Source organism: Phaseolus vulgaris, chromosome 6 (assembly GCF_051622355.1).
Source record: "Phaseolus vulgaris cultivar YP4 chromosome 6, ASM5162235v1, whole genome shotgun sequence".
Classification (NCBI taxonomy): domain Eukaryota; kingdom Viridiplantae; phylum Streptophyta; class Magnoliopsida; order Fabales; family Fabaceae; genus Phaseolus; species Phaseolus vulgaris.
In genome coordinates, this window is record NC_143503.1 from 25,386,498 (window position 1) to 25,530,676 (window position 144,179).

A 144,179-nucleotide genomic window follows, 5' to 3' on the forward strand; every position below is an offset into this window, starting at 1 on the left:
TAAAATTAGTTTTTATTTAATATTTTTTTAATTAAATTATCTACACTCTTAATAGTGGTGAAATTTGGAAGATACAACTTCTGGAGAGTATGTATTATTAAGTATTTTTTATGAAAAATTATAAAAGGACTTTATGAATAGAAGCCGAGTTGGAGATTTTTCGAACAGGATTTTCTGCATGCTCTTTTCTGTGTTCCTTCCAACCATTTTTCCAACACACAAAAGGGAGAACCATTCCATTCTCTGCCTGCTTTCTGCTCTCACTGCAACAATCCTTTTCCTCACTTTTACTTTCTTTTTTCCCTTTGCCTTTTTCCAATGCAAAAACTATTTAACAACTCCAATTTTTAAATATTTGAAAAATATGAATTATAATGAAATACCTTTGTCAAAACAAATTGTAGTTTTGGTCTTCTATTTTTTTCCATGTAATCTTAGTTTTCAAATTTAAAAAATAAGCATACTTTTGTTCCAATAAACATGTTTTATTTATTTTATTTTAATCTATTTGAACCCTAAAATTTAAATACATAAATAAATTAAAAATAAAAATAAACATGTGTAAAATTAAAAATTTGATTAAAATTATAGACTATTTTCTAACTATGAAAGCTAAAATATTAAAAAACGAAAACATGGATCAGAAATTACAATTTAACTCATTTTTTATATTTTAAAATTAAATCAATTGTTGAGCATAATATTCATTATTTAGTTGAAAATGATAATACATCTTTAAGTGATTGACTTAGTTTATATAAATTGTGTCAAGAAAATTCTTATTTCAATTACTGTGATGTTAAGTCCATTAATAAATTTATAAAATTTGAGAATTTAGGCACATGATATGGCTCAGGTTCAAGAACAAGCTTTAAAATTAACCATGAGTTTGAGCAGACCATAGTAAAAGGTAGAGGCTAATGAAGTCAGGTCATACCTTTGTTATTCGTTGAAGCATATTATTTGGTCCTAGTTATTTTTTTTCCTTATCATTTAGTATTAGAGCTGTGAATTTGATCCGCACTTCATGGATAAATCCCAATTCACTTCTAAAATAGTTTCCTTTTTATTGGTCCATATTAAATGATTGAGTTAAAACAAATTCTAATTCCAAAAGTAAGTTAGGCTAAGGTAAAATATGTTGGTTACTAAAAAAAAAATACAATTTTTTTTATTAAATAAAGACTAATTTTTTAGATAAAAAATAAAATATTAATAACTAATTAGATATCAATTACATATGGGATTGTCACATGTTGGACCCGTCTTGACTTGCCTGACATTGCTCGACTCGAGTTGGCTTGTTATGACCGACTCGACTCGATGTGGACCCAACATTACTCAACCCAATGCGAGTATGACTCGATTTAACTTACCATGGATCTGACGTGGGTCTGAGATGGGCTCAACTCGAGTCAGCATAATGTGGACCTAACTAAACTCGTTTTGAGGTGGACTTGACTCGAGTCGGCCTGAGGTGGGCCTAAGTCGATTAAGTCTGAGGGGGCCCCAACTTGACTTAGCCTAAAGGGGGTCCAACTCTACTCAACTTATTGTAGGCCCAAAACAACTTAGCCATACCCGGTTCTGACTCGACCCAACTTGACATGGACTTGACTTCACTTGATCTGAGGTGAGCCCGACTCAATTGGGCTTGAAGTGGACCCAACTTGACTCGACTTGATGTATGTCCAACATAGACCCAACTCGACTCAGCCCAATGTGGGCTAGATTTGACTTGACCCAACATGGTCCTGACTTGACTTGGCCCAATGTGAGTCCTACTTAACTCGGTTTGATGGTGGGTCTCACACAACTCGGCTGATATAGGTCTAACTTGATTTGGTCTGAAGTTGACTCAATTCAACTCAGCACAACCTAGACCCTATCAACCTTAGCTTGAGCTAGACTCAACCTAACCCAGTCCAACTCGACCGACCTACTTGACTTAGGCCCGATCTAACCCTATCCATCTTAACCTGAGACCAACTCAAATAGGCTTGGTCTCTGCTTGACTCAACTTGACTTAGACATGACTCAACTTGGTCAACATAGATCTAGACACTCGTCATCTTAGTCTAACCTAACTTGTCCGAAATTGAACTCAACTTGAATTAGTCTCAGTCTGACTAACTTGTGCTCGATCTAACTACTCGATCTAACTAGACGTGGACCTGATTTGTGGATGTGAAATCTCTAACTGATACTAAAGTATGCTAAAATTGAAATTGGACGTATGAAGGACTACTTCAATAAGAGTTATATAATTTTAATACAACTTTTATTGTACAACACTTTTTATTTTACACTTCTCTCTTCACTTATACTTTCTGTCCTTTTGGTTAAAGGAAAATTGAGAGTGTTTTACGTTCATATTATGATATACATAAAAAATTAGCTAGCTCTATGACACTGACAAAGCTCTTATGAAACATTTTATTTCATGTCAGGTTGACAGTGTACCAAAGCCTCGCCTAGTTTGAATTAGGTCCATGGAATTGAATGTGGAGACAAACAAGCAAAGGAGGTAAATCTAGAACATGACCCGCATGTTATGGTCTTGAATGGACAAGTAGAACACTTTTAGCTCTACAGAAGCACAATAATACATACTGCAGGCTTTGTATATGTAAGTTCTTTTGTTGTTGCGTGTGCACTGTTGTGCATGATGGAATTTGGTGAGACCTTAGCAAGTGATGAAGGTTGACAGATGATAGAATCACGGATTTGGTGAAAAGGAAACTCACTACCTAAGGTTGTTCACACCCTCTTGTTTTCACGCATGCTTCTTCAATGTTTGTCATAATATCCAAGATATGATGTCTCCAGCAGCTTCCTTCGAATCACATACTTTGCATGCAAATGCAAGCTGACTGATCCTTCCTTACCCCACCACACGATGGTGGAAATGTGATGGTGACATGTGCAGGAAACTGTGTCCTAATAAGGTTCTCATTCTCTCAATTATTCAGCTTGGAATAAATGCTGGCTGACACTTTTTTTTCTATCTTTGTTTTTTCCCTTACCCTTTTCCTTAACTCATTTGAATTTGGTAGATGAATATATCTTTACCTGATCTCTTTCTTTATCGTGTGCTATGCATTTCCACATTGGAGGAAAAGTATACTCCCCAAGATAGTGATGGATTGTTGTGCTTTATAGATAAGTTCACGTGTAATATATAATATAATATGAACTTTTTTTGTCACTAACTATCACTGAATTCAACTTCCCGAATCAAAAGAAGTGACTCTTGTTTCTGTTTGCTTAATATATCAAAGTAAAATCTGAATATAATTGTTCTGATTCAGTTGGTTCATCTCTGCAGCATCTAACAGCATTAACTCAAAAACTTAATGCTTACATTAGTTGATGGTTCAATATTGATATAGGTACTCTGTTAACTACCACTTCAAGTATGCATAGATTAATTGATACAGAGATAAGAAAAATATCTTTCCTCCTAAACTGTCATAAAACTGAGAAAGGGAAAACAGATTGAGAGAGAATGAGCATTGTTTGGATAAATTTACAAGTTCTTTTAGAAGAATGAAGTAAAACAAATTAAGGAGGTAAAAACTTTGATTGAAATGTTTATGATCTTAAGATGTGACATCTTGCTCTGAATGGAACAATGCACTTGCATGGGGATCCACGACAAAACACTCAAGGGTATTGTTTAGTGGCAATTCTTAGGTAGGCACAAGGTAACAAAGTTCCTTAATTCAGTAAAATACAAATGCCACACAAAAGATATGTTAAACACTGCTTGTTGAAGCGCAATAATAGCTAGTTATGAGAAGAAGGGTTGGTTCAGTGATGCTGAAAAAAGTGCTTTAGCAGATGCCAGTAAAGGTTTGGTTTCTTGTAACTCAATGTTAGCTGGTTATACAAACAATGAGGAAATGGGGTTAGCATAGCAATTTTTGAATGGTAAAGAAGAATGTGGTTTCATAATATTTTTTGGTAGTTGTGTTTATTAACAGTGGTGTGTCTTGAGTTCTGCTTGGCCATTGTTTTGGAAAGATTTTAGATCCTAAGGATAGATGAGGCTAGTCACATTTTCAGTCACAATTGTTCCTTCTTCTGGTTCATGTCACATTCTGGAAGTATATTTTATGTTTGCCTAATTGCAGAGTATGCATTGCTATCACAATTTACTCTTAAAAGGTTGTCTTCTCTTTGTTTTTGGGATGGTTGCATTCCTCTATTATCTTTTGCAGCCACTTGTTAATCCTAAAAATATTTACAGTGCCACAAAAATAAAGTTTTTGCTATTACATATCATGGCCAATCACTTCCTTTGCATTTTCCTTAATCAAACCAAAGGGGAAAACAGTGAAAGCAAGTTTAAGCAAAAATGTGTACCTCATAAAGATAACTTTTGCATGGTTGCAAAAGATTAACGATACTAATAATGAAAATTAGTAGCAGTGCTAATATAAATTTGCTGAGGCATGTCTAATCATTACTATCAGCAATCTGAAGAAACTAATAGGTATTCCAAAAAGTATTTTGGCTTTTGCTATTTGTATCATGTTTAATTGCTAAATTCACTCCTTTTTCTTCTTTCTTTCCTCTGTGAAATTACCTCGTTCTTCTTAATTTGTCCCTCTTTTTCAAATAGTTATGTTCACATATTCTCATTTTCAATGTTCTTTTTCAAAAATAGAGATGAATGAGCACGATTCCAACCTTATCGGTGTGAAAAAAATGAGTGTGTTTGGATTAGAGTATGTTAGAGTGAATGTGTGAAAAAAAAGTTTATTCAGATACGTGAGTGATGTGATGGTTGTAAGAGTATTTTAAATTATTTTGAATAGGGTAAATTATAAGATTACAAATTTACCCTTATATATAAAAAAAGAATAAATAACTATTAATTTTGTGCATATTTTAGTTAATTAAAATAATTTAAAGTTTCATTTATAAATAAAAGAAAAAAATGTAAAATTCAAAGAAATAATTAAATATAATTTTAAATGTAAGTATAATTTTATTATTTTTCATTTTATCAATTTAAATTAATTTTGTTACTTAAGTTAATTTATTTAGATAATTTTAATATTATCTATGATTCTTTAAATTATGTTATGTTATATATATATAAAAAATTATTATTATTAATAATTTCCATCTTTTCATCTCATTCCACTCTCTTATCTCTTCAATTATGAAAAGATCCTAAATGTCCTCAACTTTCGATTCACTTTCACCCTCAACCTCACCCTCTCATAGAAGCAAACAAGGGTGATACCCATTCACCCTCACCCTCAACCTCCATCACCCACAAAAGCAAACACACACTACATTTATATTAACCAATCAACCCATCTCCTAAACTAATTTTCTTCTTTTCTAGAAAAATAAACAAAGTCTAAGAATAGGAAAATTTCTGAAAAATACTTTTTAAGACAAATTCCGAAAATTACTTTGCAAAAATTATTTTCTAAACATATCACTACAAGAAAATCATTAAATAAAAACTAATTTTAGAGACCAAAATAATTAGTTACTATTTGACTAAATTAGATACAATTTTATAAACTAAAAAATTATTAGTATTTAAAGTAGTTTCTATTATTAATAGAAATTTATAAAATAATTTCTAAATTGATATCTAACCATTAACTATCAAGATTTTAAATACTAATTACTTTATATTCTAAATTAGTTTCTATTAGTCTTTTATAGATTAATTTATAATCTAAAATATTAGCTAAAACCTTGATAGTTAACTTAGATACCAATTTAAAAATTATTTTATAATTTTTTTTTAATAATAGAAATCACTTTAGATATTAATAATTTTTAATCTATAAAATAGTATCTAATTTAATCATGGACTAATTATTTTTTGTCTCTAAATTTGATTGCTATTTGATGATTTTTTTTTACTATGAAAAATACTATTTAAAATTTTCTTGGAAGATAACTTTTGGAATGACGACACAAAATCAAGAATTTGAAAAAGTATTTGATATGGATATTATAATCTACTTTTAATTAAATCTTTAAGTATCTTTTAAATTTGAGTATTAAAGAAATTATTTCATTGAGTACTTAAATTATATATTTTTAAGTTGAGTCATTGCTATTTAATTTTTCTGCCCGATTGATGTGACTTGTTTCCACATATTAAAAAATGAGATTTTATGATTAATAATGACATAAAAAAATAACAATGAGGTCGACTAGAAAAAAATAATTAAATGACAGAGACTTAATTAAAAAATAAAACTTTTTTGAGTAATAGATTAAAAAATTTAACAGAAACTTCATTGAAAATACCCAAATTTATAAAAGATGGAAAAGTTAATTAACATCAAACTTTAATACAGAGACAGAATTGAGGTAAAATTTACATAGAAAAAATATTGAAAACTTGTAGATAGGATTGAGAGTTCAACAAGAGTAGGTTGTACAGGGTTTATACTTGTTTTTAGATAAAAGGGTATATTTGGTAATAAAAGTTAAAATAAAGAAAACTAATATATAGAGAAATTCAGGGGAGTGTAAATAAAAAAAAGCTTTAGTTTGTCACATCTTATGTGTTTTCGGCCCATGAAAATGCCCCTAAATACCTGCATAGGGGCCCAATACCTACTTCTGGCAATAAATTAAACTAAACAATAAGGTGGCTCCTGCAACAAAAATGAAGGAGTACAAAACTAAAGGAGAAAATCTGTAGTTTTGAAACACGAGAGATTCCCCGGTTCAGCTCTTCTTTCCAAAAACAGCAACAAAGTAATAAAACATTTATTAATTTTTGTATCATCTCACAATGTTACAGTACAGGATACTCACGCATTCACAAGTTTCTGTTCTCAAAATAGACAAACACATTCACAAGTTTCAGCCTTTTAAATGTCAGAACTCAGGATATAGTTCTAATCAACACGAACTACCAATGCATCCCACATCACACTTTCATTTACTGGTGAGATTTTTTCTACCTATGTTGCTTTTCTTCTCAACCTTACATATTGTTTTTCTCAAATGATTTAATATTCCTTAGTTTGAATTGAATCCAACTATGTGTCTTTCTTGGACATTAACTGTGACAGTTACTTTAGCAAGTGACTAATTAGTCTCTTTTAGAGAAAAAACCATATTATTTGCTTCTTTTTTGTGTTTTATAATCCAATCCAATTTCCTCAAATGTCTTTCAGTTGCCTTTTTCTTTGTCAATATTGTGTGATTTTGTGAATGCCTTAGTTGTTTGTTGAAGCAAGGATCACTGTCAGAAGATTGATCATATACGTGAATAGAAGGTTTGATGGAATGTGCAAATACCCTCAAATCCAATTCAAAAATGTCAGATATTGTTTGCAAGTTCTGTGCATTGAAATCCATTGGGGTGTTACCCTCCGAAGTCCCCAATCTCCATCACTTTCACAAGCCAATTTGCATTGGTGCTTCTCCGAGCGAAAACAGAAATGTTGCAAATAAGGAGACCAAAAACAACAGCCAGGAAATCCATTCCCACCGCATTGAAATGCTTACAGGAGAGGGTTCATGTGCTGGTGTGGAGATCATGAGGATATTTGACACTGTTTCAGCTCTGAAATTGGCTTATCTTCAGCTTCAGCAAGCTCATATCCCTTATGATGCACAAAAGATTATTGCCTCTTACGAAAGAGTAGATGCAGAAATTGAGAAGCTTTGCAAGTTCAAGCATGCATACAAGGAGAAGCAATGTAGAAAAACCAAGTCCTATTCTAATGCTTCATGTTTTGACCTTTTGCAATCTGAAATTGGTCGCAAAGAAGCATTTTTCAGGAAGTTAAAGTCTCTAAACAGTGTTAAAGATTCTCAGATTCTAAGGCTGCAGCAAGAGCTCCAGGATTTGGAAATGGGGAATAAAAATCTGCGTGTGATGATCAAGAGGATAAGTAAGAAGAGAAAAGCAAGTGTTTTGAGTGTTGCTAAGTTCGAGGATTTCTTCAAGGCTGCTTCAAAGTCCATTCATGATTTTTCCAAACCATTAATTAGCATGATGAAAGCTTCAGGTTGGGACTTAGATGTGGCAGCAAAATGGATTGAGAATGCAGCTGTCTATTCCAAAGGGTGTGACAAGAAATATGCGTTTGAGGCTTATATTGCACGGAGAATGTTTCATGGGGTTTCGTTAACATCTTATGATGTGAGTGATATTGTGAAGTTTGATGATCCAATTGATGCACTGATGGAGAATCCAAACTCAGATTTTTCAAAATTTTGTGGAACAAAGTATCTTCTAGTTGTTCATCCCACAATGGAAGAGTCATTCTTTGGAAATTTGGATCACCGAACCTTGATATTGGGTGGCAAGCACCCTAGAACTGAGTTCTATCAGTTATTTGCAAAAGTGGCAAAATGGGTTTGGGTTTTATTAGGTTCTGCAGTGTCAATAGATGCCCATGCAACCATGTTTTCTGTCAACAGAGAAAGCAGGTTCTCTGGTTTGTACATGGAATCTGTTAAGAAGGAAAGAAAGAATGCTGTTTCGTCTGATGTAGAAAGAGCCACCTACAAAGTTCAGTTCATGGTTATGCCTGGCTTTGAAGTTGCAGAAACATTGGTGAAGTCTAGAGTTTATATCTCAAAAAACATGCTTAAAGCTAAATGATTCCTTTAACTGGTGATACTGTTTATGGACTTGAAAATTTTTGTACATGAGCTTTTTCTTTTGGTAGCTTAGCTAGTCATGATGACAAATACTACTAGTTTATGATAGAACTTAGAACCTAAATCCACCATCTTGGTGGTTGTTGTCTTGTACCTGTTGATTAAGTTAAAGTCTTGGTATATCTATGTATTAGTTTTTTTGCCGTCTCTAGTGTTCAAATTTCTCTATGAACTGTATATGTATGTTAAGTTAAAACTGTCACGTTGCTCACAGGACTTTTTGTCTTTCGTTCTGCAGCCAGGTCTAAACCACTCAAATAGCCTAATATGAAATAAGTGAGTGATCTTGCATGGCTGAAATATATCTTGAATGTCTATTTACTAATTACAATTCTGCACTTTTATTTTTTAACGTGTTATCTTGATGTAGTTGTTTATTATATGAAGGATCATGATTCATCTAAGCTTAAAATTAGATAATTTCTTGGAAGGGTCAAATAGAAAAGAGTTATCTGAGTATGGAAATTAAACGGAAAACCCCAAAAAAAAATCCAAAAGTTTCAGCTACTTAAGGAAAAGAAATGTTGATAGAATCATTCTCAATAACAATCTTGATTGTGATCTGTCATTGTGTTAACTAGATAAAATGACCAAAAGGAGCAAAATAACAATTGAAGATTTCAAATGCCCAACTGAGGAATTTAGATTTTCAGGGGATCTATATAAGGATGAATATAGTTAGATAAATTATGGTCATAGCCATAAGGTCACATAACCATAAATGTCAAGACTTAGATCAGTTTGGTGTCTTCTTAAAATTTCAGATAAGCAAGTCCAATATAAAGTTTTCATATAAAGATAATCCTTGAATTGTTCATCTAGAGTGTAAAGAGTCACTAAACTGAAACTAAAATAAGAAAAAACAGTACATTATCCATTTACTCTCTCCCACTTAAGCCTTGTGGAGAATACCATATTCTCAGCCATTAGTTGGAAAGGAACTAGCTTCCTCACTGTCTAAAGAAAACAAGTCCTTGCAGATTTCAACATAGAATCTACACACTAAATCAATGAAGACAGGGCACTTGAGTTTTTTCCAGCAGTGTAGAAGTTCTTCCACATCCATCAGGTCCTTCATCTTCCCTTCTTCCACAACCATCTCCACCAAATATTTCTCAAAATTCTTGCATGTGTCTTCCACTTGGAAAGAAGCTTCCCTGTTGTCTACCCTGTTTGGTCTTACATAAGGTGGAACAAGTGGTGAACATGATGGAAAGAGGGGAGTTTCATGCACATCTTTGTCTTTAGATTTCTTTTGGGAACGAAGTGCTGATAATAACAGTGATGAAGACCTTGTTTTAGTTGTGAAGGGCTTTTGGGTTTTGAACTTACAAGCACATAATAAAAAAGCTTTTATAAGTACTAAACTGGTTCAACAACAGTAGTGTTTTTTTTTGCATGTCTTGAATAACTTGGATCTAAAGACCCCTTGTTGTTTCAAGTTCATTTCCAAAGTAGGAAAGGAGTGTGTCTAAAGAAATTTGAGGATTTTAGTATTGGATAATGTTGAGTGTGATGATACTCTGATGTTGGAATGTCATCCTCCACTAGAGGCTACCTATATTGCTCTTCCTACTTCTTGCAATTCCAATGTAAAAGCAAAAAGGTGTTAGGCCTTAAGAGTGTTTGTTGAAACTTGAAACCAATGTTGTTGTAACTGGCCTTTTGAAGATTTTTAAATAGGTTCCTTACATTTTTTAAGGGAAAAATTTGATTCCTATATTTTAAAACTTTCTAACTAAATCCTTAAAACTCTGTTAAATACAAAAGACCTAATTGAACATTCTCAAGTAATTTTAACATGGCCCTAAATTATTTCAATTTTAACTGAGTCTCTGTACCTAACAAAAAACCAATGAAACTTTAATTAGAAGGGCCTAGTTTATAAATTTAGGGACACAGTTACAATTTTTTAAAGTATCTATTTAATAATTTTTAAATAGTTAAGAGGTTTAGAAATTCATTTAACCTTTATTCTAGGTCAAAATATAAATTTAGTTTTTTTTTAATCTGAAATTTTGGTTTTCTCAATTTTAAAATTTTTACCTTAGTCCTTAAAATGTCTCTGCTAAGATCAAAATGACCTTTCTGTCTTTTGTTACATCAATAGTGTTAGTTTTGGTTGATGTGTAAACCTTTTTCTAATAGAAGCATACACATGCACATACATTTAATATTAATTTAATTTTTTTTTATTGTAATTGTTTTTACCATATTTTCGTTTATAAATAGTGTGCCTAGTGAAATTAATGGAAGAAAATAAAATTTTCATAAAAAATTAAAATAATTCGTGTATTTTTTTCCTAGAAATCAATCAATCATAAATAGAGTAATTTTACCACGGTGACTCTTTCTCTATATACACCAGAAGTCAAAGTTAATAATACTTTAAATACATCTTATTTTTTTAATTTACTAAAATATTTTTTAAAAATAAAATTGTAATAGAGATGACGATTTACATAATTTTTAAATCCGGTCGACTTAAAACTATTGTTAAAAATTTCAAAATCAATAAATTTAGAATGTAGTTCTAGATAGACTCTTCTGAACTTATTTGAAACATATAATCCAAAAAGTCTTTAATGTGTTGTGAACTAAGTAGGGTTTTATTTAAATAATGAAAAAGAATATTTAATATGCAACTATGAGGTTTGAGAGAAAAAAAAGGTATGAGATACACAAAGAATATGTGCCCAGTATTAGTTAGAACCAATCCACTATAATTATTTTTCTTATAATATTGAACATGAAAAAATAAAAATAAAGCATAAAAATAAAGAAAAAGCAAATAAAGGAATGAAATTGTTTAAGACATGTTTATGGATAAAAAGGGAAATTATGTAATGATTCCTAAAGCCAGGAATTAGGGAATAAATGAAATCAACATTGGCCAAGTGTTTGCTAAATTCATGATTACTTGTTTAATGTTGAATGCATGCATAGTCCAAACAAAGCGTGGAGAACCAGATTATGACTTACAATCCTTCAGCTACCACCAAAATGTTGGTAATCAAAACATCCAATATAAAACAAAAATATTCATTTGCTATTTATTTGAATATATAGTTAACTCTTAATATTATTTTTGTTTTATGAATTGTAAGGGTATGACCGATCGACATTATGACGTGTCTCGGTCTCTCTGTTCAAGATGACCGAGACACACGTTGACATGTCCCAGTCTGTTTGATCGAGTTGGCCAAGACATCACGGGCGGTCCGGCTGACCGACACGTACAACCATTAACGCTCAAACCAAGGTTAATGAAGTTAAACCATCATTAAGAATTAGGTAATGCAATCCTAAGTGAGATTTATTCCACTAAACAGACCCAATAAGGTAAGCCCATTAAAATAATATAAATAACACATTTCAAGGGCCCTGAGTGCCGATCACCCGCTTTACTGACTTGAGCGTCGAGGTGCCTTCTGCAAGTACCCCCATCCGGTGTTCACCATAGGCCGGGAGCCGAAGGAGAAGCACGAAGGCGAGAAAGATCCCAGTGAATCCCTAGCAACCTGCTCGACCGAAAGAGGAAGACGAAAACTTCAATAGTTCTCTACATCTCATCTCCCTAGTAGGAAGATGAATAAATAACTATTTTTATGTGCAAATCTGTGATTTTTTTAAAGTTAAATTCTAAATCTTTAATCACCAAATATATAGATACAATAATATCTAAACTCTTACTAATGACTAATGTTATATTTTATTTTCTAAAGTACAGTGAGAAGTGAAATCCATTTAGACATGAGCTGTTACATTTATGGTTTATTCTTGTGGATTCTTAGTCAGTGAGCTGTTTTTTTCTTTTTCATTCTTTTGTAAATTTCTATGCCGAATTTAAGCTTCCAAATGTTTTTTGGCATCACCTTTGCATAAAATGAATAATAAAGTTTAGGAAAGGTTTCTTCCGGGCAGAACTTTATCAACTTGTTACCATGGATTTTGTAACTTACATGAACGTAGATATGAAGAAAAAAAAAAAAAGCAAAAGCTAAATGCTGCTGTATTCTACAGAGCCACAGATCTGTGCATGTTTGCTGGAAGAAATGATGAGAAAAAGTAACTTGGTGGACATACCTGGTCCCCTTGCTTTTATTTTGGAACTTTTCTTATGCAGTGGACCACCAACTTTATTTTTTTCTATTATAAACCATGTTTTCTTGTTCTCTAATCTTTCATTTCTCATGAAGTTGAACAATTCTGAGGTATCACAATAAAGAAACACTGAGAGAGGAGAGAAGGCAAGGCTGTGCTTGTGGCATATCCTTGATGGGTAATAACAGGTTCAGATTGTCAGATATGATGCCAAATGCATGGTTCTATAAGCTCAAAGATATGAGCAAATCAAGGAAGAAAAATGGCCCTCATGTTATGAAGAACAAAGTAATTACCTCACCAACAACCTCCCAAAGGTCACAGCCAAGATACTCTCATTGTTTCTCCATTGAACCCAACATAGCTGGTAAGTTATACAATTCTCCTATTTACACTAAGCACTCAGACAACATATTCATTGATTCACCAAGAAGGTCATCTAAAAGAAGAACTAAGAGAAAAACAATTTATAAGCCTTCTCCCACAGTTGTCTCTTCACCAGTCATAGAAAGTTTTAGTTGTCATTCCACAAATTGGATTAAGCCAAATCAACCTCAGTCTCCTGACTATTATCTCTCCTCCTCCGAGAGTTCTTCTGAATCAAACTTCCATGAGTATGTTTCATCTGAGTCTGATGAGTGTGACAAGTTCACTATTCCTGACCTGCTTAATGGAGTAGCCTCTGAATGCAGTTGCAGAGTTAGCTCTTCCACCAATGACATAATCATTGACATGAAAAATGAACCATTCACTGGAAATTGTGAAAATCTTGATGGGTTTGACACAATTTCACAATTAGGCCTTCCTCCGATATTGACAAAGCCAGTGAAGTTTGATGATAAGGTAATTGAAGCCATTGAGTTGAGGAGATCAACTAAATTTGATGAGGTAAAGTCTCATCAATCTCTAGCTGTTAAAGTTAGCAAAGAGGAAAGCAGTAGAACTAAGAGAGAGAGAAAAACCAGTCCAGTATCTAGAATTTCCTCTGCTAATTCTACAGGTATAAGACTTAGAGTGAATTCTCCAAAACTGGCAAGCAAGAAAGTTCAAGCCTATGCCAGAAGGAGTGTGTCATCCAAAGCAGGCAAGGCCTCAGTAGATACAGGTTTTCCAGAGGGATTTGCAGTTGTTAAGTCCTCACTTGATCCACAAAGAGACTTCAGGGAGTCAATGGTGGAAATGATAGTGGAGAACAATATCCGAGCATCAAAAGATTTGGAGAACTTGCTTGCCTGCTATCTTTCACTGAACTCAAGAGAATACCATGATCTCATTGTCAAAGCATTTGAGCAAATTTGGTATGACATGGCTCTACTTGGAATGTAAAGATTTTAGAATTATCCAATGCATGTGTATAATAGTCTTGTAAGTAACACTTCTCTGGACCAACTTTTGTTCTGAACTCTCAAACCAATGCTGTATCAATCTTTCGTAAATTAAAAAATGTAGTTGCCAAAAGGAATTTGAGTTCAAGAGTAAGCTATCAGCTCACTTACTTCAGAACTAGTTTATTAATGAATTGTGATTGATAACCTCATAAAAGCACTAGTGTATGTGTATGATCCATTCTCTACCTATATGCCATGATGAGCAACAATCTGCTAACAAAAATAAATAAAAAAATATACTTTCTGAATGGCCCTGCCACTTCCTTATGTGGTTTTTGTTGTTCTAGTTGCTTGCGTTCATCTATTATGTCAAATGCCCCGCTTGTGTCTATGTTAAAGTGTTTTTAAATTACTATCAGCAATAAGGCAGACTTAGAATATCATCGACTAGAGATAAAGACATCTCGTAACAAAATTTACTTAGATAAAATTAACATGACCAAGTGTCCCTTCAGAAAATAAAGAAAGTAACAACCGAAGAAACAGATTTTTATTCTAATTACTATTTTTCAAGAAATTGCCCTTAACTGGGTCGTTTGTGAATGTTTGTTATCAGATGATGATGAGATTTATTACCAGTGTTCCTCTAAGAATGCAGCACCAGAAAAAACATCAAACATATTGCTTCTTTTATAGTAACTTACTAATAATCCTCAAAGGTGTGAAACTTCAAATAGTATATTATTACTAGCCCCGGGCCAACTAAAAACACTATACATGCCAATTATTAAGATTGGTAGTTTGGTAGCAGTAGCCATAACTCTTTTCCTCGTCAACCCTTTAGCAGACTCAAATATTTACCTCCAATATATCTGCAAGTATAGGTAGTTCCAAAAAAAGTAATTTTTTACCATATTGGGAAAACTGAATTGGTATCATTAACTCATTACAGTTTTTTAGCTCCTCTTTCTTTTTGGTCTGATAGAGCACCATACTGTAAATTTCTAACTCTCATGGTTCAACTTTTGGAATGCAAATTATATATTTGTTGAACAATATAAATTGATTTTGAGATAAAATCTATGCATAGACCTAAACATATTGTGGAATAGTTGGAATAAATATGTGGGCAAGAAGATGACAGTTGATGGCATTGTTTGTGGTAGGGAACAGTGAATAAAGATGAATATGTAGCCTTTATATTTATTTCATCTGCTATTCATTTATCACGTATTGATGGATTACATAAAAATAATAATAACAATTATTAGTTACTTTATATGCAACAAAAGTTTCATTTCACTAACTAAAATGGATTACATAATACATGAATTGTGTAAATCATGTTGATGATAAAAGAAATTGTAGTTTATAATTACAACTGTGATTGTTAGGTAAAACTTTTTCAACTCACTTCAATTGTTTCAATCAGAGTGAAAAAGGAAACCACAACAATGTAGAACCATAATCACATTATCAATTACATTTTGCAAAACTTTGAAATTAGTACCTTTTTTAGATGCCCTGTGATTCATTGTACTAGTAAGCTTTGTCATCAAAATCAGAGCCAATGGAGAGCAAAGGAACATGTAAACACTGTAAACATTGCTTGATTTGTGTGCAAATGGGGAGTGTTGAAGCAAATAAAGGAAAAAGGAAGAAAAGTTGATGCAGCACATCATGAGGACCACAAAATCATCACAAACACAGGCTGTAGAAGAAATAATCAAAGGTGAGGGAGGACCACATTAGAGTGAGCAAAAAAAAGTCCACTTAGCCAACTAGACATTATGTTAAATGGTGAAAAACCTCCCATAATTGCACAGTTCATCACTCTCTATAATTTACTTTTCTTTGCTAAAAGTTGATCAGCTCTTTACACACACCCTAATGTTTCAGGTCATGTTTCTTTCAAAAATCCAGTAGAGACAGAAAGTTTGGATTTTAGATTGCCTCAAATTTAGTATTGTGGGACAAGTTCATGACTAGTCAACATAGAAAAAGTTGCATTCAACCCAACCTCAAACAGAAATTTTGTTCACTTCCAAGCCTACTCCAACATGTTTGAACAGACATTTGAACAGTATAATTCCACATTGAACCAAAATTATTAAACTTCATGAACAAGGGATCTTTGTGTGTCATAATTTTAGTTTAACATGAAGATCAATTATAGCCTAAATAGTATGTTGTTGCTTGTAGCAAATGAGTAATTCCTTGCTTAACACATGAATTGATATGCTTTATGATGTTGTTTGACTTTGAAAAAAGCTCAATCCTTGCTTGCCTCACTCTCAGTCCTTCTTCTTGACCAAACAGTGAAACACACACACACATTTGAAAAATTGATACTTTTTTTTTATAAATTAACTTTAACTTATATTTTTTCATTTATCTTCATATTTTTTTTTTAATTTTTCTATTAAAAATTGTTTTTATCTCTTTTGATAAGTATTAATTAGATAATCTTGTTACACTTTGTTGACATATATGCAAAGGGAGAGGAACAGTTTCCAAATCATGTAATATAAAATTCTATTTATTATGGAAAGATTCCTTTTTATAAACATTTTGTTACGAATTTTAGTATACTCATTACCAAATTTACTTTTATCAATATAACTAATTTCATTATTTTATTATTTATAAAAACTACCTATAACAAACAATAAGTATCCTCAAATACTATATAAGTATAACATTATAAAATTAACAAAGATAAAGTCAATTTCATTTTGATGAAATATGAATATGATTTCCTTTCTTTTCATTTCTAATTGACATATTTTTAGTAATAACTTTTTTTCCTTTCTTTTATTACGTATTTTATACCTTTTTTTGAAAAAAAAAGAGTAAAGTAAGAACAAAATATCTTTTTAGTGCCTATTAATAAATGAATTAAATTAATAAATGTTAAAAAATATTTATTAAAAAATTTAAAAGAAAATAACTAAAAAAAATCAAGTTTCCTTCCTATTAATGATATGCTGCATATTTTTTTTTTAAAAATTTTCTGACAAGTCCTTCCTTAAACAAGAAATACCATCTCAATAATTAAATGAATGTGTTTGTTAATTATAGTAAATGAGAATATGTTATGTTAATTTTAAATAATGAAAAGTAAATCAAAACAATCAATTAATTTATTTATTCTAGGCATTTGAGAATTACAAATGTGCATTTAATTTATTAATAAATTATATTATGATTTAATTGATAATAAATATGGTTTAATTGGTTAAATCAATTAACACAAGTTTTTTGACAAACATATTTAAACAATTTAACAGTTTGAAATTCATAAAAATAAATCTTGAAATAATCAATTGAATAATGTTGCAAATTGTTTTTTGGTGAACCTGATATATTAACATTTAAGAAAATCATGAAAGAAAAACCAATTTTAGAGACCAAAATTAATTAGTTGTTGTAGTAATCAAATTATAAACTATTTCAGAAAATAAAAAAATAATTTATAAATTAATTTATATTATTATTAAATAGTTTCTATAGTGAATAAATAGCCGGTATACATTGGTTAAAATTCAATCATTATGTCATTGTATTAGTCGATTTGTTCGAGGATTGATATGGTGGATACTTACTCCTTACATCTATTTTTTTTTGGAGGAAGATGAATTGGAGGTTGGAGCTAGTAATAAGAATGATTTGAAGCTATGAAAAAATGGAGATGAGCACAAGACAAAAGTTGAAAGTAAGGTTGTTGCAGTTGTAGAAGATGAAAATGATGGTGATGATGAAGGATTAATCAATTTCAATATAGAGAAAGGGTACTGGTAAACATAGACTGCTTTAGGTTGAGGCTACTTTTTCGTGTATTATGAATGATGTGATGGAAACCCAAACTAGGGTTGCTTGGACGAGTGGACCTTCGAGGCACAAAAATAAGAAGAAGAAGAAGAAGAAGAATCTTGAACTATGGGTGAGTCTTGGTAGTTTCTTGGTTTGGGGAGGCTAATTTGGTTCTTAGAGGTAGGGTCAGTACTTGGTTCAGTCAAGATGATTTTAATTTGGTTTTTGGTTGATTCTTTAAAGAATCTTGAAGGTAGGAAATGTGGTTGGTGAAACCAAGGTGATGAAGTTTGGTTATCTTCTTGGTTTTTTTGTTTAAACTTGTTAAATTTTGTTGAGATCGGTTGCAACGAATTATACAAACTCGAATTTAGGAAGGTAGTCACCTTATAACTAATCTGGAATATGGAAAAACATATTCCACATCGGACCTAATATTAGCGGATCGTCATATGAATAACACATCACTCTTAAGTCTCTCTATAAATTTGATCTCGATGAGGACGACACAATATATATATATATATATATATATATATTTAATTTTTATTTCTCAATTTTATTAACTAGTTCATATAATTATATGCAAATATATATGACGCAAATTTGTTAGTGATTTTTTAATAGAAAATTTACAAAAATTTATGTTCATATATATTATCTACAAGTTATATTCACATTCATAATTTTACTTTTTTAATAATATATTTGTTGTAAAAACATAGAAAATAATTTAGAGTATAAGTGATATAATTAAAACAACACTTAAAGTGAAAAGTTCATATAAAAACAAAAATTAGTTATTATTCAGGTTTCATTTTAAAATAACCATTATCTATCTTCTTTCTTTCTAAAAATATAACATTGTCCTTAGTTGCATTGACGATCAAAGACAATCTTTGGACTCCTGGTAGTGAATAGAGTAAGACTACCCGATCATATATTTTATTAGAGTAAGTTTAATTTGGTCCCCTTTTTTCTTTAAGTCAATTTTTAGTTTTTGTGTGTACCTATACACGTGCCTTGCATGTGAGGTATTTGATTCTAGGAGTAGTCTCTATTCAGGGTCCTAGTGATATATTCAAATTGTTGATCATGACTTTGTGAAGCATGTTAGGTTATCCCTACGTTCTTTAGGAGTTTGACATCTTTTTTAGTACTTAGTTGTCCAATTTAGTAAGGGAGACTAGTTTTACTTTTCAATAGTACCTTAAGTTAGAGGATCTGGATGTGAATCTGATGTGATCACAAGTTCCAAAATTTCTCTTACAGGGATTGTGATAATGTGTGATGTAGATGTTTTACTTGTTTGTAGATATGCTGAAAGCTGATGATTGGAGTATGTTTTGGTTCAACTGTTGTGAATGGTTGTGTTGATTGAAAATCAATTTAGAAAACTGAGATTTTTGTTGATTAACATGTTAGTTGCTTTGGTCTCTAACTAAATGATTAAAAATATCCTTTACTTTGAATTAGTTGATTTAAGCATGAATTTAATTGAAAATGGTAAGACTCTAAATGTATAAGTGACTCAAGTTGGAAATTATAGTTTGAAAACTAGTAGAAAAATACTTGAAAACCAATTTCAGAATTCTACAAATTATATAGACTTGGTGGGTGAGCCATATGCTTGGTGGGCAAACTTTAGAAATTAGAAAACCCGAGAGCATTAGCCACTAGGTGAACCATACTCGTTGGGCGAATTTGGTTGGTAAGCAATGTTCTCCTTAGGCAAAATTTAGGGAATTAAAAATCTGATAGTGTTGGTCGTTAGGCGAGCCATACTCGCTAGGCGAGTTTGGTTCCAATGGTTTGTTCGTCGAGTGAGCTTGAGACTCGTTGGGCGAATTTAGTCCGAGGAACTTGGTCACTTGGCGAGCTTGAGACTCGTTGGGTAAAAATGCTTGTTCTGCATATGTAATCATGTGACTTTTTTATATTTTCTAATATGTTTTAAAAGTTAAAATTCTATATGATTGTATCCTACTTTGAGGTATTAAATGAATTATGAATCATGTAGAAGTATAATTGGGACATAATATGTTAGGAAAGGAAATATCGTGTTGAGATTGTTTAGGATATACATTGAATTAGAGATTCGCCTATAAGGATATGACTTTAGTAATATATTGGAATCAAATAGATGAAAAATGGAAGTTCATATGACCGATTATGTGGTTTAAAAGATACATGGTCTGACAAATCATATGGATTTACTTTGTCATATAAGAAGACTCAATTCTTATGTTCATGTAGTTGTGTGGAGAGATAACACAGTGAAGGTAGTCAAATTCAACACATGTATCTTTCAGAAATAGAGTCAAGTGTTTATGTATGCATGTCAGTGGATTTATGGCATGGATGCTATTAAATGAGTTATTTAGATTGTTTAGTACATTGTAATAAATAAAGTGTGACAATGTAGATGTTTGTAATTGTATTATTTGAATCTTAAGTTATATTGAAAGTTTTAAAAATCTTCAACTTACCCTATTTCTTGTGTATTTGTTTAAAATTTATGATCATCGTGTGTTACATGCACTATACCATTTTTGACTTTAGACAACACAAAATTTGCAACAAATATAAAATCATGGTCCAAAACGGAAAATGCAACGGATTATTCCAATCTTTTAGAAAATCGTTGCTTATTTATTTAAGATAAAACAAAGAATGTTGTAGTGATGGAAACAAAGAACTTTGAAGGTGATAGAACTCCTAAGCAAATGGAGTTTCCTTTTTATTTTGATACATCTGTATATTTAAAAATCCCTATAAAAAAAGACTCTTTTTATAATACTATTTGATGATGTGGATTATATATATATGATATAGCTTTTTCAGCGAAGTAACTAGGGGTGTTACATTTGTAGCCATGAAACATATAGTCCTATGTCTCATTCTCTTTTTTAAATCAAAACATTCTTTGATCAAAATTTAACGAGTAATCTTTCAAGTTCCTAATATCTAAAAAATATTTACATTAATTTGAATGATATCTTTGACCAACCCTGTAGATGGATTTTGTTTTTCTTCAAATCATATCATTATTCCTTGAAAGTCTAAAAACTGCATAGCACCTCAGCCTTATCATTTGCTCTCATCCATTTTTTTCCTATTTGATTTGAAAGCTCAAGCATAGCCACTTTCAAAAAAAATTGTCCTTCAAGTTTTTTCCCTTCCTACTTCTTGAAGAGTTCACATCAAGAGCACCACATGCTGGATTTGACTTTTTGTTGGTAACCTCATAAGGTGTCACAAATCCAATATTTTCCACAGCTCCAACTGTCTTGAATCTTCTTTTGTTTATCTCCTCAACCAGTGATCTGTGCAGTAGCTGGCTTCTCGTATCAATTAATGACTTGTTCCTAGATAGTCTACGATTGTCTATCATCCTGTTACTTTTGCCAGTAGGTGTTTGTGGTCCTGCTAGAATTTTGCAATGGCTCACAGTGATGGGGTCTTCATTAGGGGAAAATCTAGTACACATGTGACTCTTTATGATGGGGTGTTTATCTTTTTTTGTAGAAGCCTTATTGTGTTCCTCCTGGTCATCCACTGAACAAAAGTTTGAGTTCCCATGTGAAGAACATATTGAACTGGCATCATCAAGTCCATCACCTGCAAATAATAGTATATCAAGTTTCCCTTTTCAATGATTTGAAAGATTTTATAACACCAAGCCTAGAATCTTGTATTTGTCTCGAGTTATGAGTATTACATATAAAAGAGACCGAGTTTTCTTTCTTATATTTGTGAGACCAAAATCACACTTGAAATCCTAACCATAATCTTGTGAAAACTCTAAAGTACCATACGAATGAATTTCACACTACATTCAACTCCAAGCCTTTAAATATTAGATTTGTAGGTTTTTTTTTTCAATTATATGTTGCTCAAATTGCTAATTTTTATTCCATCTGTGACTTCCTAATCACACTTGCACATTTCACTAGTAGCTATTGTCATAGGGGGTAGGGGCAAAGGAGACATACCATGGAGCCAATGACAACCATTTAATAAGTCATCAACTCTGATGACTAAGCCTGGTGTTGACTCTTGGGATGATGAACAAGAAGAAACAGAGTGGAAATGATGGTGAGGATCTTCATTGTCCTTGTCATCATTATAACTGAATGCATGCCAGGTGTCTGGACAGTTACTATTCCTCCAATTCGGCAGCAGAACAGATATCTCTCCTTCAATCATACTTGCAATATCAGAAGGCTTCAAATCTGTGATTTCCAACTCTTTCACCATCTCTATTGCAACATCAATAGGGGTGTCTGTGTAAATATCAAAGGGAAAGTATACATTCCTACAAGAACCTGTGAAGATGTTACTTCAATTAAAGGATCAAGTTCATTTACCAAACACAAGTAAATCTTGAGGTGAAAGTGCATGCTACATGTATTTAAACAAGTTCAAAATAAAATTTTCCTTATAATTAAGGAAAGAGGACATCAAGAGTCAAGTAAATATTGATACCATCCTTCTGAGAAATTTTCACTTTGAGAAAGATAGTGTCATCTTCTGGATTCAGCTTCCCAGTTATTGACATTTTAGTCATAGGTAAATCATCACTCAATTGAAGTGTTTCCATTTCACTGTAATTTAGAAACGGCTTCTGAATCCCAATCTTTGCCATGGCTGATGCATCATTAGACAAAAGAAATTGATCATTCAACAATTCTTTTGCAGATGGTCTGTTTGCTGCAGCTATTAGACATTTGCCAATAAACTTCTGTGCTTCTGTGTCTTCAATCCTGAAAAATGCTGCTGGTAGCTTCCCCTGAATATAAGACAGAAAAGTTGCTTGTATATAAAATCCTATGTATCTCTACTGATATTTTCAAACCTTAGACTACATCAGAACTTACCGATGTTACTTTTTTGTATATCTGTGCAGGGTTAGTACATTCACTGTATGGATAATCAGATGTAAGCATTTCCAAAACACACATGCCAAATGAGTACACATCAACAAGTTCATTGTATTCTTCCTCGTACAATTCTGGTGCCATGAACTCGGGAGTGCCTGGCACAAGGCAAAAAATTTAACACAACAATTCAAGAGGTTCAACAACAGTCAAGATTTTCAACATTTATTGGCAGGAAAAAGATAAATACCTATAACACTGTGAGCTGGTTGGGAACCATGGAGAATTGCTGCTAGACCCAGGTCACCAATTTTCACTTGTCCAAGATGGCCATTGACAAATATATTATCACATTTGAGGTCCCTATGAATTACTGGAGGATCATGTTCATGCAGATAAACAAGACCCTGTAAGATTTGGCGAGCCCAACTCTTTATTGCTTTCAGACCTATGTGCTTATATTTCTTCCTGTATCTGCACAAGTCACAAACTGATCAATTAAAGTACTTCTTATAGTGATTTAAAGGTTAATTCTGCAATCGTGCATGGATATCATATAAAGGTAAAATAATCTAGTAATTTAACATTGCCAAATGTGCAGGCCATGAAATTGCATATCCCTATCTTATGGAGTTTAATATATAGTATTCCATCAATGTACACATTAACATAGAAGGAACCTGAGCACCTACTAAAATGTCAAGATTAAACGAAAGGACGAATGTGATTTTAGTCAGAAAGAAAGTTACTCTCTTAGAGTCCCTGAAGTAAACATTTCTGTAATGAAGTTGAAGGTCTTATTGTTGACATCAATCCAAGAGGTGTAGAATCTCATGATGGATTGGTGCTTGAGGGTGCTGAGGAGATGAACCTCTAAATAAAGCCGCTCCAAGTCCTCTGGCTTGCGAAATGCTTCATTGAGTTTGACCTGATTCCATGCAACCTCTATTCCAAGGACCTCATCAATTGCTTTATACACTGTCTTCATTGCTCCTTTTCCTAAAATATCTCCAACCTAGTCACATAAAACACACATTTTTTTACATCAAATCATCTCTGTGATGCTATCCTAATTTCCATTATACTTTAAGTAAAGAATTAACAGAAATTCTATGCATAGCTCCTTGAAATAGAACTTTAGAAATTGTTTACACTAGGCTCAAACCAGGCAAGGGAGAAAAGGAATTATTGTTGACATGATGATCTGAGCCAACACCACATAGTTTTAGAGCATTTCGTCCATGACATCACTGTTTATAAATCTTGCAAATATCAAAAGAAAATTGAAATACTTCCTTTTACAGTAATTAATGCATATACCAGTTCCACTTTTAAAATTCCAGTTAGTCCCATATGTCCATACTTTTTGGTAATTCAATATCTCCTATATCACTACATTTGCAATATATTTTCACAATTATGATAAATTCAAATGATATTAAAGGGAAGTGTATCAACAAATTTTTTTACGAAGATATAGCATGCCACAAGCCTATCCCTTTTTTAAGAAATCTACAAACGGATGGTTTAGTCTAGATTCATTTTCAATCTTTAATTTGTTTGCCTCAACTAAAGGATTGGTGTAAAACAAACCTAGTAATTTAAGCCGAGAATATTTGCTGGAGAAATCAAATTTATTAGGATAAGACTGCCTTCACTGGCACACATTCAAACACATATCATGTTAGGTTATTCAACCCCTAAGGTCTTCACTATAGTAGCATATCACTAAGCATGAAGCCTGGTTAATCCACTCAGTCTTACTCTAAATGGTGTATATTCAATATATAGTTCCTTTTCTTGCAAACTTGATTTCCAACAACTCCCTATTACTAAACCGATTGCCCCCAAATTAATAGACGTTCAACTCCAGAGGATTCTGCTTAGAAAATTGAGACAAAGATAAGTCATAAGAAATAATAAGTTTGACAAATTTATAGGCAGGACCTTAGACGCTTTTGATACTATTTTCTTATCAGAATTTTTTGAGTTTTTTCTCTATGACTTAAGTTGATTTTTAATGCAAAACTTTTTATACAGATAGATAGGTAAAACTTAAATTCTATTTGGAAAGCAATAACAAAAGCATCTAAATTAGAGGATCAGATGTCTAATCATTAGGCATTTGATTACCCACGTGATTTTTTAATCAGTTCTTTCTATCAACTATCTAGGATTTCACTAAAATCTAGTAACACAGTATCACAGCTCAGTGAGCTCACTAGCCACAGAAATATTAAGAAGTTGTTTCCCCTTTTATACACACAAAAAAACTACCTTTTTCACATTCAAGTAACAAAATTAATCCAATTTCGAACAAAATTTAAATACCCACAACAAATTTGAAAATGAAAAGCCACAAAATTATATGATTCAGAACTTACCCGAGCATATCTACCATTTGGGTCGGTCTCAATGTAACGAGGCTCAGCTTTGCGATCCTCTTTATACCCTTTATTGGAATACATGTTGAATTCTTAACTATACACTCCTACTAGTAACTAAACTAACAATCACCAAAACTTCGAAAGATATTGTCTGCACACAACAACTTCAGTGCAGAGAAAGTTGAAAAGGAAAGAACAAAAACAAACAAAAAAGCGGTTTGTTCTATTCTCCAAGGTAGTAGCAGAATCCTAAATCCGAGGTTTCCCCTCGTGGTAAACGTGGGAGAAGACCCCAAAAAACAGCCAGAAAAGCTTTGAGTGATCGACACACTGCATTATCCTACCCATTTTCATACCAACCGCACATGTCAAGGGATCATAGTCCTTAGCAACCATTTGATTAAATTTTGCTTCTTTTTAAAAACAGAAAAGTTCAGAGAGAGTGGAGCTGCAAGAATTGACAAGATAAGACAGGTGAGAAGAAAAGAATAAACGGATAATAACTTTCCTATGAAACTGACATGTTCCTGTCACTGCCCTTCGTGTGTCAAGAATTTTGAAGGCACATACGGTACGTGTGGTTTTTTGGTAAGGGTCAGTTTAGGCCATTCACAAGGACCATTCACAAGTGGAAGTGGTTATGAGAAACAGTACACGGAACTTGAAGAATCTAAGGCAGCACTTTGGTGTAACCATTTGTGGACAACAGCGGAAAACAAAGCAAAGAAACTAAACCCAGAAAGGGAAGCAGAAGAAGAAACTCGAGAGAGATAAAAAGAATTGAACTTGGGAACAGGGGAGAAGATAGAATTCAGAACAGAGTGAGACTAGAACGTGTGTGTTTGGGATATGTATATCAGGTGGTGGCGATGGTGCTGATAGTGTGGGCCATGGTGAGGACCCCATTTTGAGATATGGTGGCAACGTTTGAGGCTTGTTGATTGTGTCATGTGTTTTGGAATTTCAAGGACGAGGTTGACTTTTGGGTTGTCTTGTTTTGTGATACTGTTTTTCATTTTGTCTTCTTCTGGTGTGGATAACATTTCATATTTTCCAATCCTTATCCTAATCTTGGACCTTTTTTTACCTTGTGTTTGGAAATTTTGGGTTGAGATGTATGGGTCATATTTGGTGCTCATTTCAACTAAGACAAAGTTTTTCATCTAAGGGGAAATAACAAATCAATGGAAACTGAGAAAGAACAAGGGGATGTAGCGGGACCGATATCATGACGTGTGTTGGTCTTTCTGTCCGAGATGATCGAGACATACGCTGACGTGTCTCTGTCTACCTGGCCGATCGACCGACACAGAACGCATGACCAGACCGACCGATACATATAACCATTAACGTTGAAATCAAAGTTAGTGAAACTAAACCATCATTAAGGATTAGGTAATGTAATCCTAAGTGTGATCCATTATACTAATAAGGCCTAATGAGGTAAGTCCATTAAAATAATATAAATAACACACTTTCCAAGGAACAATGTACGTCATTTACTACTGTACATCTACCTGAATACCAATCACCCACTTTACTGACTTGAGCGTCAGAGTACCTTTCGCAAGTACTCCATTCGGTGTTCACTCGAGACCGAGAGACGAAGGAGAAACACGAAGACGAGAAGGACCACAGTCAAGCACCTAGCAACCTGCTCGACCAAGGAAGAAGACGAAGAGTTCAATAGTTTTTTAGGTTCTATCTTCCTAGTAGGAACAGTGAAGAAATGTAGTATATTATTGAATCTGGAGTTAATCTTAAATGATTTGACATGGATAAAAAACTTTACAAAATTCATTGTCATTTATATATAGCACCAAAATCATTTGAACCTTCTCTCAAATATGCACTAAATAAATGATTTTGATAATCTCTTTTCCTATGGATGGTGGAGTTATAGTGTCTTTTATAGCATAAAGGAAACAACTGTCTAAGGCTGGTAAGAGCCAGCCAGTTGTTTTCTAAGTGAAAGATGAAGAAAAAGTTGATAATGATTAATGGAATAGTTTAGTAGCCAAAAAGAGTTTTCAACTATTATCTTATTAAGAGTAAATATGCTTTCATGGGGAATTATTTAAAAATATCTATTCACACTTTTCAGACACACATGTCTTATATAAGTGTTTAAATTTAAACAAAATTCATTTCATTTATTTCTACCTATAAACAAGTTCCTGCATAGTTTTATTTTGACGAGTATCTGCTTTATATATAAATATATAAAGGGGTCAATAATTTATTCATCAGTTTTTCATTTTTACACATTTTACCCACTTGTATTTTTTATTTTTTTTTTGCACGTTTTATGATCATGTTTTTCAATTTTTATATAGTTTTATTATTTTGATAATAAAACGACGTTATTTTTAAAAAAACTTGTGATAAAATGATGTTATTTTATAAATTACATCAATACCATTGCGCTTAATATATCGGTAAAATACATTAAAATTGAAAAGCATTATAAAATATGGAGGAAATAAACTTTAATTATAAAATTCACAAAATGATAATACTTGAGTGATAAAATGTGTAATCAAATATATTTTTCGTTTTAACAAATAAAGTTTTAAGATTATAGAGATTAAATTATTTATTTCTTATTACTAAAACTTTTCAATTATTTAAAAATATTTAAGACTTTAGTCTGTCACTCAGCAGATATTCAATGCAATCTCCTTCTAAAAGATTTGATTGGTTGCTTTGGAAAACCACACAAGGATACGGAAAAATAACCTAAGGGCGTCTTCGTGACGTGTATAAATGTAACAGTTTGACAAAAATAATTAAATAATTATTTAATTATTCAATATATATATATATATACTTAATTGATATTTTATATTCCTTTTAGTAATTTTAATTAACTTAATTTTCCATTCACACTAAAAAATTATAGTTTTAAGTTTGAGATTTAGTGCAAATAATATTTTGTAGAGTCTTGGATAGTAAGAAAAATATTTTTTATAGTTGATTAATACTTAAAGATGAAGTCTAAACTTAAATTTGATAGAATTTTGATTAAAAAGTATTTTGTGTATATTTACTCGCGGTATATTATAGATCACTATTTTTTTTGGTGCATTTTGAAGATCAATGTAAAATATTGTCAAAATTTTACAATTTAAGGATGGGGACTTAATCTTTATGTCTTGAAGAATTAAAAGAAAAATATTTTCTTAAATGAATAGGACATCATCTTCAATTATAAAAGTGAGAATCACATTACATGATATTGATGATGATGAAGTTTTGAATACATAGTAATGTATCAAAGTTTGATAAATGATTATTGAAGAGTATGGAAAATTCTTGTAATTTGTTCGAGAAAATGACAAACTTATTAAAAGAAAATATTATTTTCTATGTGTTATTTTTTTGAATCAAATGCACCATGAAAATGGATGGTAAATGTTCCTGCCGGTTGACCATGGACGTCTTTGTGTGTGGCTTATCCTCGCGACCTAGGGCACCTTCGTTTTGCACCGTCTGTGAGTATCTGAAAAGAAGTGGACAAAAGAGCGCCCTCACGGCCGTTTGCACTCCGATAATCAAGTCAGCTGGCGAGAAACATCAAAGGGACACACCTCCGTATCGGAGCACCATGACTGGATGCTCTGAAGGTGGTCTAAGAACTGAGTAATTAATGCTCTTTCCCTGATTGCATGTGCGTACAGTGAGTCCGCGAGCAAGCAACTAGAGAGTGTGTGTGTAAAACGGAGTCTGAATCTTTCCCCTCTTTTTTCTCAAACGTCTAAAGCCCTTTTAAACGTCCAAAGCATTTAAAGCGTCTTAAAGCATCTTAAAGCGTATTTAAAGCGTCTTAAAGTGCATTTAAGGCGCTAAAAAACGTTCAACGCGTTTAAAATGTTCAAAACATTTAAAGCGTTTAAAGTGCTTTAAAGCGTTTGAAACGTAAACTAAATTAAAGCGTACCTTAACAAACTTTCAGGAAACATTGATGTTTCAGTGCTTACTGCCACGTGTTAGTCTGACTTGATTACTATTCTATGTGGAGAGCCTCACAGCGTCGTAACCCAACTTAGGGACATCCATCGTGTAAGTCCTCCTTCTTCGAAATGCATCTAGCGTAGGGGGTGACTTTCTGGGTGCCAACTCATGCGCCCCCAGCCTCTAATCACTCACCCTGGGAGTGTATCTACCTTCCTCTCGCACTACGCACATGGTTCGCTCCTGAGCATGGCCCTCTCATGGGTCGTATCTATCCCAGGGGCCTCCCAGAGGTGGCATGAGTACTTCACGAGTCAGGTTACTCCCCACTAGTACTGGGAATATGGCCTTGAAGCCACCTATCTCTTCTCTTTATTATTGTTCTAAGCTATCGGGGCCCGAGACCTTCTCGTGATGTCGCCCCCTCCACGGTCTTTCCTACCCATGGGTATCGGGGGTAATACTGTCGATGTCTCAGTCCTGGCGACCCCTCCACCTGGCGACGCCTTAACTTGGCGACGCCTTAACCTGGCGACGCCTTAACCTGGCGACGCCTCAACCTGGCGACGCCTCAACCTGGCGACGCCTCAACCTGGCGACGCCTCAACCTGGCGACGCCTCAACCTGGCGACGCCTCAACCTGGCGACGCCTTGTCCTGACAACGCCTCAAGTGGTCAACTTGTTGACTTTCTTCCTTGGGCCCCCTTGAGGGATCCCACCATATGTTGACTTTGACCTTGACGTTGACTTTGACTTTGGTCAACCCCCGAGAACGGGACGGTACAGTAAATGACATTGTCTGGACTCATTTCGATTTTGACGAAAAATTCTTCATTGACTCGGTACATGTATAGAGTATGAGTATTATCCAATTTTTGAAATTCGGTATGAGGACGATGATGGGTATGAATATATTCACATCTTCATACTCGTCCCAATACTCATCTTCATCCTTATACTCGTTCATGTTATAAATCACTAAAACATCTTTAATTTATTATGTAACATAAAAAAAACTTATATTAACTTATCTTTGATTCTTATTTTTTTTAATTGATTTTTAGGTCACACATTTGATTATTTTTACTCTTTTTTATAATTACTTGACCTTTATAAAAAATTTATTTGGTATTCTCCTTTGATATTTATATAATTACAATTTCTTTCTTGATATTAGTAATATCATGTTTCATTTACTATATTTTTTCTTTTAACAAAAAATTATTTATTAATATTTGGAAGAGTAAGAGACATGTACATAAGCAGGTGCATGTATACCTGTTCTCCAATGTGGATGAAGATTAGATAAAAAAATTCATAGTATGGGGATGAAGTTGAAGTTTTACTTTGAAGAACGGGATGAGATAATCAAACTTGTATCCACCTCACCATATTGTCATCCCTAACCATGAATTTGGACATATACATGACTACATGTTTATTTTTTAGATTGTCAAGTTATACAATATGGACATAACACGTGAAAATATTAAATATGTCAACTATGTTGCAAGCAAAATATGTTGTTGATGAAAGGTAGATGATCATTTAGAAAAAATGACATGTAATGTTGGAGAATAACATTTTGAAATAATACATTGTATTATTCTTTTAAGTGTGATTTAAAATAATCATTATATTATATGTGGGGTACACTAACTTTACAAGATTGTCAAGGATTTTAAGATTATTTAGTTTAAAAGTAAGAAATTAGTTTCACATAATTATTGAATTTTTTCAAGAATATATTTCCAAAAGTAATTAATTAATTGGAAGCATGAAACACATTGTGTTTGATTGTGTTTGATGGACATGAAGTACAAAAATATACATACATAGTTGTGTATTATACAAAGTAAGTTTACAACATCAATGCTCTATTTGTTTCTCACAATGGATTCTTTGTAAGGAAATAATGGCGAAGAATGTACACACTTCAATGAATAAAATACTATTTAAAAACAGAAAACGAGGCAAAATCTGTGTGACATTTTTTCTTCGCAATAACAAGAAGATGACAAAGAAAGAGATAGCATCAGCAAGGAACGACCAAATGACAAGAGACAATTTGGTTTTTTAACTACCGAACATGGAAACTATGGGTTACATAAAGAAATTATCATAAACAGAGATGCGTAGCCCAATATGAAGCATAGATGTCTCTTGGATATGGGCTGGGCTTCTGGCCCATTCTCAATAATGTAACATTGATGGGTAATAATTTACTAAACAAATGAGAGTGATTTTTTCTGTACCTGTCACATTTCTTCTTGCATCCCATTATTTAGGTGAAATAATCAAAATGTTTCATCTAATTCATCATCATTCTGAAAAGCTTTTTCCAAATCTGAAAAATTTATTTCGAAAAATACATTCTAAAAATTTATTTCAAATTTTGTTTTTTCAAAAAATATTTTATAAGTTCCAAAAGGTATGTTTCGGAAACATTAAAAAGAAAATAATCTAGAAATTATTTTAAAAAGTTTTCCAAAATTTATGAATTTTATTGGGATCATGAAGAAACATCCAACAAATAAACATATGAAAAAACAATATGATATATAAGATATTTGACTTCACATTTTTTTTATGATATTCTATTATAGGCTATAAATAATTGTTCTGACAAAAATTATGTTCGAATTATTAATAATAATAAAAATATAATTAAGATATAAATATATAAACAAAGAATATAACACTAAATTCCTCTTCAAACATGTAGTTTCAGCATAGATTTAAAAAAAAAAGTATATTATAACATATTTCTCATGTTTTCAATTTGTTTCTAAACATTTTAACTCTCAGTTTAAAAATGTTTAGGAAATTTCTAATTTGCAAAATTTTCATTCATTTCACTTTTTTTTCATTTTATTTTTTGTTGTCATTTTATGAAAGAAAAAGCTATTGAATATAACAAACTTACTAACTAACAAAGTTTTTAAAATCTCATAAACTAAGAAGTTTAATCAAAACATCATCATGATTTTGCTTCTGATAAGAATTTAATTCAGATTTACAAATTATAAGAGTTTGTAACTATTAAATCAAAGACATTTAGTATCCAAACGTTATTAAATAGGAACTTGAGACTTTACTTTCAAACTTTTTTTTTAATTTGTTACTATTTTAGTTTTCAACTTTAATTTTTTACGAGCTAGTTTGTAATTGATTCAATTTGTATTAATTAATTTATTAATTTTTTTAAGATAAAATTAAGGATTTTAGTCCATTTTTTATTGTATTATATATTATTTAAATATGTATATATAATCATAAGTTCCTACTACATACATATATGCACACCTAGGAATAGCATATTCCTCCTCTTAAATAGTTTAGTTTACGAAAATACATGGGGCCAAACATGCATTTTATGGAAAAAGAAAAACATCCTTTTGGAAAGTAAAATGTTGTATGAACATCAAAGTGTAACAACAAAACGTTTGGTGTAGGACACTTAACTTATAGTATGTTTTTCAACACAAACTTCCATTCTTTAATTTGTATACCTTTTTTTAGCTATCTAGTTATCAAATAGATAAAACAAAAAGTAAATTAAAAAGGGAATCACGTGTCCATTTTTTTTATATTATATTTAGTTTCAATTTTTTTTTCCATTTAAGTATCCCTTGTCTATTCACAAATTGGATTCCTTCAACCAATTTTTCTAATAACTCAAGGGAAGTCCAATTTCTTAGAAAATAATTTATAAGAGTTGGAGTAAAATTTTGTTTTGATAAATTTATCTCTCTCTATATATATTTGTATAAAAATAAATAAACATTTTTTATAAGTTAAAATTAATTTTATAAAATTTTATGTTCTTTAATTTATTTTTCCTAAATATCAAAATGTATAAATTTAATTTAATTTGTTGAAAAAAAATTAAATTCATTGAGTGTTTGAAAGCATATTCAATGAAAAATAAATGTTAACAAAAGTCTTCCACACTATTTTTAGAAACGAGTGCTGATTAATTAAAGTTCATGTTAATATTCAGAGTGTGTTAATATCTAATTTCTCCTTCTACCTATATTTTTCTTATATGATAATCTATAAGATTACAAGAAAATTATAAAATATAAACTAATTTTTGAAAAAATAATAATTAGTTGTTGTATGAAAATTATAAAATATAAACTAATTTCTGAAAAAAAATAATTAGTTGTTGTATGACTAAATTAGAGACTAAAAATATTTTTAGTTTTTAAATTAATTTTTATTATTATTAAATGATTTCTAAATTGGTAATTAGCAACAAAGATTTTTGCTACCAAGTTTAGAATCTAAATAATTGGTAGTTAAAACTTGGTAGAAACTATTTAACAAATATAGAAACTAATTTATAAATAATTTTTTTTTAGTTTTTAAAATCACTTCTAATTTAGTTACTATAACAATTAATTATTTTTTGTCTCTAAAATTAATTTCTATTTCATGATTTTTTTTATAGTCTATTGTATTATATTTATAAAATATTTTGGATAAGATTACACGTAGGAAGAAAAACTAATTAATTTATTTCAACTTTTACTAATGTTTTGTTTTTACTTTTATAATAATTATTAAAGTAATTAATTATAATATACAACTACCAAAATGTTTTGTTATTTTTTTATAAAACTAGCAAAATTGAAATTGAAAATATGTACAATGGTTTTGAACCAAATATTTTAACAAAGAACTTGAAATTTGGTTTCACAATCTCAATAAAAATATTAGGTCCAACCAAATTACAAATAATGAAGAAATAATGTCTTTTTTAAATCTATTTAAAAAATACTTAATTTATTTTACTGTAACTTCACCTATAATCTGAAAATGCCAATATAAATTTAAATAAATAGTTAAAATATTACAATATTAAAAAGAAGTAGGTATAAATTTAAACCAACAAATTGAAAGATGAATAAAATAATCTATTAATCACCTCATTTTTAACTTGCCTTTTTATTATTTAATATAAATAATCATCTATTTAATATTGACACAGAAAAATAAAGTTAAAGTATTAAAATTATAAAATATCTTATACAGAAGATTTTTTTTTTTTCAAAATATACCTTGTGATAATAATTAGAGAGTGTATACTTGAATTTTGAAAATTTGTTGATTCTCTTTAGATCATTCTTCACAAATCTACCATAAATAGTAGGAATCCAAACTACACAAACCCTAAACCCTACACATAAACCATATACATAAAATATGGAAAAAAGTATCTTCATGACCATCACAACAATACATTGCAAGATTTTGGAGGCATAACATCCCTACAAATTCTCCATGTGAATGAATAGTTTGTGCTAGTTTAGGAGAAGGAGCTTTCTGCATAGTTTTCTCCATAAATAAAGATAGGTGTCTTTGCATACTCAAAAACTATGAAACATCTAGACAAACAACCCATCACACAAGGAGGAGGTCATTGCCTCATGTCTATAATTTCAATCAACAATGTAGACTTCACAATAACAAGATATTTCTTGAAAAATAATGTTTCTTTCATTCCTTTTCTTTCAAATATCGTTTGACCAATGGCTTCTGTTGAAGGTTTAACATCTTAAAACCAACTTCAACTTCTGCTGCAACATTCTTCATGTTTGTTCATATTCTCTGGTTTTAATTTTTCATGCTAACACACTTTTGCAAAAATTTAAGCTGTCATATGAAACTAAATAACTGTAAAAATGTTGAGATATGTATTAATTAGCATAGATAATAAATAAGATATATTGATTACTTTTCATGATTAGTTAATCACTCAAACAGTTATTTAGCTTGAAATATACATGTCATAAAGCTTCACCTAATACATGAAAGCTCAATTTTCTCAACAAAAATATCATTCATCATATCATTAACACCAAATTTCAAAATTTTCCTTTCTGCAAATTACATTAAATGTTGATCACACACCATTCAACACTTTTTTATAACACTTTAAATGTGGATTTTATTTAATTCTCCATGAATTGGATTTCATTTTCAAACTATTACATGAATTTGAAGTACTCATAAAATAATGTTATAAAATGTGTTAGTAATACTTTTTCAATAATATAAAGGCACTGTTCTGTCATATTATAGTTAAAAATGAGTAAGAAGTGAGTTTTGAATCCAACAATAATAAAGAGAGTACTACTAATTAATTTCATTTAATCATTTAACAACTCATTATTATGAGATAGGTGAAACAAATATTTCATGCAAATTAAACTTCTCTGATCAATATAATTATTAACTTCGATTGAAGAAAATTAGCACAACACACAAGATAATACAACTCTCTCCATACATGTATATTATATGTGAAGTGACCAGCGGGTGCCACATAAACACCTCAGCTACTTTCTAGACCAATAAAATAAAACACTGGCCTTTCAGAATCACAGTTACAAGAATTGATCAACACCTATTATGACACTTTATGGTTCTTCTACTGAGGTGAATAATAATAGGTATACAAACTTTTTTGTACTATTTTCTACCCTCATTGCTAAGGTCTCTAGAACTGGCCTCCTTGGAAGGTCTGGCCAAATTGCCAATTGCCTGGTGCCACATTGTAGCTTGCCACAGTTCTGCCATCACTGGTGGTCACTTGAAATGAGAGGGCTTGTCCATTGAGGTAGGAGTTGCTCTGCCAGTTTTGGCCCCAATTCCTTGACATGGGTTGCCATCCAGTTTTGGACCCTTTGATGGACACTGAATGCACATCCCCAGCACCACCCACATTGGTGATCAAAACTAGATTGAAGTAAGAGTGACCATTGATAGTGAATCTTATTCCTCCCTTCTTTGCACAAGGAACCCTGCCATCACCAAAATTATAGTATAGTTTAGTTTAGTACTAGTTAAACATATGATCAATTGAACAATGAAGATAAAGTGAGGAATACCAGTCATAGATAAGAAAATTAACTGCATGTAAGTAAACAAATCATGAATGTCTTTGAATATCAGCTGTTTGAGTTTCTCATCAGCATCTGAGATTACTTGTTTTTTTTTACTCACTTTATAGGCTTAATATGGTTAGTATAGATAAGGTAATTATGTTATTCAAGTCTCTTCAGTTTGAGATCAGTTTGATATGAAAGGTAGAAGTTGAGGTTTGGTAAGGGCTACACCAATTTTCACATGTTCATGAATAAGGGCCATTCACTAAAATGAGAATAAGTGTTGTACCTTTATGTGACTTTTCAATGAGAGAGTAATTCATTTTCAACATTTAATAACTTCACTTTATAAATTAGGTAATATAGTTGTAAATGAATTAAATGTGACCTTTAAGCTTGAAAGCATTGCCAAATTTATGGCTTCAATTACCTTCTGAAGGCTACCGGCACAATACCAGCTCTATATTCAGCAATTTGAAGGAAGGCAGGTTCAGCCATATCAAAGTGTTGCAAAGGTGGGTTGCACCAACCACCATTGTTGTTAGGCAAAGATGGATTTGGGGGGCAGAAGTTAGTAGCAGTGACTGTAATAGTGCCAGGTTTGCACCATCTTGGGTCATCATCACATCTCATTTCAAAGCAAGAACCACAGCTTAAGCCATTGTTGAACAAAGCAGTGCTAAGAGCCACAGTGTCTGTTCCATAACCCTGGCTATACAAATTTCCATACCCACATGCTCCACCTGCATGTATAAAACAAAAGGATAAACCCCACCATCTCAACTTTCAATATAATAATAATAATTAAAAGGAGTTTATTTCTTTACAATGTTAAAAAGAGTAGTTTTGCAAGGAATTTCACATAACTGAAATCTTTGACAAGTGACTAGATTTTCATGTTTTGAAACATGATGCAAAACTTATTAACACTTGCACATTATAGTATTAGTTATGAACGTGTTGCTATTGCTAATGTCGGCACTAGTAAATGGTAACACGGCACATTAAGTAAAATGGGCGTAGCTCAAGCTATGTGTACAGTTTCACTATTCCTCTATTCTTTCTCCTGCTAAAATTACATTTCTAGCCAATATTTAGGTTCATGAAAAGAAATATAATAAGTGAGATGTAATAAAAATGACATTAGATTTCAGTGTTTTTGGCTTATTTTTAAAGTAAGATGCATGGATTAGAATTTGAGGCAATACTTTCATGCAATATTTGTTTTCTTGATTTAAAAGTATAAGATAAAACCACTTTCTATTTTATTTTATCATAGCAATATCTTAACTTCATTTCATCTACTTGATTTCCTTTCATTCCATTCTATTTATCATTTGATATCAGAACAGAAAATATGCATAAACATCCATAGTAGTAGATATTTAGAGAGAGAAATTAATAAAAAGTGAAAATTGTGGACATAATATATGTTATGATGTCACTAAAAAAGAGAATAAAGATAAATACAAATATGAAGAAGTATTTGCACTATTTGAGTTGTAAAAAATATTACTCTCCACAAAGGAAAAGAAAAAGTAAAGAAATGAAGGCTAAACTCACCCATTGTGCCAGAAGCATCACCCCCACCATAGAAAGTGGCATGACCACCCTGCCAACCACCATAGTCAGCAGTGGCACCTTGGAGATTCATGTTAACAAAGAGAACAACAATGAGAGTCAGAAGAGCAATGGAAAGTTCCTTGTGTGCCATTGTGAGCTATGATAAGGCCTAAACAGGGGAGCAAAACAGAGGAATGTGCACTTTCTTTGCTATGCTGTGAGGTCAAGTGCTTAAAGGGGGGCCTCTATTTATAAGTAACATCTTTTTACTTTTTTTCTTTTCTCTTATTACTAACTTCAACAAAAGTGTTATTTTTCCCCAAAGCCACTGAACAAGTGACAAATGAAGTGCACATGCGCTGGTTCTAGTTGAGGTTCCCAACCGCTAATATTGTGGGCCACACCCCTGCACATGCAACCCCATCTATCTTTTCTTCCCAACTTTATAGATCAATATTAATATTTTTCTGTGGCCAATAGAATAATCAACATTTCTTCTTTTTTTCCCTTAGTAACACATTTTAAGTCATTCTTTTTAGAAGTTTTTATTATTAGTTAGAGTTTAGAAAATACAACTTAATACAACCAGTAAAATTTTGTAGTTTTATCAGATTTTAACTGATAATAAAGGATATATTTGATAGAGGATGTTGCTAAGCAGTTTTTTGTTGTTGCCTTTTATGTAATGGATAAATGGATAAGAGCTGAGGTATGATTAGCTCTTGCATGGTGTTAAGAGTCCCTATGATAAAAGTCTCAAAAGCTAAATTGCACTTTGAATTGAGATGTGTAGGGTCTTAAGAAATTATGAACAGTATCTTAGCACATGGAGAAGTATCTGTCTAACTGGGCAAAATCAAAAGAAGAAGCTACTTAGGACATTTGTATGGTGCAGCCAGCTCTCCTTTTCCAAGGGTCAAAAAGGGGATAGAACAGTATCTTCTCAGTGCTTCAAAATGTGCCACATAAGAAGTATTTCAAGGGCCTGGTCATTTTATTTTATTGATTTATTTGGTATTTTCAGTTCTTGAATATAATAAAAGAGTTGGTTGATACTTTAATAGAAACAGCCTTGCTTCCAGTTGGACAATCTGAGAGTGGTAATTGGTATGCTTTCACTCACACAAATGTAAGTTAACTACTTGACCCTTCCCTCTGAGAGTTTTTTAATTACATTGAAGAAGGAGCTTCTATTTGGTGGAAGATCATGTCCTAATTAGGTGTAGCATATTTACACTCACTAATTGATTTGGTGTTTGACACACAAAACATGTGGACAAAACCATTATGTGGAGTCTTACAAGTTACAAGTATTTCTTGAAAATAATTGTCATATATGTGTGTAAATACATTATGAGAATTTACTAAATAGGAATCAATGGACTTAAAGAGAAAAAAAGAAGGGTAGTTAAAAGTGATAAATGAAACTACTAGCTGTTTTTAACAACCACAGTATATTCTGAAAGTTAATGTGGCTGTTTCCTTTTCTCCCTTGTTGGGGATGAGTCCTATTTCCTTGGTTTCTAAGGGGCACAAAGTTTAATTAACAAAATTAACATTAATATATGCTTCCAAATGGGGGAAATTGAATTTAGACCCTTTCTAAATTTTATCATTATATTGTGTGACCAGGTATTCTTGATCTTGTTTCACAAGAATGCAACCATCGTATCTGGTGTCAGTGATTTCTTAATGAAAGAAAACTAAATTAACATAGGAATCTGGAGGTGAAGAATATTTAAGGATCTTTATTCTTGTTATTCATCCTCAACAATTGTTTTTTTGTTTTTTTGCTTTCCGGTGTGTGTATGTTATTTTCTAAGAGGGTTCTTACTAAAGTGATGAATCAAATGTATAATTTGACACATGGGATGAGACAGACATTGTGGATATGTTCTGCTGACTTTTATGGGAGCTCTAATCACATGCAATGCAATGGCCAGAAAACTAGTATTGACTATTGAATACATGGTTGATATTTGAAAGCATACATTGCCAATGCTATGTTGATTAAAACCAGAACAAGATAACATGGCATTTTTTATATCACTCTCATCATGTTTTTCTTTCTTTCTTTTTTCTTTTTTATATTCTTTTTAAAGATAGCTTAGCAAATTTCTTTTCTTCTGTGGAAGATTCACATTCAATGTCTGTGAGTAGGAGTTCTTGAGTTTAGAAAAATAAAAGATTCTACATGTAAAAGTACAGTCATGTTCATCCATTAACTTTGAATGTTATCATTGGTGCATGTGTGCTTATTTTGTTCATATTCAATCATAACACATTCAAAGTGCATAGACACACCTTAAAAGTGTATTGTAGAATTTCTCAGAAACATGCTTCAAAAGAATACAAGCTTATCAATATAAAAACTGTCTTTTCTTCATTATTTATCAATTTTCAACACAATCCCTTTTTTTTTCCTTTACTCTCTCTTCTGCAATTTTCTCTCGCCCCTGTAAAACACAAATACACTTTTAGTTTATGTTAAAACTAGCTTGTGCTTCTTTTGGTTTAACTAAAATTTCAAGTTGCTTAAATCAAAACATTATTTTGGCCTGACAAAAAAAAGGACAAAATAAAAGATAAAATGAATGATTCAAAAAATGGATTTTTGTTCCCTTACTGTTAAAAAAATACTAAATATCCAAATCTATAACCTTATACAAGTAAACTTTTGCTGTTGAAAGGCATCTTCTTCAATTATTAGTTAGGTAGTTCAGTTAATTATATTCTACAGGGCATTTTGAGTTAATATTAATAATAGGATCATTCTAAGGTATTTCCTTTGTATTCACACCATATAACTTTTCACCCAAATTAAAAAATAATTCATAACATATAATAAACGACCGACAAAGTACTAGTGGGTAAATTTTCTTAAAAAACTATGTTTAGAAATTTCCTTTGAGAATGTAAACTATAGCATTGATGTCTATTTCAAAAGGGTTATTTTTTCCCCTTTGTTTGATCCATTTATTCGGTTATTTTATTGGTTAAGCTGTGGTCTTCTGTTCATAACTAAAATAAGCTACTAATAGTAGTTAACAGCACTTTAATGAGGTAACCATTTTGTAAACCATGTTGATATCATCAAAGTCTTAAAATTTCAACTGCTACAAAATTTATTATAAACATGGGAGCAGGATCACATGATATATTTGAAAATAAAGTATAATGCATAATTCTTTCTTGCTTGCTCTAAATGACATTGACAAGGACAGTGCAATGGCTATTATTGCACAAAATGCTTTGGAGACTGTCATATTTCCTTTCAAATCAAATAAAAGAGAAAATAGCTTCTGACCGACTATGTGAGAACCCTTTCACATATTTGTCTATTCATTTTCATATCATTTTCTTGGTAACAACTTTCCTTGACAAGGACAGAAGATAAGTGAATTAATCTCACATGGATTCTTACACTCATCAGCAATGCAAGTAGCACAAGTCTATTCATCTCGTGCTTCTTTTTTTCTTTTTCTTGTAACGAGCTTCTGAATTGCAGAAATCAGTAAAGAATGTATAATAAGAAACCAAACTCCATTCATGTGAACCTGCAAGCTCAATTCTGCAGAATTTTGGACATCCCCATAAAGTTTTCTCACTTTTGCTATAATAATTACGCCATTATAAAAATTAGGTGACAATCTAAGTATTCAGTAAATGAATCAAATAAATAAGGTCCACTTCAATTTCTATCTCTTAAATCCAAGTGATTAATCAATTAAAAAGGCTCCATATGCTGGTCAAAACATAGAAGCTAATTTTAGGAGATAACAAGACTAAGTAATTAAGAGGAAAAAGTGAGTTAAGTTTTTTTGCATTCTTACAATCATAGTTGAGTGATCCTTGCTTGTTATCAATGAGATTTCTCGTAAAGTATAATGTTTACATACATAAAGACTCTTAATATTAAACCTTAAAATGACTTAAAAAACATAATTACCTCTCAATCATAACCATGTTGGTGTTCTAGATTGTTTTATACTTTTGGTATTACGTTTCTAAATTCTTTTTAGACCCTTTATCAATTAAATTTGCTTGTCACCAATTTCTGGCATATAATCATTAATAGACATAAAATAGGCTCTAAAATATACTTTATGTGACAGAACAGATAGGGAATTGTTTGTCATGTTGTTATTATAAGTCTAGCTTAGAATGGATTGAGAAGAAAACCATGGTAATTGTGATTTGTATTCCTAGCTAACTATATAAAGTAGAGAAAGAAAAGGCCACAGTAGCTGATGAAATTATACTTGGCCCTACCATGTTAGGGGCACATGCAAGTTTCGGTTGAGCTTTCTCTTAAATCTTAATCCCTGTCTTTCTTTATTATTTTCCCTTTTTATCTTTTCTTCTTCTAAGATTTCATGTACCAATCAATCATATACCATCATAAATTAATGACTAGTACATATGTAAATGAACTTCAAAAAGAATCCTTTCTAACTTAACTTGTGATTCTAAGTCATATTTTATTTTTACCACCATTAGATTCTCTGGTTTTTCTGAGAGACTTTTGTAAATCATTTATAAAGATGTATTATATAGGAATTGAACAGAGTCTTCTCTAACAAACTTTGTTGTGAACTGAACTAGACTTATTAGATAGAATAATAGCTTCTTCCCTCTCAAAAAACCAAATTTGTCACAGTCCCAAAGGAATATGCCCTCTTTGATAGGTTTGGATCTGGTTTGACACCTTCCCTAAGGATTACATACGCGTAAAAGTATCTTTAAAAGGCATGCAGCTTACTATGAAATCACATTTCCTAACAACACATATGAAATGAACCTTCCATGATGATTCAATGCTAATTCTTAGTCCTAGTGTAAGGTATAGATATGGACAATTTTGAGACATAAGGGGGAATTTCCACTAGAAAAAGTTAAAAAAATGAATGTAAAAGATAAACCAACAAGGGGAAAAGTAGGCTAATTCAGGAACAAAACAAGTGATGAAAAAGGAAAGTTTCTCTCACTTATTTTAAAAGTGAAACTAATGAATATAAGATGTACCAGATTTGTTTGGTTTCTGCTGTTGGTTTAGGGATCAATGAAAGTTCCCTTCACAAGGGATTGTCCAATTTATTTGGTCCCAATTTTATGGTAAAGGAACTTGTGGATGACCTTGGGTGGTAGTATTTTAGTGAAGGACAGTTGAATTATGAACACACATATGGAACCAAAATGGCCATTTGTGAAGGGTAGGGGTCTGAGGAAACTAAAAACATGTGTATATATTTTAACCTTGGTAAACCTTATGAAAATTGCAGCAATAATATATGGGTCATAGTCAAGCCATAGAGACTTTGATGAAATTTAACAAAAATCTTTGAAAAATATATTTTTGTTTAGGTAGAGGAAAATGAATCCAAAAGTTTACATAATTTATGTCCACAAATTACTAACCTAGCTGTTTGAAATAAAATAAAATAAAATAAAAGTCTTTTTCCTTATTGAGGGGAGAGAAAATGGGTATTAATTCTCACCAAATATTTTGTGGTCTAGATTTTTCCATGATTGCTAAATTGAAGTTCAAATTTAGCAAATAAACATAACAAATCAAAGAATTATTTTCCTTTAAGGAAACCACAACAGTAACAAAAATATATATAGCATTTAATGTGTTTAGTTTGAGAAAAGAATATTTCATTATTGTTATCTTTTTTAATCAATCAATACAAATGAAAATAAATAAAATAACATTAAGCTAATACACTTTTGTAATTATCATTAAAAAGTATACAAAACATCTTTAATTTAATATCTTCATATTTCGAAATTTATTCATTTGAAATGGTCATTTCGTTTTCCAAAAAGTACAACAATATTTTTATTAAGTCATTAATGAATTTATAGCATGTGACAAATGTGAGCTATAAATTGTTTATGAATTAGATAGAAATATGAATAAAAAAAACCATTGTACATTTAACCCTATAGACGACTATTTCAAAGTATAAGTAAGCATGCAAATTAGTCCTCCTAATTAGGCACATATAATCCTCTGAAAAAATTACCTTTCAAAAGAAATATAGACATATTATAATAACTTAATCATCCTGAAAATTTTAAACATCAGTTTTAGTCATTTAACATTTAATTTATAGTTGAATTTAGTTCTTCAGTTAATAGATGATTAAATTTAACTTCATGTCACATATATTTATGGAGAACCACATAATCAATGAAACTAAAATGATTTATAAGTAAGTTACATAATTTTAAATATAATTTAATATTTATATGCCATCATTAGTTTTTAAAATAAAATTCAACAAATAATATGTAACAGTTTATAAGTTGATATGACTCTGCAACAATTATTTATGTTATCAGTATTTACACAGTCTTTTATGTAAAATAATACATGCTATGCATGGTTGGTAAGTAAGACAATTATCTAACTCATTAAGTTTCTGAACCTATCCATCAGTTTCAATAATCAATTGGACTGCACAGTTTTTCCATTTGTCGCATTGCATAAGAATCTGTGGAGAATTGAGTTCATATTTGGTTCCTAATTATCATATTAGGAACACTATCAAAGACTTAATGCAGATTATTTTTAAGTACCATCTCTCAATTCAAAACAATTATCGATTGAGAAAAGGAAAAGAATATTTGGTTGCCTTTTAGTAGATTTTTAGACAAGAGAAAATATGTATATTAAATAAGTCAATCAAGGTTAAAATACTATTATTAGCCAAATCACATTATTCTTTAAGAAAGAGGATTAAGTAAATATATACAGATTTATTCAACATGAATTAGTCTGACCATAAACATATAAACAAACAAGAAATAACAATATACATATCATCAATAATGGAGGCTGAATTTTATAATTTTTTTGTTTTATTTTTTTCTCTAACTATATAAGAGGTGTTGATGAATATTTTACTCATGATACTTTTTGCTAAATGTGCCATACCTTCAAGACAACCGAAAACAAAAGTAATTATACACTAAATGGTGACTTTTGGGGTATGGAGTCATTCTTTTAAATAGCAAATTATATAAACTATTCTTTTAAATAGCAAATTATATAAACTATTCTCGAACAGGATTGAAATAAAGAGAACGATTGAACTCCTTTTTGGTCAGTTAGTCTGCTCTATTTCTTGTCTTCATGAATTCCAGGTTCGGATGATATATGTAAAAGGCACTCCTACGCTTAAGTAAGACTTCGGCACTCGCCACTCAGTATATTTAGTACTACTTGATGTTTGATCTTTGATCAGTCTCATCAATTTTCTGCTTGTGTGTAATGGTTTCTATCGGCCTTGAACGGATGTTGTGAGGTCAATTTGTTAAGGAGAAGTGATCCTGGAGGCAATCAAAGATGGTTTATTAAGCATAACTTTGGTGATGGTTTTAAAGCTACCACAACAATAGGCCAAAAGTTGTTAATGTGGTCAGCCCCCTTGGAACTTAGGAATAAGCAAAACAATGTTAGAATTTACATCAAGAAGGATCTAACCCTGATGGAAGAATTGAGAGACAGAGCAAAAGACATCTAACCCAATGATATCCCAGAAAACTTGGTAGAAGTAGCCACCAAAACTATCAAAGTTAGAGGCACTGTGCCCATTCAGGGAGAAGATAACCTATTTGACCTTTTCGAATGAGGGAGGCTTGGTGAGCTTGACAGAGCATGGAGCTTGACAGAGCATGGAGTGAGGAAACATCTGAGAAGTCATTCCTGCATGCTTAGAGAGAAGAAAAGTAGCCTAAGATATGAGCATCTAGATCTGATCGGGAAGTTAGAAACTTATTCGCATCCCTAAGAATCAAATTGGATTGAATAGAATGCTTGAATTTCACCACACTGTAAAAAAAACTTGGGAGTTTCTATCTCCATTAGTAAACCATTGTATCCTATATTTCTCTTTCGGAAAAGCTTCCTCAAACAAGAAGGCATGACTAGAATGTATGATTTGGATCGTTGAGAACAGTAAACTGATTACAATCTTGTAACTAACTGAGGAACATGAAACATTGCAACTGACTATTGACCCGTTACACCAATAACCAATCATGTAAGAACCCAATTCACATTACAAACCTTAAACCACAGCCAAGGTAATAATGTATAGCCAGAGGCAATTTCTAACTAGTCCCCATATGTAAAGCATTGCTCGAAAATGAATATCGGATGTCAGAAAACTTGTCTTGTCTCAGACATTGTAATTCTTGCTTTGTGCGTAAAAAGCAACAAAGGCTAGCAGTCATACGATACTTTCAAAGCAATTGAATGGCAATATTTAGATTATGTACTCATCCAAAATGTGAAAACGGTAAGATATAAATTTATCGGCCCAAAAATACAACACGATCCTTTTGGACTGCCTGTGTTAGGTTGATATCGAAAAGCTCACAACGTATAGGCATCTCCATCTCATAGAACGGATTCTTCAAAACGTAGTCCGTGTACAATTCATAAACAAATTTCAGTAAATTTTCCATGTGTTGAGCTCCCGGCTCACATACCACAAAAAACTTTGTCCCTGCAAGGGAGAAGAAACATTTTTGTTAATACCAATATTAGGAAGAAATAAAAGTGAGAAAATCTTGCATGCTTATTTTGCCAGTGACATTTAACCGAATACAGAACTGCTAAACAATAAAAAGATAGTTCCAACTTCCATTAAAATAACAAGTGTGAAACATAAACGCTAAAGTAGGGCAAGGAAACAGCTAAACAACAGCCAAACATCTAAAACAATGTCAACTCTCAAGAATTCAAGTTCATTGATCCAAATCCGAAGATGCAGATGTGACCCAGAGGAATGGAAAATTTTGTATTGTGTTTAAAAAAAAGCCAAATGAGGACAGTGCGAAAAAGTGAAGTAATGGGTGTTTATTACCAGAAAAATGACAGTGCTGAGAAAACATTATAATCACACAGCAAGAAAGAAGTATGTAATTACAAAAATAATAATAAAAATCAAATACAGTTAACATACTGGGTCATATCACCAACAAGTTATATTTATTTCTACATTAATCCAACCTGTCTTCCAACTAAACGATTCTGTTTTTTACTCCTAATATCAGGTGTTCGAGAAAATAATTCATTTCTAAGTTTGCAACATAACATTTCTAAGTTCACCTTATAATGGGGTTTATCTGTTTAGCCTATGGAGACCTTTTAGACAGAATCAAGATTAAAATCCCAAGGCAATCAAGTCCACTTCATTTATAATGGCGTTTACAAATACTTATCTAGAGCATATACTCAAAGCACATGCGTGCATGAAAAGGAAAAGGTGTTACTAGACATAAACTAATCATGTATTCACTGAGTAAATTGCAAAGCTAGTGCAATAATGAGTTAAAGACTAATTACCTGTCAGCGACTGAAAGCAATGAAGATCAAACGTATCTGCTTGGAGAAGTTCAATTCCTAAACAGCCTGATACAGGTGATAACTGCTGAGAGATTGCATGCATTGAGTGCCATAAACTTGCCACCCGCAAGCTGTCATTGGTATCCATTCGTCCAGCAGACCCATAATCCTAAATGCAAAAGAATTGTCGTAATTATAATAGATTCCATGTAAAAAGAAAAGCTTAACTAAAACTCTAACTAAAATATTGAAATTGATTTTTAAAACGAAAGGTCGGAAAGAAAACTAAAATATCGTCGCTATCCATCTTCCCAGCAAGTCCATATCCTAATTAATAAGATTCAGCATACTTCTTCTTAAACATATTGACAATTCTAGCTTCTAAGAAACAAACAAAACTCCAAATATCAGACTTATATACTGAGGAACCAGTGGGATGAAATGTAAAAGATATCTTGGTCATTTCTTTAACCGAATTTAGAAGCTGTAGCTCAATATACAAGCTGATCGGACATACGAGACTTAATTAACCATGCAAAAGAAAGTATAACAATGTCAGAACTTTAGGTTTCTGTCACATTAGAAAAAAAACATGTAACAATAATAATGCTTCCTGCCATCATTTCAGGGGAATATAAAATAAATTTCTTAGAAACCCATCAGAAATAATTTAAAGTTTGAATTAGAGAGCAACAGAAAGTAAAGACAACCATACCTTATAATAGATCAAACCACCAGACTTATTGATGATGTAAAGACTGTAAATTGCAGCCATTCCAAAAACTTTTCCAGAATCTGAAACGAATGTGGGGATAGAATTTAACAGCGAATTTTTCCAAATTAAACTCTTGTACTTACCACAATTACACTGTCTAGGATTTACAGTACCGGCAACAAACCAACATTATCGTGAACACTGAATGAAAATAATTGACAATAAATAATTAAAACACATATCAGCATCCAAATGCTCCTGAAGAACAGCCAAAGACATAAAGCAATCTTTACCATTACATTTACAAGAACCACAACCAAAATTCAGAACCCCAATTTTTTACTTCTTTTGAAAGAAAAACATTTGATTAGACAAGCGAAGCACGAAAGCGGTCCACAGAATTAAGCGCGCCGAATGCGATGCGGACCGGACGCGGCGTCCAGAACATAATTTCGGCACAACACAAAACCAGATCCAGAAATATCTCATAATCTGAAAACACGTGAGAGGAGAAGAAACAAAATCATACCGTGAGGGCAGAAAACCTAACAGAGAGAAGGAGAGGAGTATCGACGTCGTCAGAGTGAGGCTCCTTGCCCCGCCGTTGCGGTCGCCGACGCGAACTTGAGGGAGGAGGTCAGATCAGCTTGCAGCGGAGGGAGGGGAGATTGGAGATGAGATTCGTTGCTCGTGAGTGAGTATGTTGCCGGTTTCCGGTAACCGGTCGCCGCCGCGCCGCGAGCTTGAGGGAGGAGGCGATTCGTTGCTGTGGGTGAGTTGTGTTTAGTGTTTTGCCTTCTTGTTTTCAGTTTCAGAGAGAGTGAGGTATTACGGGTTACGGGTTATGGGTTATGGGCTGAAATACCCGACCCACGTAATCAGATTATTAACATTGTTATTTTTAATTTGAAGTATTTAATGATTATTTTAAAACTAAATATTTAATAAATTAAAAATTTTGGTTTACTTATTTCTTATTATTTCCTTTAATTGTATTTTACTTATCTCCTGGACTGATGAGTAATTATCTATATCAAATTCTTTCATATAGATTTTTTTTATCGGCCTTTCATATAGATTGTTAATTATTTAAAAAACTAAAACCAAATACAAAAAAATATAATCACATTTAGTATGTTTTATTAATTAATTAATTTAGTTTTCCTTAAATTAAAATATTTTTTACCATTTAAAAAGATCATGATAATTAATTTAGTAATTAATAAATAGCACAATTAATTTAATAATAAAAGAAGTACATGGTTTAATTGATGACATTGTGCTTCATATTATGGATGATCTAGATTTCACGATTGCTTTTAATTTTTTTTCTTAATATATATATATATATATATATATATATATTAAATAAAGAGGATAATGTGTTTATGTAAGTTATTGAGATATGCTAACCCAACTATTGTTAGCTGTGGAATCTCCTTTTATGGTACATAATACATCATACTATAGATGTAATTAAAAGTGAATAACACATATTCAGTGTATTAGATTAATATATAGTTGATACATTTTTATTTTGTATTAAATAATTAATGATTATTTAATATTTATAGTACTGCTACTTTATATTTAAATAATAATTTATCCATTTTGTATATATGAATGAATTTTTTTAGAATATTTTAATGCACAGCTAAAAATTAAGTGATTTATTGAAGTATCTTTCATCTATAAAATGTTTCTGTAATAATAAGATGTAAAGAGTAATTAAATATTATTTTTAATATACACGTTTTAATCAGTATTTTTTTTTTCATAATGGGTTTAAGTTTTAGTTATATAATAATTAATGAAAAAATAATCACATCAAAAAAACATTTATCCTTTTAAACAAGGCTACTTGAATTAATTATTATTAAATATAATTTCTAAATATCATGAATATCACTGCAAAAGTATAACATGAGACCACTCGTTTCACTTGTCCTCAATCTAAACATGAAAATCTAAATTTTTGTTTATCATCCAAAAATGGTAGCTTTTCCATTTAGAAGTTTTTTTAAGTAAAAAAACATTTAAAAAATTACTTATATTTTCATTATTATTTTGTTTCAGCTTTTAAAAAAAAAACAAAATCTAAAATCTGATTAAAACCACAAACTATTTTAATAACTCATCATAAAAATTGGTTGTTTTTAAAAGCATATTTGCATATAAACAAATATAAGTTAGTTTATACCTTTTTAAAAACAATCACTATTCATTGTAATCACTTTTTTAATCTGTAAAATTTCTCTAATTGTTCATTGTAAATGAATTGGATTGTGATTTTTTGCTTAAATGTATTTGGTAATTGAGATTCTCTATATTAATGCACCTAGCAAGCTTTCCCTAATTTGAATATACTTGCATCTTAAGTATGCTTATATAAACAGCAAAAGAGTGAAAGTGAGAAAAGCACATTCTCACATTAACAATATTTTCAGAATTTCTCTCTTTTGATCACTACCATGGCAAGAAAGAAGTTGGATCTCACATACATTACCAATGACTCAAAGAGGAAGACAACGTTAAAGAAAAGAAAACATGGTTAGTGGTTGATTTCTCTTTCTCTTCATATTTATATAAATTTGTATATTATTATTAGCTTCAATTATATCATATATATGAGAAATATTCTATAAGTTAGTTTATAAAGAATTTTGTTTTATTTTATTTTATTCATATATTTTTCTTCTAGGAATGTATATGGATAAATTTGTGCCATCACACATCACTTCTCATTTTCTCTAATTCTATTTATGTTTTATTAATAGGTTTGATCAAGAAAATGAATGAAATTAGCACTCTTTGTGGGATTGAATCATGTGCCATAATTTATTCTCCAAATGATCCCCAGCCAGAGGTTTGGCCATCTGAGTCAGAAGTTCAAAGGGTGCTTTCCAAGTTCATGGAAATGTCTGAGCAGAAACAAAGCAGAAAGATGTTGAATCAGGAGAGCTTGTTGAAACAAATAATCATCAAAAGCCAACAACAGTTGACAAGACAGAGGAATGAGAACAGGAAAAAAGAAATGACTCATCTAATGTTTCAGTACTTGAGTATTGGGAAGGTTTTTGACAATCCTAGTTTAATAGATTTGAATGATTTGTCATGGCTGATTGATCAGAACCTGAATGAAATAAAAAAGAAGATGACTATGATCCAAATCCAAGAAGTATCTTCGGTGACTGAAAATGGAGGAGAACATGGATTCATGCATCATGTTCAAGGGCGGGAAAGCAAGATAGACACATTAAGAAGCAATATTGATCCATGAAATTCATTGGAGATGTTAATGTCCAAAATGTCTTTGGCTAAAACCTTCTCTCCTTTAAGAGAGTTTCTATGATTTTTCTCATTTAAACTAGCAATTAATTTTAATGTCTTTCTTTGAACTATGTTTTATTTTGGTTTCTTTAATGTATTTTTTTAATTGAGTAGTGCATGCACATTATCTTCACGTTTGATGGTTAATGTTATTTTTTCTAAAAATAAAATCACCAATTTTTAGCACATGTTCTTAATTACATATTTAAACCAAAACTATTTTCGATTTGTCTAATGTAATACAAAAAGTTTTGCTTGGTTGTAACTAAGCATTCTCAAGAACAATAAGTTTTAACTATTTATAATCCAAACAGTTTTGCATGGTTGTAACTAAGCATTCTCAATAACAAGAAGTTTTGACTATTCATTTTGCAAACTATGAGATATAGATATTGTATTCATAGAAAGATATTAAGATTTTCAAAATCGTGACTTATAGATATTGTATTTATACTTTCACAATACTATTAACATACATCACACAACTATTGACTCTATTTCTAAAAGACGACATATGTGTTGAATTTGACTTAGATATATACACTTATCATACACCTTTAGTATGTTATTTCTCCAATGGAGTTACATTAAATAAAAACTAAGTCTTTTTATTGGACGGGGTAAATCTATATGATATGTCATACCAACTATTTTTCAAACTTTAGAATCAATCATATAAGATCCCTCGACTCTCAACACCTAATAATTTTCATCTATGTATCAGATGGGTATGAATATCTCCTTCTAGACGGATATCAAATTTAATACATATCTTATATATCTCAACATAATATTCTCTTTCTTGAGAATAACTATCTCTACATCATACATCATATCATATACCTCTAACTCAAATCAAACATCACTAACATGAAATCCATATCATCTCTTACTTTATAGAGTAATCAATAACATATTATACCAATTAAGATTATAATACTTTAAGATGAAAATACTATTTTAACTTAGAAATCATATAAAATACAATATTTTAGAATTTCATAATAAGCATTTTCGCCTAGTGAGGATTTGGCTCGTCCAATGAGCACTTCAATGGAGGTCTCAACTAAGAAAACTCGCTTAGTGAGAGTTTGACTCACCCAACTACCAAAACTCTCGGATCTTTATTAAAAAGAATTTCTCTCAATGAGCATATTTCTCACCCTACGAATCTGCATAATTCAAAAAATTTGCAAATAACACAAGGATTCTAATTGGTTTAATATAAATTTTAATTTTATATTTTATACAAAAACTTGAATAGATGATCTCAATTATCTACAACTTGTATCCATTTATTTTAGTTGTAGCCTTCTAAGAATCATGTTGATGCATGCATAATCACTACAAAACATTTAAAACAAAATAGTGTTTTCTTTGCAATTCAACCAATCCATAAATTTCATATGAATTCATTCACAATCACAATCCATCAAAACAAATTAAAGGTAAACATCATTTAAATTGTCATCAATCAAAATAAACTTAAGATATTAACTTCTTTAATTCAAAAGAATCAACCAATATATCAATCCCTAAAAGAATTTCAAAATAGTGTGAGCACGTTACCTCTACATCCAAAACATCTAATATAGAATATTATTTAAAACTAAACTAACTTTTCTTACCTATTTAAGTTGCTAAACAGAAGACCAAAAGTATCAACTCTACCTAACTCATAAACTCATGAATAACCTAAAATTGTACACAAAAAGTTATCATTAAAGATTTGAGTTTACCCTCCAAATCCTAAACTACAAACTCATCCTAGATCCCCCACATATGATCCATATGCAATGCTTATTAATATTTTTATTATTCTTATTATAATTATTATTAATTTTATAAATGTTATTAAGTTCTTGAAGAGAATTGAACTAGGTCCCAAGAGTCAACAAATAATCTATAATCACTACACCCAAGAAACTGTGGTGTTAAATTACGATTATTATTATTATTCATATTATGATTATGACTATGATTATTATAATAACAATAATAATAATATAAAATAATAAAATTAATATTAAAATTATTAATAATAATATTATTGATAATATTAATATTAATGTTCATAATATTATTGGTAATAGTAATGATAATAACAATTATATTATAAAGTTGAACAGTCTCATTAAACACTTTAAGTCTCAGATTCCTTTAAACGATATGTTAGACAAACCTTTAGTTTAACTCTCATGTTCATCCAAACGTAGAAGCATTGGTTGAATCCAGAATACAATCCAAGCCACAACTGTCACCACCAACGAAACACACCCTTGCAAATCCACCAACAAAATTCACCACCCGAAACCAAAACCCTAATATCAATCTTTACTTCAACAAAAAATGTTAATTAAAGTAACATTTTGCATTTATTACTTTTTGTCATTATACTATTGTGCATTGATGCATTCTTTTATTTTTTAAAAATAATTAAATACATTTTTTATAATTCTAAATCCTCCCATTTATTATATTAGTAAAAAATTGTAAATATGTTGAGATATCAACATTATCAATTCAAGAGTAATTACTCTCACGATAAAATTACATATCTATTAAAAAAATGTTATATATGATAAATGTTGGAATTTTTTTAAGAAATACTAATTTCATTCCTAACAGATTTTGGGTACCAAAAGTTTATTCAACACATGTAAGATTGAAATAAGAATAGCTTAATAGCTTAAACAAAACAAAGTATTAAAAATCTCTTTTAAAGTTTAATTTTAATAAATGAAAACAACCTCTATTTGAACAAATAAAGAACTTTCATAAAAAAAGAAAATACATTGTCTCCCTATTATCTCTGTTCCCTCCCACTCCCCTTGCTCTCTCAAGGTAAAAGAAATAAAAGTAACCAAATAACTTGTACTTCTAAAGCTTTTGGTTTAAACCTTAAAATGGCTTTTAAGGGAAAAACAAACAAATATAGCCTAAAAGAGACTCATCTATAGAGTGCAAGTAAACACATATACAAAAGGACAAATGTATAGTCATTGAACTATAATATCTTGTTGATAAAATGAATATTTTCTAAAAAAAATGTAATTTACATAAATAAATCTGATTCCAGTAACACATTTTGTATCCCTCCTCCTTAAACTTAGTTTCATATTAAGCATATCGATGACACCCCTCGAGTCTACAACCACTAAATGTTCTGAGTTGAACACTATATCTCAAAAGTTAACAAAAACTTGGATAAAACTTGGATTGCAACTTAAAAGCTGCTGCATCTGTAATGACCTCCACAGATTTGGGTGGCGTTTCAGCCTCTTTCAAGTCTGTGTTGCAACCCCATACCTGAATGAGTAGTCGCCGACATTTCGGAGAAGGCGGTTTAAAGTAAGTCTTGTACCATTCAACAACATCATGCTTGGTTATGTTCGCCAGTTCATCTGCTTCCTTCTTTGAGAAATCGAAGATATACCTGAAAACCATAATGTTTAGTCATATAAACCATCATTGTAGCAACAAAATGTAGCTAATAATGATATTTCCTATAAGCCCTTTTGGTCCTCCTTAAACTTCTATCATAACTTGGCAGAAATTGCTCCATACTCTACCAAGACAGATTCAGAAGTAAAAATAAATTACGTAAATATGTATGTACATAAAAGATATCAAACATCTGAGTCATATGAAAGGCTGCTGGTTATAAGACTTCAACAATAAGTGACAACTTCGATAACTAAGTCTAACACTATCATCTAGACCACAAAATATGTAGGGTACCTTTTATCAACAATCTGGTTCCACAATCTATTGCTTTCATATGTGAGTGAAGGATCTTTCTCCAGCAGCTTTGCCACTAACCCGCTTTTGTAATTCTCAAAGGAATCACCATCAAGTCCATCCTGCAATATATTTCTCCATAACATAAGTCTTCATTCAGAAAATAAACACTTCGATAAATCTTTTAAACGAGAATCCACAAATCAAGTCAGAAACAGAAAAGCCTGTTGTCAAATAAGTACATCCAATGTAAATGCAAAAAAAGAGCTATAGTGCTGTTAAATTGAAGCAGTTAATAGTTATATTTTGGATTTTAAAGCTCGTGCCAAAATAGACTCCTTAGACATTATTAAAACCTTTTTTATATTTTATTTTCTTTGCAATGAAAACTCAGCCCAGACAAACATAATTTAGCTACATAGAGAAATGAAAAACAATTCATTGAATTTGAGATAACTACAATATAACAAGCTCTAAAATAAGCAATAGAATGGCAGAATAAACAAGGTTATCAATGGCAATTTGGCAGAATATGGTGGAAGGCCAAAGATTCCAGCATATAGAGATGCCAGGTTTGCCTATGGCACTGTCACAGCAGGCCTCCTTTAAAACATTGTTTGTGCATTGTGTTATGACAGTTCTATAATGGCTATTTAACAAAATTAATAATGCCATCATCTTGGGGGGAGAAAAAAATTCAGACTCTGCAGATGACAAATTCAAAGCATTTTACTATTTGCATCCATTTTCCATCTTTCTCAATAATAGTAGGGTCGGCCTATTATAACTTCTTAAGAACCCAAGTCATGTTAGCTTTATTGCAGCTCACAATGAAGCAGATAACCTAGGAACATGGAGGTTGAAGGAAATAGGAACACTTACCAACAATTCTTCCAGGCCATTTAAGAAGTTGTCAATTCTCCCTTGCAAGTAAACTGGGTTGTACTCAGATGATTGAATACAGAAACAAAACCCAAAAACACGGTATGTTACTCGTGGGCTGCATTCAACAACATAACCAAGCTGCTCTTTTGTCCTGTATCCAGATACATGAATTTTAGTCCCCAAAGAGACAAACAAGGTAGGATTGACAAAAGAAAGATAACAAAACAGCAATCTCAACACAAGCATAAGGCTGCAAGTGAATGGTTTCATTGAATTTATACCTGTTTTATCAGTGAAACTAGGATTCTATAACAATAGAAACTTTCATGGCAAACCAAGACAACTTTATTATCAAGTAATCAATAACCTATGCTCTGAGCTAGTTTACAGCAAATCGAGTTAATTTAAGAGATATCAACAATTAGAGTAGCTTCCTCTCATAAATGCAAGTAAAGTTCAATTTTCACTCTGAGTAGATAGGTAACAAGTAACAGACATTCTCATTCTAAGATGTATTATTTGGTATGGAATGTCAATCACGGGAGAATAAAAGAGAGGACCTATGGTCGTTAACAAATATCAGAAGTCAAATATACGACACTGAGCAACAGAATGTCACCTCAGCTGATTAAAAAATGGCTCCTCCACAATTTCCTCAAAAAGATCAATCAAAGCTTTCAATTTGATTGACCCCAAACCAAAATCTTGCTCAAATTGAAAATAAAGCTGCATAAAAACCAAAACTGAAGTAAGAAGTATGAAAAATTGTCAGGGACAGAGAAAACAAATATCTATGAAACACATTGGTGAAAAAAAAAACCAATCTAACTAAAATTACCTCAGCCACAGAGTTCTTTTCTGACTTATTCTTCACACTGACATCTCTAACTAAATTGGCACCAGACGGCAGGCAAATAACCCGCTCAGCATGCCTCAACTCAATCGGGAGTGGATTTACAGGAAAATTCATCTTAAATATATTTGATATGCTAATTGCTTCTTCTTTTGAAAGATTTCCATGACATAGACCCTCCACATATAGCTGTACAAAATTAAGATATAAAAGAATAAATCTCCAACAATGTCACAACTACAAAAGTCAAAACTAAGCAAACCATAAAATCGTTACAATTAACCTATGTGACTTATCCATGTTCCCAACATAACTCATTTAAAAATCAACTAAAGACCAATAATATATGACAAATCATAAAGGAGTAGTAGTTGCTTTCTTGCAGTTGTTAGTGTTAAAACCTATGGCTGGGACTTCTACATGCACATTAGAGCAAAATAGGGAGTTATTTGGGTAGCACAAACACTAAAATTATAAGCACAATAACAATTGCTCATCCATGTGCCCGTCGGGAGTTGGCACAACACACATTCAGGTGCAATGGTGCATGTTGCTCACCCGTCATTAACAGTATTGACAACATTTGTTATACTCCTGAATCCATCATACTTGGAATTTTAAAGGCAACATAAGCAATCTGCAAAAAGTATAATAGAAAATACTAATAATAAATATTTTGTATCAACCTGGGAGAGAAGTCCAGGGATGAATGCCTTCAGATCATCAAGACACAAATCATTTAGATAATGCAGCTTCTCATCAGCGTCATAGAAACTCTCACACAAAACTTGCAATCTCAAATACGTTGAATGGCTTAGTGGCTTCATGTTGAAGTTCTTTAAAGTTCGCTTCATATCTTCTTTTATGACCTGTTCAGATAATCATTGGTTCGTGACAGCAAAGACAGAATGTAGTAAAATTGAAGATAGAAAAATTAAAATATGGTTAACATTGATTTTTTTTTTTCAAAAGAAACATATCACATACCTTAAACCGATCATCAGTTGGCATAAAAGATTTAGCTACTGAAAAGAATTTAGATAACAGAACAGGAAGCTTCTCGTTGAAACCATAGACCTTCAGCTCAAGCATGTCACCAACATAATTGACAGAAGTTTCTAACTTGGCAATACTAGCCTGCATTCACAGACAAAGATTTGTTTACAAAAAAATCTAAAAATAGGATGGGACTATTGGCACAACCTACTTATAACTGCAATTTCTTAAATTGCAATCAAATATTCAATTGAGGAAACTGCAATTTGAAGTTGGTTGGGGCGTGAATAGGCATTAATGAGTGCCAATAGCCCCAACCCTAAAGTACTGTTCTCTATTGAATGACTTATGTGGTATATGCATACTTTATTTAAGAAATACTAAGGAAGGGTTTTAATAAGTGTTCAATACTAAAGCTTTATAGTCTGTACTTTCTTTATTAACATTATTACAATGAAATAGAAACACAACTTTGGTGATACCACAAGGGTTTTTTAAGCACCTTCAAATGTCATGTATTCGCATTGAAGATATTTAACAAGACCATTATGTCAGATATTTCCCATAAGTAATATCTGAGGAAGGGTTCTTGGGGCAATATCCTTTAATAAAATGAAAACTAAAAACCAATTTTCAATCAATTGGAAAAGAATAAAAAGTGAGCTCTAGAATGTTATATATAGGCATTCTTGAATACTCAATTTTTTTCCACAAATATTAATGAATGGGAGCATTTTTATGATTGATAATAGGCAAGCTGAAGGTTATCTGGTTTTATGATTAGTTTAAGACCTCCAGAAACAATTGAAATGGATAATTTATTTATGGTGAACAATCTCGAGAAAAATGAGAGCATTTTTTAATCTGTACGTATTTTTCTGTAATATATATGTATCATGTATATGCATGTATATGTGTGTATATTTATACTTAGTAAAACAAAAGCAGTATCTAAGCCCAAGTTCTCTTTTGTTTCTAAGCTTTGTTCACTTCTGTCATGTTGTAGGTGAATTTTCCATCATCCTTTATTGCCTGTTGTTTATTGAAAATAAATAGATAATTAACCTGGTATGTGATTTCATTCAACTCATCTTTCAGAAGGTGAATGAACAATTCAGATAATACACAACTCTTTACGTCAGCATATCCACCCTTCAAGCTAATTCGAAAATACGTATTGGCGCGAGGAACTTTGAATGTGTTATCAGGCTTGTACCAGAATTTTATCAATGCTTCATCAACTATACAACTAGGAGAAGTTGAATTTGCAAATTCATCAGCACATGTCTCACTAGCACGAATAGAGAAGTCACTTGGAATGAACTCATTCTTGGAAGGAAGATGCAGTGAGGCATCAATTTCTGGAGGATTTCTCCACAACTCCATCAAATTTTGAGAAATATCTTCTTCCGTGTAACGTGAACCAAACCAAGGTTCGTTCTGGAAATCTGGAAAAAAAAAATCAAGTCTTTCAATTGTCTTGGTGAAAAGATAACTTCCAGAACTAATCTTTGAGCAGTGAAATAATAGTAATTATTTTCTAATATTTCAAAGCAATAGGCACATACAGTAGAAACAAATAAATCATCACGGTATAGAACCCCACCCCTCATTCACCATTATTCAATAAGGATTATTAAAAAGCATAATGATAGGCAACAGTCAATGGCTTAGACCTATGCCCGCCAATGTTATCAAGGATACAGGAAAAAGGAAAAGGCAAACAAGCAATTGCCAATTAGATAAGGGAGAAAAAAGAACTCACCTTCGGACTTAAGGAATGACTTTGAAACAACATCTACCCTCATGTTTTCAGGAATGAAGAAACCAAGAACTTGTTTTAACAATTGTTCATCCCAAGTCTTGTACACGTAGTCACCATAAATGACATGCTCAGGTGAATAAAAGTGCATATTTTCTGCACAATTAAAATGAATAAACCAATAAGGACAATAAATTTGTAAAAACATTATATCACATAAATAGATCTTCAGTTTTTGCTACAGATTCTAAATGACAATAGTATTCCTTTCATTTCTATGTATGTTAGCCTTACACACACACACACACACACACACACACACACACACACACACACACACACACACACACACACACACACACACACACACACACACACACACCACACACACACACACACACACACACACACACACACACACACACACACACACACACACACACACACACACACACACACACACACACACACACACACACACACACACACACACACACACACACACACACACACACACACACACACACACACACACACACACACACACACACACACACACACACACACACACACACACACACACACACACACACACACACACACACACACACACACACACACACACACACACACACACACACACACACACACACACACACACACACACACACACACACACACACACACACACACACACACACACACACACACACACACACACACACACACACACACACACACACACACACACACACACACACACACACACACACACACACACACACACACACACACACACACACACACACACACACACACACACACACACACACACACACACACACACACACACACACACACACACACACACACACACACACACACACACACACACACACACACACACACACACACACACACACACACACACACACACACACACACACACACACACACACACACACACACACACACACACACACACACACACACACACACACACACACACACACACACACACACACACACACACACACACACACACACACACACACACACACACACACACACACACACACACACACACACACACACACACACACACACACACACACACACACACACACACACACACACACACACACACACACACACACACACACACACACACACACACACACACACACACACACACACACACACACACACACACACACACACACACACACACACACACACACACACACACACACACACACACACACACACACACACACACACACACACACACACACACACACACACACACACACACACACACACACACACACACACACACACACACACACACACACACACACACACACACACACACACACACACACACACACACACACACACACACACACACACACACACACACACACACACACACACACACACACACACACACACACACACACACACACACACACACACACACACACACACACACACACACACACACACACACACACACACACACACACACACACACACACACACACACACACACACACACACACACACACACACACACACACACACACACACACACACACACACACACACACACACACACACACACACACACACACACACACACACACACACACACACACACACACACACACACACACACACACACACACACACACACACACACACACACACACACACACACACACACACACACACACACACACACACACACACACACACACACACACACACACACACACACACACACACACACACACACACACACACACACACACACACACACACACACACACACACACACACACACACACACACACACACACACACACACACACACACACACACACACACACACACACACACACACACACACACACACACACACACACACACACACACACACACACACACACACACACACACACACACACACACACACACACACACACACACACACACACACACACACACACACACACACACACACACACACACACACACACACACACACACACACACACACACACACACACACACACACACACACACACACACACACACACACACACACACACACACACACACACACACACACACACACACACACACACACACACACACACACACACACACACACACACACACACACACACACACACACACACACACACACACACACACACACACACACACACACACACACACACACACACACACACACACACACACACACACACACACACACACACACACACACACACACACACACACACACACACACACACACACACACACACACACACACACACACACACACACACACACACACACACACACACACATATATATATATATATATATATCTGAATCGGTAGGGAGATCTAAGTTAAGATCTTTCAAGCTCTTTTCCTCATATTTATACTCTTCAAATTGGTTGTATCCGAGAGGGTCAATCACACTCTGTCTGTATTCTCTGACAAGAAAATGTCTTCTGCTGCCATTGCTGGACTTCGCCTTTTTCTCTGGCAACCACAGGATTTGAAGCATCTCTCCAAAGGATGCCCAACCCGATTGGTCATGAAGGTAGTTCTTTCTCATGCTCTGTCACACATTGCTTCTCTGGGCAGCTCAGTTAGGCACACTTAGCCCACTTGCTGCCTTCCTGTCACCGGAACACCATCACGCCACCTCTATCAGTTTCGTTGACTTCTTATATTCCTATTTCAACCCTCACCATACATTTCCATCACTATTCACATCCTAATCCATAAAGGGCTCTTCTCTTCTTTTGGTTTCTGTTGGAGCTACGGAACATCTATCTATTGGACCTTCCCACAATAACTTCAGAAAAACTTAGTGGTAAAATTTATTTATCTTGGTCTGTTTCTATTGAACTTTGGTTTCTTGGCCAAGGTTTTCATAATCTCTTGAAAAAAGGCAGTATTGAAATATCAACAAGTGTTGCACAATGGAATAAGTTAGACATCCAACTTTTTCCTCTGCTTTGGCAATCTATGGAACATAATATATTAGGGACCCTTAGAACATTCAGATGTAAATCTTTTTGGAAGAAGGCTCAAATCACTGTGGTCTGGTGAAATTCAACAAATGAGGATGTATTGTGACAATCAAGCAGCTCTTCACATCGCTTCCAACCATGTGTTTCATGAGGACAAAACATATAGAAATTGAATGCATTTTGTTAGAGAAAAGTTGTTGTCCAAGGAAATTTAAATTGAATTTATTGGCTCTAATGATCAACTTGTAGACATTTTTTGACAAAATCCAAATGCTAGAATAGTTTATATTGTCTTCTGAGAAAAAACTGTCTGTGCTGTATCTATTCGTAACCTAGATTCCTGGGGCAAATTTCTTCCTCTTTCCTTAAACTTATATTATGCGTGACTGTGTGAATGTGAATCTAAATCAAAAGTATATAAGTTATGATCTTTCAATCTTCTCGTATATACGCTTTCAAGCATGTTCCTAAACCAAAACTGCATCATTTCAAGCACCAATATTTTCAAAAGACACGAACATCAAGAAATATTTATACCAGAAAAAAAGTTTGACTATACTACCAAGAAAATAAATTGAAAACCTGCAAGCTCAGCAGCATAATCATCTTGAGGCTGCTCTTCCACAAATCTGAAGTCCATGTTGCCAATATTTTGAAGTTCCTTAAATATCCATTCTTGTGGTGAATCTTGACGCAACAACTTAAGGTATTGATAGACAAAGCCAATGATATCAAAGATCTGGGGAAATGGAATAGAAGTTAACCTTACAACTAGACAACTGATGGCTCACTAAAAACACAAAAAGCTACATACTTTCCATCTGATGTGCCTCTAGAAGTTTACAAAATGAGATTACCTTTTCTATACCAGAGTCGGTGAGGTGTATGGACATGACGAAGACATAAGCTATAGATGACCGATAAATTCCCTCTTCCCCAACACCTGCAGATAGAGAAGTAGCCAATCCTCTGGTCTTGAGAAAGGAGAGCAAGCTTCCTCTGCCCTCTGAAAGGTTAATTAAGCTATTGTTAAAGAAAAACAAACCATAAAACTTTCAATCTTACAATTTTAAATTTAAATGAGAAATAGTTACTGCATACAAATCTACAAAGTATATTACCGTTGACCATAAATGAGAGTATTCTACTATCCAAAACAATGTTTCAGAAGTTTATCAAACATTTTAAGTTGGGACTAAAGTGTTTAAAATAAAATAAAAAATCAGCAGGCAGGCAGGAAAGAAACCATGTGCCTGTTTGAGAAATAAAATCTATCTCGGTTTTTTTATCAACAAAAAGATGATAACTGGCAGTTACTGTGCAGTAAACTTTAGACAAGTTTTGAAATACCACAAGAAAACAATGGAGAGCAATGCTTGAGAAGAGAAACTCTCCAATGCCAATTAACATGAAAGTGTATCACTTTAATTTGCAACAGAGATGCACAATAAGATGCATAAAAATGCATGATAATAGATACATGAAAAATATCACTCAACTCCTTAGGATTTATCTATAATGAGAAATCTTACCATGCCCAAGGAGATGAGCTAAATAATCCTCTGGCTTCTTTAAATACTGTTGATGTAGACAGGGCAGTGTCCATGATAAGTCAAGGATATGGACATCTTTGACAGCTTCTAGGCGGTAAACTTTACCAGATTTCCAGATAGGACCTTCCATGGAGAACACGGGGTTTGCTTGACCTTTTTTTACCGCACCAAACAGTTCCACAACCCAACTCTCAAGCACATCCAGAGACTCTGTATTATTTATAAACATATTACTCAAAATACCACCATATATTAATTTTAGACCTACTCTTGAGCCTTGACTAGAGCCATTATAATCAATAATCTGTTACAGTCAGTGTATCAAAAAATTATTTTACATTCTAAATATTAATTTGACAATAGTTGGCTACAAATTTCAACAAACAGAAAATAAAAAAAAATCATATCAACATTAACAGGATGCAACTTGAATAACTACTCTCTGAATGTACTGCCCACATGTTAGTATTTGCTACACTAGAACAAGTCCTGGGTACCTTTTTCTCTCTGCCCTAAATACAACATTTTGTTAATTTGCTCCACTTTCCAATTAGCCACATGAGACAAAAAATAGATACCTGTATCCCATGTTAGGCTCCCTTAGGATACACTAGACACACTATTGCTAGGACCTAAATACTACTATCATAAACTTTGTAAAACTTCTTGGTTCTAAATAGAATAATCACACACAAGATAGTGAAATAGAACCTCACCTCCACCAATAACGACAAGCTTCATCAATCCACCATGGTAATAATCCCCATATAATTTCAATATTTGCTCTCGTAAATTAATACCCTTCTCCATTGCATCAACCAAGCTCTTTTTATTCCCTTCATGTATGTGAAAAAGAAATCAAAATAGTTTTATTATTATTATCAAATTGCTTTAGCAAACAAAATAAGCTGAAAAGCTAATTGACCAACAAATGGATTAAGATAATCCAACTTACCCCAAAAGAATCTATTTAAAGGATGATTATGAGCAGAAGTATGGCACTGAAGTTGTTGAAGACGGCAAGCATCATTTTGTAAAACCTGGTTGAATTCTATGTGCACACCATTATGGTATACGATTGTAAGCCAAAAGCACATTTCATCAGCAAACTAGAAGATAAGAAAGTTGGAGCTCTTTCTAAAGTTATTTGTTTAAATAAAAAAAAAAAACTACCTGAATCTACTGCAAGTACTTCTCGCTCCATTGCCTCCATCTTTACAAGAGGTGAAATAAAGAACTGAGAAAATCTGATAATGAAAGAAACCAATAAAAAGGCTCAACAGAAATATAGCACAATAATGAAATGTAACCAACAACAAACGTTGACAATTAAAATATTACCAACAGATCATCTATGATACATGATTCCCCAACGGATATTGAGATTATTAAATAATTAATATGTACGATCAAATACACTGGATTGATGATCTATTGGTCTTGTATTTTTCACCGAACACTGAGATAACTAAAATAACAAAGACATAGGATGGGACTAATTTTACTGGATTAATGATCTAAAAAATCCTGATTTTAACTGTTTTAGGCTGTACAATACATACTAATTCTGTTTTATGTTCTACAACACGTGGCTACTGACAAGTAATATGATGAACAGTAAAATATTTTTTTTTTAAATTACTTCTACTCGACTGCAATAGCTAAAATGCTCCGATATATGCATGATCATCACACACTATACCGGTTTATATTAGTAACCAGTGACAAAAGATAGAAGTTAAATACAATTCAGAAGCAAAAGTAGAGAGCAGAACCTATCTGTAATAAGTAATCTGTAAAACCACCTAACAGAAGAGTTTACCTTTTCAAGGCACCCTTCAGAAACTCTCGCTTCACTTCAAAATGGTAGCAGGTGTATTCAGTTTCCGTGTATGCATTTGATGAGCCACCATGCTTGGACAAATAGCTATCATACTAACAATAAAAAGAGTGTCAAATCCTATGCCAATTGACCTATGTTATGCGTCTAGCACATGCACCAGGAGTACAATCAACCTCAGAAAAGTGAGACTTCATGCCAAGGATACAAAGAAATTAATCTAATCTATCTTAATTAATTTTAAGTTTCATCAGAGAATAGGAGGGGGAATCAGCTGGGATTATAACTTAGCTAAACTGAGTATAAAACCATAATGTGAAATCTGACACAGAAGCACCACTTAGATTACAATTATGATAGTTAATAATAGTAAAAGGATGTAGAAATTTATCATTTAACCTATCAGTATCTATACGAAAAGTTGAAACTTTAAGAAAGACATTCCTGTGGCAAAGTGGCATTCAGTGAAAGAATGCAGACGGCTTATATAACAATAAAATCCAACATAACATGAAGTCGTGAAGCATGTAATACATTTCCATCAAAGGCTTCACATAGTGAAAACTTTCTTGACTGAGGACAGGTAATTTTCGTGAAGTTGAATTCGGGCACACATGTGACAAAGGAACATGCAATAAGAGGTATTGAGTACTATCAGGCCATAACAACACTTCTTCAGGTTCAGGTTTTCACTTGTTTACACGATGCTTCTAAACCAAAACAAACATGTTATAGATAAATTGTTTTCTCAGTAATACATAAGAATTCAATCATTTTCAAAAAAGACATGTATAAGCAACACATCACATAGCCAAACAGACCTCATTTTCATCTGGAAATTCATCACTCCCCATGAAGAGCATGTGTTCTGCAAATCAAATACATCATATTCTTATTTTTATTCCAGGATATCTAAAAAAACCACACAAGTATAAATCAAATATAGGGAAAAAAATTATGGTCCCATTAGTATAAACTTCTCAATAAACACTTGCAAAAGAAGAAGCAAGAAAGTAAAATGAATTAAACTTAGGTCAAAACCAACTTATACACTTCAGCTTGCATAGGTGTTGGATAAGAGAACTTTTAAAAAAGGTCGCAATACATAAGTTGATTCTAACTTACGAGAAAATTTTAATTCATTGTACCTTCCCAGTTTCTTCTCATATAAGCACTTAGGAACAAGTTTATCCAAACAGTACCTAAATGAGGAAAATATCCAAACCTAAAAAGTGTGCTAGTCCCTGAGCTTCATTCGGGTCAGAGAAGCTGCCCATTCCTACACACATAGCTGCTGCAGCCTGCAAACAAAAAATAATACATTAATTCATTAATTCACATTCAAGAAACACCAAATCAACAAACCGAATCACATATAGCATAACCGTTCCCCAATCCCCATTCACATCCCCACATTTCCACGCAGAACCCAGATCCCATCGACACCAAAACAACCAACCCACAAAGCCACAACAGCAGCACACTGTAAACCGTAGCTAAAATCGAAATGGGCATTCCCCAAATAAGCAGAACACAAAAGAAAACAAATAAAAACCCAACCTTTTTGCTCTGGGCAGCAGCCCCACCACCCTTGACACCATCCCTTTCCCCATCATCGTCATCACCTTCCTCCTCTTCATCATCATCATCATCCTCATCATCATATTCTCCTTCTCCCTCTTCATCATCCTCATCTTCCTCTCCTTCATCAACCTCATCTTCCTCCGGAGCATGCTTGGGAGGCCCCTCCGGGTAAATCTCGGGATCATGAACGAGCAGAGCGCGGAGGCCGTTGGGGAGACGGAGGAGGCGGTACAAACGACGGTCATTTGGGGACTTGAGAACGACGTCGTCGTGGTCTGAAGCACCCTTCTTCATTCCCATTATCAAAGGTTGTTTCTTCCCCTTCCTGTTGTGGAGAAAGTGGGAATGAAGTGTGCGTGAGCGTGGTCTGGCAGCAGCAAAGAATCTATTGTGAGCGTTATTTGTGAGTGTGAGCTGCGAAAGGGAAAGCGTAGTTGTGATTGGAGCTTGAAGAAAGGGGTGTGGAAGTAGTAAGCCCAGTGTTCTTGTAGTTTGCTGAGGATAAAGCATCAAACTTGAATCTTTGATCATCTCATCTTCACACCCCCATTCACACCAACTGCTTCCAAATCAATTGGGCCACCTCTTCAGGGAAACACAAAAATATGCAATAATAAATCAAATCAATTTTCAAAATTCTAACTTGAAAATGAAAATAGTAAATAGCTTTAGATAAAAAAAACCACCTTAGACTCTGTTTGGATTTTCATTTACCAACCTTGGACAAACCTATTTTGTTCTTGTGTAAAAACCAACACATAAAATAATAGATGGACAATTTAATCTCCAAAATTGAATCTTTCAAACTGAAGAAAATATCAAAATGTCTCTGGAAATTTTTAATATTCATTTAAGTCAACATGAAAGAAAAATGATTAATTGGAAGAAATTAAATGAAATTCTAAATTATTTTGGAGATTTATTTAAGATAAAAAAAAATAAGAAGTAATTTGGAGGACTGAATTGACTATTATTAGAGTGTTTTGTTCCAACACACATACATTTGAAGTTATAAAGGTTATATATTATATGCTAGTACATGCCTCAAACATGACTGTTTTCAAAAAGAAAGTATAGATGGAAACTAAAATATATTATTGTTATTTTAAATTATTAAATATGAATACTTTAATTATTTAAAATAGAAAAATGTTTCGAGGAGTCTACCAATATTGCTAATATTTTGAGATATTTTCACCAAATTTAGACCTGATATTATTATAATTTTTTTCTAACAAACGTGGATTAAAGAATATTATATATACTACCCGTAACAGAAACGTTAGCTGTAACAGAAAAGTGTTTGGATCTATTTTTTTTATTTTTTTTTTATTATTATTATTATTATATATTATTATATGTGTATTTATATTTTTAAATATCAAATTATCTTTAAACTATTCTTTAAAAGTATAATCAAATAAAGATTGATATTTAAAATGTTTTTTTTTATATTTAAAATAAATAAATTTATTTTTAACAAATATCTTTAATTAAATTGTATATAACATATAGTTATATTTATAATTTTTTAATTTTAAAAAATTATAAATTTTATTTATTATTCTTTTACTTATGTATTATAGTGAACTATTATAAAATAAATAAAAAAGTAAAAAAAAAAACATTATAAAGGTTGAAGAAGAAAAAATAGAAAGAAAAAAGTTACTTGATAAGACACAAATTTTCATTAGAAAAAACAGAAAGCTAAATAGTTTATATATATATATATATATATAATTTTATTTTGCAGGATATTTACACATTGAAAAAAATAGTTTTTAAAACAAAACTATAATATTATTTTTATAACTAAAATCAATTATAAAAAGGAATTATTTTTATATATAAAAGATATAATATATTTGTATTTATTAAAATAAATTAAAATTTATATTTTAAAAAAATATATATAAATAATAATATTTTATTTGATTTTAAATATTACTTTACATATAATTTATTTATTGTATTCTTTTATAATGATGATAAGAGTGTACAAAATAAACAAGGTTTATTAATTTACCTGCTACTTTTGCAAGAAGTCAAACGTGAAGAAAGAGTGTTACAAATATGTCACTTAGTAGATAATTTTTTTGCTTTAGTTTATTCTAAAGTTAATTTATCTTTTGTAGCTAAGAATACTAGGTGAGTATATTCTAGCGTTATCATTACAAATTATTAAATAAAAATTAAATTTAAAAATAAAAAATAATTAGTCATTATATTAATTAAATAAAATATTAATATAAATATTAAAATATTATTTATATATAAGATAATTTCTATTATTAATAAAAATTTATAAATTGATATTTAAATTAACTATAAAAATTTTAGCTATTAATATTTTAGATTTTAAATTGGTGTCAATTAATCTTTTAGAAACTAATTTAGAATTTAAAATATTAGTAGCTAAAACTTTTGCAGATAATGGTTATATACTAATTTAAAAATCACTTTATAAATTTTTTTAATAATAGAAAGTACTTTAGATAGAAATAAATTTTTAATTTTTAAAATGGTATTTAATTTAGTTCAATAGTAAATAGTTATTTTGATCTTTAAAATTAGTTACAATTTGATAATTTTCTTATAATAGTGTAGATGAATAAATTAGTTACAATTTGATAATTTTCTTATAATAGTGTAGATGAATATGATAATATAGGGTTGTCTTCCAAGTTAATCGTCAATGATGAGATTTATCATTATGGATGAAGAGTTTCAGTAGAGGAAATTGGAATTTTTATGTTGTAGTTAAATCCTGAATTTTATTAGGGTTTATAAACTTATGTTATATCATCCTTTAGGTAGGTATTGTCAGTGAAATTTAGAATCACAGGAATAGGGTTGTGTTTAAGAATGGGCGGGTGGACTTAGTGGAGGTGTTTAGTGTGGTACAAAGGAAGACTTGATCTTAGGTCACAGTAAAAGAAAAATTAGTCGTTTTCTCCTACTCAGATTGGTGTTTGGAACCTCATTGTTGTATAAAATATTTGAAAGACTGATTTTGTGCGTTATTTAACAAACGAAGTTGTCCATAATTGGTAGTAGTGGTGTGTTTTGTGCAGGTTTCATCGGGTTCTCTTATCTGGCAAGGTTGGATTGAGGTGTGTGGCCTTGGGTTGCGCTTGGAAGGTGTAGGAGGTGTGCGCAGGTCTATCTGGCTATGACTGATTATTGCAAGTCTGGAAGGATTTCTCTGGTTATGTATGGGTTGATATTGGCACTTGGGTTCTTGGTGTTCTTCAACCTGCTGCAAAGACTCTGTTTGATGTTGGGTGTTGTGTCCTGTAATAAGGGTGTGATCTATTTGGTGGTTTTTTTTTTGTGTACTTGTTCCCCTTGTAGGATAGGTGTGTCGAGTTTTGGCACTTGGTTTAGCATCTTTGTCTGCTGGCAAATATCCTGTTTAGTTGTGCGGTGCATGTCCTTATTTTGAGAGTGTGAGCTCCTTGTGGGTTGATGTAACTGTATTTGTTGGACTTCTATATCTTGGACTAGTTTATTTTGGTTGGTTTGTAGTGTATTATTTGTTGGATCATGTGTTGGTAGGGTGTTAGGAAACTTGTTTTGGATGTTTCGTATAAGGGTTGAGACAGCCCTGAGATGTCTCATTTTATTTTATTTATTCTTTGCTGATAAAAAAAAATCATCCTTTAGGCAGAACTTGATGACTATTTCTAGTTTGGACAAATTTTAAATTTTCTTGTTTATTTATGAATAATAAAGCTTGTCTCTATTAAAATTTGAATTTGGTTCTTTAGATGATAGATATTTTATTTGATACGTTATATTTTAGTATAAAAGAAAATCGAATTCAGGTTCACCGAATTATTTTATACGTTAAATATTCTTGAATAAGTTTGAGAGTTACATAAACTTATAAATTTCTAAACTTGCCAGTAAGTTTAACTCGTAAAATTGTAAATGTTTTATCAATTTAAAAACAATATTAAAAAACTTCATCAATGACATATATGCATAACATAATACTCTTAATATAACAATAATTTTCAATATTTCTGACATCATAACAAAGAAAAATAGCAAATGATCACATGAAAGTACATTATAACTAAATAACAAGATTAAACTACATAAATGACTCAACAATATATAAATTCAGAAAAGTAGAAATTAAGGGGAAATAATTAGAAATGAGTTAATTTCTTCAAATAATTTTAGTCTAATAAAATTGTCGTTGTTGGATATAAGTCTTATAAAAATTACATTTGATTTCATACTCATTAACTTATTTATTGACTTGAGAGCTTATACATGTATGGACAAAGAGGGGCCTGAAATCTAGATAGTACCTGAAACTTGTTATACAATTGTTGACTTGTCGGTAATTCTTTAGTTTCTTCAAGCTTCCTTCCTTTGATATTGATGCTCCGCCGATACATGTCAGTGCTATGATTTAAGTGTATTCTGGTGAAATATGAAAAAAGTACTTTATACCTCCGCATAGGGTTTTATTTATAGTGTTAGTTATGTGCCCTTATGGTAATGGATCGGATATCAGTTATTAATTGACATGTATTGAGGTTCCTAATTAATAGGGATGTACAACTTTCAGTTGTTGACTGATTTGTCGGAGATATTTTCCACATATTTCAATATATGAATATGACTCATTAAATGCTATTGTAACTGTCGTTATTATTATTTATTGTGTGTCTTGAGTTGTCCTTTGGTTCGGACGATCGTCAAGGTGACCGAGACTAACTTGTTCACTCAGACATTTATCCTAAATTTAAAGAGTTTACATCAATTCTTCATTCATATTATTGTTAAAGATACAAACTCCAATAATAATAAAAAGTAATAAACTATTGTTGATGACTAATTTTGACTTAGAAATACCTAAAATGGATGTCAAGACACATTTCTAAACTATAACACTTGAAGAAAAAAAATTATATGTTGCGACTTTAAAAAGATCTATTTATGGTATGTTAATGTAAAATTTTTATTTATGATCTCAAATAGGAATCTTTTAATGGCATTATAAGTTCTACCAACTCATTACCTCATATTGTTTTGTGGTAAATACAATTGACAATTGTATGTATCATATGTTCAGTGGGAATAATACATATTCTTGGCATTATGTGTCAATGATATACTATTTTTTAGTAACAATATAGTTTCTTCCACGAGACCAAATATATAGGATTCTTACATCAGACCAAGAGATTTATAAACAAATTGAAATGAAAGAGACTTGAAGTCTGCAAGTCACATGAAGGGTGGAATGAGAGGAACTTTGGAATCAAAAGGTTGCATCTCTTATGAATCACAGGAAGTGTTCTCCTGTGCAGTTTTAAACCCAAGGATGAATGAGTTCCTGCAAATCAATGGAAGGGAAAACAGTAACATGAACCAAGAACACTGAGGGCAAAGATGCATGACACTCAACACTTGTTAGGCAATACAGCAGATATTGATGTTGAAATAGAAGCAAATTAATATAACTTTTTGATACCAATATTCTCATACTTAATACTTAGATAGAGTATAGAGATTGTATATGGGTTGCAGTATCCCAGTATTTCCATTTGTATCATTTTTTTATTGCTGATTAAAAAAGTTTTGAATTTTTTTGTTTGTTTTAGTTTTGTCTGGAAAGCTTTTTGATATTTGCATACACAACTGTTTTGTCTGGTTGAATGTGCATGTTAGATTTGTAAGTTTGTCATAACCTTATCTTTTGTACAAGTTGAAACATTCCTTAAGTGTTACTTTTTTATCTAATTCATTGATTGCTCATTAAAAACAAGACATTTTTGTATTTGACATAGGAAAGTATTAAGAGATTGCTTTCAAGTATTCTAAGGTTATTACAATAGAGTTATATAGATAGGATTCAGGACAAATTCAGCATGAAAGATTTATAAACTTAAATTTCCCTGTGGTTTTGATCTTGAGCAAGTGTGACCCGATTGATGGATGTTGACCATATTTTAACTAATTTAAAGAAATTAGCAAAATTAAATAAAAAAAACGTGTTTTAAACAAGTTATGTCTCAATGAAATGATTAATAAGTAATTAAATATGTAAAGGCCTCATTGTAATGTTAATCCTTCAAAGTACTGAGAAATTCTGCAGAATTGATAGATAATTGAGTTCTTAAAACAACGACAGAGATGAAAATGTAGAAGAAAATGACAACCAAACATTGAACAGTTGAAACAAGAGAGACCCTATAGCTAGAAGCTTGCCAAAGAGACCATAACTTTTTTCAAGGGATATATTGGTTAAGCCAACCACTTTGGACATTAACATCTTCCAATGCTAACATATCATTGGCAGCACCAGCATTGATGATATCAGAAGACCAATTCATGTTTTGCATGGCATCAACATCGGTGTAAGGCCCTTGGACATGATTCACTTGTGCTTGTTCTCCATGAGTCACCGTTTGTCCTCCATGAGTCATAGTTTGTCCTCCATTTTCAGCAACTGGTGTCACCATTTGGGCTTTGCGAGCACTGATTTTCTTTGTGATGTCCTCCAAGCATTGATCAGCCAAGAATGAGATATCATTGAGGTCAATGATGTTGGCACTCTCCAGATTGTTCCCAACAGTGATGTATTGAGAAATCAGATGGCCAATCTCTTTCTTCCTATTCTCATTCCTCACTTTCTTCAGCTGTTCTTGGACTTTCACAATTCTTTGCCTCAAGAAGCTTTCCTGACAGAACATTTTCTTGCTTTGCTCCAGTTCAGACACACTCCTGAACCTGGAAATAGCACTCTCAACTCCCTCCTCAGATGGCCAAACCTCTGGCTGATCAGGCTCATCCGGGGAATAGATTATAGCACATGCTTGAATCCCACAAAGGATGCTGATTTCACCAATCTTTTTTATCAAACCTGTTGAGAAACACAACAATGCAAGAGAAAGAGAGAAATGGTTAGAAAAGTAGATTTGATTAAAAGGTAAACATGCATCATACAAGGCTAATTATGAAGCATGGTTAAAATGAGAGAAAGAAACATGTTTTTGAACCATTTTTCCTTTTCTTGAAGGTTGCCTTCCTCTTTGAGGTTTTGGTTATGAAAGTAAGATCAACCTTCTTTCTAGCCATGACTGTGAGCAAAAAAGAACAAGAAGAGAGTTATGAATATGTTATTTTTGTGTATCTTTCCCATTCTTGATGTGTGCTGTTTATATAAAAAAATTCAAGATGTAACTAGATTGTATATAGGGAAAGTATTTCACTATACCAAATTAGACTCATCTGAGTTGTTGTCTTTGCATAAAACTTGGTAATTAATATCATCATCATTGAATAATTAGAGAGATTTTGCAGTAAAATATTGTTTAAATGACTTACCACATGTGGAAGAAAAAGGGAATATATGAGTTGTACAAGTTGATAATTCAAGTTAGTATTATCTTTTCTTTACCTCTTCATTTAAGAGACCAACATACAAATTAAAAAATATAATTAATATTATTTTTACTTTTATATCTGTCCATGTACAACTTTAACTATTATTTTCTTGATCATAAATAACAGCCAATAATTAATACTGTATTGAATTAGTTCTTACATACATTCTTGAAAGGATACTAATTAATAATTTTATAAATATTTATAAAATAGAACCTACATTTTTTAAATACATATTTTTTTTTTGTTCTTAGAGGAAAAGGTGTTTAGCTTTAGGAATTGGTATTTGGGTGTTTCATTTCATGAAAACTATTAAAAATAATTAAAAGTTAGAAGCAAAATCCAAAATTTGAAATTTTTTTCAAGAATAAAAACACCCTGAATGGATAATTACCTAAGTATCCTTCATTAGTGGTGGACCATGCTCTTTGAATCTTAATTAAAAGCATTTTATTTTCTTTAAAAAGAGATCCATTTAGGAGTCTGATCATAAACGCGGTTTTAAGATTGTTATTTGTCAATTATATTACGTCATGTTTGACTTTTGCTTCCTTCTTTTCTTTGATTAATTCAAATTCTAATGCTTACATTTAATTAAATTCTTTTTTACAGTGCATTTAAGTATTTATCTTTTCTATTTGCAGATTTTAATTTAGTTTATTGAAATAATAAATTGTTGAGTTGTTCATTACAATTTTTTCTATTATTTAAATATATTTTCTAAAATTGAGTCCTTTTATATTTAATCCAATGATATATATGCACAATGACAAGTCACCATTCTATTTTCTCATATACAAGAGTCAAATCCAGTTGTTAAACTACATCAGTCAAGGTTTTACTAAATCGGAAGATTTATACAATAAAATTGTAAAAAAAAAAAATACTAAGAACAACAAGCTTACAATAAATGAAAAGTATAGTTCAAACAATGTCATCTGATTTACCATAATACAAGAGAAAATATCAGATAACATATTTAGTTAAGATGATTGATCTTAAGAACACAAAAAAAAAAAAATTTAAGAAAAAATTACTTTCAATGTTAAATCTCTCTCAAATTTTGAAAAGATATGAAACTCAATTATTTAAATTCGTATCACGACAACATTTATTGTTTTAACTAACATTGAAATTGATTACGGTGATATAAGTGTACCTAAAAGTGAAAAAATAATATTTTTACAAAAATAGTTTATGAACCATTATAGATAACGATTTTCAAAGCATGAATATTTAAGCTATAATTTTGCGGTGTGACTTTTGAAAAAAAAAAATCACACTAAAAAAAGTTAAACATCACTATTTTTTTCAATTTAAGAATAAAAGGAAACATATTTAGAAATGTAACTCATAAAGATCATTAAACATCGATGATAAATTGTGGATAATTTAAACTACAAATTTTTAATATTTAAACTACAAATTTTTAATGTGACCTATAACTTTCAATAACAAATAAAGAAAAAAGTGTGTCGTAAAACTTTATCTTGTCTTTAAAATCTTTAATATCAAACACTAATCATTAATGTTAATAAATATTATTATTATGATTAAAAATAATATTGATATTAAAATTATTATTATTATTAAATACTTTTAATACTAAATATTAGTATTATTAAAATCTATACCTGTATATAAAGAGAATTCTCCACTTTAACGGCTGTAAATTATATTTCTATTTTACCCTTACTTAATATTTTGTTTTATTAATTTATTTTGGTTATTTCGACATTTTATAATTTTAAAAGTTAATAAAACAGTTTTTAATTTTAAAATTTTATTTTATTTGTTTTCACTTAACTACAGAAGAGTGGAGAGATTGAGACGTTAATTTTATTTTATTGTCACCTAACTAGCAGGAGAGTGGAGAGATTGATACTTTTCTGTTTTAAACTAATATTCTTCTTTATTAAATTAACATTTTTTTTTAATTTTAAATTTTATTTTATTGTTTTCACTTAACTAGTAGGAAAGTGGAGAGATTTGTAAGTTTATTTTATTTTATTTGTGGTCACTTAACTAACAAGAGAGTGGAGAGATTGATTCTCCTATTTAAAATAGATATCATTAGCAATTTTGAATTTAAAATCTAAGATATTAGTAGTTAAAATTAACATTGATAGCTAATTTAAATATCAATTTAATTTAGAAACTATTTTATAATTTTTTATTAATAATAAAAATAACTTTAAATATCAATAATTTTTTAATTTTTAAAATAAATTTTAATTTAGTTAATATAATAATTAATTATTTTTATCTTTAAATTTAAAAGTTATTTAATGATTTTATTGTAGTGGTACTATATCTTCTCGTATGATATGAGTTTAAGTTCCTTGATCCGCATGCGGATAATAATAATCATGTTACAATGGTGTATGTTAATGCTAAAAGTGTATGTTAATGCTAAAACAATGGCTTCTTTACATACACTTTTAATATTACCATGTCTAAGGGTAGACAGTAAAAAATGTAAAAACATAATCAAACATATAGAACAGTTCAATCAAGGGTAACCCTAGATATATATATAACAAAAACATCACTGTGAGCATTAACATCTTCTATTTTTTTTATCAGCAATATATAATAAATTAAATATGAACCACTTAAGGGTGATCAAACTCTTATACAGATCCTGACAACCTTCACAACACCAACTCTATAACTACCTGACAAAATTACATCACTTAACCAACCTCATACAAATCAATGGATCAAGACACCAGTTAGTAGGGAAAAAAACCAGAATGTGATTTAAAAATAACCCAAGACCAAACCTTTAAAAGAATCATAGCAAACATTTCTAAACAATCAACCACCCCCCATTTGAAAATGACATTATTCCTGTGTTTCCAAATCTCGCTAAGTAATGCAATTCAAATTGTTCCCCAAACATCATTAACAAAATCAAATGTGTTACATAACCTAAACTGAAAAAAAATTAACAGGAAGATGAGTGTTTGACTTTTGGTTCAATCCAAACCGAAAAATAATCCCATACTAAAGGGATTGAAGGAGAGAACGATAATGCATGCAAAAATCTCGTGCAGTGATCACACATTACATCAAGATATCGTCCTACGTATGAAGGATTGAACGAGAAAGGAATGAGATCACCACTAGCGTGAGAGGGAATGAGAGATGTGTGAAAGAAAAAGGAAGAAGAAAAAAAATGTCAAAATAAATTTTCTAATCCGCCATATCATTAAAACGTCACCCATATTTATTAAAAATAATAATAATAACGTCATATAGTAGCCAACTCATATTTTTCAAATAAAAGTGTTAGAAAAAGGATTATTAATGGGATTAAATAAAAGTAAATATGCATCATGCAATGCTAATATAAAGCATTTTTCAAAGGTACATAAATGAAAACTTGTAGTTTTAAAAGTTAAAGTGATAAATATTCCATTAAAAGATTTCAATTTGAATTTTCCAACGCATATGAATACCTAGGTATAATAATGGATCGCTTTAAAAAAAATTAAAAGAAGAACATTTATTAATACTCTGTAAATCATAAAATCATATTATTTAATAGATAGATACTTATGTACATATGGACTTCAACATCAAATATGTTATTGATAGTTATTGAACATAATTTTTTCCATTGCTTCCACTAGATATTTTTTATTCAATTTATTTATTGTTGAGAAAAAAAAACTAGATACATTGTAATTACAAATATTTCTTCTTTGCCTGCTTTGATTACGATATAGTATACATCCCCAAACCACAATGAGTAAACCATTCTATTTTTCAATAAATTCTTTTTAGTTTCAGCTAAGTCTTTTATCACTAATAAATTTTCTAACAGAATAGATGATAACTTATCTTTGTTTAAAAAATACAAATATTCATTGTGGGTGTAATTGTTTTCAATATAAGCTATTCACAAATTTTGTTAGTTTTGAAATTGAAATAGTTTCAGATTGTGTATTTTTACTTTTTGTTTCTTGCAAAGTGTTTCTTTCTCAAAAATTTCCAAACAAAAAATGCATTTTAAACCAACTAATCAAGTATATCCAAGGCTTCTTTTCATATATACAGATGATAGATGCTATTTTAAAGTATGATGTGCATATAATTGAGATACGAAAGAAAACACAAACATAGAACAACTCAATCAAAAGAATGTTAGCTCCAACATGTCAGTTCGTGCGTGAATAACACGATAAGTCCAACAAACACTCGTAATGATAGACTTTAAATGACTTTGATACTATATTATTAAGTGAATTTTAAGCCTAACTCAACCCCATAAAATCGGTTCATGAAGTGAGGTTTGCACCCACTTATATACAATGAAATATTCTAATTTTTAGTCAATGTCTCTAACAGAAACCATCTAAACTTAGTGAAAAAAATAATTATCTTTTTAAGGGATACTTTAGTTAAGCCAACCATGGTGAACATTAACCTCTTCCAATGTTAACACTCATTCCCACCACCAACATTGATGTTGTCCACAGACTAATTCAGTTATTTTTTTCTGAAAAAATTGGTCCGAGACCCATGAACCTATTTTTTTAAGTAAATATAATCACGCAAACAAAGCAAAACATCAAAATATATTTTATATTGATTCACCTCAACAATTAAGTTATACCTAAATTATGTCCAATTATTTTTTAAACAAATTACTTAATAAATTTAACTAATCAAATCATTTCATTACAAGATATAAAAATCCTCTTCAGATTGGACGAGTTAACAAACTGTAAATTACACGAGTTAATAAATTTCTCAAAGTTATATCATTTTAATATCTCTTGAGATTAATAACTCACAAAAGATAAGAACTCTATAAGAGACCACACAAAATAAAAATTCACAAGAGTATAAGAAGTTCACTGATGGATTACAAGGTTTAACTTATTTTTTATCAAACTTGATTTTGAAACATAACAAGGTCCATGTAACAACAGAAAGAAAATGGGAAATGCTCAAAAATTGAAATTTTACTACAGGGTAAATATGCATCATGCAAGGTTAATAGAAAGCATAGTTAAAATTATTTAAAGAGAAAAAAAATTCTTGGACCATTTTTACTTTTCTTAAAAGTTTATTTTCTTTTCCCATAACAGTTATGTAAGCAAGTATGACTTTGACCAGAAAAAAAAATCAAGAAAGAGAAGTAAAATTAAGAAATGCTACTTTGAGGTGTCTTTCTCATTGTTGATAAAAAATGGTTGATGTTGTGTTGTTTATATAAAAAGAACTAGGATGTAATTAAATATTAGAATTGTTTGGACAATATTTTTTTAGAAACAAAGAGTATAAAGGAAAACAGTAAAATTATTTTTTTCATAAATTTTTAAAATATAAATGAATATACACGAATTAATTTTAATTTATAAACAAAATTATTTATTTGTTTTATTTTTAGAAAAATTTCTTATGAAAAAATCCCATCATGTTCATCTGCTCAAGAAGTGATGAATAAATTCACCAGCACTGAAATGTTAAATAATAAAATATTGTTTAAATGAAATAAAAAATATATAATTTTTTCTTGTTTATATTCAAGTTAATTCTATCTTTATTTTTAGGTGTTCATTATATGGCTTTAACTATAGTTACTCCCTCATTAATAGCATGTAATAATTAATTTTGCATTGAATTTGTTCTTGCATAAGTACAAAATTGAATGAATAGCAATTAATAAGTATATTAATATTTATTAAATAGTAATTATTATTTTTGAAGAAAAATCATTAATTCTATAGGGGAAAAGGTGGTATACAACTTTAGAAACTCAAATTTAAATATTTTCGGAGTACATAGATGAAAACTTTTAGTTTTAAAAGTTAGAGGGATAAACAAATTTGTATTAGATTAAAGGATTCAAATTGGAATTTTCATCCTGATGTGAATACCAAAGTATCATAGTGGAGGCATTAAAAGAAAGTATGAAAGTGAAACATTTATGAATAATACTATTTAAATCAGCATGATATTTATATACATATGAACATAAAATATGTTATTCACATACTTGTTGAACAAAAAAATTCTCATTGCTGCCATATTACATTGTAATTACTATTGTTTGCTTGATTTGATTATCATAGAATGAACACCCACACATCACAATGAGTATTCCACCATTCTATTTTTCAATAAGTTTTTTTTTTCTAGTTTCAACTAAGTCTTCTATATATCACCAATAGTTTTTCTATCTGTCAAATAGAGTATAACTTATTTTTTTTTTTAGTAAAATACAAATTTTAATTGTGGGTGTAATTTTTTTAATATAAGCTCTTCACAAATTTTGTTGATTTTGAGATTGAAATTGTTTCAGATCTTGAGTTGTGAATGGGGTATTCTTACTTCTTTCTTGAAAAGGGTTTCTTTCAATTTGCAGAAAAGGGAAGCAAAACAAAGATTCAGGATCAAACAATTTCAAAATTTTCAAATTACAGAATTTAGATCTTGACCAAGTGTGTATGGAATAGATTGAAATTGAAACCAAATTAAACAATTGACAGATAAAACAACCTGCATAAATGATATTCTCTTGGACAAAAATCAAATATATCAAAGGCTTCTTTCCATACACACAGATGAAGATGCTATTTCTTTCAAAGTATGAGAAGAATGCAATAGAAATATAGAATAATTGAAAGATACTCAAATCGAATCCTTAAAATATGTCCAGAAACAAAGTTTCATTTTTTTCAATTGGATTATTATTACTGTGTCTAAGGGTAGACACATTTAAAACTGTAAAACATAGCAACCAAACATAGAACAGTTCAATCAAGACAAACCCTAGAAATTTAGACAACAATAACATCACTTTTTTCATTCATTCCCACCACCAGCAGTGATGTTGTCCATAGACTAATTCAGCTTTCTTTTCCTGGAAAAGTTGGTCCCATGCCCTTGAGCCTGTGCTTGCTCTCCTCTACTGTAAATCACTGGTGTCTCCTCTTGTGCTGGATGCACAGTGACTTTGTTTCTAATTTCATCTAAGTTTTGATCAGTGAAAAAGGAGAAATCTTTCAGATAATTGATGTTGTTGCTGTCAAGGTTGTTGCTCCCATGAGTGAGGTATTCACACATAAGAAGGCTAATCTCTCTCTTCCTATTTTCATTCTTTAGTTTCTTCAGCTGTTCTTGGCTTTTGTCAATTCTCTGCCTTATAAAGCTCTCTTGGCAGAACATTTTCTTAGTTTTCTCAGACTCTGACACACCATTGAACTTGGAAATCACACTCCTGGCTCCAGATTCAGATGGCCAAAACTCTGGCTTATTAGGCACATCAGGACTATAAACTACAGCACATGCATCAATCCCACATAGGACAGTGATTTCACTGATCTTTTTCATCAAACCTGTTCAGAAACAAATATAGCAAGATCCATATAAGAAACTGGAAAAAGTGGGAAATGCTCAAAAATTGAAACTTTATCAAAGAGAAAATATATGCATCATGAAAGACTAAGATAAAGCATAGTTAAAATTGTTTAAAGAAAAACAAAATTCTTGGACCATTCTTTCTTTTCTTGAAGGTTGCCTTCCTCTTCCCAGGATCGGTTATGTAAGCAAGTTCAATCTTGGCTCTAGTCATGAATGTGATCAGAAAAGAACAAGAAAGGAGAGCAAGATTGAGACTATGAAAATGTTACTTTGATGTGTTGTTTATATAAAAGAAATTACCATGTAATTCAATATTAGAATTGTTTTAGAAATAAAAAACATAAAATAAAATTGTATTTTTCATAATTTTTAAATATAAATGAATATACATGAATCAATTTTAATTCATAAAAAAACATTTATTTGTTTTATTTTTCTTTGCTGAAAATTTATCATCATGGTTGGTTTATTTTTTTTATAGTGGTAAATAAATTCATGACATAGAATTGTTTGAGGATTTTTGTTACAAAACATTGTTTAAAAGACTTGTCATGTGAAAGATAAATGAAAAATGTAACTTTTTATGTTTGATATTGAAGTTAATTTTATCTTTATTCTTTTATTTGTTGACACATGGCCTAAACTACAGTTATAACTTTCTCATTAATGACAGATTAATGATTAATTTTATATTGAATTTTTTCCTGTATATGTACAAAATTTATTGAATAGCAATTAATAATTGTATTAATATTTATTAAATAGTAATTATAGTTTTTGAAAAAAAATTAATTCTATTACGGAAAAAGTGGTATACAACTATAGAAACTGACATTTAGATATTTTTTAAAGAGTATATAGATGAAAACTTTTAGTTTTAAAAGTTAAACTGATAAACAAAATTTTGAAAAATTGAGTAAGTTGGCATAGGTTCCCACTAAAAGATTCATATTTGAATACCTAGGTAGAATGGTGAACCCCTTTAAAAATTAGAAAAGTTAAACATCTATGAATACTCTTTAAATAAAAAAAAGCATATTATTTGATAGGTTGATATTTGTATACATATATAGACCTGAAATCAAATATGTTATTCACATACTTATTGAACAGATTTTATATATATATATATATAAATATGTTTATAAAATAAAAATAATAAGAAAAAATAAATTTATTTAAAAAGTAAAATTAACTAATGTATAAGTTAATTATAAAAAATTTACATGTTTTTTTTTAAATTTTATTTTAACATCTGTATAAACCAATTTTAATTTATGAAAAAAAATCTGTTTTATTTATGATATAAATATTTAGGTAAACTTGTTCAACATGTTTATTGTGATTTACTTCATTGCTTATTTTTTCTTTAATCAAAACTTTACATGTAATTAATTATTTTCATAGTCATCAGTTTAATTGCTTATCTGTTGTATTTTGTACACAGTTTTGAACATGGTTTTATTGTAATGATGAAAGGTTGAACCACTAATTACATTTTAAAGCTGTATATTTGATTTTTTATTATTATTTAGTTTATGTAACTGAATTCAGGCAATTAATAGATGTATAGTTGACAAATTATTATATTAAATATAATCTGACATTTCTTCAAATATTTAATAAATTATTTAATATAAATTAATTATTATTCAATAATTATTTTTTCTCAAAATATGTTTTAATTACATTAATATTATAAACTTTGAAATATTAATTTGCACCATCATATTGAAATATTAATTCTTATCTTCGTACATTTCATCATTTGGATTTTCTCATGCCTAATTTAACTTCATCACGTCTCTGTATAACAACATTTCATTCTTGATGATATAGAATTAACAATTTTTTTTAATAAAAATGAAATTTTAAGGAGAATTCAATTTCATAAAATTATTTTTATAATTTTATAATTTATCAAATGATTTTTAAATTTCTCAGTGTAATTCTAGTTAGGTTTATGACAAGAGATAAGGACATTTCATAATATATAAACGGGTGCAGACCTCAACCCTATGAGCCGGTTTTATGGGGTTGAGTTAGGCTTAAAGTCCACTTCGTAACATGGTATCAGAGCCATTTCGAGCCTATCCTAGCGAGTCTTTGTTGGGCCTATCGTGCCAATACATGGTGTATATTAAACAGTTTATTGATGTTATTATGTCCCATGTTATCACATTCCTTTCTATTCTTACACTTGATTTAAAATTGAATTTTATAAAATTAAAATAGATTTAAAATTTACTTTATTAATTTCTAATAACAAATTATTTTATTTTTCTTAAATAAAATTGGTGTGCAACAAATTATGTGAATATTGAGATTTTTTCCACAAAAAATGAACCTATATTATTTAAAAAAATTTAAATAAATAAATTTTAAAATGTTCTTTAGATAGAGAAGTTATGTTTTTAATGAAATATATAGTACTGATGCCCATATTTGTAATAATATCAATATCAAAATCAAAACTTTCTAGATTAGCTGCCCATTTTGTATGGATTTTAAAATTTAATGTATATCTAATCCAAATCTAATAAAATAAATTAAATCTAAAATCTAAATATATTTTAATTAGATTAAATTGAATGTTTTTTTTAATTTAATTTGAATTATACTAAATTAAATTGGACTTTTGTAATTTAATTTTTATAATTTTTTAAATTTAGATTTAAATTGATATGTTTGATCGATTAGTCCCATCTTAATAAAGTTTGTTCCATTGGATTCAAAATAATGTAAGTTTGGTCCAATAAGATCTAAATTATTTAAGTTTGATTTGATTTATTTTGATCTGATTTTGTCTTGACTCAATTAAGCTTGACTTGAGTTGGATTCAATTTAATCTCCCATCCTAACTTGAGTTAAGTTTAACCAAGTCTAACATAAGGTCGGTTTAACCTAACCTAGGCTCCTCTCAACTGAGTCAACGCCTAACTTAAACTTAACCTAGTCCAGTCTGAACTAAGCTCAACCCAACCTAACATGTTTAGGCTAAGCTCAACCCAACCTAACATGTTTAGGCTAAGCTCAACCCAATGTAACTTGAGCTTGACCAAGACTAATTTGAAGTTGAGTTTGACTCAAACACTCTACTTGACATGAACTCATAATGACTTCACGTGGATTCAAGTTGATTTGACTCGACCTAAACCTTTCTCGACTTGGACTAAATCCATTTCGACTCGACCTAGACTTCACTGACTTGACCTAACTTGACTTGACTTTGTCTGAACTCGATTCCCTTTTGACATAAAGCTCGACTGACTCACCCAAACTATACTCAAGCACTCAACCTGACATGACTTGACCCAACATAGGTCTTGTTTGACTTGGGTCCAATTCGTTTCAACTTGACATGAGCATTGCTAACTTGACATAATCTGATTCGATTTTAGTCTATCTCGACTTAATTTGATATGGATCAGTTGACTCATGTCAACCTTTTTATTCATATCAACTAAGTCGAATGAGGATATAGACTGACTCAGTTTAATGTAAACTTAATTCAATTCAACCTAATTTAAACTCAAACTCACTCGACTTAACTTTAATCTAAACATATTTCATTTAATTTGATCTAAGTTTTTTCTAATTTAGAGTGACTTAAACTTGATAGTTAATCTAAATCTTTTTGACTTGGTAATTCTAATGTAGGTCAATCTTTATTCAAGCTAACCTAAAGTTGATAAAACTCCCTTTAGTGTGAACCTAATTTTTAACCACAATTTCTTTAGAGAAGTGCTGAAGAAAAAGAGTTGAATAAGTGTCGTTTTATTTTTCAATTGTGTAAAGGCTGAAGTAGCCTTTGTGTTTCATTGGAAGTAATTATAATTTATTTAGTAAATCTGTGAGTGCAAAGAAAAAAAGTAGCATAATGACCCACAAAGCATAAGTTGAATTGAAAGGGTATGGATTTCTTTGTTTTCAAAACCAAAAATGTTTTGCTTTTGAGAACATGACTTGGAACCCTGATCCTGCTCCAACCTGTGCCTTCTTCATGTATTTTTCTTCTTCTATATCCTTCCCCCTCAGTACACCCAGTGCAAGACTTTTTATTTAATTTAATATATATTAATAAAAAATAATCTTAAATTTTAGATATTTTTTTAACCAGATTTCTTGTATTTTATAATAATATAAGATTTCAGATATATAGGGTGTTAAAAGAGAACAAATCAAACTCAACTTTTGTCATTTGATTTGATCAATGATAAATATAATTATTATTTTTATCGCAACATTTTCATTTTTCAAATTTAGAACTCAAGTTAAATTAATTTATTTTTATCAAAATAATTTAATTAAAATTAAAAAAATTAAAATTAAAGTACTTTATATAATTTTGATATACTTTTTCATGAAAAACTAAATCAATCTACCCGACAAGTGTGAAGGTTAGAAATAAGATAAAGTTGTTTATAAAAATAGAAATTATTATTTAATGTTAAGATTTAAGATTTTTATTTTAATTGTTTAATAATAATAAATGGTCTCATTAATTTAATAATAAATTTTAATATTAAATTTTTCAATATTTCATTTTTAACTTTTTAATTATTAATTAATTACTTATCAATATAATGTTATATTTATTTGTTTATTAATTAATTTATTTAGTGTATATTAAAAAGATAATATTAATTAATTAATTTATTATTTACAAATTTATTTAGTTTAATATATATTTAGAAAAAAAGATAACTATAATTTAGGATTTTTTTTACTCCGAGTTTATAATTTTAGATTCAATTAATACAATCACAAACATCTAAATTATCACACTTCATCCATTACAGAGTACTAAACAATCAAATGTCTACAAATAACTCATATTCAATATCACTCATGCTAGAAATTTTCTGAAATGCATAAACATCTGACTCTATTTCTGAAAGACACATGCATTGAATTTGATTAAGAGATATGCACCCGTCATACTACCTTCATTTCTTTTTATCAACAATGAATTAATAGAATAAAATGAAACTCTTTAGGGGTGTCTCAACCCTTATACATAAGATACTCCTAGTTTAAGCAATCAACAAAGAAAGTGACACACCACTTAACTCATTGTGTTATCTCTTTACACAACTACATGAACGTGGAAACTCCTCTCATATGATATAGCAAATCCATATGACCTGCCAGACCAACTATATTCAAACTGCATACTGAGTCATATGAACATTCCTTGACTTTCACTATTTGAAAATTTTCCTCATATGATTTTAATATACTAGTAGAGTCAGAATATCTCATTCAAGATGAATATCTAATTCAATGCATATCATGAACAATCTCAACACGATATTTCATTTCCTACAATATTATATCTCAACCACAACTCCACAAAGTTCATAATTCATATCACACATCAATATTTTTTTTTTATCAGCAATAAAAAATCAATAAATGAGAACCACTTCAGGGGTGGTCCAACCCTTTTACAAACACACATACAATTTAACTCCTAACTTGACACCCAAAACCGCCGATCAAAAGACCAACCAAACCAAGCGCTAACTAGCTTTACCGAATCAGCCGTATACAAGCCAAAGGATCCAGAACCCAACAGGGATAGGAAAAATAAACTTCGCGGGACTTTGCAGCAATCCAAGACCACACCTTTACTTGTGCTGAGGCAAAAACTTCTAACGCATCTGCCACTCCTCCATTAAAGACGACCGAGTTCCTATGCTTCCAAATTTCACTCACAATTCCAACCCAAATTGCCCCCCAAACATCATTAACCGAAACAGATGCCTGACTCAACCTGAATTGAATAAAATTTTGCATTGGATCCGAATGGATTACGAATGACACTCCAAGCCACTCAAAGCAAAGGCACCATACCCTCCAAGCAAAGTCACAAACGGCGAACAAGTGACTCGACGACTCATCGACCTTCCCACACAAGCAACATACAGGATTTTCAACCACCATCCCGCCCCTTACCAAATTAACCCTAGTTGCAATCCTATTTTCCAAAACTCTCCAGGCCAAGAATACAGCAGAAGGCAAGGCTTTACACCTCCACAACCTACAGTAGGTCGGAGAGGACTCCCCATCACTAACCCTCCTTACCTTGCTATAAGCTGAGTTAACAGTAAAACTTTGAGACCCCTCAGCCTTCCAGATCCAGCTATCCACCCCTCCCACATCCATCTTCACCCCTTGCAGCAACTGACTCAACTGCTCCTCCAACAACTTCTCCCAGTCAAAGAGGGATCTATGCCAGCACAAATGCCAAATCCAAACACCATTAAACCAGTTCCCGAACTCGGCCACCTTAGCAGCTTTAGCCGTGCTAAGCGAATATAATCTCGGAAACATTCCCTTCAGAGCACCACAATTCAACCAGCTGTCCTCCCAGAATGAAATATTTCCTCCATCACCAACTTTCCACTCAACCCCATCTTCAAAACTTCTGCCCCAGCCCACCGAGGCCCAAACCTCCTTCAAGTCTCTCCACCAAAGAGAACCCCTGCAGGGTTTACCTTCCGCTCTCAAATTCCTCCATCCACCATATTTAGAGTCAAGAATCTCTTTCCACAAACCTCCCTTGGTCGACCCCCACCTCCAAATCCACTTGCCTAGCAGGGCCAGGTTAAAAGTCTTTAAGTCAATGATTCCAAGACCCCCGTAGTCCCGAGGCTCGCAAACCTTATTCCAAGAGGCCCAAGCAATCTTCCTTCTGTCAGAACCCCACCCCCAAAGGAAATTTCTTTGGATCTGAACTAACTTGTCAACCACCCCAGATGGCAGTTTGAATAGGGACATAAAGAATAACGGAACTGAGGAGAGGACTGACTTAATCAAACAGATCCTCCCAGCCATCGACAAACACCTGCCTTTCCACCTCGACAGCTTGCCCTGAACTCTCTCTAACACCCCGTTCCAGAAAACACTGCGCTTATGGCATCCTCCTACCGGTAACCCTAAATAGACAAAAGGAGTTACCATCACCTTACAGTTAAGAGTAGCTGCAAAACGCTGAAGCGAACATTGATCCAACCCCATCCCGCCAATACTGCTTTTTAAAAAATTCACCTTAAGCCCAGAAGCGAGCTCAAAGCAAAGCAAGATAGCCTTAATATTAAAAACACTTTTGGTATTCGCTTCGCAAAAGAATAATGTATCGTTAGCATATTGTAACATACTAACCTTCACCTTATCTCTTCCAACCTCTAGACTATCAATCAAATTCTTCTCTTCAGCCATCCTAGATACCCCAACCAACCCTTCTACAACTATAAGGAAGAGGAACGGAGCAAGCGGGTCACCTTGACGAAGTCCCCTCCGAGGAGTAAATTCCCCAGTTGGACTGCCATTCACTAATACAGAGACTGAAGCAGATTCTAAACAACACTTTATCCATCGAATCCATTGAGCACAAAAACCCAATCTTTCCAACATATAATATAAGAACTCCCAGCTAACCGAGTCATATGCTTTTTCATAGTCAACTTTGAAGAACACACAACTCTTCTTTTTCCTTCTATATTCTTCCAGCACCTCATTCGCTACCAGCACACTGTCCAACAAACCCCTACCTTCAAGAAAAGCATACTGTCTAACATCAATCACTTTGCTAATCACCTTTTTCAAACGTAGAGACAACGCTTTTGAGATAATTTTATACAAACATCCTACCAAAGAAATAGGCCTAAACTCACCAAGCTGCAAAGGATTTTCAACTTTTGGAACAAGACAAAGGAAAGAAGCGTTTGAACCTCTAGGCCAATGGCTCTTTGTCGCAAAATCCTTCACCGCTGACATCACATCCATCCTTAAAATTTCCCAACAAAACTTTATGAAACCAAAATTAAATCCATCAGGCCAGGGCTCTTAGAACTTTCACAATTCCAAACCGCAGTCCTAATTTCTTCTTCAGAGAACTCCCCTACCAACAACTCGTTGTCTGCAACAACTCCCCTACCAACAACACATCAATATACCATTCAATCACACATACATTTATATTTTAAAACAATTAGAAAATATCAAAATTACATAAAATACATGTTTCATGTACATGTACAATTAAAATTTACATATAAATTAATTAAAGCAACAAGCAACCAAAAAAATAGAATCCTAAATCAAAATGTTTGTAAAGTCCAATAGAATCCTAAATCAAAAGATTTGTAAAGTGTTGATAAGTGCCAAATTTCAGTAATATTTCATATTAAAATATATATACTTATGAGTATTAGTTGTTAAAATAAATATAAAATAACTCATAATTTATGAATGTATACCTTTTTATATATTTTATGATTTTAATTTGAATAAGAACGATTTATTATCAAATTTGTGTTAATTTCATGAGTATAGAGAAGAACGAAGATAATTGGACAAAAGAAAAATATATAAAGATTAAAATCAATTTGATTTGAGTACTTGTAAATGAAATCCAAATTCATCCTTAATATTTATCTCTAACTTCAAATTAAATTTTAATAACTTTAAAAGAACTTTCTCATCACTAAAATTAACACATTGCAATTTAAATTGTCCATTGCAATTAATCTAAAATATATTTAGTATAAGTTTCTAATTGTAATATATATATATATATAAACATTTATCCCTGTAAGAAATTTGACTATTTAATATAAAGATTTGCTTTATATAATGAACAAGTTACCATTCTAGTTATTGAATAATCTTTATTCAATATAATTAAGTTTTTTTATTTATTTTAAAGTTGAAACCAAATTCAATTATATGTTAATATAATATAAAAGCTTGATGTCTAAAGATTTAATTCTTTAAAGTTTTAAGATTTAATATTTCTAATCAGAATAGAATATGTATGGTAACACTTATATAAATGTTGAATGTTGATGTTGATTCTAGGTTGTAATTTGTAGTTTTAATTATGATATAAGTTTTTTATTTATTTGAGCAGTGAGTTAAAGCCTTTAAATGTGTTTTGAAGTACTTTTTAGTTTTAGGTTACATTTTAACCCATTAAAATGGATTTTAATTATTTGTTAAATATGTTCTTAAATTTGCTAATTTTTAAAATGACTATTTTGTTAGTTTAAAACATGATGTGTTATTTGGTAATGATTAGGGATGATATTTGCATCTCTTGTTGATAATTTTTTTTTTCATTGCTAATTATCATTTTAGTATGATTAAAATATAAAATATGAATCTATCTCTAAGATAATTTTGACCTAATTTACATTTAAAAATGCTTTCTCTTAACATAATAATTGATCATGTTAAAAAATAATTAATTATTTTAGTTAAAAATAATTTTTACATGTTTCACATATAATAAATTATTATAGAAAATAACCGATTATGTGTGAAAAACTCAATCTTTTTAAAATAATTAATTGCGTTTAATAATAATCGATGAAATTATTTTAAAAATATTTTCTTAAGTTACATGGAAAAACATAATAATTGATTATATTTAATTATATAATCGATTATACGAGTGAATTATAATAAAATTCTTTTAAAAAAGGAAGTTTTCTCTTTTAAATACACTATTCTTCATGTTTTCAAAATAAAGAGTATGTTATGATCTAGAAATTCTTCTATAATACTTTTATATAATACAATTCTTTATGTATAGTAAAACTTCTTAAAGTGGGTTTCAACTAATGTTTTTAGTTTTCTTATTCTAATTGGATAGATGTTTTTGCAAATAATTCAAGATTTTAGTAAAAAGATCTAACTTAGATTGTCTGAATTTACTGGAGATGTAAATTTGAGAGAGTCAAACTCATTATCATTGTATATTCTACTTAATTTTTCTTCAACATCAACTGTTTAAGAAAAAATTTCTTTAAAATTAAAAAAAAATCATTTTTAAATCAATTCACCTTCTTTCTTGATTGTATTTTTAAGTTTTTCTTTTTCTATTTTACATATTTAATCAATTAAAATAATTTAAACCTAAAAATTGTGAGTTTGTCTCTTTTAATAGATTAAAACAAGTTAAAATCACATATTTATTTATTTTAATTAATTAAAACAATTAATCACTTCAAATTTAGACTTTAATTTTTTTTAATCAACAATAAAAAAATAATATAAATGAGAGTACTGAAGTATTCCAATCCATATAAAAAACCTCTATCCAAGTATGAGAATATTGGTATCAAAAAGTTATATTAACTTGTTTTTATTTCTGCATCTATAACAACACATTATGTACATAGCAATTACAATGTTTTTTTTCCTCAAAGTCTATATGTTTACATGCAACTCAAAAGTCTGAGAGTTGTTTTGTCAACCCACTTTCATCAAAAATAGAGATTTTCCATGCGGGCAACCCTTTTAGATGTCCTCACATCCACAGGCCATTCATTCAAATATATGTAGTTAATGAAAATAGACTCTCAGTGAATTGAGTTTATACATTAAGAAAAATTAATGCACCAATTAGAGTATGAGAAATCCGCCTTAGAAAATTTAAAACTTACTCATGTTTCTACCTAGTCTACCACTGCCTCATTAAAGATTACTCTATTCATATGATTCCAAATTCTCCAGATAACAGTCACCCACATACACCTTCACATGCTATTCCCCGAACTATTAGTGTCTGTAATGTCTATTTGTTCAAAGTGTTGTTCAACTCTATCATAATGTACAAAAGACCTACCAAATCATGCATAAGTCAAATATCACACTTTGAAAGCCACTTTGCATATAAAGAAAAGATGATTCACACACCTTTACAAACCACACATAAGACAAAGGTTTCCACCATTATAAATCACTCAATGGAGTAGATTATCATAGGTTACGATTTTAACGTTTAAAACATGCTACACGAAGAAAAGTGCTGAGGGGAGGGTTTTTATGTTCCAAAATATTCATAACTAAATTTAGGCCACGGTTGCACATTGGTGTATCTCTCTCTTCCTTAACAAAAATTACACACGAAATTAGTCTAAAACAAGATAAGCTTGAGAAAATTAACGCCTATCTTGTTTTATTCTTATGATTCAAATCCTTTGTTAAAAATAGTTTATTCTATGATCACCTTTATTCTGTATTTTAATTGTGTTTAAACTTTTCAGGTGATTTTATTCTTATATTATTTTGATTGTTTTTTCTCAGTTGTTGGTTATCACTCGTGATAGGATTTTAGCGGTGCAAGTAGAAGAACTTGGCGTGTGTGTGTTTTTTAGGAATATTTGCAAAATTTGAAAGTATAATAAATTGAGTGTAACTCTTGTGTAATGTGTTTCTCTTATTCTTTCATATCTTTTCAATTGGTATATTATTTATTACATACTTAAAGAACTCTTAATACTGAAAATCTAATTTAATAGTCAAAATTGTTCATCCTATTATGAAAAAACTCATAATTCAATTCATGCCATCTTAAACTTAACCTATATTTTTAATAAAATAAATATTTATTTTATTTTAAGTAGTAAATAAGAATATAAATTAAAGGATAAATTATTATGTAACATAATTAAGTAAAAATTATATGAAAAATATTAATTAAAATATCTAAAACTTTAATAATAAATTATAATTGTAAAATACATTTATTTTCCTTTTTGAATTACACAACTAAAAATAGAATGGTTACATGAATTTTAAAATTATTTATATCTTAGTTAATAGTTTCTATTTAATAATAATAAATATGTAGAAATTGATATGAAAAGTAATATATTTATTAAACATATATTATCTTTGTTAAGTTTAATAAATATGTCACTACAAGAAAATCATCAAATAGAATCCAATTTTTAGAAATTAAAAGGTTTAAACTACTAATTATTTAGATTCTAAATTTGGTAGCAAAAACTTTTTTTGCTACTTAGATACCAATTTAGAAACCATTTAACAATAATAAAAACTAATTTAGAAACCAAAAATTTATTTAATACTTAAAATGGTCTCTAATTTAGTCACTATAGCAACTAATTATTTTTTGTCACTAAAATTGGTTTCTATGACATGATTTTTTTTTTAGTATGTTATGTTTCATTAATACTATATTCAATAATATTTTCAAAATTAATTAATTATTACATTTAGTAAATGCATTAAATAATAATATTTAATGTTTACATAATTACTACATTGTATTAAATAATACATTACTACACTTGCTCAGTATGGTTTTACGATATACGGTTTAGTTTATATACTTAAGTGCTAAGCATAAGATAAATTCATATGACCATAAAAAATATATTTTTTAATGTATGAAAATAATTTGTGAATATAAATTTTAAAAAATATAATACTTAGTATAAAATTTAAAGAGCAAACACATTATTAATTTATTAATATTTAAAAAAATAAATTTTAAAATTAATTAAAAGTTTAAAATAATGTATATACACTCCTATATAATATAATTTATTTTCATCCATTGCTAATGTTTGTATTTTTATTTTTATTTTTTATATTCTCATTAAGGCTTGTACATAGTTTTCCATTAATTGTATTGTATTATATTATAAATAATACAGAGCCATTACATTTATTGCAAATATACTTCAAAATTGTAAAAGACTTGAAAATTGAGATGAATGATTAAAGGTGATATTTACAAATAGATTTTATTAAAATAAAAATAATACTTAGAGACAGACTGTGTCCGTCTATAATATTTTTTAATAATAAATAAATAAAATAAAATAAGATATTTTAGAGATATTTTAATTTTTATATTGTATAAAAATCTTCAGTACGTTGATATTTATCCAAATATAAACTTATATTTTGTCTAACATTTTTATTTTCGCCTGTTACTACTAAAATTTGTCTCTATTTTTGTCTCTAAATTTCATTAAATTATATTTTCAAGTATACATTTTATGTTGCTGAATTTAAAGAGCAAATGGAGTTTGAAAATTTGAAGATTGATAACACTGACAAAAACTGTTAAGACTAATGAGTTGTCTTGCTTCTGTACCATGATGACAGTTCAAATTGACTTTTCTTAACAGGTCTGTCATGTTGTAGTGTTAAAGGATCATTCAAAAAGAAAAATAGGAGAATTGCTTAAACCTAATTAAGATCTAAATTTGATGAGATCATTTCGTTTATGTGAGTCTTGCTATTAAAGACAGAAAAGGAAAACGAGAAAGAGAACATGAGTGGTAAGCATTTTCTTTCTTCTTGGCATAATTATATTGGCAAAAAATTAAATAAATAAATATGGAATATTTAAAAGTGTTTCACTCTTTATACATTAGAGATAGTCGGCCTATTTAGATTCACTAATACTCTTAAAAATCAAAAGATAATATATTGTGTTCTGTTATGTTCAATATAGTTTTACATTGTGTAAGAGTCAATATCAATGACAATTTATATATACATTTTTCTTTTAACTCTTTGAGACGTCTTTTAAAGATATAATTGTGATAAAAATTTAATTTCTAAAAAAACAATATCTCAAATGTAGTAATGGATCCAATAACAATGTTATCTCAGCCGGTTTTAAAAGTAATGTCTCTATATACCATGTTTTATTTGTTTAGAGTGTATTAATTATATCATCTTCAATTAAGGAAAGAAACATTTGAAGGTATATATATTTATGCTCCAAAAGAGACTATAGAAGAAGGCAAATTAGCATGGTGTAAGTTCCCAACCTATCCCTTTTCAAAAACTACCTATCTATTGTTTCTTCTTGTGACTGAATGATAGAGATGATCCAAATAAAGCTATGAAGCACTTTTGTTACCAATTAAATCAGTTTCTCCTTTAAAACAGGCTCCACTGCTCATTGTCACAGTTGTACTTAGTCAGATTTATTTTTTTAATTTTTTTCACTAATTTAAATTTTAACTCATTCACATTTTATATTCATTGATTTTACTAGTGTTATAAAAGAACTAAAATCTTGAAGTCTTTGTGGGTTTATCCCAAGTTATCAGTTCACAAATCAAATCTTTTTAAAGTATGAGACACAAGGTTGTTCTATTTGTAATAGTGGCCAATAAAACTCTTTTTTTAATAGGTAAGAAAAAATAAATAAATGTGAATCACTTCAGAGGTGATTCAATAGTTATACATTTTGAGTTAAAAGTCTCCAATATTCTAAATAAACGTCAAATCTCACTCACCAAAACAATCCTAATATTTCCAAAAGCTAAATTAGCGGTAGTGGGAACACCAAACAAGTTAAAATGCAAGAAATATGAGGTAGGCTCAAGATGATCTGCCGACTTCAATCCTACCTAATCATAGCAATGGTTCCACGCAAGCCAAATTATTATGCATTCAAAAAACAAAGGGCTAGTAGTCTTCTCTTTCTCCCACAAAAACAACAAAGCAAATGTCCTCCGCAACCCCACATCTCGTCAGATTGACCTTAGTAGCAATCTTATTCTCCATAACCCTCTAAGCAATGATCTTAGCAGAAAGCAAAGCCTTAATCTTCCAAAATATGTTATACAAATTCGAGGAGTCCCCCTCTACCGAACCCTTAAAAAAATCATACACAAAGTTAACTGAATAATCAATGTTACCTCCATCCTTTCAGACCCATTTATCCTCAATATCATGAGAGGGTTCAAAAATTGCACAACCCCCATAAGCTGACTAACCTATTCCATTTCCCAAAAGAAAATACCTCTTCTCCAAGCCAAGTCTCACTTCAAACATTATTAACCCAATCCCAATAAATAGAAAGCATAACGTCTTTGATTACTAACAATGAGAAAAACCTTGGGAAAGACCTTTTCAAGCTACCAGTACCCAACCATATATCTTCCCAAAAAAGTAACTACTTCCCGTTTCCAAGCTTCCACCTAAAACGATCTTCAAAGGACACTTCCCAAACTTTCTGTTTCCAAACCTCCTTCAAATTTCTCTACCAAAGTGACTCATAATTGCGAATTCGTTGCTCTTTGAGGTTTCTTCACCCACCATATTTAGACTTTAGAATGTCCTTCCAGAGCCCTCCCTTAATCTGACTCGGACGTCATATCCATTTTCCCAGTAAAACCAAATTAAAGAAACTAATATTAAGGATGTCAAGACTGTCTGCCTTAATAAAAATAAAATACATAAAAAAAGTTTCAAACTATTTTCTTCACATATATAAAGATTTATGGAAAATCAACCTTAAAAATGTATATTAAATACACATATTAATAAATATATATATATATATATATATATATATTATTTTTATATTATTAATTCATTCATATTTATATTTACATTATAATAAAATAAGTATTAATTATATAATATAATATAATATAAATAATAATTATTAAAATATTAATGAATATATAAAATGATAATAAAAATAAAAATATTAATAATAAATTTATGAAATAATAACTATAATTAAATAATTAAAAAATATAAATAATAATTAATAATGATAAAATTCAATAAAATTAAATAATAGCAACAATAGTAAAATTAAAATTATTATCTTTTATTTAGTTAAAAATAATTTATAATAATATAAGTAAATTAATTATTGTATATATTATTTTATAATTTAAAAAAAATATTATATCTATCAAACAATTCACAAATTTTCATTTTTATTTTCATTTTCAACTTTATTTATCATAATCCACACAACATTTACTTTTCTCATACTTTCTCTTTACATTGGCTTCTTTAAATTTATTCCCTAATTTAAATAAAACATTAGTGCATATAAGTTAGACAAACAAACCACTAATACTTTTCTTTTTCTGATAATGAATGTATAAATAATTGTTTTTTTCAACACATAATGAATTAAATTAAGTGAAACATTGGAGTGAGATCATATTAATTGTTATTTGAGGATTAAGATAGTCATGTGTATATATGTAGATGATTCTATTGGTATGGATTTGGTTTAACTCATACTATAATAACAAAGTCTAAGATGTATAAAAATCTAATAACCAAAAGGATAATAAAAAAGTTAGAATTCATTTTCTCACCGTGTTGAAATGCCAAATGGCTTTTTTTTATCAGTAAAAAAAAATATAATTCCAGATGGTTTTATTTTATGAGTAAAAAAAATTAAAAAAATAAAACAACTCCACAAGAGTAGTACAGTCATTGGAGATTGTTGCTGCCCAGGATCGAACTGGGGACCTTTAGTGTGTAAGACTAACGTAATAACCACTACACCACAGCAACCAAGTGATGGTAAAATCAAATTAAATTTAGAAATACAGTTTTTTATAAAAATAGAAAAATAATTAAAATCAAATATTTTTTTTTTAGTTTTTTAAATTTACTTTTCCTTTATTAGATGGCTTAGTTTGAATCTTATTTTTTTTTTTATATAAAAGGTATCACTCTATAAAAGAATTATTATGGAAATATAACATTTCAAGTAAGTTCACATCTTATATTTCAAGCATCATATACATTTTAGAGAATAAAATTGTATTACAAAACAACATGAATAACAAAAATAAATCGAAAATAAAGAATCATATCCAACAATTTTTTATAAAAATTAAACATAATATCGTATACTTAGAATTAATTAACTGCAAATACACATAAATATGTTTTTTAAAAGTTGTTTTATTTTACTTATAATATAGTTATACTCATTTAAATAATATAATAAATTAATTATAACTTTTAACTATAAGATTATATAATTTATTTATAAATATTAGATTATGAATAATTATGAATGCATCAAAAATTATAAAAAATAATTCACATATCTATATATTTAAATTTTGGGTTAAATATGTTTTTCGTCTCTGTACTATAATACAATATTGATTTTCGTTCCTGGTTTAAACTTTAAACCATCCAAGTACCTTAGTACGAAAATGATTGGAATGAGACATTTTATACATGAAATGATTGTTAATTTTTCATAGATTGTTGATTTTTTTTTTTCAAAAATCGTTGTTGTTTTGATTGCCTATTGATGCCCATTATAACTACTTCCAATGGGTTGATGAAATGGAACCTCAAATTCAATCAATTCCACATACAAAAGAACTCATTCCAATAATTTCCATACTACAAGCACCTAAATGGTCTAAAGTTTGGACCGGAAAGAAAACCAATTTCGTCCTACAGTACATGAACAATAAACATATTTAACCCAAAATTTAAATATATCGATATGTGAATTATTTTTTTTATAATTGTTGATGTATTCATAATCTAATATTGATAAGAAAAAAATTCAACTAGTCAATCTTGGGGTGCGGCGGATAAGCAAAATTCAACCAGTCAACCTGCAAGCGCAACTGATAAGAAAAAATTCAAAAAGCGGATGCTCAATAACATTTAACTAGTCGAGCTGGTTGATGATGCAACTAATTAGCAAAATTGGACAGGTCAGGTTATGGGGACAAATGATCAACAAAATTCAACCAGCCGAGTTGAGGGCATGATTGATCAACAAAAATTGAATCAGTTGACTTGGGGTGCAATTGATCAACAAAAATTCTACCCGTCAATCTAGTGGTGTATCTAATCAGCAAAATTCAACTATCCAAGTTAAGGGCGCAACTGATCAACAAAAATTCAACTAGTCAACCTAAGAGCACAATTGATCAGTAAAAATTCAACAGTTGAACTATGGTTGAGGTTGAGCTTAGTCAACATTTGGTAACCATATCCTGAAAGATCAATGCTCTCAACGAAAATGACGATGTCAAAATCGAGCATTGCAATAAGTAAAACACTTTCGTTCTTGCCCTCTTCCTTGCTCTTACCCTCTCACTGTTTTAAAACAAAAATGTGTTTTTAAAGTGGAATTCGATAAATTTTGAAGTACTTTCTCTCTACTATCCTCTTTATGCTTCTATTTTCCTTTCATTATTTGCAATGGTGGCAGTTACCAATATGCTAAGACTTTTCAGAGCGAAATCATCGGAGGAAGACTTCTCAGCAAAGTATCGAAGGAGTAAAGGAGGAGGTTCTTTTGATTTTGCTATGATTGAAAATTTAGTTATTCATGGCCTGAAGGGACACGAATGACGACAATGTTGTCTTGTGGGGGCAGAAAATGTTTTACCTTGCCCCACGATGGATGTCATGGTTCAAAGTTTAAATGATTTCAAACCAAATCATTCAAGTTGAATCCCCTTACTTATATTGAGAGATGTATTTTATAGGCTCTAGTTAGTTTTCTTCCATCGTCTGGATCTTAAGTAATATTATCTAATTTTAAAGTTTGTATTTTTCTCAACTAACACAAGTAGATATCCCTTTATTTCTTTGTTAAGATTTTGGATAGTTTATTGAATGATTTTATTAATAATTAATAGAACTTATAACCGACTTTAAATAAATTACATTCTCTTTTAACAGGATATTTGACTAAATACCAATATAATACTAAAAAGGACTAGTAGGTGTGGAACCATAAAGAAGCAAAAGAATACACAGCATGTAGGAATAACAGGCTCAAACCAGGGAGGAAGACTCTAAGCTGTACGATTTATTGTGAAAATTAATCGTTCTTCCATCCACACAACATCTTGCATGCATGGAGAGTGATTCTTAATAGAGTAGCAGCATGCAATAAACTGCATAATAGAGTAGTAATTGTGGGTAGTAGAATGTGTGTCATGTATGAATCCAGTGAGAAACAGTAAGCCATCTGTTTATCTGTTGTAGGTAGCAGGAGAGATATATGAAACTTACAGGTTTTTTACCAAAATGTTGCATTCTTTTTTCATATTTACGTAAATGGGCAAAAGCAGAAAAAATTACAGAAATGGGCAATTCTTGATCAAAGTTGTCAATGGTGTAGGCAACATCAATTAAATTTGTTAATTTATCTACTTTTTATTTTTTAATTAAAGTTTCTAACTCGGTTGACAACTTCAGTTTAAATAAAATTGGATACTGGATTGGCAATTCAGTTGACAAGTTGAGTTGATTTTTTTTTAAAGAAATGACAATTAATGTTTTTGGAAATAAAAATATATAGTTAAAATTTTTATTTTAATTATAATATCAAAATTTTATTTTATTTTATTTAAGAAAATGGTATATAAAGTTGAAGAATTAAAATTAATTTTTTTACAATAATTTTAAATAAATTGGGTTAAAAATGAGTTGTGTGATAAATTAAAAATATTTACTATTTTTTAAATATTGCTAAAGTTAAAAATACACTTATAAAAATGTGATATGATTTATGTATAAATTTTTAGATTATATAATATATGAAAATATAAATTATGTAATATGTAAAAAGTAATAATATACATGTATTTATGGAAAATAAATGTATTAAAAAATAAATGAAATTATTGAATAGAAGTCATTAAAAGAAGATGATATTAAAATATTTGCAACCTCTACCATGACCCCCATCTGCCTACAATCCAATGTCATCCCATGTAGTATTATCGACCAACAAGACTACCATGCGTCACATCTTCACATAGATGACAATTTTTCCTACCTCTTTATTTTATAATCATGTATGAATTGTACTTATTTATCATTTTATAAATATTGTTTAAACGTTACCCTATTTATTTATAATTATATCAACTATAAACGTTATCCTATTTCACGAACATAATTTCAATTTTTTAAAAACAAAAAAAGTATTTTTAATTTTAACATTATTTAAAAAATACTAAATATTTTATATTTATTACACAACCTATTTTTAATCCAACTTAATTTTGGATAACTTTGTTTATTGTGAAAACAAAAATTTAGTTTTAATTTTTTTTAGTTTTAATAGTTTTAATTAAAAAATTTATTATTATATAAAAAAATTAATTTTAAAAAAATAATTATTTTAAAAAAATAACTGAATTTGCCAGCCGAATTAGCAACTTCAATGGAGTGAAATTGGCAATCCAGTATTCAATTTTATTTAAACTGAAGTTGTCAACTCAATTAGAAACTTTAATTAAAAAATAAAAAACAGACAGATTAACAAATTTAATTGATGTTGCCTACACCATTAACAACTTTGACCAAGAATTACCTATTTATATATTTTTTTCTGTTTTTGTCCATTTACGTAAATATGGAAAAAAATGCACCATTTTGGTGAAAAAACCGAAACTTACTCTATAACTGGATTAGTATAAGCACAGTGCAACATAAGGATGTTAAAAATTAGTTCTATCAGTTTGAGTTACTGTGCCTTAATAATAAGGTAAATAAGATTTAGAGATATAAGTGAGCAGCAATTATCTAAAGCATATGAACCACAGAAATACAGAGGAAATCTTTTTGCGCAAGTAAAAGCTTGAATTTGGATAACTCATGAAAACAAAAGATCAAATTTCTCCTGAGTGGTGTCTTCTTAATACTTTAATATTGTGTAAATTTCTGAAGATAACCTACAAGACAAGGCCCTGTTAGTGGTTTCAGACACTACAATGGGTGCCTACATGGTAAACAAGTCTTCTGTCTTTCATTTCTGGTTTTGAGTGAATTCTGGAAAACTCTGTTATATACTCTATTTTTCTTCCCACTTTGATTTGAGATCACACCTTTTTGGCTAGTTCTGACATGAGATTCTGTTTCCACTAAATCGATATGTTAAATAGATATTAGTTAAACACCACAGAGAATTGTTAATCGAAATCACTTAATCATAAAATTGTAGAAATCAAGTACAGAACTAAACTAAAACTGTTTGATTTTTTTATGAAAATCATTTAACTATAATCCATTATACCTTTGGGAGAGGGATTGTGAGCATAACTTAACAAAGACACAGAGAATATAGTGTACATGTTCAAATGGTTGCAAATCCGAGTCTTCAATTCAAAATAAAACCCTATTTTGTAATAATTGTTGAGAGCTTGAGAACTATTTGGAATAAAATAATTCACGACAACTTTTATGCATAGCAGAGGATGATGAGACACCAACATTAAACTAACAATACTGCTTACAAGCAAATGTTTTTTTGAAGGAAACACGATAGGTCTGAAGGTAGTTTAGAGTTTAAGATTAGTATCTACAAATGGTTGTATCTGGGGTTGGTATGGTGCCTCAGTAACATTTGTAATTTCCAACATTCTACTAATGTCGTTCAATTTCTGTTCAATCACTGATGAAAGAAGATTCAAATCTGCCAAGGTCATATGATGTTGAGGCTGAACCCTACTCGAATTAAGGCATTGAAACATGAACATGGTAATCTCCATTTCCTTATTCTCCTCCTCAAGTTTCCTAATCTTCCTTTTACCCTTCACTATACTTTTTTCCATGACACTCTCCTGATTCCCCATCTTGTGCTTCTTCCATTCAGGCATGGTCCTGAACTTTTCAACCACATCTTGAACACCTGATTCAGATGGCCAAATCTGTGGCTCTTGATCAAAGGGGCTATACACTATGGCACATGCTTCTACTCCACAAAGGGTGCTCAGTTCTTTAATCTTCTTCAACATTGACTTCTTCCTCCTTCTATACGATGCCCTCCTGGCACAATCATTGGCTATGAATGCCAGTTTCACCTTTCTCCCTGTCATGTTCTGACAAAAAGAAAATGATGAACTGTGTGATTTTCTTGTGGTTTCTGCTGCTGCTACCAGCAACCACTTTATAGTATATAGAATAATTTATTACATCCCTGGTTTTGTACATTCAGATTTCACATGCATAGAGAATACAAAGAATCTCACACACTTTAATGATATTTAATTAATTTGCAAAATTTACATTATGCATGAGATAGTAGATTACTTTATTGAGTTGGTATAACAATGCTAATATGTGTGTATGTATAGAAAATCTTTATTTACATTGTTGAATTTGATGCATATATAATGACAGACTAAATTTTTTTAATAGTATTATTATTGTTATCATTTGATGATGTCATCTGGTTTTACACAGATTTTTAATATCATTCCATACATGAATTATATCCGGCATATTTTGAAATTGTAAGAGAATAGTAATATATTAAAAAATTATTTTCATAATTTAATTTATCATATATGGATAGTTTACAATTTTAATATTATTTTAAAGTTGGTGATTTTTAAATGGCAAGAGGTTTCGTATATACAATTCTTTTCTCATCATTTAATTTGATGCATGAATAAATAGTTTTTTAATTTATTAATTGCATTTTAACAATTGTCATATTAGAGTAAAACTTTCGTATCATATACTTAAAATAGACCACCAAATTATATATTCATTCTGTGACCATTTTAAGAAACATGATTTTAGAAGTTTTTTCTTCCTAATATTAATCCAATGAATGCATATTATCTAATAAATTATGGAAATATATTTGACGTTTTATAAATTAGATAAAGGCAAATGAACATATTATGAACTAAAATAGAAAAAGACTTCTAAACTCATATATGACGCGTGATACATATTTAGATATGAACTAATACAAAATATATTTTCATATCGATCTGTTTTTTACCTTTTACATTTAACAAAAAAATAGAGTAACATTTTGCATTATAAATCATTAAAGTAGAGGCTACCAACTTTTTATGTGTTGGAGATCCCACATCGACTAGAGATGAAGACAATTTCATTGTATATAAGTGGGTGCAAATCTCAATCCTATGAGTTGGTTTTATGGGGTTGAGTTAGGTTTAAAGTTCACTGGTCATGAATATTTTCTTTTATGCATAAGTCATGACAACAAAGTATACTCAATATTACAAGAAAATTATTAAATAATAATTAAATATAGAAAAGAGACTTTTTTACATTAATCCTGTGATCTCTCAGACTTCTCCAGCCTTCATACTTTCAAATCAATAATACCCAAATTGTCAGCGTCTGGAGGCTCGCAAACTTTCTTCTAAGAAGTTCAAACAATCTTCCTCCTTTCCAACCCCCACCCCCATTGAAAATGCCTTTGAATACTCTTTATCTCCTCCTTTAACACTACAACATGCAACTTATATAGAGACATGTAAAATAACGGAATTGACGAAAGTCAAACTTAATAAGGTAGATCCTCCCGACCAAAAAGAGAAGTCTTCCTAATCTAGTCTTCAATTTTTCGATCACACCACCCCAAAAAGCACCTCTCTTACGGCACCCCCAACCATCAAACCCAAGTATTTAAAAAGATTATTTTATAATTTGTTATTAATAATTGAAACTACTTTACATACCAATAATTATTTTAGTTTATAAAATGGTATTTAATTTAGTCAAATAATAACTAATTATTTTAATCTTTAAAATTAATTTTTATTTAATTTTTTGTTTTACAATATCCTCTAATTCAAAACTACATCACAATTAGACTTATTCAATTCAATTTTATGAGTGTTTGTGTGTTATTTGTTTTCAACAATGCACCACTTTATTTGTTTCCTTCATAGCCAGGCACTTTAGATGAATTTCAACAAGTTAAATTAGAAAAAGTTATAAGCTGAAGACAGCTAAACTTTGATAAGTTTAGCACTTTTGTTTAAAGAATAAAGTTTTAATTTCTTGTAGCTTTTTTTTAATGATATGGCTGTGCATGTGATCTATAAATATGTTTAACAATTTATTTTATTATAATACCTTTAAAAGATTAGTAAACTTATTGCATTATTAATAAAAAAGGTCTATTAAATTACAAATTTTTAATATTATTGTGTAATTTATATATTTCTTATATATAACACAATAAATGACTTATTTAAAACTCTATTTACTAATATGACATTTAAGCAAAATATAAAATTATTTTCTAATGATTTTATATATTTTCCTTTATATATAGATTAATAATTAAGAAAGGTAAAATAAATATATAACTAGTATATATGTGTAATAATTTTAATATAATTATAATACTAACAAAAAAATTATTATTTATATTTATTTAAATAGGTCAATTTGATTGTTTTGAATTTTATTAATAATAGTAATCAAATTATTAAATTAATATTTTTATTTTAATATATATATATATATATATATATATTAATATAAAATAAAATTATTAGTATTACTTTCATCATAAATTATTAATAATAATAAGAAAATTAATAATATTATTATTATAATTATTTTCATAATTAATTTTAATATTATTATTATCATAATAATAATAATTTTTTATTATTATTATTATGATAATAATAATAATAAATTATTATTATTATCTTCATTATCATTACATCAAATTATTAAATTAATATTTTAATTTTAATATATATTAATCTAAAATAACATATTAGTATTAGTGTTATTATAAATTATTATTAAGAATAAGAAAATTATTAATACTATTATTGTAGTTATTATCATAATTATTTTTTATATTATTGTCATTACTATTATTATATTTCTTATTATTATCATTGTTATTATTATTATTAAACTAATGTTATTACTATTACTATCATCATAAATTATTATCAATAAGAAAACTATTAATATTATTATATTTATTATTATTATTATTTTCATTATTAATTTAAAATTTTTGTTTTAATATATTATTATGAAATAAATTTATTAGTATTACCGTGGTCTTAAATTATTATTAATAAAAAATATTAATATTATTATTATGATAATTATTTTTAATTTTTTTTATCAGCAGTTATTTTTATTTTTAATATTATTATTACTATTATCTTCATTATTATTATTACATCAAATTATTACATTAAATGTCTTTCAAGTGAATGATATTTGACAACATGACAGGTCTACCAGGATGATGAAAAACATCCTCTGACCATTAAAAAAATGGGATGTTGATATAGAGGTACGATTACAATCTAGGTAGCGAAATACACACGGCTAGCCATTAATTTCTATTATTTTCTTCCACATAAAATTTAATTATTAAGTAGTTTCAATGAATTAATTAATCTCTTAATTGGCTATATGAAAGACATCTTTTTATTTATTCTAACAAAAAATAATCGTAAAATTTAACAATCCCTTATTTATTTATTGTTATTCAAATTATAGTCTATATATAATTGATAAGATCTGGATGGTATTTTTATATAGTATGAAATGTTTTTATTATTGATCGATAATATATCTTCATTCTAATTTCACATAAAAAATTTATTTTATCAGTAAAAAATAAATAAAATAACATTAGACACTTCAGTGATATCCAAATCCTTGTAGAACACTTCAAAAATGTCTCAATTTTTATATAAAAAATGGTTAAGACAGTTCGGTCCATATCCGATGTGGGCGTTAGAGCATTGAGAGGACCTTTCCCTAGTACGAGAGGACCGGGAACACTTGATTTACAAACATTTTTCAAACAATACAAATCATCAAAGTGGTCCTCAAATGAAAAGATCACATCAACATTTATCCTATTAGAATCCTTATAACAATCTGCCCTTCATTCCTTCGCAACCTACAAAAATGAAACTTTTCCTAGCCTTTAACTAAGTCATTCTGCTAAGCCTTTAACTAAGTCATTCTGCTATGGCAATAAACACAACAAAGCTTTATATCAAAAACAACAAAGGAAACCTGCGTACTGTTGATACACTTCCTCTCATATATGTTGTTGTTATTCTCTCTCGTGTTAAGCTATCTTAGCTCGTAGAAAATTATTGTGGTTTTGCAGCTCCAGTTCCCGCTTTTGCATGAACTCAATATCCACAGATCCTTATTCTCAAAAGTTTCTCCAATATGAGAGTTTCAACCTATTCCAGGTCATGGTGGTGAAAAAAATATGGAAAAAGAAAAATAGAAGAGAAAAGAGTTGTTTGTGAATTCTTCTGCCACACACAGTCTCTTTTTATATAAATCAGTCTGATGCATAACTGCTATGATTTTGTGTGAAACTACCAACTGGTTTTGCACATATGTCACATTTAATGTCTTTCCAAACAACAAGAAAATACATAATCTGGAAATTTAATGATATGTAATTTATAAGATTTACATTATGTATAAATATACATGTTTTTTTTTATTCATGTATAAATATATGATTGAGTTGGTATAAGAGGTAATATATTAAAAAAGTCCTACTTTTATCATTTAATTTTATGCATGAAGAGATAATTTTTATTTTATTGGTATTTTAAAGGTTGTCATTTTAGAATGACAGCTGCTTGTATACATTCCTAATTACATGAATAATGTATGACAATTAAAATTATATTTTAAAGATTATTATAAAATGACATCTGCTTTTACATATTGAAATGCACACCAAAAATAATAAATGATATTTTTAACAAATATATATGAGAATGGTATTTCATTAAAAAATCATAGGATCATCACCTATATGATAACATTTAAAGTATTATTGGTATGCTAGTTTTTGCTGTTATATTTATCATTTTTAGTCCAATTATAACATATTATTATGCAATTAATTTATAATAATATATTCCAAACTTTTGTTTTTTTAAACATATATAATGCACAGACACAAATTAAAGCTACGAAATAAATAAATTAAAGGTTGGTAAAATAATAAAGAATAAACATGTATGTAAATATAATATAAAATGATATTTTATTGATGATAACTAGCCCATTTTTCTTAAGAGGTTAAATTATACAAATTTAATTTAACTAATATTTTAAACTATATATATAAATTAAAATTGTCAAATTCTATATTTTATGACCAAAGAGCATAGTTAAACCTTCTCATGTCTATAATCTCTAAACTTCCTTTTTCTTTCGACTCACATACCTTATTTCACGCAATCCAGACAATTTTTCTTCCCTTTGAGTCCCAATCTCATAAAAGTTCTTTTGTATCATTTCTACTTCCTTCATCAGAGTGACCGTTATACGAAAAATAGACATGTAGAATAACAGTAAGGAATTTAGGACAGATTTTGTAAGACAAAACCTACCAGACAGAGAGAGAAATTTACCATTCCATAAGCCTAGTCTACTCTGTAACTTACTAAGGACCCCTTCCCAGAAAGCACATCTCTTATGATTCCCACCTACCGCCATCCCCAAATAAGTAAAATGTGTCTTCATAATTTCGCAATTAAGGATTGTTACAAAGCCGATAATCTGATTTCCACTCACACTCACTCCATCAACCTTACTCTTAGAGTAGTTAACTTTAAGTCTAGAGGCAAGTTCAAAACACTTCAGGATGGTTTTTAAAGTCATAACACTTTGGGTATCAGCTTTACAAAAAAAAAGTGTCATTTGCATACTGCAGCATACTCACATTTATCCGCCTTACACCAACCTCAACGCATTTCAAAATCTTCTTCTCTTCCGCCTATCTAACCACCCTCGCAGGCCCCTCGACTGCAATGAGAAAGAGGAAGGGCACTAAAGGATTCCCTTGTCTTAGACCCTTTTTTTTATTTAAATTCAGCAGTTGGACTACCATTTACTAACATCGAAATCAAAGAAGATTCAAGGCAATTCTTTATCCAATCAATCTTCTTATCACAGAACTCCATTCTCCTTAACATATAAAATAAGAACTCTCAACTAACTGAATCATAAGCCTTCTTATAATCCAACTTAAAAATCACACACTCTTTGTTTTCTTATTTACTTCCTCAAGAGTCTCATTAGCTATCAAAATATTATCCAATATCCCCCTTTCCTTCAAGAAAGGCAGACTATCTAAAATCTATAACTTTATGTAAAATCCTTTTCAACCTTGATGAAAGAATTTTAGCCACAATTTTATACATACACCCTCCAAGGGAAATTGGTCTAAATTCATTTAGATGTTGTGGATTTGAAACCATTAGGACTAATGTAATAAAAGACGCATTAGTTCATTTTGGCCAACTACCACCCTCAGCAAAGCTTTGTACCGCTCTCAAAATATTCCTCTTTATAATGTCTCAGCTAAATTTTATAAATCCAAAATTAAAATCATCTGCCACAGGACTTTTAGAGCTATCACAATTCCACACCACCTTGACCTCAACTTCAGATACAATTCTTACCAACATTTCGTTATCCTCTCTAATGATACTCTTAAAACTAACATTATCCAATCTAAATGGTAACTCATCCCCTCTCGAACCTTTCCTCAAAAAAATAATTCACCTTTTCTTTTACTTCCACCGGGTTTTCACCCCATTCTTCTCCTCCCTTATGTTTTATATCTTAAAGGAAGAGCTCTTAATGCAGATACAGCAGCCATAGAAAAACCAATAAACTCTTTCTATATTTTTTCTGTTACCATGTCTTAAAACATTGTAAAAGTTTTTTTTTTTATATTATTTGGGGTTTAATCTAATTTTGATACTTGTGGGTGTATTGGAGGACAATTAGCATCTTCACAGATCTGCAATAAGGGTGGTCAAATTGTGAAATATTTTGTTCCAGGTTTACAATTGTTGGAGAATTAAGAGATTAATTTTTTTTTAATTATATTGTATATTAAGACTTTTTTTTAATGGATTAGAATATTCCTTATACTTCCATTAATTCTATTTCTTTGTTTTGCTGCCAGATAAAAAAAACACACCTACCTTAACCATCTTTATTCAATTCAGTTCCCCAAAAAAAACCAATTACTGGATCAGATAGTATTACAGATGTGCATCACCTGGAGCAACTCCAGATTACATGCAGCCACTTCTAACCTGTCTCATGAGTAGATATATTAATTTCATTTAACAATTGTCTTTTTTTTAATTAGATTTTAACAATGTCATGTGTCAGTAAGATTTTTCATGCATATGCATTTAGTATACCACTAAAAGATATATTAATTGTGTGACAATTTTAAGATTAATAGAAGCTTTTTCTTTCCATATAAGTACAATGGGTGCATGAATTATCATTGTGCTTATCTAAACAAATTGTGGTAAATGTCTAACGTTTTAGATAAGAAGAAATAAACACGCATGTGAAATTAATTATATTAGAAAAAGTACTTCTAAATTTCAGATATGAACATTAAGTAATAAAAAAGTAAACAAATCGTTTTTTAACTTTTACATCTTTTATAGAAATTATGTAAACTGTGCCAGACGTTGAAAGCAATCTAAGATTGATTTTTTACAGATTTTTAATAAAAAAAAATCTATAAATAATAAAGTACTTCAAGTTTTTTTTATGTACAATAAACAATAAGAGATGATTAAACATTTATATAAAGAATAAAATATAAAAATTCATTTCTCCTTTCTTATCTAAAACCTACAGAATAATTTTCTACTTCCTTTTTTAACACTAAAATTGAACAAAAGATACAATACTGCATAATAATTAAATTGAGTACATACATACCATGGGTTCTAGACACCATTCAGAGGATGAGGAACTCACTGATGATATCTTTGAATTGATCCAGGACCAAACATTGACCTATGCCAGAGAAAATACTTCAGTATGATCAACCACTCATCCTTTAAACAAACAATTATTTGTATGTGTCCAAATCTCGCTGATCAAAGCTATCCAAATATGCATTACTAATATGCATTTAGCAAAATACACTCTTCAAAATATGAAATACTACCATACCAAAAAATAACTCTCTCAAAATCAACAAGAAATCAACCGGAAGTATTACTAATGCATTAGCTCCATCTCTTGTAATTTTTAGCAATTTAACTTTGATAAGTGCTACTTAGATTTAAAATAATACCAAAGTGAAATAATAAGGGGTGGATTTTATTTTTTTTACAAAAGATATATAACATTTTTATATACACAAAACACTTTGATGTTGTTTTGGTTGTCGTTGGACAGTTCCTGTGAATATTTTCAGAAAATCCATTACTCTAGTTGGATGGAAAACTTATTTGCATATATATAATCTCCAGTAAAACCAGGAATGCATACAATTTGTAAAATACGAATTTAATTAAGAATTACAGAACTTTTTATAGAATTAGTTAATAAGATAATTTTTATTTATTTATATAAAATAAACTATTCTTATCTCTAACTTCAACAAATTATAAAAAAAAAATTATAACAAACAAGAGCTATATACTTTGAAAAGCAAAACACTGATAAACATATTGATGAACCAAGTTCTGAAGATAGAAAATTAACATCATAAAGTTGTTTCTTCACATTGACACACAAATTAAACAAGTAAAAAACCTAGAAACCATAGACAATTCATGACCCACAAGGATTATTTCAATTTGGCCTAAAGCCAGATTAGAGTGGTGGGAGATTAGGATCTCCAAATGAAGGCTTTATTGTCTCATCATCACCATCATCATTAAGCAACTCCATAAACCACTGGCTTTGCAAGGGGTCATTAGCATTCATATATGTCCCATCGCCATGATTTGGTGGTGTGATGTCTTCAGGTGCTGCTGCTACTGCTACTGCTGCTAGTTCCATCTGGGGTTGATTTGGTGGCATCTCAGTAACATTCACAGTTTCCATCCTTTTATTAATGTCCCTCAGCTTGTTTTCAATCACTGATGAAAGAGCATTCAAATCATCTGTGGTCATGTTATTGTGAAGCTCAACCCTCCCATTCTTAAGGCACTGAAACATGAACATGTTCATCTCCTTCTCTTGGTTGCTCCTGACATGTTTCTTCATCTTCTCTCTACCCTTGGCGATTCTTTCTGAAAGGAAACTCTCTTGGGTCGCCATCTTCTTGTTGTGCTCACATGTATTCCTGAACCTTTCCACCACATTTTGAACACCCGATTTGGATATCCAAACATCTGGCTCAGGACCATAAGGGCCATAAACTATTGTGCATGCTTCAACACCACAAAGGGTGCTGATTTCCTCCGTCTTCTTCAGCAATGACTTCTTCCTTTTGATGAATGATGCCTTCCTGTCTGAATTATTGGCTATGAATGTGAGTTGCACCTTTCTACGAGACATGATTGTCACCAGAAAAAAAGAGAACAAGAAACAAATGAGAAGAGAAAAGTGTCCTTTGTAGTTTCTACTGCCACCAACCATTTGTTTATATAGAGCAATTTATGAAAGCATTTGAGGCTAGTATTTGGTTTTGGGCATAAAGTGCCAACTGATTCATACTTAATGAGATGTCTTCATTGTATACATGAGGGTATAATGAATCCATCACATTGATGGTATTTAATTAATGTACAAAATTTACATTGTATGTGAGTTAGTACATACAGATTGGGTTGGTACAAGAATCATATCAATGAATTTGGTGCATTCATAGATAGAATTTTTTAACAGCATTTGATGTTTTCGTTGTGGTTTACATGTTCAAATTTCACTAGTTTTGTATAATTAGTAAATTATTCAGTGTATATAAGTTATATTCTAATATCATTCCAAATGGTGTCAATAGGGTATTTTCTTTTAAAGATTGGGCTAATATTCTTTGTATCATATATTTATAGTAAATCGCTAAAGGAAATATTAATTGTGTGATCATTTTAAGAAACATATATATTTAGAAGTTTCTTTTCTTTTTAAATACATACAAAAAATAAATAAAGACTTAATTATGTTTTTAATTTCTAGAATTTAAAATAAAGTTGGCTTTAATCTCTCAAATTCAAAAAGAGAATACTTCAATTCTTAAATTTGAAAAAAAAAATGATTTTAATTTTTTTATAAATAAAAATTGAGAGAGTAAATTGATTTTCTTAAAACTGCTCTTCATCTTCAAATCTAATGTTAAAGAACTAATTCTAAAATTAGAGAAATAAAAACTTTTTTTTTCAATTTGAAAGACCGATATCAAATTCATCCTGCATTTCAAAATAATAAAAAAAACATAATTCAACCAAATAAATGTCCGAATTTATCTAATGCTTATGAAGAAAAAGAGCCTATTTTATGAAGTTTATAAATTCCAAAAGATGAAACGAACATAACAAATGAAGAATATAGATCATCCAGTACTTTAATGATTTTTTCCAGCTTCAGCACTTTAATCATATTTAATTGATTTTGTAAACTTTAAATTATGTACGTGTTATTAGCATATTATATATATATATATATATATATATATATTATATTTTAAGCAAAAAATATATCTTTAGAATAGTTTTTCTTTCCAAAAAAAATGTAATGAATTCTTTAAATGTGTGCTGCAGTGATTAAAAAAAAATATGAGAATGTATAATTTTTTATAAAATAGAAAATGTATATTTTTATCACCAAATAATAAAATAAATAAATTGAAACAAAGGGTGACAATGTGGGGCAGGTCATGTGACCCGGGGCTCGCTACCTAAAAATGCGGGATGAGTTCACTAATCTAATCCGTTGACTCACTTTGACCTGTCCCGCGTAATTCGCAGTCCGGGCTAACAGTGGGGTGGGGCAGGTTGGCTCGCTTGCCCGTGTAAGTAAAAAAAAAAAAATCATACCTCATTCACCCATGGCTGCAGTATGACCTTTCATTTATTTTATTTTAAAAAAATTGAATTTAATGTACTAAAAAAATGAATATTTTATTTCAATTATCTAAAGGAGTTAGTATATTAAGAGTGATAGTAGATTTAGTTTTAAGCAAAGTCTTATATTTAAATTTTGTTAATAAAAAATAATATAGAATTTTTTTTAATAGGATAGTTAAAAAATTAGTCATATTTATTAAAATATTTTGTAGCAAAACTTTGATAAGATACTCTTATAAATTTACATACATATATAGGAAAAAATATATGCAAAGCAAAATTTTATTATTTTTAATCAAGCCAGTATGAATTTATATTTTTATCTTAATTAAATGAATTGAAACACGGATAAAATTTAAGTTTTTAGTAATGAGAATAAGTATTTTTATAATTAATGATTTTTTTAATAAATATACTCTTATGTAGGCTGGCCCACACCCGCGGATTACTTCTTATGTGGGACGGACCAGTAAAATGAGCCTGCAATCTTAACATGGACCGGCCAACCCGACCCGTATTTTATGGGTCAAATATGAGACGGGTCAGCCCCCATTCCCACCCTGTAAAATATAACCGCATGTATAAATTTGATAAATGGACATAGAGATAAACAAGTATTACTAGAAAAAGTAAGATTAGAGATAATTATACATCACTGTATAAATATACTGATAGAAGAAATAAGAGTCACAAGGTTAATTTAATTTGTTTTATTTTATTTTTAATCTGTTAAACACAGTTGGAAATGAATAATAAATATAATGAATTATATAATTCAAAATATATTTTTAAATTATAGAATTTAGAAGGTATTTTTGGATCCAATAATACCTTTCAAATTCTGTAATCTAAAATACATTTTAAAAAAAATATTTTTTGAATTACAGAATTCAGAAAATATCTTTCTGATTCTACAATTTAGTATATGTAAATAGAAAAAAATACATTTTTAAATTGTAGAATTCAGAATATATTTTTAAGGACAAATGATCTTTTCACCTAACTTAGGAGGATGCTAGGAGAAGCTATGACGTTACAGAAAAAAACAATCTTCAACTAAAGGTGTCCATTGAGTGATTCATCTCTCCTCTATTTTCTGTGAGTGTTTCTTCTTACACCAGGACAGAGTTCTTCCTGCACCCAATCAAATGGGTGAAAAGACCAAAATGCCCCATATAATACGGTCTCATACTGGAAAGAGAATTTAATCCAAAAAACACATTCTGGAACATATTATACAAGTTTCGAGAATCTTATTCTAGAAAAAAAAATGTGGAACTTTTTTTCAAGAATTTCTGGAAAACTTCTTCCCGAATACACTTATAAATTCTGGAAAGTGGTGTCTGGAAAAATTCCAAAAAAGCTAACGATAAGTCATTTGAAGAAAGGGATAAAATTGTATTTTCAATATTAATGGGGTGCATGAAGAACTTTGTGTGGTGCAGGAAGAAATACTCATTTTTTGTTTATTATTTTTACTTAGTTCATATTTTGACTCAGCACAACAAATTTTACACCCTTTTAGACTCAGGTTTGGGATTATTCCTAATTTCTCTTATTTTTTTTCCTTTTTCAAATGTTTTGGATTTGATTCATTTGCTATATACATTCTTTTTTAAATAGTTTTTCCTCAACCCAACAATTTTTTTCTTATGAATGTGTTGGACTGGTCCCAATTGTGTTGTTTCCTTTTCTTCTCTGGATTTTTTTGAGTTCAGTCATCAAACTTTTCATTTTTTTTCTATGTTGTTTGAATGGTACTATGCTGCTTTTGTCAAATGGATTGTATCTCTCAGCTATATATTTATGAAGACCTATTACATAAGACAATAGATTTTCAAAAGCAAAACAGTCATTAACCATAGTGATTCACCAAGTTGTGCAAGTAGAAACAACAAATCAAACCAAAATGAATTGAACTGAAACGTAATCATGAAAGGAATGACAACAAACACATGCTCTTTTCAAGGCAACAAGCCTAGGTTTGGCCAAAACTGGAGATTAGGATCACCAAAAGGAGGCATTATTGTCTCATCTCTATCACCATTAAGCAAGTCCATAAACAACAACCTTTGCATGGGGTTAACATCCATATCCAACCCATGTCCAGAACTCATCAGTGTCATTTGCAAATGAGGTTGGTATGATGCTGTTTTCAACTGTGGTTGGAACACTGATGTTTGCATCTGGGGTTGTTGATTTGGTTGTATCTTATTAACATTCAGAGTTTGCAACCTTTTACCAATGTCTTTCAAGTTCTGTTCAATCACTGATGAAAGGACATTCAAATCAGCAAAGGTCATGTTATTTTCATCTGGCAAAACCCTCCCTTCAGTAAGGCACTGAAACATGAACAAGGTCAACTCCTTCTCCGCATTGTCCTTCATAAGTTTCATCATTTGCTCGTTACCCTTTTGGATCCTTTGTCCTATGAAGCTCTCTTGGTTCACCATCTTCTTGATTTTCTCAACTGCAGGCATATTCCTGAACCTTTCCACCACCCTTTGGACCCCACAATGGGATGGCCAAACCTCTGCCTCATGATCATCAGGACCATAAACTATAGCACATGCATCAATGCCACAAAGGGTGCTGAGTTCCTCAATCTTCTTCAACACTCCCTTTTTCCTTTTCTTGTATGTTGTCTTCCTTGCAGAATCATTTTCTATGAATGCAAATTTCACCTTTCTTCTGGTCATGGTGACCAGAAAAAGGGAAACATAAACCAAGTCGAAAAGAGTTGTTTGTTGTGGATTCTTTTGCCCCCAACAATCTCTTTATATAGACCAAATTCACACATTCTTGGTTTGATTTTGCAATAATCCTTTGTTGTGTTTTGTGTGAAAGTTCCAACTGGTAATTTCACTTTCAATGTCATTCCATACATGAATGATATAAAAAATCTGGCACTTTAATGATATTTAATTTGAAAAAGAGTGAGTAGATTACTTAGTTTCGATGTGTACAAAGCTTTTTCATAAGCATGAAAAAATAATAAAATCTAAATAAATTTATTAATATACTAAAATTAATTTATAACTATTTGTAATATTATATTATATTCTAGTTTGTTTGAAATCTGATTTTTAACTTATTTGAGTTGTTATAAAAGGGAGATCTGAGTCAAAAATCTCATTCTCATTATTGAATTTCATGGATACATAGATAGATTTAAATTTATCAGCATTTTAACTGTTGGTAATGTTATTATGTGATATTCTTCATATAATGTATTTACAATGTGTGGTCATTTCAGGTTACATACTTTTAGAAATATTTTTCTTCCTTAAGACATATAATGAATGCTTAAATGTACACATTTATGATGAGTGCTCTTTCAAAAAAAAACTTTTATTTTTTTATGTTAAGGCTAACATGTTTTTGCAGACTTAAAATGGTTTGGAAAGAAGTCACTGGTTGAGATTTTAGCAAATGTATTGTTTCGTTTTGGATGTTACAATAGTAACTCTTTTTATATAAGGGTTACATCCTTAAATGTTTCAAAATATATTTATTTATTCATGGCTGATGAAAAAATTTATGAAAATGGAATACTTTTAACATAAGAAAAAATTACAAAAGCCTCAAAAATATTTTTTAGAAAATTAATTCAAATAGAGTTGGTTTAGAATGAATATAAAGAAGATGAAGATGTTCATGTTAATGTTTTATTTATATATGAATAGAGTCGGTAAGAAAATTTCATGTTAACATGATGGAAGATAGATAATTTAGTTGCAATGTGACAAATATATCACTAATATATATGTCACTAATCTTGAATTTGATTACTACACTTTTATGATATTTTAGTAATTTACTTCTTCTTTTCCTTCAATTTTAATTGTAACCTAAACTTTATTTTGTTATAAAATTTGAAAATATTTTATATGATAAGTACATGTTCAAATCTTATATATTTTTTATAATTCATGTTATACAAAAACATGTTTTTCTTTTAATTAATATTATATATATATATCATTAATTAATTTTATGGTATTTTGTGACTAAGGATTACAATTCAAAGATTTTTGAATTAGAAAAAAATACTATCAAAATTACATGTTATGTCTTCTTACATTCTTTATAACTTTTGTTATGCATAATAATTTTTTCTTTTAAATATAATCTTTATTTATATAATATGACATGTTATAGTTTTTACTTCCAAAAATTTAAAAGATCTAACAACAATGAAACAATGTAGTAGAACCAAATAACACACATCAGTAATATTAAACCTGATTAGTATATTTTTATTGCAAATTTGAATTTATGGTATTTTACTAATTTACTTTCACTTCTCTTTCAATTTTCCTAACTATTATAATGTAAAATTTATTTTGTAATAAAATTTGAAAACATTTCAATTACATATCTTCAATTTCTTATATTCTTTGAAATTCATGTTATATAAAAAAATATATTTTAATTTTAATAAGTATATATTATATATCATTAATTAATTTTATAATATGTAAAATGTAAACTTAAAAAATATTTTAACTTTAATATATTTTTCATTTATTTAATATGATAGTTTATAATTTTACACTGTAAAGATTTAAAAAATGAAATGACAAAGAAGAAATAATACACATGTCATTAACATTCAACATAATTAATATACTTTTACAAAACAATAATATTTAAGTTATAATACTTTAGTAAAGTAATTTTACTTCTTTCTTCTTTAAGATGTAATTTATAAATTACAAAATATATTATTTTTTTTATTTTAAATTATTAAAAATATAGAAATGCAACATACAAAAATTTGAAAAAATTAATGTCAATTGAACTGGTTAATATATTTTATCACATATATCAGTATTTTACTTATACTTTTCTTTTAATTTTCTTAAGTATTGTAGTTTAAAGATTGTTGACTTAAAAGGTTTCAAGAATTAACAGTAATTAACAATAATGAAGTAGATCAAATAACACACACTTTTATAGTTTTTATTTATAATAAATTTGTAATAATGTTTATAAATTTATCTCATATATTAATCTAATAAAATTATAATAATAATTTAATATTTATAACAAAGGAAACACAATAAAATTTTAATTATATTTAAAAAATTTGACACACAACTGGTAGTATATATATATATACCTATATATAAAGGAGATTCTCTTCTTAACTGCTCTTAATTTTTTTTTCCTATTTTATCCTTATATTAATATTTAATTTTATTATTGTATTATGGTCATTGTCATTTCTTATTCCCCTCTTAACTGTTCTTAATTTTTTTTCCCATTTTATCCTTACTTAATAATTTATTGTATTAATTTATTTTGGTTATTTGGATATTTATAATTTCAAAAATTAATAAAATAATTTTTTAATTTATTTTATTTGTTATTATTTAACTGGAGAGTGGAGAGAATGAAGAGAGTGGAGAGATTGATTAGTTATTTTTCTGTCTTAAAGATCTTCTTCTCTATTAAATAATGTAATATTTTGTGGACCACTTTTGTGACGTTACTTTTCTGATTTAAACTGATATTTTTTTTATTGAAATTGATTTAAGAAAGAGATTTTATGATTTTTCACTACACATAACCTACATATTCTATTTTCAAGTTTCTCTCTCCTATATAGGTACCTACTTCCCACTTTCTCTCTCCACTACTCTTTAACTTCTCATTTTAATGTTATTAAGAAAAATTGTTTTTGAAAAATAAAAAATGCGGATACACATTGTGTTCCCACTAGTATATATAATACATTTAATATTTTTTAAAGAGCATATTAAAAAAATGTTTAGTTAAATTAACCAACTTTTTTATACTTTTAGTAGAAGAGAGGAGAGTCAGAATATAATTATAATGACTTCTTTCTAATATATATTATTTTTTATTTTAACATAAAGAAAACAGTATATATGTCAGTCATTTGAGTTTTTGTTTTAAATTGGAGTTTGATCTTACATTTGGGATTATGCCTCTTAATTAAAAATAATATTAACTTTAAAAAAATTGTATTTTTAATATACGATATATTTTATTTTAAATATTCATTAATTTTGTTTCTTTGAGATTAGTATGTAATAAATTTTAAAAAATTGATTTAATATTTTTATCAGTTTTACCCAAGACATATTTATTATGTTAAAATACGTGTATTGCATGATTTGGACTATTAAATAATATTAGGTAGTAAATCTCTTGTAATAAAAAGTTTATAAAGATTATTATAATATAAATAAGTTAAGAAAGTAAACAAATTCTAAACATATTTTAAAAGTAGTTTAAATAAATAAATAATATAAAAATACGAGAGAAATGCAAATATTTTTTTTAGAAATAAATTAAAATGTTTTAATGTATTAAATACTCAATGATAATGAGATAGATGAAACATATTCGTGGCAAAAATATTTATATTTAGTAAAGAAAAGAAAAAGTCAAAATTGCGGATAGAAAAATTTAGAATATTAAAATTATAATTAAAAAAAAAACTATTTTTCCCTGTTCCTCCCCCAAATCTCAATTCCATGAGCGCAAATTCCCCAACTTTGAAATCGGAAAAATGGACAGCGACATTTCCCGGTGGGTGATGGAGTTCCTCCTCCGCAGTTCCGTCCCCGATTCCCTAATCCAAAAAACTCTAATCGTCCTTCCTCTCTCCGGCGCTGACTCCCGCCTCAAGAAGACCCTTCTCCTCCGCATTCTTCGCACCCTCCTCCTCAAGGCCTCCCTCTCGGAAACCGCGCTCCAAATCCTCGAACTCCTCGAAGACCTGGACGGTGCCTCTGCCTCCGCCGTGCGCCGCCGCGCGTACCTCGCCGTCGCCGTCGAGTGCACTGTCAAGTACCTCGCCGCCGCCCCCGATGACGCCGACGGGGAGTTCTCTGGCGCCGTGAATCGAATCTGGCGTGGCCGTGTGGCGGCGCTGGAGGCGCGCCGGAGCGGGCTGGTGTCTGGAGAGCTGGCCCGGTGGCGGGACGACTTGGAGGCGGCGCTTGGGGATTCTAGGGCTTGCGAGAGGCTGGCGGATTTGAATAGCAGGAGGGAGGCGATGAACGAGGTGAGGGCGTATTTGAAAGAAGCGTGGGAATCGATGGGTCCTTCGTTCTTGGAATCGGTTGCGGCGATGTCGAAGGGTTTAACCAAAGAGAAAGATGATTTTGTTGTTAGTGGTAACAAGAGAGACAATGATCATGAGAATGACAATGATGCATGCATGGAGGATGTGGCAATGCATGATGAGAATCAGGGCAAGCAACAATTGGAAGAGAAAATTGATGCGAATCAGGAAGTGGGTGGGCGTGACTTGCTACTTGAGAGTGATAAAGGTACCTTTTTTTAACGACTGAGTGCTGCTGATTCATGAATTTCGATTTTTTGCTTTGAAGTTTGATCTGTTTGTTACTTGCAAAACAAATAATGTTTGTTTTTGGGTGTTACACTGAGTAGTGCGTGTTTAAAGCTGTGATAGCTAATGGAAGTGGTGGAAGCTTAATTTGAGTTTCCACTACGTGTTTTATCCAGGTTTCTATGTGTTCTCCTGCAACGTTTTTGAAATAGATGTGCTTTTTTTTTTAATTACTCTGAGTTTAACTATATGAATATTTTATCTAGTACCTTAGAATTATACTTTAATCAATGTATGTGTGCGCCTGCATGCAATAGTGTTTGTCTGTGGAAAGAAGTGTGAGTTTGGATACTCAATGATTCCCTACATCATGGATGTGATTTGGGAATGGGTCGTGGATGTGATTTTTCAATCTTAGTTCTAGCTTTTGTGTTTTTTCACGTCTTGAATGTGAATTTTTGGGTGTGGAACATTTTCCTAAACATGTTATTAGTTGCTTCATGTATACAACACGAGAGAAAAGATGTGGGAAATCAATTTGTAATTTTATTGTTTGTCTCATTAAGTATCAACTGCGATTTGAATGGGTGCAAAATGTTTTTTAATACTGCTGCGTATGTGCTGTTACCTTTACCAGTTTGTTATCGTCAAGTGGAACCAAGTAGTATTTTTTCCCCTCACTTTGGAGTCCCCACTCACTACAAAATTCTGTCAAATTAAAATTGGCTTAAACTTTGGAAAGATGTTTCACATTTGTTAAAATTGGTCATTCATTATTTGGAATTAACTTTAACGATGAAGTCACAGTACTGTTCAATAATTGCTATTCTTACTACTGTTTCACTGTTATTTACATTTTTTATTGTACATTTGTGTTCCCAATAGTAATTCAGAAGCAGAATCTTCGGGTTAAACACAAGCACTCTGCACTTCGTGCATGTCATAGGGGAGTTAAAATATCTGGTTCAGAGGAAGTGGAGTCTGCAAAATCATGGAGCAAACATGATTCTGTTCCTTCTGAAATCAGAAAAGTTAGGGAATCCCTTAAATCAAGTACTTGTGAGTTAAGAGCATTGGTCAATGATCCTCTTCCTGATGCATTACGTCTATCTGAAGTTGTAAGATCAAAATTGGCAACAAGTGATACAAATATTGAGCCACCTACTGAAAACCAGAGTTCACATATAGATGTACCAGATCCAGATGTTTGCCAGAGTATTGTACCTTTTCAGCCTAATGATGCCCATCTTCGGGAGAAGTCTTCTGTTCATTGTAGTAATATACATCAGCCCAACCTAATAGAACGGAACAGAAGTGCCCGTACCATTGAGGTAATCATGTTTGTTATTGTCTGTTTTAATTTAGGGGCAGATTCCTTTAAGATTGTACTGTTAGCCAGTGTCTAAGTTTTGATCTAAAGGATGCCATCTTGGTCAAGATAACTTCTTTCATGGAAAAATGCTTGCTATCTATCGGAGTAAGCCTCCTACAAGGATTACCATCTCCCCGTGGTTTCTTTATTGTGTTTAGAAAAGTTCTAAACAATTGCAATACAATGCAACTGGTGTAGCAGCGATTGTGATTGTTATCTAGAAACCACATTTGAAAACCTTGCTACCACTTGATCCAGTGGCCTGTGGATCCCCAAAAATGATGTTGATACTTTGTATTTGTGTGCCATTTTAGTTTTGATTTTTGCATTGGTATATAAGTTATGTCCTTTTATTTTCTAGTGGGATGATTCAATAGACAACTCACCACTAGCAAGACAGTCTAGGAGGAGGAAAAGGAGATGGAGTTCGTTGGAAGAGGAGACGCTAAGGGCTGGTGTAAAAATGTACGTTCTTGTTCTAAACTTGTCAAACCATAATTTTCCTGGTTATCTGTCACAGCTATTAGTTATAATTGCAATGGAAAGCTAATAAATTTTGTAATAGTTTTGTGCCTTGAGATTTCATTTTCTCATTCACCATATTTCTTTTTACACAGGTTTGGAGAAGGAAACTGGGCAACAATCAGAAGTTTTTACAGTAACATATTTGACAATAGAAGTGGAGTAAGCAATCTCTGTCCCCAAAATGCTTTCCTGTGTTTCTTTCTGGACTTGTACCTGTAATAAAACTGATTTTTCAAAAACAATAATTTGAGGTTGATCTGAAGGACAAGTGGAGAAACATGATACGATGACCCCAATGTGCTACTTGAACATTCATGTGTATATCTTGTGGAGGTATTTTTTTCCCTGCATTTTTTCTTTAAAATTTTGCTTCTATTAAGTAAGGTTGATATACGAACTAACATGTGCAGTTTCTTTTATTGCTTGATTCCTTCTGATTAGATTTATGACTGTATTCATCAATACTGAATTAGGTCAATGCAATATTCAATGGGCTTGGTTTGAATTATGGAAGAGATTTGGTTCCTGTGAAGCAAAAACCGAAACACTAGACATGACACTGACATGACAACACCTATAATCTCCTAAATGTGGGAAATGGACACACACACTCATATATATTGAATATCATTGTGAATTATTTAAATTGACAATCCAGATTCATATCTTCAAAATCATATATAAAAAAGTTAGTCAAATATAACAATTTGAATACATTATTTCTTAATACAAAATGGATTTAATCCATCCATTTAAAGTCCAAAAAATTAAAAGATGTAATTCATTTAAGACATTCCATTTCCACCCCTTTGTTGATCATCATCATTGAAAAAGACATCCTCTAACTCAGATTCATCTAAAGACAAATTTAAATGGAGAAGTGGAAATTCAAAAGTCGCAGTAAAGATAAAATGTAAATGTGAAATAGACAGTTTGTTTGTTTAAAGGGGCAACAAAATCTTGGACTCTAGATTTTTTAGTTTCCAACTTCTAAATTTTTGTTCCCTTCATTAGCACTAAGTTGGAGTTGTGTCAAGGGAGTGTCAGAGACACAAAAAATCATTTTTTAAATTCAACAATTTACCAAAGTGTGTGATACTTGTCATATGATGCCGGACACGGGGACATGCCACTGAAGAATCCGTGTCCATGCTTCATAGTTTGGTGCCTCAAATGGGCAAATGCCGTAAGCTTATCTTGAGGTATGGTAAGGTTCTTGGTTTGATTTCTTGTTTTAAGTGAAGGTTGTTCAAGGGTGGTTAGGTTAGGCCTTATGGTTTGGCTTAGATGTAGGTGTTCTTGTTTGATCAAGGATGGTATAGGGTGTTGAGGGTGTGATAGTCAAAGAAGAAGACAAGAATAGAACAAGAAGGCGTGTAAAAGCACAAAGAAAGAAGGAACAAAATGGTAAGATGTTTACCAAAAATTGGCTAGTTTTTGAAACTAGCATGGATGGTTGAACTTTGAATCAACCTTACACCACTCCCATGGAGTTAAGCAAGAAAGAGGATTGTCACTTGAAAACTCCACTCAAGATAAGATCTTTCTAAAGAAAGAAGACTCACTATTTTTCACAAAATCTCTCCAGATTTCACATTTATAAAGTTATGTACAAATATGACCTATGCTCTACTTATATACGAGGGTTGTGTGGAAGGAATGGTCAAGCACTCTCCTTCCCACAGTTATGTCCAAATAAACCTGAATATTAAACTACTAAAGGATTAGCCAAGATACCATAGGTTATCTTTGTATCCAAACAGATATCTATTACATGAAAATCTATTTTCTATTATCTTGAAAAACGTGAAGAGTTCCTCTCCTCATTCCCCTTCTAGTCAACCTTCTTCCAAGATCTTCTTAAAGTTAATTTATCCTATCCAGAGTCACATCAAGTATTGCAATGGTCCTGTTTTTTTTCCCTATTGGATTCTTTCCTTTGTACTTTTCTATGAAGGATAGTATTTGTTTGATGCATCCCTTCTTTGTCCCCAAAAGTGAAGGATTCAAGGTGATTAACAGTGTTCTGTAAATTGGGTCTTGAGGTTTATGGTGGATTCAGTAAGTGTCCAGAACTGTGGCTTCTTGGGGTTGGTGAGTTTGTGAGAGATAGCTGTGAGTTGGTGAGACGTGAGATGTGAAAACAGAGAGGGGACAAGGGATGAAGCCAATGCTTGGTGTGCTGAGATTAAGAGTAGTAGCAGCAGAGGAATGAGTTATCAGATGATGCAGAGTTGCCAGCATAGACAACACACCAGTGATGGAGAGATTGCTTTTCTGTTTCACTGCAACACACTAAACAAATTGGGAATTGGTTTAGTTTTTTGAAAACATTCGAGGCAAATTTCTAAATATCCCCCTCATTAAAAGTTTACCATCCATCTTCTCAAGCATGGTGCTGCCATCATGCCATACTTCCATGACAACACTGACGGTAAGCAGCAATGCTATGAAACTCTGATATTGTTTTGCTCAAATTCAAACATACCAGCCTCCATGTTGCTGGCAAAATATAAATTGGATCATTAAAGCTTGCTAAATTTGATGGAAATTATAATATTGGGAGTTGGTAAAATGCATTCTAAATTGATATCTTGTTGTTTTATGATTCTTGATTATTGAGTGTATTTTCTTTTGCTCTTTGCTTCTCTTCTTCCTGGTTCATACTTCAAATCTTTTAGTTGGAGGATCAAGTTGGTCTATGCGGTAAACAACATTACAGTATTATTGTTATCTGCGAGACTTTGTAATACTTTCAGGTAATGATAATTTTGATTGCAGCTTCTCTCTGCATGATCAAATTTTGTTAAAGCACCATCAAATAGTACAGTTAGTGAGGACCAACTGGTATCCAAAGCCCAAGCACGGCTCTTCCAAACGCATCATTCATCCGTGTCTGGTTTCAACGGCTCAGCTGAAGGTTAGATTTGAAATTGCAGTTTTTGATGATGATAACGTAAATATATTTTTTAATGTAGATTCTAATGTATCAGTGGAGTAAGGTTTCTTGTCATGGTGTACAACTTATAATGAACTCCTGCATCTTAAAATCTCAACAAAATTTTAATTTCATGTTTCTAATTTTGAATAAAGAAATGAAAGAATAGAAATTTCAATATTGTGGTTCCATATTTTTTTTATCTCAGTGAAAAATCAACTGTGGTCGAGATGCAATTAATTTTTTTTACATGTCAAAAAAATTGTTTTTATTAACAAATATTAAACTCTGCACTCAAAATACCCTGGGTGGCACGGGTTCAAAGACTAGTATAGAACAAATTGTAGTGCATGCAATTATATTGAGCTTTGTATTAGTTTTACCTGCATTCATTTTGGCAGCTACTATGAGTAGAGTTTTCCCATAAAACTTGGCAATGTTGTTCAAAACTTGATGAACAAATTGCATCATCATTTTGACTAATGGTAGAGAAGAAATGTTGTAGCTTATTAACTTGCGGTCTACATTTCAGGTTTCAATTCTGGTATGGTTGGGTACTAAAGGAAATAAAGTCAATTTGGAGGTCTGAATTGTACTAGTTATGGTGTTTCAAGTTTTAATCTATATATGCAATTATAATTCCTTGAAAAGGCCACGACCATCATATCGATAGCCATCTAAATTTCTAATCTAACGCATATGTTTTGATTTTGTCTATTAGAACTTTAATTTCTCTTGTTTTTTCTTATTTCCTTTCCTATTTCTGTTTTTCCAACTTTCTCAGGTGATTAGACCACAAAACTAGCTAGGTTTTCAGCACCTTAATTTTTGTAAATGAGGGATTGAATGACGAATTTATACAATTAGACTGGTCGATGCATTTGTATTAAAATCAATAACTAATAAAGAAAAGATTTATACATATTTATATTTATAACTTTATAATTTACAATATTCGAGAGCCATGATTCCGTTGTATTTATTGTATTAAATCTTTTTCTTGATTTATTTATAATAAAAGGAAAAGAAAATTTGAACACCATTCATGAAAAAATCGAAATGTCAAAGTTAATTACATAAACTTATTATTTGTTATTGAAAATATCGGTTTAAATCGGATGGAACAAATTCAACAAGATACCATCTAAATGTTTATTTTTTCTTAAAGACAATTTAAAATGTGTTATTTTTTTATATAGGCATTAATATTAATTAATGACATTTTATTTGAAGTTTTATATGGATTTTAATGTTAAAATCTAATAAATTGATGTTATTTTAATTTTTATTATAAATTTGTGATATTATACTTTTAACATTTTTATGTTATTTAATAGTTATAATATTTTTATTATTACCGAAAGATTCATTGCAATAGAGTGCAGCTTCCCTTAGAATGTGTGTCCAAAAAGAAACTAGTTTCTCCTAATGATGGTTATGGTCTTGGTTGATCCAACGCGGTGAATCAAACTTATTGCTGTTGCTTCCTTCGATCAATAAATTTGATTCTTGCACCCAATAAATTTAAAATTTCAGAACTGCATTTCATTCTGGAATTGGAAATCCACAATTGAAAAATATATTCTGAAAAATAAAATCTGGAATATAATTTTTGCTTTCTGAAAATAAAATTTTAAAATATTGAAAAATCAAAATCATGTTTTGGAATACAAATATATTACGGAAAAAGATATTCTGGAAAAAAAATCTAAAAAAACATTCTAAAATGTTATTTAAGAGAACTGCTTGGAAAAGTTTAATCCAAAAAAAATTAGAAATATATTTTGAAATACTAAATCTGTAACACATTTTAGAACTGCACTCTTTACTCTTATTTTAGAATTAGAGAGGCATTACAAATTCACATTTATTGGTTGCGGGAAGCAAAAAAGCCCAAACTTGATATGCATAGTAGTGAATAATTGCAGGGTGCGGGAAGCAAATGCCCAAACATGATATGCACAGTAGTGAATGACTATTTCTTCCTGCACCTCCATATGTTCTTCTCTCACATCCATAAATTTTCGTATTTCTAAAAATATCTCTCTGTAATATTCTGGATGATATAATCTAGAAGTCTTTTTTCAAATTCATAATTAGTTTCGGATTACATAATCTGAAAGCTTTTTTTCAGATGCATGATTAGTTTCCAGATTACATAATTTGGAAGTATTTTTTAACTTTCGGATTATGTAATCTGGAAGTCTTTTATCAAATGTGTGTCTGGATTATATAATCCAGAAGCTACTATGCAAGTGGCACAAGAAGGATAAAAATATATTTTTCATGTTTTGTATGGAGGTGACAAAAGAACATATGGAGGTGCAGGAAGAAACAATCTAGTGAATAATTGCAGGGTCCGGAAAGCATAAGCCCAAACTTGAAGTACATTTTTTGTTTTATTTTTCTTCCAATAATATTAGTACGAATAATTTTTATGTCATGAATGACATAACTAAAGAATATATAAATATATTCCACTCTTAACAAATCAAGTAACAAATAAAAGTGTACTAGAGTGTGTCTCCCCTTCTTCTAGTGAACACTTGCAGTAGGGTTATATAGTAGGATAAGTAAGAGTAAACGAGGAAGATAGATTATTACCTCAGAACCCAAAAAATCAGCTTAAACTGAAATAATACAGAACTAATTAAACAATCTCAAACTGATTAGAAAATTTCATCAGCCAAAATCAAATGCAAGTGTGGATACAAAGAGTAGCTGAATTCATATAAATCCTAATTCTAAATCCTAAAACTTTAATGTTACAACTTCACTCGCTTATCACTTTTATACAAAATTTGTGTCTACTATTTTAGAGAGTCATTTCTCCAACCTTAGAAACATTCCAAAGAAAGTATAAATCATTTTTATAAATAACAAAACAATATTATTTATCTTACATAACTATCCAAGATCGAAATTTAACTAATTACACAAACAAACTTTTACTATTGAAATTTTTATTTTTGAGCATGACACTTTTCCTACTATATGATCGAGAAGAGACCACCCAAACACTTCATAAGAATAATTGCTTTCCAACAATAAGATGATAACAAAATTCATAATGCAGTTTGACCAATTGTTAAAGAATGTTGGAAAAATTAGAAGTAATTTCTTTGGTGTAAATACAAAATGATACTTACAATAGCAATAAGCAGATAAAAGAAAATATAGCAAAATTGAATAATGATATCAAGAATTTTTAACATGAAAAACCTTCTCAATTTGAGAAATAAAAACTCATGAGACCTAATCTAGAAAATTATTCATTATGAAAGTAGGATTACAATAGTTGTTTCTCTCACTCTTGTTGACAATAATACTCAATCTCACCCAATAATGATGAAATACAATGTCTCTTTAGCCTCTTTCTATGATTTCTAATCTCTCACACTATGGTGGATATCTATTTTCTTATTTACTCTCTGCGTTGCTCTTCTCACTTGTTTGCATTTTCTCTTCCTCGTAAGTTTCCTTTATATAGAGAATAATGAAAGGAAAATTTCTTCATAAAAAGAAAGTGGATAATTAACGCTTATCACATTTTCAAGAGAGTTATATTTCCACGATTTTTAGAATAATCACCATTAAGTACATTCAATAGATTAGTTATTAAGATTCATTGATATGGTCCTATTAAAATAAAAAGAGATTCCCAACAAAGAGACTTCTCATCTCCAACCCATCAACATATCCAAATCAACCCATACTAACACTTCAATTTAAACGGTACAAAATTCCACACTATTAAAAAGTAATAAATAATACTTAAATTCATAATATATATACCCATTATTTGTTACAAACTTATATATAATATATGTTTTTTAATTTTACTTTAATGCCATGCTAAATATTAGGTGGCGGGATCAGAGTAGAGTTAACTACTTTGTTCTCAATTCTTACATATTCTCTAAATTCTTTCCAGATGTCATAAAAATTAGCAGAGAAACATTTTAAGCCATTCATTAAAATATTTGTTAATTCTTCTACAACTATTAAATCGGCTCCGAATGAGGTAAATTTTTTAATAAAGAGTATGGTGGATAGCAGATGAAAAATGATACGAAGAAAAAAAAACTAGTGAGAAAATGATAAATATGATGACAAAATAAAGAGAATAGAAAAGAAAAAAAAAAGACTAGAGAAAATAGGAAAAATATATGCTATAATTAGTACTTTGTATATAAAGATGTTTATGATTATCTTTTAGAGTGTGATTTTGACACATTAACATTAACAAGAAATGTCTACAATGAAATTTGGCTGTTGCGGAACATGTAGTAACCCTAATCCCTAGTTTTCAAATATAATCAACACACGCAACATCTTCACTTCTTTGAAACTTCTTGAGCTATTTTTTTTTTAATTTTCTCACAATAAATCATCGCACTGCAAAATTCTCGCAGCCTTTAGTCACTGCAAAATTCTCCAATCTCTCTATATATAGTAGAAATCCAAGCTAATACCCCATTCAACAACAAAGATAGAAAACCCTATTCTTAGATAAGAATGGCAGTGACTAAGGTGGCATTGGTTGCTTCAATGATGGCTTGCATGCTCTTAACATGCTCTTATTCTAAATCAACCTTGACATGTGATCAAATCACTATTTGGCTCACTCCATGCATAGCTTATGCAGTTTTGGGAGGGAATGTGTCATCTTTGTGTTGCCAAGGTATATATTCTCTGGAGGCAGCCAAAAAGACTGCAGAAGATCGAAGAGGAGCATGCCAATGCATTAAGGACAGAGCTGCATACATCCCTGGCATTGACTATGACCGTGTTAATCAAATTCCTGGAAAATGTGGCACTAAGTGTTCCTACAAACTCTACCCTTCCACTAACTGCTCTGCGTAAGTACCCTTCACCTTCACCATTTTTCCTTTAACAATTTTCTCTTTAACTGTTTTTCTGTCATTTACTCTAAACTTTCTGGTTTTCATGTGATTGTGCAGTGTGCAGTAAGCAATCAGCAAAAGGGTGCAACGTTGTTGTTATGAATAATGAAAAAACTTTATATGTATTTAGTTGGAAGGAAATAAAGATAATGGATCGTGTGTAACTATCCAATGAATGTCTTCAAGTATATATATCAGCAATAAAGACATATATCCCTTTAATTTTATCATTTTCTGTATACTGGGCTGTGATGTGAAACTGATTAATTTTATATCGCATTGGATATAAAAATATTATTGATACATTTTAATTTATTAAATATTTATTTAAAAAATAATAGAATTTGATTTATTTAACAAAATTTTAATCTAATCTATTCATTAACTATTTCTTTATATATGGATATTCGATTCATCCATACAAAATAATATATTTAAAATTTTAGAATGATATAAACTAAGAGGCCAACCAAGAGAGTAAAGGAAAGAATAAATATTAATATTAGTAATAATATCGAGACTTTTCACACTTGAAATTTCTTGTCTCCCTAACTTGAGATAATAGATGATGGATTCACTTAAAAGTTAAAATTAGTTGTTTAACAGAATAAAGTTGTATAAAACCATTGATAACATTCAGCATCTTCGTCTACTATTCTACTACAACAATGCAATGAATTAGTTGAAAAAAATAAAAGCATAAACCAAATCGGAAACATCGGTCAAACTGATTCTATTGTCACAGTATTATAAATATAAAGCTAATAATTTTAAAAAAAAAATTGTAAGAATATATTTTTTGTCAAGATTAACTTGGACAATGAAAGGGTGTGGCTTGTGTTGATATACAAAAGATGATATTTTATTAGAGGTTGTGCCAATTTATACAATGATATGTTTAATCCGATATAAGAAGTGAACTTTAAATCAAACTCAACCTAGGAAAGGATCGAAATGGCTCTGATACCATGTTATGAAGTGGACTTTAAGCCTAACTCAACCCCATAAAACCGGCTCATAGGGTTGAGGTTTTGCACCCACTTATATACAATGAATTGTCCTCATCTCTAGTCGATGTAGATCTTCAACAGAACTTTCAACTAAAACTGAATTTACAATTGGAATTTTATTTTTATTTGAAATTCTTCAAATTGAATCTTTGTTTCATATTAGAACTTCACTTAAAATTGAACTACTATATTACAATTCTAGCAATCTGAAAATAAACTACAATGTTCACTTCATATTTATTGTTGACATTAAGCATTAACTAAGTTCTTTTAATTTTGTATTATTTAGTAATTTGATATTTTAATAACAATAAATTTATTCAGTACCAATTTTATGATTTGCTAAATAAAATTCATTTGTTAACTTCGTACTCAAGCAATCATATGTTAAATAGAGCACTAGAAAAAATAATGTATGTGACAATGGTTTTAATATGGTATAATTTTCATGAAAATCGGTTTACCTGTTATATTTTTAAGAAATATTGATTAAGCAAATGAGCAAAAACCTACTGAGAAAAAAAATGAGAAACTTTTTTGAATGAGGTTGGAACCAAGAGAACCATTGTCTTCTTTCTCGATCGGTTGATCTACCTCTCCTCCCTTCTTCTCGAAATGGTCCTCACACTCTCATTCGACTCCTTTGCTTCTCGTCTTCGTGAACTCCAAGCTCAGATGATACCTAATGCTTGATCACTGATTAATCTTGTTAATCCTCTATTTAGGCATGATGATTTTGGTCATGTCGGTCAACTTTGAACAGATGTTGAGGCTTCCAGCTGTCATACGAACCTGATTGATACACAAGGAGTTGGAGGTCTGTGACGTTTTTTATAACCTCCTACGAAGTCTCCCAACCCGAAAGCTATTATCTGTATATAAATCGTCCCAACGGTGGATCGATTTTCATGGTATGTTTGCACTATTCTTCACCTCGGTTGATTGAAATTTTAACTTATGTCTTTTTCCTTGACGCAGGTATCATGACTCAAGAGGCTCCCCTCACGACCAATATACTGGTTGCATTCCGTTCGAGGGCCCGTAGCAAGGAAAAAGATAGTTTAGAGATGGTTGTGGCCAACAACTGTTCTATTGTTGGGGCGTCCGGTCTCGTGGTTGCTCCCACTGAGGGGAGTGAGAAAAGAAAAAGTAAGACGATCGTTTCCACAACCCGGTCACCTCAAGGAACTCTAAGGCGTCCCCCATCTACCTCTCCTATTCAACTGGGCTCGATGTCTCCAGTCAGTGTTCCTTCTGTTGCTTCGGTTCCACTTGGGAATGCTCAGTTTTCAAAAGGTGTCCAGGTCGGCCTGACACCGACTGAAGTGAATATGTTGGTCACCATCCCCAGCCAAGATCTACTGTCGGCAGCTGTCGAGATGCATGCTCGGGCTATGGTGTTAACTAGGCTCGCTGCTGAAGAAGGCAACCAACGGTCAACCGAAGAAATCTCCCAACTTGAACACTTTGAAGGCGTTGTTGGATGCAATATTGACTTTTGAGTATCGAATGGCCAAGGCGAATGTTGAGCTTGAGTTGAGCAACCAAAGGTGCGCCGAGTTGGAGGAGAAGGAGAGGAGGAAAGTGACAGAGTTGAAGGAGGTGATGAAGGCCATGAAAGAGTTGAAGGTCAGATGCTCAGCCTTGGAGACTGAGAAGGTCTCAGTTGAGGCTGAACTTGACCAACTTCAAGATAATACCTTATTGTGTGGGGAAAGCTTCAACCACGTCATTCGACAGACACATTTGCTTTATAAAGGACCACCCGCGAAAGGTAACTTTGACGTCAATAAAGACGTATTCGAGGGTCGTCCAGTGGCCTTTAACAAGTTGGTGGCCTTGTGGAATCTGACACCAATGGCTATCGTGCAAGACATTGAAGTCAAAGACGAGTAGGTCTTAGTTTTTAATGTACTTTTTTTCCTCGATGCCAGGGTGTGACCTCCTTCATTTTGATTAATGAATCAGTCATTTTCCTTCATTCTTGTTTTAAAAATGAACAAGTAATAATAAATAACATATGACGAAGGTACAATACCATCTTTTGGTCAGTGGCAACTGTGAGTCCTTTGCTAGTTGCTTTAGGTATTTGAGTAAGCGTCCTTTGTTGAGTAAATCTTTAGGTCTCGGGAGGTGATGACTTTTTACGGCAAGTGCACCGCGTTTGTCAGAAGTAATAATTGTCCCTAAGGACGGATATCGATCCCACAAAGAACAGTGAATTATCGAGTACAATATTTGCTAAATATAACAACAGAACAATAAAAAAGAGTTTGAAGTGATTATGTTGTTGGCACTGATCAATAAGAAAACAAACAAAGAATTAGTTGCTTCAATTGGAAAAATTGGGATTAAGTTTCATCTCTCTCACTCTCATGTATTTTGATTAGCATGTTAATATTAAGTTCTTTAATTGAAATTGATGCCCGTATAAAAATCATTTATATCGATTCCTCGCATATAAAATCCTTAAGAATGTCCCCTAACTATCGATCCCTCGCATAATTATAAGAACAACTTAGAACGAAGCTCAGACGTTTAATAGCAATTAACATTTCAAGTCTATTCCTAGCACTCAAATATGTTAAGTATTGTTGTTTAGGTCCGAACCCTAAAAATACCTCCCGGTCAGATTTAAGATTCTCAATTTGTCACGGAAAATTAAAAGTAAAACAACAATACCAATAATCAATCAAGAACTGAATATTAATATATAAAATATCACCTTAATACATAAGAGTTTGAGCAGATTACTCCCAATCCCAAAGGGTAGAATGAGCCACACATACTTCTATCACCTTCCATTCTCCCAATTGGGTTACAATTCACTCTATGGTGTTTTCCTCTCAATCTGGCACCCTAAGGTTGAGCCTCTAGCCCTCTATTTATCCTAGTTTTCTAGGGTTAGGTTGTTTATTGTGTCGCGCTAATGGGCTAAATGATAAAACATAAAAAGGCCCAATCTTTCTTTCTTTCTTTTTTTTCTTTCATCTGGGACCTTCTATCTTTATCTTTTTGGCTCAAATCATTCATCTTTAATCCAAATCTCCAATCTTCCTTAGAAATCTGTAATTAACACCAAATTTGGGAATAAAATACTCTTATTCAAATAAAGATCATAAAAAATGTAAAAAGGTATAAATTCATAAATTAGGGATTATTTTATATGTAAATTAGCAATCAATCCTCATAAGTGCCTATATTTTAATATGAAATATTACTGAAATTAGACACTTATCACTCTCCCCAACTTAGAATCTTGCTTGTCCTCAAGCAAAGTAAATGAATATATTTGAATTTAAATATCAAACAGCTTAATTCACTAAACAACAAATCAAATTAGAAACTTATGATGCTTCCAAATTCAAATATAGAAAATTATAGACACAATCAATTTCCAGGATCAAATCAAAACAAATAAATGACAATTCATCAAGGAATATCTTCTCATATGCTCACGGGTAAGTGTTTCTCTATATTTTCACTAAATCATAACAAATCACAGTTGCTTTTCATTTCATCTTCAAATCACAAACATATTAGAAACATGAATCTTGAGGTCTTTTCCAGGGTTGTAATGAGGCTGGGCTTCCAAAAAATATTGGTTTTTCTTAAATAACAAAATGCACATCTTAAAGAAGAAGAACATATCTACAATTCAATTATAGAGAACATATATGTTATCTAATTACCACTTTCTTTCGATGTCACATTTTTCCTCATTTTCTTTCTTTTCATGATTTTCATGAAAAAAAAAAATCTATCTTTCTTTTTTTTTTTTTTTTTCTTCTTTTGTTTCTCTTTTTTTTTTCAATAATAGGAAAAGATTCTTCCTATTTTCAACTTTTTGAACTTTCAAAATCAGAACCAACCATTCCCTTTTCTATATGTATTGCATTTATATTCTCCTTCCTTAGACATGCTAAAGGGTAGAAAATTATATCAATAAAGGTTAAGGTGCAATATTAACAAAAAATTTCTTAGCCCAAAGGGGATATAAAAAAAAATGGAATTCTAATATAAAGGTTGGCTTTTTGGCCCTGGCTCCTAATTAACACAAACAAATGCCTCAATCATCTTCATGCTCTTTTATGATGCAACAAAAATAAAAATTAAGCAACCACAACTGTCAATGCATCAGTAAAATTCTCAAAAACTGTTTCAGGTTCACACACTCACTTGGTTTAAATGGTCTCATTTCTTTTTGTCTTGTCATTATCTGTCATAATCAATCATCCTGTTAACTTTTCATGTATCATATTTTAACTACATTTGAATAGGGATTCAATCATATTTTCTTTTCTAACCTGAGTCTAATTCATCTCACTATTTAATATTTAAACACAAATTCTTTTTTCCACACTTCAAAATTAATATTCTAGTTCTTTTTTATTTGAAAAAAATAAACAAACTAGAAAACAAACAAATTAAAACTGAAATTTAGTCAAGAAAGATAATTCAAGACTTAAAATTACCAAACTAATAAGAAATTTATTCAAAATCAGCAATATAAACAAACTAAACAAATAAGAAAATAAACAGAAAACAAAATAACTGAAAAATAAAATAGATAAAATAAGACAAAATTCAAATAACTGAAAAGAAAAGAGAATTAGAAAGATAAAACCATATTTTTGCTCAATCCTCTCTTCTTAAGAAATCATCCAGCTTTTTTTTAAGATCTTTATCTACAGTCTTTGCTTCATTTGCTGGATCTGCCCCTTAAATAATAAAACCTGTCCCCAGGTCAAAATACATAACATAGGTTGGGTTTCCCTTGAAATTCTCCATGGTTTACCAGTTGGGCTTATTTGATAGAAGTGATTGGCTAGACAGAATTTCCTAGCCACTTCATTATTAAAACCATATGTTCTCCCTCAACTGGTGATAGGTATCGTCATCATCATCTCTCAGTCTTTTCTAACTTCTCTCCGTGCTTCTTTTTTCTTTATTTTTAACTTTTATTCTTCTGGGTTGTCTTCTCAATTGTATAAAAACTTGTTTTCTTAATATCATAAGACAACTCAAGCAAAGATTAGTATAACAAGTAAATAGTTTTTTTTTTTAAAAAAAAAAATGAAATAAAGAAAACAGAAAATTTAAAATAACAAGAGAAAGAGAAATAAATAGTAAATGAAAAACAGAACAAAAAAAACAAAAACTTACTTAAATAAAAACTAAAAAAAAATAATAAAACTATAATTTTTAACAAAAAATAAAATAAAATAAATAAAAACAAGAATAATATATAAAAACTAAAAATATACAAAATAAACAAAATTAAATAATTAACTAAGAAAACTAAAACAGAATATATAGATAGAAAAACAACTTGCGTAAAATAAAAACTAAGAATGAAATCTAAGAAAATAATAAAACTAAAAATAAAAATAAAAATAAAATAAAATAAAATAAATAACTATTAAAAAAAATGAAACAAAAATAAAACAGAAAGTAATAGTAATAAATAATAAATAAATAAAAACTACGTAAACTCTAAATAAACAACTTAAGCTAAACGTACAAATAAAATATGATAAAACAAAATCCAAATCCAAATAAAATAAAATAATTACAGTAAAAAAAAACTACGTAAACTATATAAAAAAAAGAAATAAAGAATAAAATAAAATATAACAAAACAAAATCAAAATAAAATAAATAAATTACAGTAAAAAAAACTACGTAAACAATATAAAAACAAAAAAGTAAAGAATAAAATAAAATATAACAAAACAAAATCAAAATAAAAGAAATAAAGTAAACAAATAAAAAAAAACTTAAAAAAAAAAATATTAACATAAAAATAACAGTTTTAAAAACACAAACATATTCAAAACAAATCAAATAACTTTGTACGTATTCAAAACTAGAGAAAAAAAACAAAATCTTTATAAAATAATAAAAAAATCTAGAAAACAAAAAAACAAAATTATTCACATCTAAAAAGAAAAACAAAATATTTACAAAAATATTCAAATTAAAAAAAAATAAAAACTAAAAAAAAATTATTCACATAAAAAAAATAAAATAGTTAGTATATTCACAATATTTAGGAAATTATACTCAACAAATCAAACCTGTCCCCGGCAACGGGGCCAAAAACTTGATGACTTTTTACGGCAAGTGCACCGCGTTTGTCAGAAGTAATAATTGTCCCTAAGGACGGATATCGATCCCACAAAGAACAGTGAATTATCGAGTACAATATTTGCTAAATATAACAACAGAACAATAAAAAAGAGTTTGAAGTGATTATGTTGGCACTGATCAATAAGAAAACAAACAAAGAATTAGTTGCTTCAATTGGAAAAATTGGGATTAAGTTTCATCTCTCTCACTCTCATGTATTTTGATTAGCATGTTAATATTAAGTTCTTTAATTGAAATTGATGCCGTATAAAAATCATTTATATCGATTCCTCGCATATAAAATCCTTAAGAATGTCCCCTAACTATCGATCCCTCGCATAATTATAAGAACAACTTAGAACGAAGCTCAGACGTTAATAGCAATTAACATTTCAAGTCTATTCCTAGCACTCAAATATGTTAAGTATTGTTGTTTAGGTCCGAACCCTAAAAATACCTCCCGGTCAGATTTAAGATTCTCAATTTGTCACGGAAAATTAAAAGTAAAACAACAATACCAATAATCAATCAAGAACTGAATATTAATATATAAAATATCACCTCAATACATAAGAGTTTGAGTAGATTACTCCCAATCCCAAAGGGTAGAATGAGCCACGCATACTTCTATCACCTTCCATTCTCCCAATTGGGTTACAATTCACTCTATGGTGTTTTCCTCTCAATCTGGCACCCTAAGGTTGAGCCTCTAGCCCTCTATTTATCAGTTTTCTAGGGTTAGGTTGTTTATTGTGTCGCGCTAATGGGCTAAATGATAAAACATAAAAAGGCCCAATCTTTCTTTCTTTCTTTTTTTTCTTTCATCTGGGACCTTCTATCTTTATCTTTTTGGCTCAAATCATTCATCTTTAATCCAAATCTCCAATCTTCCTTAGAAATCTGTAATTAACACCAAATTTGGGAATAAAATACTCTTATTTAAATAAAGATCATAAAAAATGTAAAAAGGTATAAATTCATAAATTAGGGATTATTTTATATGTAAATTAGCAATCAATCCTCATAAGTGCCTATATTTTAATATGAAATATTACTGAAATTAGACACTTATCAGGAGGGATTAGTGATTAAGGTAAGCGTCCCTGGCTGAGCCGAGTCTTTAGGTCTCAAGAGGGATTACCAGTTAAGGTCCTTGACTGAGTGAATCTTTAGCTATCGAGAGAGATTACTGATTAAGGTAAGCGTCCTTGACCGAGTCGAGTCTTGATTCCCTAGTGGGTAAACATGAAACCCAAGAACTTCCTTCCTTCCACACTGAACGCACACTTCTTGGGGTTGAGCCTCATGTTCTCCTTAGTGCTTTGAAAACTTCTTCTAAGTCTTTGACGTGTTGGCCGCAAAGGGTTAACTTCTTCTTCATTTCTTCGTTTTTCTTTCGGAGAACTAGAATCTCCTCCTCATTCTTCTTTCTCATCTCATCCATCTCTCTCTGCAGAGATATCAACAACACCATCTGCTTAGCTTCCGACATCCTCCCGTTCACAATGTTTCTAGTTGACACCATCTAATTTCTTCTTCCTTCAAATTCTTTTGGCCCTACAGTAGGCGCAAATTGTTCTCGAACGGGGTTGGAACCAAGAGAAAGATTGTTTTCTTTCTCGGTCAGTCGGTATACCTCTCCTCCCTTCTTCTCAAAATGGTCCCCGCACTCTCCTTCCACTCCTTTACTTCTCGTCCTCATGAACTCCAAACTCGAATGGTACCTAATGTTTGATCACTGATTAGTCTTATTAATCCTCTATTTAGATATAATGGTTTTGATTGTGTCGGTTGGCCTTAACCAGGTGCTGAGACTTCCAACTATCATACGGACCCAACCAATACAATAAATATCATGACAAAATACAGAGAACAGAAAAGAAAAATAAGACTAGAGAAAATAGAAAAAATGTATGCTATAATTATTACTTTTTATATAAAGATTTTTATGGTTATTGAGTGTGATTTTGACACACATTAACAAGACAAGCAAGTTTCTACAATGTAGTTTGGCTGTTGCGGAACATGTAGTAACCCTATCCCTAATCCCTAGTTTTCAATATAATCAACACACGCAACATCTACTTCACTTCTTTGAAACTTCTTTAGATATTTTTTTGAATTTTCTAACAATAATGATCGCACTGAGCACCAAAACAATCTTTGTCTCTATCTTCAAATTTCTCGCAGTCTTTATTCACTGCAAAATTGTCCAATCTTCTCCATCTCTCTCTATATATAGTAGAAACCCAAGCTAATACCCCATTCAACCACAAAGATAGAAAACCCTATTCTTAGATAACAAATGGCAGTGACTAAGGTGGCATTGGTTGCTTCAATGATGGCTTGCATGCTCTTAACATGCTCTTATTCTAAATCAACCTTGACATGTGATCAAATCACTATTTGGCTCACTCCATGCATAGCTTATGCAGTTTTGGGAGGGAATGTGTCATCTTTGTGTTGCCAAGGTATATACTCTCTGAATGCAGCCTACAAGAGTGGAGATGACAGAAGGGGAGCATGCCAATGCATTAAGGACAGAGCTGCATACATCCCTGGCATTGACTATGACCGTGTTAATCAAATTCCTGGAAAATGTGGCACTAAGTGTCCCTTCAAACTCTACCCTTCCACTAACTGTTCTGCGTAAGTACCCTTCACCTTCACCATTTTTCCTTTAACAATTTTCTCTTCAACTATTTTTAAGTCATTTACTCTAAACTTTCTGGTTTTCATGTGATTGTGCAGTGTGAAGTAAGCAATCAGCAAAAGGGTGCAACGTTGTTGTAAGAATAATGAAAAAAGGTTATATGTATTTAGCTGGAAGGAAATAAAGATAATGGATCGTGTGTAACGATCCAACGAATGTCTTCAAGTATATATATCAGCAATAAAGATGTAATAAAGATATAAATTCGGTTGGAGATCCCACGTCGATTAGAGATGAGAGTCTTTCATAGTATATAAGTGGGTACAAACCTCAACCCTATGAGCCGGTTTTATGGGGTTGAGTTAAGCTTAAAGTCTACTTTATAACAAATCCCTTTAGTTTTATAATTTTCTGTACTGGACTGTGATGTGTAACTGATTAATTTTATATCGCATTGGATAAAAATATTATTAATACATTTTAATTTATTAATTTTTTAATTGAAAATGTAATATAATCTGATTTATTTAATAAAAGTTTAATCTAATATTTTTTCGTAGATGGATATTTGATTCATCCATACAAAATAATATCTTTAGAATTTTAGAATGATATGAACTAAGAGGCCAACCAAGAGGAGTAAAGGAAATAATAAATAATATTAGTAATACTATTGAGACTTTGGACACTGATTTTTTTATTTAAAATTAAATAGTAGTAGAAAGCGTAGTTTGATAGACATAAAGTAAAATATATAGAATTATAATTAAAATAAAATGTCATGAAAGGGTATGGGTTGTGTTAATGCAAAAAGTAGATGGTATTATATTAGAGGCGGTGTCTGTGGCCAAATCTAATATACAAATGAAATTAATTAGGAATTTCAGTTCACACACAAACTAAATTTTCAGTTTTCTCCTTAAAAAAAATCATAATTTATTTCTTCTACCCCTACTTGAGAAATTTTTGTTATCTTTGGTGTCGTGAGTGTTGTGATGATGTTTTGAATAAGAGGTTGAAGTGGTTTATATAGTTTGAAGCTTAACGTTTGTCATTATTTTAAAAGATGAGAATATAATAAGTGTTTCAATAAATATGTTAAGTACCACTTCTGTTGTAAATTCTTATTTGTTTCATATTAAGGAATTTGTTTCATATTAAGGAATGAACTTTAAGTCTAATTCAATTTTCATAAAATTAACTTATAAGTTGATGTTTGCATCGACTTATATACTATGAAATGTTTTAATCTTTGTTCGATGTGAAATCTCCAACACCCCATGCCGAGAGTAACAGTTTATGCGTGAAACTATATTTTATAGGTGGTCTGATAGCGAGTGACCTAATAAATCCATTTTTTTTATCAGTAATGAATTAATAAAATAAAAAAGGGACACTTAAGGAGTGTCCCAACCCTTATACAAAACTTCTCCAAGCTTAAGAATACAACATACAAAGCAAGGATAAAACACTTAACACCATAAACTGTTACAATATTTAATTTTCTATTGTAAATTATTGGGCTTTGTTTCTTTGGCCCAACTTTCTTTTTCTATTTTAGTTAGGTCTTAATCTTTCTCTTATATATACACCATGTATTTTACTCTTTAATATACAAGTGAATAAAAGTTTCTTTTATATTTATTTTTCTCTACAATTAGGGTTCATCAAAACCTCTCTTTCTTCATTACGATTACGTGCGATTACTTACGCTACATTAAAGCATCACATCAGACAAGGAATATTCATCTTCATTTACTGTAATATGGTATCAGAGCTCTTCGAATGAAGAGTTCTGCTGTGCTTCTCTCTGATTTTTATTTCCTCTTTGTTGTTCTTGGTTATTTTTTTTTTTCTGTTCTCTTTCAAAATCTTGATTGGTTTTAAAAATCTTTTAGGCAATGTTTAATGAAAACCCTAGTCTTCATAGTCTTAATAGTAGTCACACTATTACATGCAATTTTTGTGGTAAATATGGTCATACTGAGGCTGCTTGTTTTCACAAAGTGGGTTTTCCTTCTGGTAATGTTAAAACCTCAAAGTTTTCTTTTACTAGAAAAGTCTGCACTTTTTGTAATCGTCTTGGCCACACTGTTGACACCTGTTATAAAAAGCATGGGTTCCCTCCTGGCTACAAATTCACCAATTGGACATCCCAAGCCAATAATATGATTACTACTGACACTTTTTCTGAGCTTTTTCCTAAAGAACAGGATGTAAAGGGGATTCAACTTACATCACAACAGTGCCAATTCCTTACCAACATTTTGCGTCAGCAAAACCTTGAGGATCCTGTCTCTCACACTCAAATTAATCAAGTCGGCAACATCTCTACGGATGAAATCCCCAATACTGAGCATTCTTCAACAGGTAAGTTTCTCTCTTCACTATCTTCTATAAAAGAATCTTGGATTATTGATTCTGGTGCCACTGATCATGTTTGTCACAATTTGAACGTTTTTACTACTTATACTAAAATTAAACCTATCTTAATTAGTCTTCCAAATGGCCAAACTGTTTATGCCACATATTCTGGTTTAGTACGTTTTTCTGATCAGTTTTATTTGTCTGATGTGTTATACGTGCCTCATTTTCAATTAAACTTAATATCTGTTTCTAAACTCACACACCAACTTAAATGCACTTTAACTTTTACTTCAACCCACTGCATTATACAAGACAATCTCACTCAAGAGAGGATTGGTACAGTTAAAGCCACCGCTGGCTTGTACCTTGTCACTACCTTGCCTGCTTCTAGTCAATCTAAACCGCATTGTTTTGCTCCTTTTATTAATTGTAATATCACAGACAAAACACTATGGCATTATAGACTAGGACACCCTTCACATGAAAGATTACATGTCTTAAGCAAACAATACTCTTTTATTACTGTTGATACTCATCATGTATGTGACACTTGTAGTCGTGCAAAACAGAGAAAACTTCCTTTCACTTTAAGTAATACTGTTAACTCTGCTATTTTTTATCTTGTACACTTTGATATTTGGGGACCATGTTCCATAATTTCTATGCAAGGTTTTCGTTATTTCTTGACTATT

The 144,179-nt window shown here is 30.5% G+C and overlaps 14 protein-coding genes, 1 non-coding gene and 2 pseudogenes across 20 annotated transcripts; 6 read left to right on the top strand and 11 right to left on the bottom strand.

Moving 5' to 3' along the window:
- The first annotated feature begins 6,823 nt into the window (after positions 1 to 6,823).
- LOC137831553 (protein GRAVITROPIC IN THE LIGHT 1) lies at positions 6,824 to 8,819 on the top strand. 3 transcript variants are annotated; one of them, XM_068639276.1, is made up of 2 exons: positions 6,824 to 6,940; positions 7,232 to 8,819. In XM_068639276.1, the coding sequence occupies exon 2, from the start codon at positions 7,280 to 7,282 to the stop codon at positions 8,609 to 8,611; it is 1,332 nt and encodes a 443-aa protein (XP_068495377.1). In that variant the 5' UTR covers positions 6,824 to 6,940; positions 7,232 to 7,279; the 3' UTR covers positions 8,612 to 8,819. The 3 variants fall into 3 exon arrangements, with proteins under 3 accessions (XP_068495377.1, XP_068495378.1, XP_068495376.1); XM_068639277.2 differs by having other exon boundaries at positions 6,843 to 6,940; positions 7,236 to 8,819; XM_068639275.2 differs by having other exon boundaries at positions 6,878 to 6,940; positions 7,219 to 8,819.
- A 729-nt stretch (positions 8,820 to 9,548) lies between these two features.
- Positions 9,549 to 10,117, bottom strand: LOC150027315 (transcription repressor OFP17-like; annotated as a pseudogene).
- A 2,728-nt stretch (positions 10,118 to 12,845) lies between these two features.
- Positions 12,846 to 14,247, top strand: LOC137831554 (transcription repressor OFP2). Its single transcript, XM_068639278.2, has one exon. The coding sequence runs from the start codon at positions 12,949 to 12,951 to the stop codon at positions 14,098 to 14,100; it is 1,152 nt and encodes a 383-aa protein (XP_068495379.1). The 5' UTR covers positions 12,846 to 12,948; the 3' UTR covers positions 14,101 to 14,247.
- Positions 14,248 to 20,722: 6,475 nt separating this feature from the next.
- On the bottom strand, positions 20,723 to 26,033 carry LOC137831555 (putative serine/threonine-protein kinase WNK4). The gene is made up of 7 exons (XM_068639279.2): positions 25,180 to 26,033; positions 23,545 to 23,810; positions 23,046 to 23,269; positions 22,796 to 22,953; positions 22,404 to 22,707; positions 21,911 to 22,243; positions 20,723 to 21,536 (listed from the first exon to the last, which is right to left on the bottom strand). Exons 1-7 carry the CDS (start codon positions 25,261 to 25,263, stop codon positions 21,064 to 21,066), a joined length of 1,842 nt encoding a protein of 613 aa, XP_068495380.1. The 5' UTR covers positions 25,264 to 26,033; the 3' UTR covers positions 20,723 to 21,063.
- Positions 26,034 to 35,340: 9,307 nt separating this feature from the next.
- Positions 35,341 to 37,827, bottom strand: LOC137831556 (expansin-A8-like). The gene is made up of 3 exons (XM_090303449.1): positions 37,597 to 37,827; positions 36,464 to 36,776; positions 35,341 to 35,949 (listed from the first exon to the last, which is right to left on the bottom strand). The coding sequence occupies exons 1-3, from the start codon at positions 37,745 to 37,747 to the stop codon at positions 35,646 to 35,648; spliced, it is 768 nt and encodes a 255-aa protein (XP_090159575.1). The 5' UTR covers positions 37,748 to 37,827; the 3' UTR covers positions 35,341 to 35,645.
- Positions 37,828 to 45,766: 7,939 nt separating this feature from the next.
- On the bottom strand, positions 45,767 to 48,530 carry LOC137831557 (SNARE-like superfamily protein). Its single transcript, XM_068639280.1, has 4 exons — positions 48,202 to 48,530; positions 47,673 to 47,752; positions 46,958 to 47,126; positions 45,767 to 46,115 (listed from the first exon to the last, which is right to left on the bottom strand). The coding sequence occupies exons 2-4, from the start codon at positions 47,730 to 47,732 to the stop codon at positions 45,919 to 45,921; spliced, it is 426 nt and encodes a 141-aa protein (XP_068495381.1). The 5' UTR covers positions 47,733 to 47,752; positions 48,202 to 48,530; the 3' UTR covers positions 45,767 to 45,918.
- A 1,590-nt stretch (positions 48,531 to 50,120) lies between these two features.
- LOC137833493 (agamous-like MADS-box protein AGL80) lies at positions 50,121 to 50,952 on the top strand. The gene is made up of 2 exons (XM_068641839.2): positions 50,121 to 50,222; positions 50,450 to 50,952. Exons 1-2 carry the CDS (start codon positions 50,144 to 50,146, stop codon positions 50,950 to 50,952), a joined length of 582 nt encoding a protein of 193 aa, XP_068497940.1. The 5' UTR covers positions 50,121 to 50,143.
- A 3,026-nt stretch (positions 50,953 to 53,978) lies between these two features.
- LOC137831559 (Insulinase (Peptidase family M16) family protein) lies at positions 53,979 to 67,961 on the bottom strand. Of its 2 annotated transcripts, none has more exons than XM_068639281.1 (19): positions 67,254 to 67,961; positions 66,919 to 66,994; positions 66,515 to 66,561; positions 65,676 to 65,788; positions 65,027 to 65,100; positions 64,809 to 64,904; positions 64,570 to 64,689; positions 63,833 to 64,063; positions 63,158 to 63,306; positions 62,883 to 63,039; positions 59,243 to 59,395; positions 58,543 to 58,925; positions 57,469 to 57,618; positions 57,168 to 57,350; positions 56,467 to 56,670; positions 56,248 to 56,354; positions 55,626 to 55,779; positions 54,744 to 54,865; positions 53,979 to 54,438 (listed from the first exon to the last, which is right to left on the bottom strand). In XM_068639281.1, the coding sequence occupies exons 1-19, from the start codon at positions 67,806 to 67,808 to the stop codon at positions 54,195 to 54,197; spliced, it is 3,318 nt and encodes a 1,105-aa protein (XP_068495382.1). In that variant the 5' UTR covers positions 67,809 to 67,961; the 3' UTR covers positions 53,979 to 54,194. The 2 variants fall into 2 exon arrangements, with proteins under 2 accessions (XP_068495382.1, XP_068495383.1); XM_068639282.1 differs by having other exon boundaries at positions 66,896 to 66,994; positions 67,254 to 67,866.
- Positions 67,962 to 73,313: 5,352 nt separating this feature from the next.
- LOC137833096 (agamous-like MADS-box protein AGL80) lies at positions 73,314 to 74,440 on the bottom strand. The gene is made up of 2 exons (XM_068641469.2): positions 74,300 to 74,440; positions 73,314 to 74,163 (listed from the first exon to the last, which is right to left on the bottom strand). The coding sequence occupies exons 1-2, from the start codon at positions 74,376 to 74,378 to the stop codon at positions 73,529 to 73,531; spliced, it is 714 nt and encodes a 237-aa protein (XP_068497570.1). The 5' UTR covers positions 74,379 to 74,440; the 3' UTR covers positions 73,314 to 73,528.
- Positions 74,441 to 81,391: 6,951 nt separating this feature from the next.
- Positions 81,392 to 82,302, bottom strand: LOC137833097 (agamous-like MADS-box protein AGL80). Its single transcript, XM_068641470.2, has 2 exons — positions 82,200 to 82,302; positions 81,392 to 82,042 (listed from the first exon to the last, which is right to left on the bottom strand). The coding sequence occupies exons 1-2, from the start codon at positions 82,276 to 82,278 to the stop codon at positions 81,549 to 81,551; spliced, it is 573 nt and encodes a 190-aa protein (XP_068497571.1). The 5' UTR covers positions 82,279 to 82,302; the 3' UTR covers positions 81,392 to 81,548.
- Positions 82,303 to 98,113: 15,811 nt separating this feature from the next.
- On the bottom strand, positions 98,114 to 98,186 carry TRNAV-UAC (transfer RNA valine (anticodon UAC)). The gene has a single exon. It is a non-coding gene; the product is annotated as a tRNA-Val (tRNA).
- Positions 98,187 to 102,886: 4,700 nt separating this feature from the next.
- LOC137833494 (agamous-like MADS-box protein AGL80 pseudogene) lies at positions 102,887 to 103,511 on the bottom strand (annotated as a pseudogene).
- Positions 103,512 to 111,957: 8,446 nt separating this feature from the next.
- Positions 111,958 to 112,745, bottom strand: LOC137833495 (agamous-like MADS-box protein AGL80). The gene has a single exon (XM_068641840.2). It carries the CDS (start codon positions 112,743 to 112,745, stop codon positions 112,056 to 112,058), a length of 690 nt encoding a protein of 229 aa, XP_068497941.1. The 3' UTR covers positions 111,958 to 112,055.
- Positions 112,746 to 116,217: 3,472 nt separating this feature from the next.
- On the bottom strand, positions 116,218 to 116,952 carry LOC137833496 (agamous-like MADS-box protein AGL80). Its single transcript, XM_068641841.2, has one exon. It carries the CDS (start codon positions 116,950 to 116,952, stop codon positions 116,218 to 116,220), a length of 735 nt encoding a protein of 244 aa, XP_068497942.1.
- Positions 116,953 to 120,613: 3,661 nt separating this feature from the next.
- Positions 120,614 to 127,135, top strand: LOC137831560 (uncharacterized). 3 transcript variants are annotated; one of them, XM_068639283.2, is made up of 7 exons: positions 120,614 to 121,563; positions 122,469 to 122,914; positions 123,317 to 123,420; positions 123,573 to 123,639; positions 123,732 to 123,813; positions 126,262 to 126,400; positions 126,951 to 127,135. In XM_068639283.2, exons 1-5 carry the CDS (start codon positions 120,798 to 120,800, stop codon positions 123,768 to 123,770), a joined length of 1,422 nt encoding a protein of 473 aa, XP_068495384.1. In that variant the 5' UTR covers positions 120,614 to 120,797; the 3' UTR covers positions 123,771 to 123,813; positions 126,262 to 126,400; positions 126,951 to 127,135. The 3 variants fall into 3 exon arrangements, with proteins under 3 accessions (XP_068495384.1, XP_090159761.1, XP_068495386.1); XM_090303635.1 differs by having other exon boundaries at positions 120,728 to 121,563; positions 123,954 to 126,400; XM_068639285.2 differs by having other exon boundaries at positions 120,728 to 121,563; positions 126,240 to 126,400.
- A 3,751-nt stretch (positions 127,136 to 130,886) lies between these two features.
- On the top strand, positions 130,887 to 131,550 carry LOC137831563 (non-specific lipid-transfer protein 1). Its single transcript, XM_068639289.2, has 2 exons — positions 130,887 to 131,280; positions 131,383 to 131,550. Exons 1-2 carry the CDS (start codon positions 130,937 to 130,939, stop codon positions 131,390 to 131,392), a joined length of 354 nt encoding a protein of 117 aa, XP_068495390.1. The 5' UTR covers positions 130,887 to 130,936; the 3' UTR covers positions 131,393 to 131,550.
- Positions 131,551 to 140,720: 9,170 nt separating this feature from the next.
- Positions 140,721 to 141,388, top strand: LOC137831564 (non-specific lipid-transfer protein 1). The gene is made up of 2 exons (XM_068639290.2): positions 140,721 to 141,116; positions 141,219 to 141,388. The coding sequence occupies exons 1-2, from the start codon at positions 140,773 to 140,775 to the stop codon at positions 141,226 to 141,228; spliced, it is 354 nt and encodes a 117-aa protein (XP_068495391.1). The 5' UTR covers positions 140,721 to 140,772; the 3' UTR covers positions 141,229 to 141,388.
- Positions 141,389 to 144,179: the final 2,791 nt, after the last annotated feature.

Bases quoted from the DNA above. Each gene is read 5' to 3' on its own strand.
- LOC137831556 (XM_090303449.1), bottom strand. From the start codon at position 37,747: ATGGCACACAAGGAACTTTCCATTGCTCTTCTGACTCTCATTGTTGTT. The intron at 36,777-37,596 runs GTGAGTTTAGCC...TTATACATGCAG, and splicing joins TGATGCTTCTGGCACAATGG to GTGGAGCATGTGGGTATGGA. The intron at 35,950-36,463 runs GTAATTGAAGCC...TGGTGATGGCAG, and splicing joins GTGCCGGTAGCCTTCAGAAG to GGTTCCTTGTGCAAAGAAGG.
- LOC137833096 (XM_068641469.2), bottom strand. From the start codon at position 74,378: ATGGCTAGAAAGAAGGTTGATCTTACTTTCATAACCAAAACCTCAAAG. The intron at 74,164-74,299 runs GTTCAAAAACAT...GTTTCTCAACAG, and splicing joins CTTCAAGAAAAGGAAAAATG to GTTTGATAAAAAAGATTGGT.
- LOC137831554 (XM_068639278.2), top strand. From the start codon at position 12,949: ATGGGTAATAACAGGTTCAGATTGTCAGATATGATGCCAAATGCATGG.
- LOC137831555 (XM_068639279.2), bottom strand. From the start codon at position 25,263: ATGTATTCCAATAAAGGGTATAAAGAGGATCGCAAAGCTGAGCCTCGT. The intron at 23,270-23,544 runs GTAACTTTCTTT...TGACTTGTGCAG, and splicing joins ACTTCAGGGACTCTAAGAGA to ATACAGGAAGAAATATAAGC. The intron at 22,708-22,795 runs GTAAGTTCTGAT...TCTTATATTCAG, and splicing joins TATACAAAAAAGTAACATCG to GGGAAGCTACCAGCAGCATT.
- LOC137833493 (XM_068641839.2), top strand. From the start codon at position 50,144: ATGGCAAGAAAGAAGTTGGATCTCACATACATTACCAATGACTCAAAG. The intron at 50,223-50,449 runs GTTAGTGGTTGA...TTTTATTAATAG, and splicing joins GTTAAAGAAAAGAAAACATG to GTTTGATCAAGAAAATGAAT.
- LOC137831553 (XM_068639276.1), top strand. From the start codon at position 7,280: ATGGAATGTGCAAATACCCTCAAATCCAATTCAAAAATGTCAGATATT.
- LOC137831557 (XM_068639280.1), bottom strand. From the start codon at position 47,732: ATGGCTGCAATTTACAGTCTTTACATCATCAATAAGTCTGGTGGTTTG. The intron at 47,127-47,672 runs GTATGGTTGTCT...TTTTGCATTTAG, and splicing joins GTGGTTTGATCTATTATAAG to GATTATGGGTCTGCTGGACG. The intron at 46,116-46,957 runs GTAATTAGTCTT...TCTCCCTTGCAG, and splicing joins TTGCTTTCAGTCGCTGACAG to GGACAAAGTTTTTTGTGGTA.
- LOC137831559 (XM_068639281.1), bottom strand. From the start codon at position 67,808: ATGATCAAAGATTCAAGTTTGATGCTTTATCCTCAGCAAACTACAAGA. The intron at 64,905-65,026 runs GTAGTTTTTTTT...GTGTGCACATAG, and splicing joins AGTACTTGCAGTAGATTCAG to AATTCAACCAGGTTTTACAA. The intron at 58,926-59,242 runs GTGAGTTCTTTT...TTTTTTTTCCAG, and splicing joins GTCATTCCTTAAGTCCGAAG to ATTTCCAGAACGAACCTTGG.
- LOC137833097 (XM_068641470.2), bottom strand. From the start codon at position 82,278: ATGACTAGAGCCAAGATTGAACTTGCTTACATAACCGATCCTGGGAAG. The intron at 82,043-82,199 runs GTCCAAGAATTT...GTTTCTGAACAG, and splicing joins CTTCAAGAAAAGAAAGAATG to GTTTGATGAAAAAGATCAGT.
- LOC137833495 (XM_068641840.2), bottom strand. From the start codon at position 112,745: ATGTCTCGTAGAAAGGTGCAACTCACATTCATAGCCAATAATTCAGAC.
- LOC137831560 (XM_068639283.2), top strand. From the start codon at position 120,798: ATGGACAGCGACATTTCCCGGTGGGTGATGGAGTTCCTCCTCCGCAGT. The intron at 122,915-123,316 runs GTAATCATGTTT...TTTATTTTCTAG, and splicing joins GAAGTGCCCGTACCATTGAG to TGGGATGATTCAATAGACAA. The intron at 123,421-123,572 runs GTACGTTCTTGT...CTTTTTACACAG, and splicing joins CTAAGGGCTGGTGTAAAAAT to GTTTGGAGAAGGAAACTGGG.
- LOC137833496 (XM_068641841.2), bottom strand. From the start codon at position 116,952: ATGACCAGAAGAAAGGTGAAATTTGCATTCATAGAAAATGATTCTGCA.
- LOC137831564 (XM_068639290.2), top strand. From the start codon at position 140,773: ATGGCAGTGACTAAGGTGGCATTGGTTGCTTCAATGATGGCTTGCATG.
- LOC137831563 (XM_068639289.2), top strand. From the start codon at position 130,937: ATGGCAGTGACTAAGGTGGCATTGGTTGCTTCAATGATGGCTTGCATG.